We start from the raw sequence: 144,179 nt of genomic DNA on the forward strand, positions 1-144,179 counted from the left end.
TGAAGTGGAACTATGGAGTAGAACCGCTCGATTTTTTGCAGCGTTACTACCCCCAGTGGGAACAACACAAGCGCTAACTGAGATCCAACACCTAGCGTGCTGGACAGCTAAACAGGCCAATGTCACTACACAAGTTCTGTCCCAAATGGCTCAAGATATGAGTAGTCTCTGACAAGCTATTCTTCAAAACAGAGCAGCTATTGATTACCTTTTGTTGGCCCAAAGTAAAGGCTGTGAAGATTTTGAAGGAATGTGTTGTTTTAACTTGTCCGATCATAGTGATTCAATCCAGAAGCAGCTAGAATGGCTTCAAGATCACGCTAAGAAGATTACTGTCAATCACAACCCCCTTGATGACGGGTTAATGTCTTTTGGGATTTCTGCATGGGTAAAGGATATCCTTAAGATAGGAATTATTATTGTACTAATTGTAGTAATTGTGTTATGTATGGGACGTTGCATCATCCAGGGTTTTTCCTTTCAAATTCGACGTATGGCCAATGCTGTTCTTGAAAAGAAAGGGGGAGATGTTGGCGGCCTAGTAGGACCTCTGGCTCTGCAGCCTGTCTATAGAAAACTACCTTAGTTATGTTAAAGGGCTGTTCAAGGTTACCGTGTCCTTGGCGTGACTATAGGAGAAAAACAAAATCATAAATTTTAACGTTGAGATAAGCAAGAACAAAGGAAAAGACATCTGGGGAAGCAAGATCCTGTTTAGTTGACATACCATGTCCACTTCAAAGAGTATCTTACGCAATAACTAGACTGTAGAAAGATAGATCTTAGATGAACCAATAGAATTACTATAAACACATATACGTGTCCTGATTTAGGGCAAAAATGGGAGGAAACCTCTGAATGAGGTCCCTCGGGAAAAAGGAAAAGGAAAAAAAAATTGGAGAGAAGTGGAAAAAAAAGAACTGTTTATTCAACAGGCAACACACCTCCCAGCGCAACAACGGACAATATCAAACAGCAAAACCTCTCGCCATTCCGAGGAGATGGCAGATTTAGAAGAGTTCTTTCCATGGGCTGCCCGGCTCACTCAGTCTGCTCTCAGTCCCTCTGGTGCTGGGGAATGCCGCGGCCCAGGCCAGGCCCGCTGGGCCACAGGTGTGAGCTCCCGGTGCTCTTCTGGGTTTTCAGTCCAAAGCAGGTTCAAACAGTTCCAGGAAAACAGAAAAAAAATGGGGGAAAAAAAAACAACAAAAAAACAATCCAGGGGGCTTCTCTGCCTCAGCTAGCCAAAAAACTAACCAAGAGGAAATGAGAGCTCTCTCTCGCTGTCCACCGCAGACAACACAGTCTGAGAGCAGGAATGCGGGGGAGCCAGTGCAGTCTCTGATAACAAACTCTGCACTTCTTCTTCCCCCCTCTGCCCTTTCACTCCTGGAACCAGACTTAAAGTTGAAGATTTTAATATTCAACACCAAGAGAACAGACGATTTGGGGATATAGGCATCATACAGTCACCCCAAGACATTCCACCCCCTATCCCCATATCGTCAGCTTACTACCATATCTGATACACACACTAATTCTATAAACACATACATCATTATCATACACACATATATATATGCAAGGTACAGCTATAGACAGACATTAACAGTGATATTCAATAGTAATATTTACATATGGTTGACACCCAACAATTAGATCTCCCTGAGGTACAGATTGTGTTGTCCCATCCTTCTGAATTATCCACCATGTGCAACCTGGTCCTTAAGCAAAAACAATCCCATGAATGGGTTTGTCTGTATTTGAGGCAGAATTGATCCAAACTCTCTTCCCTAACAAACCCCTGGCATGCACCACTGGGACTTTATCTCCATCTACTGTATGCAAGGACTCAGACTGCGCAGGGCCTGCTGGATTTGTGGAACCTCGGGTGTTAACTAACCAAGTGGCCTTTGCTAAATGCTGCTCCCAATTCTTAAAAGATCCCTCACCCAATGCTTTCAAAGTGTTTTTAACAGTCCATTGTACCTCTCCACCTTCCCTGCAGCTGGTGCATGGTAGGGGATATGGTACACCCACTCAATACCATGTTCTTTGGCCCAGGTGTTGATAAGGTTATTCTTGAAATGAGTCCCATTGTCTGACTCAATTCTCTCAGGGGTACCATGCCTCCACAAAACTTGTTTCTCAAGGCCCAAGATGGTGTTCCGAGCAGTGGCATGAGGCACAGGGTAGGTCTCTAACCATCCAGTGGTGGCTTCCACCATGGTCAGTACATAGCGCTTACCTTGGCGTGTCTGGGGCAGTGTGATGTAGTCAATCTGCCAGGCCTCTCCATACTTATATTTGGCCCATCGCCCCCCATACCAGAGGGGCTTCACCCGCCTGGCCTGCTTGATGGCAGCACACGTCTCACAATCATGGATAACTTGAGAAATACTGTCCATGGTTAGATCCACCCCTCGGTCTCGTGCCCACTTATAGGTAGCATCTCTACCCTCGTGGCCTGAGGCATCATGGGCCCATCGAGCCAGGAACAACTCTCCCTTGTGCTGCCAGTCTAGGTCTATCTTTGACACCTCTATCTGTGCCGCCTGATCTACCTGTTTGTTGTATGGATGCTCCTCATTAGGTCTACTTTTGGGGACATGGGCATCTACGTGACGGACTTTCACAGGCAGCTTCTCTACCCGAGTGGCAATGTCTTTCCACTCGTCAGCAGCCCAAATTGATTTTCCCCTACGTTGCCAGTTAGCCTTTTTCCACCTTTCCAGCCAACCCCACAGAGCATTGGCTACCATCCATGAATCAGTGTAAAGGTAGAGCTTTGGCCACTTCTCTCTTTCAGCAATGTCCAGGGACAGCTGAACAGCTTTGACTACAGCAAGTTGACTCCATCCACCTTCTCCTTCTGTAGCTTGTGCAACCTGTCGTGTGGGGCTCCATACGGCTGCTTTCCACTTCCGGTTCATCCCCACGATGCGGCAGGAACCATCAGTGAAAAGAGCATAGCATGTTTCATCTGCTGGCAGTTGGTTATACGGTGGGGCTTCTTCAGCCCGGGTCACTTGTTCCTGTTCCTCTTCGTCGGCAAGACCGAAGTTTTCACCTTCCGGCCAGTTGGTAATTATCTCCAAAATCCCAGGGCGATTCGGGTTTCCAATACGGGCGCGTTGTGTGATGAGGGCAATCCATTTACTCCATGTGGCGTCAGTGGCATGGTGGGTAGGAGGAACCTTTGCTTTGAACATCCAGCCCAGCACTGGCAGTCGGGGTGCCAGGAGGAGTTGTGTTTCTGTGCCAACCACCTCTGAGGCAGCTTGGACCCCTTCATAGGTGGCCAAGATCTCTCTCTCCATTGGAGTATAGTTGGCCTCGGACCCTCTGTAGCTTCGACTCCAGAATCCCAGTTGTTGGCCTCGTGTGTCACCAGGCACCTTCTGCCACAGGCTCCAGGACAGACCATGGTTCCCGGCTGCAGAGTAGAGCACGTTCTTCACCTCTGGTCCCGTCCTGACTGGGCCAAGGGCTACTGCATGAACGATCTCCTGCTTGATCTGGGCAAAGGCTTGCTGCTGCTCAGGGCCCCAGTGGAAATCGTTCTTCTTGCGGGTAACCAGGAAAAGGGGGCTCACAATCTAGCTGTACTCAGGAATGTGCATTCTCCAAAAACCTATGGCACCTAGGAAAGCTTGTGTTTCCTTCTTGCTGGTTGGTGGAGACATTGCAGTGATCTTATTGATGACCTCACTGGGAATCTGGCGCCGTCCATCTTGCCACTTCACTCCCAGGAACTGGATCTCTCGGGCAGGTCCTTTGACTTTGCTTTTCTTGATGGCAAAACCAGCTTTCAGGAGAATCTGGATGATTTTCTTTCCTTTCTCAAATACTTCTGATGCTGTGTTCCCCCACACGATATCATCGAAGTACTGCAGATGTTCTGGAGCATCACCCTTTTCTAATGCAGCCTGGATCAGCCCATGGCAAATGGTGGGGCTGTGTTTCCACCCCTGGGGCAGTCGGTTCCACATGTATTGCACACCCCTCCAGGTGAAAGCAAACTGAGGCCTGCATTCTGCTGCCAGAGGAATGGAGAAAAATGCATTGGTGATGTCAATGGTGGCGTACCACTTTGCTGCCTTGGACTCCAGCTCGTACTGGAGTTCCACCATGTCCGGCAGAGCAGAGCTCACAGGTGGATTCACCTCATTTAATGCACAATAGTCTATGGTCAATCTCCATTCTCCTTCAGATTTACGCACAGGCCAGATGGGGCTGTTGAAGTGTGAGTGGGTTTTGCTGACCACCCCTTGGCTCTCCAGCTCACGGATCATTTTGTGGATGGGGACCACGGCATCTCGATTCGTCCGGTACTGCCGGCGGTGCACTGTTGAGGTGGCAATTGGCACTTGTTGCTCCTTCACCTTCAGGAGTCCTACTGCAGATGGGTTTTCTGATAGTCCTGGCAAGGTGTTCAATCGTTTAATGCCCTCTGCCTCTACAGCAACTATTCCAAAAGCCCACCTGAGTCCCTTTGGATCTTTGAAATACCCATTTTGGAGGAAGTCTATGCCCAAAATGCGTGGGGCTCCTGGGCCAGTCACAATAGGGTGTTTCTTCTATTCATTTTAAGTCAGGCTCACCTCTGCTTCCACCAAAGTAAAATCCTGTGATCCCCCTGTTATACCAGCAATAGAAACAGATTCTGTCCCCACATGTCTTGATGGGATTAGTGTGCACTGCAAACCGGATTCAACCAAGGCCTTATATTTTTGTGTTTCAGATGTGCCAGGCCAACGAATCCACACAGTCCAAAAATCACAGTTTTCCCTAGCCTCTACCTGGCTAGAGGCAGGTCCCTTCTAAGCCTGGTTATTCTTCTTTCCTCGAGCATATGTCTTGGAGGTTCCTTCAAGGGGATCGGACATATCATCATCATCATCATCATCGTAATTGGCAGTTTGGCTATGGGCAACTGGAGCTGCTTCCCTTTTAGTGGAACTCCCTCTCTGCATCTCGCTGTCCTGCAATTCAAGCACCCGTTTTACCAGAGCAGTAGTAGATTTTCCATCTCACTTCTTCATGTTTTCTCCAGAATCACGCAGGAAAGACCACAATTCAGCTCGTGAGAAGGGTCTTCTCTCCCCATCTGGGGAGCGTTTACGTTTGGGGCCAGAAGCTTTGATCCGTATAGCCGAGATTTGGAGAATGTCCTCTTTAATCTCCTCCCTGAGTCTCTTATGATTCTCCTCCATCCTATCTTCTAATTTCTGCAGACGTGTTTCCACAGCTGCAATTCTGGCATCTGTTGGGCCATGCACAGCATCTGCATATGCTCGTAGCTTCTTCGCCATATCAAGCACGGTCTCCTCCCTGTCATCCCCCTTCATTATTGCTAAAGCAGAAGAGTATTCTTGTGGCCCAAGTCGTACAATTTTTCGCCACATCACAGGTGTACATGGTACCAAGTCTGTATTCCTAGTTGTTAGGTCATCTGAAAAGACAATCTCTGCCACTGCCATTTCTCTCAAGCATTGAATCCCTTGTTCTATGGTCTTCCATTGGGTTTGCTGCATATAGAGATCGTCTGCACACAGGTATCTTTGTGCCACACTTTCCAGGACCCGTGCCCAGAGACTCTGAGGATTAGCCCCCTCATCATTCCTTGGTCAATAGCTGGATCATGTGACACAGATCCCAAATGCCTGGCTTCAGTGCCATCCAGAATTGTAGCCTCGCCTGCAGCATCCCAGAGACGGACCAGCCAACTAATTATAGATTCATCAGGTCGTCGGGTGTAATCCTTTCTCAGGCCACGAAGGTCTTTCAGAGATAGGGACTCAATATTGGCTTCTGATCCTGTGCCAGTTGCCCTGACTTCTGATTTTGTATCGGAAGCCTGCCTTGAGGGCCCTTCCCCCTCATCATCATTGTCCACTGGCCGATCAGTTTTGCTGGTGTGTTTTCTTCCTGCAGCAACTGCCAGTGGCTTAGGTTTACTATCTGGTTTAGCTACAGCCTGAGTGACTGGAGTATTGGCTGGTTTATCTCCCTGCCCCCCTGCCTCTCTCTGCTGCCCTACAGTATCTAGCAGTGTGCGATAAGCATATGCTAAGGCCCAGCTTATTGCAATGATCCTTTTCTCATTAGAATCATCATGACACTTTTCTTCCAGGTATTTCCCCACCTCGTCTGGGTTCTGAATTTGTTCATGTGAAAATTCCCAGGCTGGGGGATCAGAAAATTTCTTCAGTGTTCAGCCCATTCTCTCCCATTCCCCACACCACTCAGAATTTTCCACACCTGGGCCTACTCCTGGGTCAGGGGTCCCATCAGCTCCTCTGGACACCTCAGCCCTCACTCTAGAGAGGCTGCAGACTGTGTAGAGGAAGCTTACTAGATTAAATACCAGGACTGCAGTTTCCTTGACATTCAGGGGAAACTGAACATCCTCAAAAATTGACTTAACAGATTCAAGGGAGAAAAAAGAAAGCAAAGGCTGAAAAGCCTCATCCCCTGCTCCTCCTCTAACAAACTGTGTGCAATTACTAATGAACCCCCAAAACATGCTATTAGAACTGGGATGCAGGGTAGGACAAAGAAACCATAAACCATAGATACCTAGAACAAACTCCAGTAGATTTATGAACTTTCTATAAATCATTATCACTGAGCCCAGCACAATAGCTATTCTAATTTGTGCTCCTCTACTGAAAAAACTGCACGTTAGGGACACTACTGGAGCTATCTCTGGATAAGAAAATAAGCCTAGAGACCAGAAAGGTATTAAAACCTCAAAAAAGCCTAGGGACCCGAGACCCATAAAGGCCTCTACCCCGACAGACACAGCAGACATTATGACTTCAAACAACATGGTTACTGACTGCTTTACCCCAATACAGAGTAGATATAATCAAAATGCAATCAGAACAGGTTTTTTTTCCACTTTCTCAAGCCCCGCGTTTGGGCGCCAAAAGTATCTGTCCTGGTTTAGGGCAAATTTGGGAGGAAACCTCTGAATGAGGTCCCTCGGGAAAAAGGAAAAGGAAAAAAAAATTGGAGAGAAGTGGAAAAAAAAGAACTGTTTATTCAACAGGCAACACACCTCCCAGCGCAACAATGAACAATATCACACAGCAAAACCTCTCGCCATTCCGAGGAGATGGCAGATTTAGAAGAGTTCTTTCCGTGGGCTGCCCGGCTCACTCAGTCTGCTCTCAGTCCCTCTGGTGCTGGGGAATGCCGCGGCCCAGGCCAGGCCCGCTGGGCCACAGGTGTGAGCTCCCGGTGCTCTTCTGGGTTTTCAGTCCAAAGCAGGTTCAAACAGTTCCAGGAAAACAGAAAAAAAATGGGGGAAAAAAAAACAACAAAAAAACAATCCAGGGGGCTTCTCTGCCTCAGCTAGCCAAAAAACTAACCAAGAGGAAAGGAGAGCTCTCTCTCGCTGTCCACCGCAGACAACACAGTCTGAGAGCAGGAATGAGGGGGAGCCAGTGCAGTCTCTGATAACAAACTCTGCACTTCTTCTTCCCCCCTCTGCCCTTTCACTCCTGGAACCAGTCTTAAAGTTGCAGAATTTAATATTCAACACCAAGAGAACAGACGATTTGGGGATATAGGCATCATACAGTCACCCCAAGACAATACGTCTTTTGTGTAACCAATTGTACTCTTTGTAACAAACTCTAAGTAACCACTGAAAACGTATAAAAATCATCTCTTTGTTAAAAATAAAGACTCTGCTCTTTGCATTCATATTGAGTGCGTGTTATTGATTCCTGTTCTCCAGCATGAAGACCCCAGCAAACACTGCTTACATAAGAGGTCAAATTACTGTCTTCCATGTTAGTTCTGCACTGTGCTCAGCGGAGCCTTTCTGGTTTATTGGCCTTTGACTTGGACATAAAGCTGAGTCTTGATTCAAGAAAAATCAATATTCACACTTGTTTTCATTTACACGGGCATTGGCTTGGTCTCCTAAACAAAGAGAATGATGGGGAATTTATGTCGGTGTTCAGATAGGTAACATTCTTTTTCCGCAACCTGGCATTGTATTTTCACTTGGTCTGTTACCGCTGGCTTTGTTTTAACGGCTCAAATTATCAGGAAGGGTATCAAACCTCCAGCTCTAACCACAGTCCCACTGCGAGGTGTGTGAAGGTATGTGCATCTGCCCCTCAGGTCCATACTGCTCTTCTAAAGTGCCTCTGATCGAGCAGGTAGGAAAGACTGTTGCATTTCCTAGATGCATTGTAAATGGTACATTCCGTGACACCTGCTATGCCCTGTAGCTTGGTCCCTCTCCCCTTCTGGCCATACAGGGCTGGCTGGGATCCAATTTCTCCCAGACCCCCTTTTCAGATCCTAGAAAAGATCTGTGCCCCCTGACCTCTGTCTCTTTTTCTCTTGCTCCCTCTTTTCCTCACTACCCATGAGAAATAAACCCTGTAACTTCATCAGGGAAAAGAGCCTCTTTTGTTATCTAATTTACATCCATGAGGCAAGGGCCCCGGGAGCCATCACGCTAACACCTGAGCTAGACCAGAGGAAGGGCGAAGAACCCCATTTTAGGGCTGAGAAAAAGCCTCAGTTGGCGCCCAACTTGAATGGTCTCTACAGAGCACCCCACATTCGGCTGTGACTCCTCTTTTTGGGATTCAAGAAGCCTTGGAGATGATAAACTAGCTTAAATTTCTTTAACCTGCATTTTGTGCAGTTCGATGACCATTAAGCACGAACCGGGAGCCTGTCAGAAGCCCAGACAGGTCGGTTCTGGATGTAGACCCACTACAGTTACTCAGATGCCTCTGCCTGCAAGAAAAAAAAAGTTCAGTGGAAGCCTCCTTTCGCGGCGGGTGGGTTTCTGAAGCTCTGCGGGGGGTTCTCACCGGTGGCATTTGGCTGGCGTGGCGCCGCTCTCGAGGAGAGAGACGGCGCGGGCGTGTGCGAGGCATGCGCGCCGCTCAGTGTGCCCGCAGCAAAGTTGTGTGGTGCGCGGACGGGGGGCGCTGGACGCAGTCACCCAGGCGCAGCAGCAGGCAGGCAGATTTGATCGGTTTCAAAGCGGTGGCACGGAGGTTTTTTTTGCGGTTTTTTGCTGTTTTTGCGGGTTTTTGTGGCGGGTTCAGTCCCTACAGCGCTGCGGGTGCCACGTGGGTTTTACCGACAGAAACGGCAAAATTAACATCGGCTCCGCATCCAGTAAAGCCTGAAAAACGTAGTGTACCCGGCACGTTTTAACAACTAACTCTCTTCCTGTGTTTTTAACTGTAGTCGGGTAGATATAGTGGCAAATTGCTAAACATCATGGGCTTACAGCAATCTGCCTTACAAAAGAGTATAAGAAACCAACTAAGGGAAATATTAAGTTCAGGAAATGTTTTAATATCTAAGAAAAAATTAGCCTGTTTTGCCAGCTGGCTGTCTGTTGAAAAATCTGACCTTGAATTGCAAAATATGAATTCGATTTTATTTTGGGACGAAATAGGGGATTTATTAACTTTAAAAGTGGAAAATGGAGATAAAACAGCTTCTGCATTCCTCCTGATTTTCATAGAAATTCGGAAACTTAATTCAGACAGAAAACAGCAGGGAGCAGCAGCAAAACGGTTCAGACTCACCTTTCCTTATCCCAAAATCCTATAACCCGGACCTGGAGGGGACCCACGGGTCTCCCTGGGGGGTGCAGGACGCCCAGCACTGCTGTGGCTGCTCTGAGTCCCTGGGTCCTCCCCGGTATCCCGGTTCTGATAATTTTTCGAAAATTGTCAGCCCTTCTTCCTTATTCCCTGCCCCTCTGGGGAACGGCCACGTGGCTACGCCTGAAGGTGTCGGGGTCCCAGATAGCTCTGGCCATGCCATACAGCCCGTAGCGGGGGGGGTCCCATATGGTGGCAGCCACGTGTCTCCTCCTTCATCCCGCAACCCCCTTCACCCTCTGGTCCCTGCCCCTAAGCCTGTCCCCTCCCATAATCCATCCCTGCCCTTGGATCCACTGCCCCCCTCCCCCCTCCAAGACCCCGCCCTGCACGGCACCCAGCGAACCCGCCCACAGGTGTTGCAACCCTGGATCCCACCACCCCTCCCCTGCTCCGGTTTCACATTCCTTCCCTCCAAGCTGCTGCGGGGGGGGGGGGAGGGCAGTGGAGCCCCTGCTGAGTTCAGTGCCGGTGGGGTGGGGAGGGGTCAGCTCACAGCCCCTGCGGAACGGATGGTGTCCCCGTGGTGGGGGGGGGGGTGGGCAGCTCCCCGGTCCAGGTGGGGGGGGATGCACAGCCCTGAAAGTCAACACCAAGGAAAAGAGTATATACCACCAGTTGCTCCTGTAGTTTATCTTGGTAAGAGGAATGGTAGAAGAAGTTATCAACCTTTGTCCTATCAAGATAAAAAAGGAAATTTGTAAAGTAAAGAGAGAATTTGGTAGAAATAGTGACATCTTTAAAGGCATGATGAGAGCCACCTTTAACTCAAACGAACTGGTTCCATATGATATCAAAGAGCTTTTCCGATGTCTGTTAACTCCTTCAGAATATGATCTATGGGAAAGCGTGTGGAAAAGATCTTTGAAAGTGCTTTTACTAGAGCTTTTGAAAAGCTCAGATGATGTAAAAGATGCAGAAAATAATGACATAACATATGAACACCTATGTGGGGAAAAGGATTGGCATTGCCCCGAAAGCCAAAGCAGAGTACTATCCAGGTCTGATCCAGGATAAAATATGCAATGTTGCAGAAAAAGCTTATAATCAATTACCAACAGTAGATACTAAAGGCAGTTATGTTAACATTAAACAGTTTGCTTCTGAGAATTTCTTACAGTTTGTGGACCGCCTTCTTGCGCAAGTGGAAAGACAGGTGTCTGATCCAGTGGTACAAGCTGAATTAATTAAAGAGATGGCTCAGAGGAATGCTAATGAAACGTGCCGTAGGGTTATTCTTGGCCTTCCCCTAGAGCCAGCACCTAGCTTAGCACAGATGATAGAAGAATCGCCAGGAAAGCAGAACTGCTCAGTGGACACGAGAGAAATCCAGGACTGGCACACACTGTAACACCAGAAGCCAAGAGGCAACCAATGTCACCAGAGCAGCTGCAGCACATCATCTGCTTCCAGTGCAAGCAGCCAGGACACTTCGCCAGAGACTGTCCACACAACCAGAAACAGAAGAAGACCAACAAACAAAAATCTAGCTTTACAGCGCGTACCCGCCATTAACACAATAGAGCCCTCGGCTCGCAAAGGACTGTCTCTTAATAAACAAAAAGGGAGAGGATGGGATAGAGGGTGTGGGGATGCATGGCAATGAAAATATTAAATGTTCAATTAACAAGGTTTGGAAGCCACTAGGCTGTTTTCGGCTTGTGACTACCAAAGGTTTTCATTTCAGGTCACCTGATTGGACAGTCATTACAGTGGACTTACCTAACAGTACACAGGACATGACGTTAAACCACATGAAACTGGACAGTGAGTACTTTGTTGTCGGGGACACAGCACACACACCCCCAGAGATTGAGGTAGCTCCCATGACCATCAAGGGAAGCATAACTGGCCTCATTCTCCTGGCACGATGTCCTCTACCACCATATTACCTGGTTGAGGGACAAATCCTTGCCCAGGCCATTCCTGTTCCACAGGATGTCCCAGTAGATGGAAAATCACCTGAAGTCTACTGAGCAGAAGTGCTGGGTAAGGACAAACCTTCTCTGGCATGCAACCTAACCCGTGGATCAGATCACCTCCATGTGGAGGGGGTACTGGACACAGGTGCTGATGTGACTATCATACCTGAAAGTATGTGGTCGCCACATTGGGAACTTCAGCCTGTGGCAGGCAGAATCCAGGGTGTAGGAGGAGTCAAATTGGCAAAAATATCAAAAAGCATAGTACAAATTGAGGGGCCAGATGGAAAATTGGCTAGCATCCGTCCATTTGTTACAGACTATAAATGCCCTCTATGGGGGAAAGACACCATGTCCCAGTGTGGGGTAAAATTGATTATTCCTAAGTCTCCTCGGGATTTTAAGAAGCGGCCACTGTACAGCACCCTACCCAGAAGGTGAAATGGCTAGATGATACCTTAAAGTGGGTAGCACAGTGGCCGATGAGTAAGGAGAAGCTCAGGGCGCTTGAGGACCTTGTGGAGGAGCAATTGGCTAAAGGCCACATAGAGGAGACCACAAGTGCATGGAATTTCCCGGTTTTTGTGATAAAGAAACCGGGGAAGGACAAGCAGAGGCTGCTCCACGACCTCTGGGAAATAAACAAAGTAATTGAGGACATGGGGTCTCTCCAACCTGGGATGCCTTCTCCAACAATGCTTCCTAAAGATTGGCAATTGGCTGTTCTAGACGTCAAGGACTGTTTCTTCCACGTTCCCCTACACCCAGAGGATGCCCCACGGTTCGCGTTCTCCGTTCCTACCATCAATCGAGAAAGCCCCAATGAAGCGCTACCACTGGTAGGTTTTGCCCCAGGGATTAAAATGTAGTCCCTCCATCTGCCAGTGGCAGGTGGCCTCATTGCTGTCCCAGGTGCATGCCCAGAGAGGGGAGGCCATCATCCTTCATTACATGGATGATGTGATTGTGTGTGCCCCCGATAACTCTCTACTCCAAGACACACTTGACCTAGTGGTTAAAGTTTTAACCTCTGCTGTATTTGAATTGCAGGAGGACAAAGTCCAAAGGATGCCACCTTGGAAGTACCTGGGCCTGGAAATTACTGCACGGACCATGGTGTAGAGAGCCTGGTGCAGGAATAGCTGGAAGAAAAAGGCCATAGTCAGATCAACTTAGTAAAGCTAGCAAAGTGGGCCTCAGTCTCACGGATACAGTGTCCTTGAGATAAGGAAGACACGCAGAATTGAGAAAAACATGAATGCCGAAGTGCTTAGCTAAGTCGCACAGCTAGACCAATGATGAGCTCAGATTTTGCACTATGCATGAGCTAATTAAGCACTGTATTTAATCACCACTCTGCGTATCAATAAACGAGACTTTGCTGATGACCGAATTGGTGTCCGCGTCTCCCTTCTCCGACAAATGGTGACCCCGACGTGCCTCCGTCGCTGAAAAGAAAACGGGGGAGAACGCGCCACGGTCGGTGAAGTAGAGTTGGGGCCTGCTGCAACCGGGTCGGTGTCAAACGACGTAGGGAAGACACCCCCAGGAGCCATAAAGGTGGTCCTGGGCCATACGTGCTGCCGAAGCCGGAGAGTTGCAACAGCGCTGATGACAAAAAATGGACAGGCAAGCAGCATATGATTTATTTATAGCACATATAGATAAGTTAGGGTTAAAAGAGATTAATCCCAGGAAGGACATACCGGGGTTGTTAGTCTGGGGTTATGCTAAAGGTTTATTCTCTAATCCTCACACCGTGCATGATTTAAATGAGTGGCGTAAGTTAGGGGATGCACTGTGGGAGGCGGTATTAGAGGATGATAAAACAGCAAAAAAGCTGGGAAAGATCTGGCGGGTAGTTCATAACGCGCTGCTAAAGCAGCAGGCGGAGAGAAGGGCGGCTCGGGAGGCAGTAGAGGCATATAAAAGAAATGCTCAGTATGGCGATAATGAGCCCCGAGCACCCAGCACGACCAGAGTAGAAATACCTATCTCTGGGGAGACGGCAGGAATGACGGACATGGCCAGCTGCGCTTGGCCCTCGGCCCCCCCCTTAGAAGAGCTTGAGGAGGATTCCGCCGCGGCGGCGGAGACAATTGCAGAAGGCGGAGTAACCCCGCCTTCCGAGGGCGAAGGGCCCCAGACCGGCGGCGAAAAATCCCCTTGCCGGTCTGAGCCTACCGCCCCTAAGCCCACCGTGGAGCCAGCTCTGGTCCCTAAGGCGGAAAGCGACCTGTGGGAGGAGATGGCAAGACGGCGGGGGGAGGCGTGGAGTATGCTAGCCAGACACGGCTTGGAGATTGGGGACGAAAGCGCTGTTGACGCAGCGAAAACCTGGGTTTTCCCCGTCACGTATACACAGGGGATAAATCAACAAGGACAAGCCGTCCAAGTGGGAGCATATTCGCCTCCCGACTGGAAGCTGCTAGCCCAGCTAAGACAGACAGTGAGTAAGTTTGGTTTCCAGAGTGAGCCAGCTAAGCAGATGCTAGATTTCTTGTTCGATACATACCTGCTGTTGCCAAATGATATGAGAAGTATAGTGAAACTGATTTTCACGCAACATCAGCAGTTGCTATTTAACGCCCACTGGCAAGCTCTTGTTCAGGAGTCAGTTGCAACACAGAGGGGCCCGGGAGATCCGTTAGCTGGAATTACCATAGACGAACTGATGGGATTGGGTCAATACCGCAGGACAGAAGCTCAAATGATTTCGGGACCCGACAAGGTTAGGGAAGCCATGCGTCTAGTAAGGAGTGCCATCGGTCAGGTCAAAGATAGCTCAGGCATACCCATGTATATGGGGATAAAACAGGGAAGAAATGAATCCTTTGGGGACTTTGTAGATAAGGCTGCTGCTGCTATTGAAAAGGCAGGAGTCCCAGAGTATATGAGAGGGGCGCTACTAAAGCAATGTGCGTTGCAGAATAGCAATGAGGCAACAAAAAGGGTATTATCAACTTTAGGAGCCAATTGGTCGATAGAAGAGGCATTGGAAAGGATGGCTTTACAGCCGACAGGGGCACAGGTTTTCTTAGTTAATGCACTAAAAGAAATAGGCTTAGGGCTGCAGAAACAAGCCGAGTCCACACAATCACAGGTGTTAGCCGCTCTTGCTCCACTCCGTGCCTCTACGGCGGCCCCAGCCACATCAAGCGATCACCGACCTCCTTCGGCGCGCTGCTACAGATGCGGAGGAAAAGGCCACTTCCGACGTGAGTGCCGTGCCCCAGGAGTATGGTGCCAAAACTGCCAGAACAACACGCATAACACGTCAGCTTGTCGCCGCAAGTCGGAAAACTCCCAGCGAAGCGCGCCCGGCAGCCGCGCCCGAACACAAGTAGCCGCCGTGACATCAGCGCCATCTCCTGTCTACAACCAGCCACAACAGGGAGCCTGGGACTCGACCTGGCAGCCGCAGTAAAAACATCTTTGATAACAGCTCGCCCTGTCAAAGTCCCAACTGGAGTTTATGGCCCGATAAATATCAAAGGACAAGCTTATGGAGGACTAATAGTGGGACGCTCGTCGAGCTCCATTGTAGGACTGTTTGTGCTACCAGGTGTCATCGATGCAGACTACACGGGAGAAATACAAATAATGGTTTATACTCCTTTTCCTCCTCTGACAATTGAGGCAGGTCAGCGTATTGCTCAATTTATTCCACTTCCACAGTTGAGCCGGGGTGTTCAACCACAAAGACAAACCCCACGTGGAGACCAAGGATTCGGATCATCAGGTATTGCTATGCTCACAATGGATCTCCATACCAGACCCAAAAAGGAGGTGAAACTAACCTATGCAGGAGAGACAATAGAAATGATGAGACTCCTAGACACTGGGGCAGATACCAGCATTGTCTCACCAGAAAAATGGCCCCACAACTGGCCATCGCTGCAGACCACGGATACCGTGACAGGCGTCGGAGGATTCACCCTTGCCAGAAAAACTCCTCCAGTAAGGGTCACTATAGATGGGCAAAATTTGGTGACTGTGTTGTCCGTAGTTGCGTTACCACCATCGGTACATTGCTTGATTGGAAGGGACATTTTGGCTCAGATGGGGGTCGTTTTATCCAACGAGCACCGTTTGGGGTAATTGCCATTGCTTGGACTTTCCCAATCCCAATCACCTGGACTACCAATGAACCGGTAATGGTTAAGCAATGGCCTCTAAAAAGGGAAAGTCTAATACAAGCACATCAACTCGTAAAGGAACAATTCCAACAAGGACATTTAAAACTCTCAACAAGCCCATGGAACACGCCAATTTTTGTGATCAAAAAGAAGTCAGGAAAATATCGTCTTCTGCACGATTTAAGAGCAGTAAATAATCAAATGGAGGCGATGGGGGCATTACAGCCAGGCCTCCCCAACCCAGCAATGCTCCCACAGCATTGGCCTCTTCTAATCATTGATCTAAAGGACTGCTTCTTCACTATTGCCTTACACCCTCAAGATACTAAAAGATTTGCGTTCACCCTACCAACAATAAACAGAGAAGAACCTGATAAACGGCATGAATGGACTGTTCTTCCACAAGGAATGAAAAACTCGCCTACCCTGTGCCAACTGTATGTTGATGCCGCATTACAACCATTGAGGATACAGTGGCCCAACACAATTATTTATCATTATATGGATGATATCCTCTTTGCTCAAGAATCAGCATTTACAGACACTCAGGTGCAGGAAATTCAAAGCACCCTAGCAAAGGCATCCCTCATAATAGCTCAAGAAAAAATACAGCGATCCACACCATGGAGGTACTTGGGGTGGTCTATCACAGACCAAATCGTACGGCCACAGAAGCTCCAGCTTGCAACAAAGATCACCACTCTAAATGAGGCACAGCGACTGCTAGGAGATCTACAATGGCTCAAGCCGATTGTTAGGATACCCAACTCCTTGCTAGACTCCCACAGGCCACTACTTAAAGGAACTGACCCAACCGCACCCGTAACCGTAACCCCGCAACAACAGGAAGCCCTCAAGGGTATTATACGCTACATCGATGAGGGGTTTGTCTCCCGCCGAAATATCTCCTCGCCCATCGATCTTACCATCTGGAGTACTGCCAACCACCTACTCGGTGCACTCACACAGCTACAAAAGAAAACACGGGAGACACGGGTACTAGAAAGAACAGCCTCTCAGCAGCCGTCCTTGTTGTGCGTGTGGGGGGTCATGGTGTGAAGCCTGGGTAGCCCTAAAGTGCGGGGGCTGTGGGGACTGCTCGTGGGTGGAACAGAGAACAGTGTTTAATTTGTGGTGCTGGAGGTGTCAAAGTGACGACCTAAGAAATTCAAATTGGGGTCGGGCCCTAGAAAAAGAAGCAGAAGTGCCATATGCCCAAGTACGAAACCTATACGAGACACCAGAACAGCTCCTGTTAGCTTGGGCCCGGTGGGAACTTACCAACTGGATTAAGAGGCAGCACATCTATGCAAATTCGCACATTATCGCTGCAAGGTGCAGACATAAAGTCCCACACCTGCCTTGGCCTCGGGTAGGACCAGTTAAGCCCGGTACAGACCCAGAGGAGGTATTAAATCAAAGTATAGAAGAGGTAAAACAACTGCAGATAACAGGGAGCAATACAGGGCGTAAAAAGAATAGGCCGCCAAAGAAATCAAAATGATGATCATTACACTGCTTATGCTTGCTAACTTTGCTCACACAAAATCTTTTCCAATGCAGCATGCGCCTCGGGAAAACGTATAGGTAACATTCACTAACATAACAAGACAAGAATCAATCTGCTTAAGTCTAGGAGGAGTACAAAATCCTTTTAAAACCTGCCTAGTAAGGTTGCCAGTATGGTTGCAAGAAGTTCAAGGGAATGTGCTGCATGAATTTATCTAACCACTCTGAGTCCATCCACAAAAAGATACAAAACACGCAGCAGAAATTACACAACCTAAAAGAAGAAGATGGTTGGGGCATTGACGAGTGGTTAAAAAGCCTAGGTCTTGGGGGATGGATTCGAACCGTTATTAAGTATGCTATTATGGTGTTAGATATATTCTTGTGCTTAGCTTTATTGCTACCTTGCTTGATAACATGCTTACAAAATTTTATTCAAAAGACTATTAGCAAAGCTTGGCATGCCACTCTTCTAGCTCAAAAAGAAAACGGGGGAAGTGTAGAGAGCCTGGTGCAGGAATAGCTGGAAGAAAAAGGCCATAGTCAGATCAACTTAGTAAAGCTAGCAAAGTGGGCCTCAGTCTCACGGATACAGTGTCCTTGAGATAAGGAAGACACGCAGAATTGAGAAAAACATGAATGCCGAAGTGCTTAGCTAAGTCGCACAGCTAGACCAATGATGAGCTCAGATTTTGCACTATGCATGAGCTAATTAAGCACTGTATTTAATCACCACTCTGCGTATCAATAAACGAGACTTTGCTGATGACCGAATTGGTGTCCGCGTCTCCCTTCTCCGACACGATGGTTCCGCAGAAATTGGAAATTAATTGTAATCCAAAAATCTTAGCAGATCTCCATTCCCTCTGTGGGTCATTGAATTGGGTTAGGCCCTGGCTAGGCCTCACTAATGAGGACCTAGAACCTCTCTTCAATTTATTGAAGGGGGAGATAGAGCTGCTTTCTCCCAGGGAACTGACCCCAGAGGCAAAGACTGCAATCAAAAAGGTTCAAAAGACTTTAGGAGAGAGGCAAGCTCGCCGTTACCAGCCTGAGCTGCCCTTCAAATTCATTGTCCTAGGAAAACTGCCACACTTACACAGGTTAATATTCCAATGGATCCAGGGGCAGAGAGAGTCACTCTTAATCATAGAGTGGGTCTTCCTCTCCCACCAAAGATCCAAAACTATCACTAAGCCACAAGAGTTAATAGCTCAGCTGATTCGGAAAGCAAGGATGAGACTGTATGAACTAGCTGTTTGTGACTTCACATGTATTCACCTCCCTGTTAAACTGTCTGAGGAGGGAAGGAACTGTCCTGAAAGATTGACTGTAGAGATGTTTGAGCACTTGCTCCAGAGCAATGCCAGTCTCCAATTAGCCCTGGACAGCTACAGAGGACAAATATCAGTCCATGCCCCTTCTCACGAGCTGTTTAATGAGGAATTCCACCTCATTCCTCCTCAGAAGAGGAGTCGGAGACCACTCAAAGCTCTCACAGCGTTCACGGATGCATCCGGGTTGTCCCACAAGTCAGTGATGACTTGAAGAAATCCTCAGACTCAGCATTGGGAAGCTGATGTTGAGTTTGGGGAGGGGTCACCCCAGGTAGCTGAACTGGCAGCAGTCATGAGAGCCTTTGAGAAGTTCTCAGAGCCAATCAACTTGGTAACAGACTCAGCCTCTGTAGCAGGGGTAGTGTCCAGGGCAGAGCAGGCAGTGCTCAGAGACATCAAGAATGAGGAGCTTTTCAGGTTGCTTTCCAAACTAATTTATTTGATTTCTCATAGAGAACACCCGTTCTATGTGATGCATGTAAGATCACACACAGATTTGCCAGGCAAAATTGCAGAAGGGAACCGTCAGGCAGACTCCCTTGCAACCCCAGCAGAACAAGCAACCCCAGCAGAACAAGCACGCCTTCCTGACATCTTCCAACAGGCAAAGCTGAGCCACCAGCAGTATCGCCAAAATACACCAGGTCTAATGCGTCAGTTCCAGCTAACACGGAGTGAGGCTCGAGCCATTGTGGCCACCTGTCCCAATTGTCAGCTGCACACCATGCCCTCAATAGGCATGGGGGTTAACCCCTGAGGTCTTGGCAGTTGTGAGGTATGGCAGACAGACATCACACACAATCCTAGTTTAGGTCACCTCAAATATGTGCATGTTAGCATTGACACATATTCAGGTGCAGTCTATGCCTCTGCCCACCCAGGTGAACGGGCAATGCACGCCAAAAACACACCTAGTGCAAGCCTTTTCAGTATTGGGGATCCCTAAGGAAATCAAAACTGATCAGGGCGCAGCGTATAAGTCCAAGGAGTTCCTGGAATTCGTCCAGCAGTGGGGAGTGGAACATAATACTGGCACCTCCCACTCCCCCACAGGCCAAGGTGTAGTAGAGAGAGCCAATCAGACACTCAAGCAGGTTTTGGCTACACAGAGCAGTTCAACTGCGTGGATGTCTCCACAGCAGAAGCTCTGCAAAGCCATGTTTTCTATCAATTTCCTGAATTGTTCATTTGAGAACATGAGTCCACTTGTGGTATGTCACTTTAACAGTGGTAAACAGTTCAAGTTATCCCAACATCCTTCAGTCTTGATTAAGCACCCAGAAACCTGGGAAATCAAAGGTCCCTATGAGCTCGTTACCTGGGGGCGTGGCTATGTGTGCATATCCACTCCCTCAGGCCCTCGGTGGCTTCCCCAAAAGTGGGTGAAAACGTATGTTCCCAACCATCCTGCTCCAGCTGAGGGGAACGAGGAGCAAGTGGCTGCGGCTTCAAAAAGAAGGAAAAAAATCCTCATAGAGGGTGACATTGCGGCAGATAGAGACTTTTAACAGGTTTTATAATGTTTGTCTTTCCTTTTAGAAAAAAGCTTCTCTTCTCTCAGTCCCCTGATGAACCCCATCCAAGCTGTCTTCCTGTTAACACTGAACAGTCTGGCAGCTGCATGGATCGTCCCTCAACCACGTCAGAACATCTGGGTGACCCTGGCACAAACGCTCCAACAAGAAAACATATGTCTGTCCACAGCAGCAACAGCAAACCCTAAGTCCACCTGCCTGGTAGGAATCCCATTGAAGGCTGGAGAATATTCAGCCAGTTTTAAAACACACTTGTCCAATGAAATTCCTGAGTCACACACCATTTCATCACACAAAAATCATAGACAGCAAGCTGGGGTAAGTAAGAACCCCATAGAGGAGTTGCTGCCAAGTTTGCCCAAATCAACTCAGGAACCCCAAGAATTAGAGCTGTTAGGTTCCTACCCAGCACAATATTGCATTCACTTTAGGATCTTCCCAAAACCTTCTAGCATAAAGGAATTCCACAACATAATGCAATATCGTGGGGAATTCACTGCCAAAAGGTGGTGCAATACTATAAGCCATATTGCAGCTGCCACCCCAACTTATTCAAGCCCCAAAAGCCTCCCAAAGGGATTGTTCTTAATTTGTGGAGACCGGGCGTGGGCAGGGATTCCTTCTCGGCTCTTAGGAGGGCCATGCACCTTCGGTCGGTTGTCCCTGTTGGCACCCAACGAAACCTTAATAAACGATTGGACTCACAAATACAAATCAGGTAATAAAATCCAAAAAAGAAGTGCAGACAATTTGGACCCAAACTGTGATTCTGAAATTTTCCATTGGGCCAAGTCCAAAAGAATTGCTGTGTCCCTGTTTCTTCCGTGGGTTGCAGCAACTAAAGCTCTAGGCGAATTGGGCCACCTAAAGTGTTGGGTAGTCAAACAAGCAAACTTAACATCCACCGCAATCAGCTCCCTCCTAGAAGATGAGGAAATTACCAGGCAGGCCACACTACAAAATCGTGCTGCTATAGATTTTCTCTTGCTACTGCATGGACATGAGTGCCAGGAATTTGAAGGACTTTGCTGTATGGACCTGACCTCAAAAGCTCCTAACATCCATGCTGCCCTTTGAAACATGAACAACTTAATCGGACAAGTGAAACAAGAATCTGAAGATTGGTTCAATGGACTGTTCAAAAGCTGGGGACTCACAGGGTGGTGGACATCTATAGTCAAAACAATTATGTTAATTTTTGCTATTCTTTTCCTTGTAATAACGGCATTCGGGACCCTATGTCACTTAGTTTTCAAGGCCATTAATGGTCTCATTCCCTCTACCTCAGTAGTCAATCACATAGAAATGAAAAACTTGGAACAATCTAACCCTCCCACCAACTGCAAGTGGTGGGCAACATCATAATTTGAATGAAACTAATATCCTTCTTTCAACTTTCTTAAACAAAAAAAACGGGGTGATGTTGCATTTCCTAGATACATTGTAAATGGTACATTCTGTGACCCCTGCTGTGCCCTGTATCTTGGTCCCTCTCCCCTCCTGGCCATACAGGGCTGGCTGGGATCCAATTTCTCCCCGCCCCCCTTTCCAGACGTTAGAAAAGGTTGGTACCCCCTGGCCTCTGTCTCTTTTTCCCCTCTTTTCTCCCCCTCCCTCTTTCCCTCGCTACCCACGAGAAATAAACCCTGTAACTTCATTAGGGAAAAGAGCCTCCTTTGTTATCTTATTAAGTCCATTAGGCAAGGGCGCAGGGAAACTTCGCCCTAACACCTAAGCTAGACCGGATGAAAGGGAAAAACCCCATTTTAGGCCCAAGTAAAAGCTTCATGATGGAGTCGCCCATATTCCTTTGTCAGTTTTGCTAATTCAGTGGCAGAATATGGGATTTCTTTTGTAGAAATGTTTGGTTCAAAATCATCAGGACCAAGATAAGTATATTGTGTTTTAACCATAGGTCTCAACTTCGGACAGCAGTGTTCCCCAAGATTTTTCATTATAGTTAACTCCTTTTGGGGATAAATTTGATTAATGTGAACAATCTCCTTCTCTTCTGTTTCTGCGTGTGTTTCATTCTGGTTTACTTTTTTGGTACTTTCTTCTCTTAGGGCAGCCTGTAGCAAATGATTTTCATCTCGCAACAAACGGTTCTCATTCCTTTCTTGATCTAATTGTTTTTGCAGAATTTGAACAAGATTTTGCAAAGAATCTATAATTGTACTTTCTTCACTAACTCCCTTAGAGCGAGTTTCTATGGCTGCCGTAAGACATGCTCCCAAAACTGAGCAGAGTATGGTTTTATTTTTGCCCAGTTTGAACTTGGATTCATGTTGCAAAGAATATATTCTATCAATCACATTCTCCAGATTAAACCAATTACTGTTCCCCCATTCCTCCCCACCTTGGGACGGTCTGGTGCTACACTTAGCTAATAGAGCATAAAATGCAGCTTTATCTGTTACGGTGGAATTCTCAGTCATTTTGTGAAGGGATAAGTAAAAACCACAACAGGGAGGTCTATTGCTTAAGTTACCACACACAACGAAACAGCTTTCGCTGTGTGCCCCCCTGCACGGGTGAAGAGACCAAACTACTTGGGAGGCACTCCTTAGTTACAAAACACCAGGTTGTCTCTTCACTACACCAAGTATCAAAAACATCATAAACAACAACAACAAGAACAACAACAGTGACCCGCCTTTTGCACCAGTAGATCTTTTGTGAAATTCTGTTGACAAAGCCCTGAAGCGAGTCTGGGGATGCTCCACACCAAGGTGTCTGCAGTCTGCGGGAAATCAGAAAAACCCCCCTTGCTTTCTAGACAGGCTCACCCATCCAAGGTGGCCAGCTAGGTGAGGCTGGAGTAAGACTTCCTTCCTCTGATACAGACTACACACAACCTTGCATCCCTTCTGTCTGTCAGAATATCCTGCCCGTGATGCCAATTTAATGTCACGATTCACTATTAATACAGAGCAGGGGTCATGATGGTTCTTTTCATCTTAAAAATGCAAACAGGCAAAGTGCAGGGGACAAAATCAGTTTATACAACAGCAGAAAATCAGTTAATTCAGCAACGGCAATGCATTTCATAATATGCCACCAACTCAGTTACTGTAAGGGGGAGAGGTATAGGAAAGAAAGTATAGGGAGAGGGGAAGGTAAGAAAGGGATGGGAAACTAGCTACCAACAGACGAGACGGGCGTCCTCACGGGTCATCCGATAGACGAGTCTTCGTCCGTGGGGAGATCTCAGGGGTCTTCTCCAGGGGGTAGATGGGTCTTCATCAGTGGAGAGATCTCAAAGGGTCTTTCTCAGAGAGTCTCTCTTTTATAGTCCTTCTCCAAAGCGAGTGGCCTCTGGCCAAGAGATGGGAAGATTTATGGAATTTTGTGTGGTGCTGCAGGAGACAGGTACGGTCAAGCACTCCTCAGTTGGTGGTACAACACAAACTCTGTTTGGTGCCATGACAGCACAGTCCAGTGAACACAATACAACAGCACACAGTCACGGGCATCCACCTTGGCCGGGCCAGGAAACCATTGTTCAGAGTCAGCCTGGGTGGGTGTCCTCGAGTCCTCCTTGCGACGGTCGGGAGGCAAAATCGAGGGGAACTTCGGACCGACCCTTACAGCCCCCGACGCGAGGACGCTGCTATTAGCACCGCATTGCCGGGGCACTTCTCGCTCCTTGACTACCTGCTCAGCGCACTCCGAATTCGCTGCTAGCTCCACGGTCCTTCTCAGCTGCAAGTAGCAGCAATTACAACACATAGAGCTTCGCATGGACCGAGGTAATGGAGGGACATATCGCACAGGAAAATGTGTCAGGACAGAGACGTGTTCTATATTGTCCCTTCTCGTATACAGTTTGTGCTTCTGCTGCTTCTGCTGTTAGGAAACACTCCTTGAAAGACGAGCAAGAGCGTCTTTCTGGGTGCATTGCACTGAGTGAGAGCTCGCTAGGGACTTTGCACTCGGAGCCAAGGCAACAGGGCGTGCTTGCCCGCAGAACTGAGAACAAGCTGTTGGGCAGAGCTGAAACTGACCGCTGGAGTTCAGCTCTGTCCGGAAAGCAGAAGGTGAAGAACGAAGCCGCAGGGCAGCGGGCTTGCGAGCCCAGTGCAGCAAAGAGCACAGGAGCAGCCAAATAGCTCCTTCACAATCGCTTTCACTTCTCAGTGCTCTTGCTGCTTGGAAAAATAGCACACTGCCGTTGCACACCAGGGCAAGAGCTGGGTCAGTGCCCTTCCTCACACCTTCGCTGTGGTGTACTCCATGCAGCTAGAGCGAAGCAAGAAGGACGCCAGGAAGCAGAAGGTGTTCTTAAAGTAGCCCTCTGTCAGCAGCCCTGAAAGGGGGCATAACACACGGCGTCTCACTGCCCTCCATTCTGCATACTTGCAGCTCCCTTTGCCGACTTGCAAAAGTTGCTACCAGAGCAGAGGGGGCCAGATTGAAGAGGCAGTGCCTAGATTCACCTTCTACTTATTGCACGTAAGCCACGTCCAGCTACTCGCTGCACTCTGTATTTCCCTTCTCTGCGGCATTTAATGTGGTGCTCTCTGCAACTCGGCGCCTAGAAGTGACTGCCAATGCTTCCACAGCTGGCTGCAAGGGAACCAAGGAGCAGCACAACCATCACTGCTGAGTCTTTTTCTCGGCCCTAAAAATGGGGTCTTCACCTTTTCCTCCGGTCTAGCTCAGGTGTTAGGATGAAGCCTCCTGGGCCTTTGCCTCATGGATCTAAATAAGATAATAAAAGAGGCTCTTTTCCCTGATGAAGTTGCAGGGTTTATTTCTCGTGGGTAGCAAGGAAAAGAGGGAGAAAGAGAGGGAGAAAGAGACAGAGCTCATGGGGTACAGATCTTTTCTAGGGTCTGAAAAGGGGGGTGGGGAGAAATTGGACCCCAGCCAGCCCTGTATGGCCAGGAGGGGAGAGGGACCAAGCTACAAGGCATAGCAGGGGTCACGGTATGTGCCGTTTACAATTCACCTAGGAAATGCAGTATCTCCCCTTTTTTTGTTTTACAAAGTTGAAAGAAGGATATTAGCTTCATTTTAATTATGACTTTGCCCACCAACCTGTGAATCCCCAGCCTTTGAAGAGTCCATTGAACTGCTTTCGAGGTCAGGTCCATACAGCAAAGTCCTTCAAATTCCTGACCCTCATGTACATGCAGTAGTAGGAGAAAATCTATGCCCGCACGATTCTGGAGTGTGTGTGCCAGGTTCATCTAGAGGTTTTGACGTGGATGAAGGATGATTCATGCAGCTGCTAAGCTGTTCGGTGTTAACAGGAAGACAACTTGAATGGGGTTCATCACAGGACCTAGAGAAGGGAAGCTTTTCTCTAAAAGGAAAGACAAACATTGTAAAACCGATTAAAAGTTTCTATCTGCCGGAATGTCATCCTCTATGAGTATTTCTTTTTCTTTTTTCTGGCGGTGCCTTCTTTTTGAAGCCACAGCCACGTGACCCTCGTTCCCCTCAGCTGGAACAGGATGTTTCGGGACATACGGTTTCACCCACTTTTGGGGAATCCACCGAGGGCCTGAGGGAGTGGATATGCACACATAGCCACGCCCCCAGGTAACGAGCTCATAGGGACCTTTGATTTCCCAGGTTTCTGGGTGCTTAATCAAGACTGAAGGATGTTGGGATAACTTGAACTGTTTACCACTGTTAAAGTGACGTACCACAGGTGAACTCATGTTCTCAAATGAACAATTCAGGAAATTGATAGTAAACATGGCTTTGCAGAGCTTCTGCTGTGGAGACATCCACGCAGTTGAACTGCTCTGTTTAGCCAAAACCTGCTTGAGTGTCTGATTGGCTCTCTCTACTACACCTTGGCCTGTGGGGGAGTGGGAGGTGCCAGTTTTATGTTCCACTCCCCACTGCTGGACGAATTCCAGGAACTCCTTGGACTTATACGCTGCGCCCTGATCAGTTTTGATTTCCTTAGGGATCCCCAATACTGAAAAGGCTTGCACTAGGTGTGTTTTTGGCGTGCATTGCCCGTTCACCTGGGTGGGCAGAGGCATAGACTGCACCTGAATATGTGTCAATGCTAACATGCACATATTTGAGGTGACCAAAACTAGGAATGTCTGTGATGTCTGTCTGCCATACCTCACAACTGCCAAGACCTCGGGGGTTAACCCCCATGCCTATTGAGGGCATGGTGTGCAGCTGACAATTGGGACAGGTGGCCACAATAGCTCGAGCCTGACTCCGTGTTAGCTGGAACTGACGCATTAGACCTGGTGTATTCTGGGGATACTGCTGGTGGCTCAGCTTTGCCTGTTGGAAGATGTCAGGAAGGCGTGCTTGTTCTGCTGGGGTTGCAAGGGAGTCTGCCTGACGGTTCCCTTCTGCAATTTCACCTGGCAAATCTGTGTGTGACCTCACATGCATCACATAGAACGGGTGCTCTCTATGAGAAATCAAATAAATTAGTTTGGAAAGCAACCTGAAAAGCTGCTCATTCTCAATGTCTCTGAGCACTGCCTGCTCCGCTCTGGACACTATCCCCGCTACATAGGCTGAGTCTGTTACCAAATTGATTGGCTCTGAGAACTCCTCAAAGGCTCTCACGACTGCTGCCAGTTCAGCTATCTGGGGTGATCCTTCCACTAACTCAACATCAGCTTCCCAATGCTGAGTCTGGGGATTTTTCCAAGTCATCAACAACTTGTGGGACGTCCCTGATGCATCCGTGAACACTGTGAGAGCTTTGAGTGGTCTCCGACTCTTCTTCAGTGGAGGAATGAGGTGGAATTCCTCATTAAACAGCTTGTGAGACGGGGCATAGACTGATATTTGTCCTCTGTAGGTGTCCACGGCTAATTGGAGACTGGCGTTGCTCTGGAGCAAGTGCTCAAACATCTCTATAGTCAATCTTTCAGGACAGTTCCTTCCCTCCTCAGACAGTTTAACAGGGAGGTGAATACATGTGAAGTCACAAACAGCTAGTTCATACAGTCTCATCCTTGCTTTCCGAATCAGCTGAGCTATTAACTCTTGTGGCTTAGTGATAGTTTTGGATCTTTGGTGGGAGAGGAAGACCCACCCTATGATTAAGAGTGACTCTCTCTGCCCCTGGATCCATTGGAATATTAACCTGTGTAAGTGTGGCAGTTTTCCTAGGACAATGAATTTGAAGGGCAGCTCGGGCTGATAACGGTGAGCTTGCCTCTGTCCTACAGTCTTTTGAACCTTTTTGATTGCAGTCTTTGCCTCTGGGGTCAGTTCCCTGGGAGAAAGCAGCTCTCTCTCCCCCTTCAATAAATTGAAGAGAGGTTCTAGGTCCTCATTAGTGAGGCCTAGCCAGGGCCTAACCCAATTCAATGACCCACACAGGGAATGGAGATCTGCTAAGGTTTTTGGATTACAATTAATTTCCAATTTCTGCGGAACAATGGTCCGTGCAGTAATTTCCAGGCCCAGGTACTTCCAAGGTGGCATCCTTTGGACTTTGTCCTCCTGCAATTCAAATACAGCAGAGGTTAAAACTTTAACCACTAGGTCAAGTGTGTCTTGGAGTAGAGAATTATCGGGGGCACACACAATCACATCATCCATGTAATGAAGGATGATGGCCTCCCCTCTCTGGGCACGCACCTGGGACAGCAATGAGGCCACAAACCACTGGCAGATGGAGGGACTACATTTTAATCCCTGGGGCAAAACCTACCAGTGGTAGCGCTTCATTGGGGCTTTCTCGATTGATGGTAGGAACGGAGAACGCGAACCGTGGGGCATCCTCTGGGTGTAGGGGAACGTGGAAGAAACAGTCCTTGACGTCTAGAACAGCCAATTGCCAATCTTTAGGAAGCATTGTTGGAGAAGGCATCCCAGGTTGGAGAGACCCCATGTCCTCAATTACTTTGTTTATTTCCCAGAGGTCGTGGAGCAGCCTCCGCTTGTCCTTCCCCGGTTTCTTTATCACAAAAACTGGGAAATTCCATGCACTTGTGGTCTCCTCTATGTGGCCTTTAGCCAATTGCTCCTCCACAAGGTCCTCAAGCGCCCTGAGCTTCTCCTTACTCATCGGCCACTGTGCTACCCACTTTGGGGTATCATCTAGCCGTTTCAAATTTTGGGTAGGGCGCTCTACAATGGTCGCCTCTAAAAATCCCGAGGAGTCTTAGGAATAATGAATTTTACCCCACACTGGGACATGGTGTCTCTTCCACATAGAGGGCATTTATAGTCTGTAACAAATGGACGGATGCTAGCCAATTTTCCATCTGGCCCCTCAATTTGTACTATGCTTTTTGATATTTTTGCCAATTTTACTCCTCCTACACCCTGGATTCTGCCTGCCACAGGCTGAAGTTCCCAATGTGACGGCCACATCCTTTCAGGTATGATAGTCACATCAGCACCAGTGTCCAATACCCCCTCCACATGGAGGTGATCTCATCCACGGGTTAGGTTGCATGCCAGAGAAGGTTTGTCCTTACCCAGCACTTCTGCTCAGTAGACTTCAGGTGATTTTCCATCTACTGGGACATCCTGTGGAACAGGAATGGCCTGGGCAAGGATTTGTCCCTCAACCAGGTAATATGGTGGTAGAGGACATCGTGCCAGGAGAATGAGGCCAGTTATGCTTCCCTTGATGGTCATGGGAGCTACCTCAATCTCTGGGGGTGTGTGTGCTGTGTCCCCGACAACAAAGTACTCACTGTCCAGTTTCATGTGGTTTAACGTCAAGTCCTGTGTACTGTTAGGTAAGTCCACTGTAATGACTGTCCAATCAGGTGACCTGAAATGAAAACCTTTGGTAGTCACAAGCCTAAAACAGCCTAGTGGCTTCCAAACCTTGTTAATTGAACATTTAATATTTTCATTGCCATGCATCCCCACACCCTCTATCCCATCCTCTCCCTTTTTGTTTATTAAGAGACAGTCCTTTGCGAGCCGAGGGCTCTATTGTGTTAATGGCGGGTACGCGCTGTAAAGCAAGTTTTTTTGTTTGTTGGTCTTCTTCTGTTTCTGGTTGTGTGGACAGTCTCTGGCGAAGTGTCCTGGCTGCTTGCACTGGAAGCAGATGATGTGCTGCAGCTGCTCTGGTGACATTGGTTGCTTCTTGGCTTCTGGTGTTACAGCTGCCATGGTCTTTGGGTGTGCCAGTCCTGGATTTCTCTCATGTCCACTGAGCAGTTCTGTTTCCTGGCGCAGGCTTCTATCATCTGTGCTAAGCTAGGTGCTGGCTCTAGGGGAAGGCCAAGAATAACCCTACGGCACGTTTCATTAGCATTCCTCTGAGCCATCTCTTTAATTAATTCAGCTTGTACCACTGGATCAGACACCTGTCTTTCCACTTGCGCACGAAGGCGGTCCACAAACTGTAAGAAATTCTCAGAAGCAAACTGTTTAATGTTAACATAACTGTTTTTAGTATCTACTGTTGGTAATTGATTAAAAGCCTTTTCTGCAACATTGCATATTTTATCCAGGACAGACTTGGATAGTACTCTGGTTTGGCTTCATGGGCAATGCCAATCCTTTTCCCCACATAGGTGTTCATATGTTATGTCATTATTATCAGCATCCTTTGCATCATCTGAGCTTTTTAAAAGATCTAGTAAAAGCACTTTCAAAGATCATTTCCACAGGCTTTCCCATAGATCATATTCTGAAGGAGTTAACAGACATCGGAAAAGCTCTTTGATATCATATGGAACCAGTTCGTTTGAGTTAAAGGTGGCTCTCATCATGCCTTTAAAGATTTCACTATTTCTACCAAATTCTCTCTTTACTTTACAAATTTCCTTTTTTATCTTGATAGGACAAAGGTTGATAACTTCTTCTACCATTCCTCTTACCAAGATAAACTACAGGAGCAACTGATGGTATATACTCTTTTCACTGGTGTTGACTTTCAGGGCTGGGCATCCCCCCCCCACCCGGCCCAGGAGGCTGCCCACCCCTTCCACCACGGGGACACCATCCGTCCAGCAGGGGCTGTGAGCTGATCCCTCCCCACCCCCACCGGCACTGAACTCAGCAGGGGCTCCACTGCCCTCCCCCCCCCGCAGCAGCTTGGAGGGAAGGAATGTGAAACCGGAGCGGGGGAGGGGTGCTGGGATCCAGGGTTGCAACACCTGTGGGCGGGTTCGCTGGGTGCCGTGCAGGGCTGGGTCTTGGAGGGGGGAGGGGGCAATGGAGCCAAGGGCAGGGATGGATTATGGGAGGGGACAGGCTTATGGTCAGGGACCGGAGGGTGAAGGGGGTTGCGGGATGAAGGAGGAGACACGTGGCTGCCACCATATGGGACCCCCCCCGCTACGGGCTGTATGGCATGGCCAGAGCTATCTGGGACCCCGACACCTTCAGGTGTAGCCGCGTGGCCGTGGCCCAGCGGGGAAGGGAACAAGGAAGGAGTGCCGACAATTTTCAAAAAATTATCAGAACCGGGATACCGGGGATTACCCAGGGACTCAGAGCAGCCACAGCAGTACTGGGAGCACTGCACCCCCCAGGGAGACCCGTGGGTCCTTTCCAGGTCCAGGTTATAGGGTTTTGGGGAAAGGGAAGGTGATTCTGAACCGTTTTGCTGCTGCTGTCTGTTGTTTTCTGTCTGAATTAAAAGTTTCCGAATTTGTAAAAAATTCGTGAGGAATACAGAAGCTGTTTTATCTCCATTTTCCACTTTTAAAGTTAATAAATCCCCTATTTCATCCCAAAATAAAATCGAATTCATATTTTGCAATTCAAGGTCAGATTTTTCAACAGACAGCCAGCTGGCAAAACGGGCTAATTTTTTCTTAGATATTAAAACATTTCCTGAACTTAATATTTCCCTGAGTTGGTTTCTTATACTCCTTTGTAAGGCAGATTGCTGTAAGCCCATGATGTTTAGCAATTTGTCACTATATCTACCCCACTACAGTTAAAAACACAGGAAGAGAGTTAGTTGTTAAAACGTGCCAGGTACACTACGGTTTTCAGGCTTTACTGGATGCGGAGCCGATGTTAATTTCGCCGTTTCTGTCGGTAAAACCCACGTGGCGCCCGCGCTGCTATAGGGACCGACTTCGCCGCAAAAACCCGCAAAAATTGCAAAAAACCGCAAAAAAACCTCCCTGCCACCGCTTTGAAACCGATCAAAACTCCCTGCCTGCCGCCAAGCCTGGGTGACTGCTTCCAGCCCCCACCAGTCCGCACGTCACACCACGTGGTCGCAGGCACACCGAGCGGTCGCGCAGGCCACGCACACGCCCGTGCCGTGTCTCTCCTCGAGAGCGGCGCCACGCCAGCCAAATGCCACCGGTGAGACCCCCACGCAGAGATCCAGGAACCCAAACGCCGCAAAAGGAGGCTTCCACTCACCTTTTCTTTCTTGCAGGCAGAGGAGTCTGAGTAACTGTAGTGGGTCTACATCCAGAACCGACCTGCCTGGGCTTCTGACAGGCTCCCGGTTCGTGCTTAATGGTCATCGAACTGCACAAAATGGAGGTTAAAGAAATTTAAGCCAGTTTATCATCTCCAAGGCTTCTTGAATCCCGAAAATAGGAGTCACAGCCGAATGTGGGGTGCTCTGTAGAGACCATTCACGTAGGGCACCAACTGAGGCTTTTTCTCGGCCCTAAAATGGGGTTCTTCGCCCTTCCTCTGGTCTAGCTCAGGTGTTAGCGTGATGGCTCCCGGGGCCCTTGCCTCACGGACGTAAATTAGATAAAAAAAGAGGCTCTTTTCCCTGATGAAGTTACAGGGTTTATTTCTCGTGGGTAGCGAGGAAAAGAGAGAGCAAGAGAAAAAGAGGGAAAAAGAGACAGAGGTCCGGGGGCACAGACCTTTTCTAGGGTCTGCAAAGGGTGGCGGGGAGAAACTGCATCCCAGCCAGCCCTGTATGGCCAGGAGGGCAGAGGGACCGAGCTACAGGGCATAGCAGTGGTCCCGGAATGTACCACTTACAATGCATCTAGGAAATGCAACAGTCTTTCCTACCTGCTCGATCAGGGGCACATTAGAAGAGCAGTATGGACCTGAGGGGCAGATTCACATACCTTCACGCACCTTGCAGTGGGACTGTGGCTACAGCTGGAGGTTTGATATTCTTCCTGATAATTTGAGCCGTTAAAACAAAGCCAGCGGTAACAGGCCAAGTGAAAATGCAATGCTAGGTTGCGGGAAGAGAATGTTACCTATCTGAACACCTTCATAAATTCCCCATCATTCTCTTTGTTTAGGAGACCAAGCCAATGTCCATGTAAATGAAAACAAGTGTGAATAGTGATTTTTCTTGAATCAAGACTCAGCTTTATGTCCAAGTCAAAGGCCAATAAACCAGAAAGGCTCCGCTGAGCACAGTGCAGAACTAACATGGAAGACAGTAATTTGACCTCTTATGTAAGCAGTGTTGGAATGGTTCCCCATCCAAAAGGAAGGATGTCAAATGCTTCTTTGGAAATATTTTAACTTCTGTGCATTTCTTTCTTTGTAATGAACTAATCTCTAACAGGCCAGGACGTGATTGTGTTCAGTAGAAACAGATCAATGGCAACATTTAGCCTAAAGGTTTTATGAGATTGATCAGGAAGTTGGATTTAGATTTAAAGGCCCAGTAGTCATATTTAATTTTATTTCTCTCCGTACTTGAGTCTCTTAAACAGGGACCTTCAATTGGACAGGAACGGGACACTGAAGCAAATTGTAATGGATGACGTAATGGCTTACCCAGAAGCATTTTGTGGGAATTGATTTCTTCTAGGTATCCATCAGCCAGCATTTGAGTGTGAAGGAAATCTTCAAACAGGTAAAACAAAAATTCCTGTTGGTTTAAAACCTGACTGCTATATTAATTTTTCACTTTTGAGAAAATTTTCATGACCTTTAAAATTCAGACTCTTTCAAGTATTGTTTCAGCCATTGAAGAAAGTGCTTTTGATAGAGATAGGAGAGGGAAACCAAAACATTTCTCAGAGCCACACTTTGAACTCTGTCCTTGTTACAAACGGCACTTGAGCAAATTCATTTGCCTTTGGAACAGAAAACGACAAGGTAACAGGCTTATCATTACGGATTTGAGTGATCCAGGTTCTTTAGATACTAAGTGATCTATTCAAGATGATCTCTTACTGAAATAGATCCATTTTGAGAAGGGCTATGGATTTCTTAGAAGAAAGCAAATCCCTATGTTAAAACGGTGTGGTGGGTGTTTTTTGTTGTTGTTTTGCTTTTCGAACTTGCAAGGCACAATCGACTTCATAGTTCGAGATCCAAATAAGACCACGACATTCCAAACAGGTGTTTCTTTTTGGTTGTTTTTCAATCGGTATATCTTTGGATTGTAACCAGTAGAACTGTGCTTGAACTGGAAAGAAGAAGCTGAGGTTTCCGAAGTGGAACATATGGTGGAACAGAAAGCTGAGAGCATTGTGCAAGGGGAGGAAAGAGGGGAAAATGGTAAGAGTTTCCTGAGTTGGAAGGGACTCCTAGGGATTGTCAAAGTCCAACTCCTGGCCCTGCAGAGACACTCCAACAGTCCCACCCTCTGCATCCCTGAGAGCATTGGCCAAACGCTCCAGGATCTCTGGCAGCCTTGGGGTGTGTCCATTGCCTGGAGAACCTATTCAGTGCCTGACCAGCCTCTGAGGAAAAAAACCTTTCCCTGATAGCCAGCCTAATCGTCCCCTGACACAGCTCCTGGCATTCCCTTGGCTCCTGTCCCTGGTCGCAGAGAGCAGAGAGCAAAGCTGTCCCTGTGCTGCCCTTGAGAGGAGCTGAGAGGTCCCAAGTGAGGTGTGAGCTCAGTGTCCTCTCTGCAGCTGAACCAAATGCCCTCAGCCACTCTTTGTATGGCTTCCCCTCCAGCCCCTTCACGGTCTCTTTGTCCCTCCTTTGGACATTTCTCCAATAGCCTGAGGTCTTTCTGACGTTGTGGCATCCAAAATTGCCCCCAGGGCTTGAAGAGAGCTCAGTCCCAGCCCAGAGCAGTGCTGGACAATCACCTCTCTCGAGCGAGCGGTGCCACAAGATAGGGACAGTTGTCAAAAATCAGCTGGAGAAACAAATCTAACAGAGAAACAGGTGATCTAGGCACAGGAAATGGAAGAAGCAGAGGAAGAAGATGATGAGGAGAGGATTCCTTGTAAAAGTGAAGAAAATGAGCATGCAGAACAGGGACTAAGCATTATGCAGGTAAGTGAGCAAGAGAATAAGTTTGAAAGTGAAGGCAGTTTTGTCCAAAAGACGGTGGAATAGGAAGTCTTTTTGCTGAGAATGAATCGAAAGTTTTTTTCCATTTAGTTTGTATATGGAGCACTCAGGGCTCTGAATCATGTTTGTAAAATGTTTAGATTTTTGCTAAGAGTAGAAGTAGTTTCCATGACCATGATGTAAGTTAGGTAGGTAAATGGTAGGTTAATAATTACTAGATGCTTAGGCTTGAACTAATTGGTATAATTATCTGCTATTATAAATTTACGTACAGAAGAACGTAAAATAAGTAAACTTCTCACCATGAAGCAAGGAGCCTTGGATCGTGCCAGAGGGTCACTGAGACCTCATGAAGACTCTCCTGATTTCATCCTTCGAGGCCACTGACCCATTTCGAGACCACCGACCCAATTCAAGAGAAGAGTTGTGCACGCGTGAAGGACTAATGGGCTCATTTTAATATGGGATGGGAGGTGGTGGGGTTAAGCATATGTATTGTATGTAAGATCATGGGGAATAAACAGATGGCAAAGAACCTTACTCGGGGCGGTCACGCCTTTTGGAGGTGACTCCCGCGCTGGCCGCCGGTGAATAAACATATCACTTTCTAACTTTAATTAGTCAGAGGGTCTTCTCTCAGTGATTAATGATTCAGCTCTAGATCCTTTTGTGGGAAAATGGAGTGTGTAATGTTGCCTATCATTTTGGAGCGAATTTGGAGGTTTTTGGGGTCCCAGGTGAATTTTGGGTTGAATTCTGGGGATTTGGGGGTTCCCAAGTGAATTGTGGGGGGGGGGGGATTTGGGGAGATTCAGGAGATTCAGGTGAGTTTTGAGGGGTGCCAGGTTGATTTTGGGGGAGGAGTTGTGGAATTTTGGGGGATACTGGGTAGGGAGGTTTGGGGTTGTGTCTGTTTGAAAGTAAAACCAGTGCGAGACTCCAAGTTAGTCATACAATTTAATAGGAGAAAAGAGAAAAAATAAAATACCCGCAATAATATAAAAGAAAAACCACCAACAAAGTCAGAAATACAACCTGACACCCTATCAGTCTGGGTGTTGGTAGCCGTCCGTATAAATGGTGGCTGCAGTTCTCCTGCATGACAGATGTGGTTCAGTTGAAGCAGTGCTCCTGTAGAAGGTTCAGTTTTCCTCCGAAGATCCAGCGATGATGTGGAAAAAGGTCCGACTTTCCTCTGGGATGCAGTGGAAAGGACTGCTTTGGTGTTCCAAATCTCAGTTTTTATCTAGGTAGGAAATGTTTGGCTCCTCCCCCTGGCTGGAGCATTTCCCAATGGGATGATGTAATCTTATCAGTCACACAAGAGAACTTAATGGCCCATTAACAGAATATATCTTCTGGTGGAAGGATGGGTTGTGAAAAGATAATGATGATCATCCCCCTGATCTTATCAGATGGCACATCAGCAGAGGATATCTCCCACAGAGATAAGGATCACCACCCCTCCCACATTTTAACAGATGGTGATAGAATACACATTTTTGCATTGTACCCCAGGACATAATCCACCCCTTGTTCTATTACCATCTGCATCATACCCAAACCAATACCCTGTTACAGATATATAATCCAAAATGAAACCTTACATACAGTTCTCACTAAAAATTAGGTCTCCTTGCAGTACACAATGGGTTTCCCCATCTTTCTGCATTACCCACCAAGTGCAAACAGGTCCTTGAGCAAAAACAATCCCATGGATCGGTTTGCCTTTGCCTGTGGTGGGATTAATCCAAACAGTCTTTCCTAAAATACCTTTCATGTGTGCCTCAGGGACCTTGTCCCCATCCACTGTGTGCAGGGGTTCAGAGTGGGCAGGACCGGCTCGATTGATGGACCTTCGGGTGTTAACCATCCAGGTGGCTTTGGCCAAGTTCATTTCCCAATTTCTGAAGGTTCCACCATTTGGTGCTTTCAAAGTAGTCTTAAGGAGTCCATTAGACCTTTCAACTTTCCCGGCAGCTGGCGCGTGGTAAGGGATATGATATATCCATTCAATACCATGTTCTTTGGCCCAGGTGTTGATAAGGCCGTTCTTGAAATGGGTTCCCTTGTCTGATTCAATTCTCTCAGGGGTACCATGCCTCCAAAGGACTTGTTTTTCTAGGCCCAAGATGGTGTTCTGGGCAGTGGCATGAGACACAGGGTGGGTTTCTAACCATCCTGTAGTTGCTTCCACCATGCTCAGTACGTAGCGCTTGCCCGGGTGGGTTTGGGGAAGGGTGATGTAGTCAATTTTCCAGGCTTCCCCATACCTGTACTTTGACCATCGTCCACCGTAACACAGAGGCTTCACCCGCTTGGCCTGTTTGATTGCGACACAGGTCTCGCAGTCGTGGATGACCTGTGAGATGCTGTCCATGGTAAGGTCCACCCCTCGGTCACGGGCCCATCGGTATGTTGCATCTCTCCCCTGATGACCAGAGGCATCATGGGCCCAACGAGCTAGGAATGATTCTCCCTTGTGCTGCCAGTCTAGATCTACCTGTGATACTTTCACTTTGGCAGCTCGGTCCACCTGCTCTTTGTTGTGATGTTCTTCATTAGCCCGGCTTTTGGGTACATGTGCATCCACGTGTCAAACCTTTATGGTCAATTTCTCTACTCGGGCAGCAATGTCCTGCCAAATCTCAGCTGCCCAGATGGATTTCCCTCTGCACTGCCAGTTGGCCTTTTTCCAGGGATCCAGCCATCCCCACAGAGCATTAGCTACCATCCATGAGTCAGTGTAGAGATAAAGCCTTGGCCACATCTCTCGTTCAGCAATATCCAAAAGCCACCTGGACGGCTTTTAGCTCTGCGACCTGACTCGATCCACCTTGTCCCTCGGTAGCTTGTGCAACCTGTCGTGTGGGGCTCCATAGTGCAGCTTTCCATTTCCGGTTAGTGCCTACAATTCGGCAGGAACCATCCGTGAAGACGGCATATCGTCTTTCAGTCTCCGGTAGCTCATTATATCGTGGGGCTTCCTCAGCACATGCCACTTGCTCCTCTTCTTCTTCAGAAGACAATCCAAAAGTCTCACCTTCAGGCCAGTTTGATATTATTTCCAGAATCCCAGGGCAATTTGGATTCCCAATACATCAGCAGAGGATATCTCCCACAGAGATAAGCATCACCACCCCTCCCACATTTTAAGAGATGGTGATAGAATACACATTTTTGCATTGTAGCCCAGGACAGGAGTGAATTTGTAGAATGTGGGGAGTCCCAGTTGAATTTTAGGGGGAATTTGTGGAATTTTAGTGATCTCATGGGAATTTTGGGGGGAATTTGGTGATTTTAGGGTTCTCAGGTGAATTTTAGGGTTCTCAGGTGACTTTTGGGGATGACAGGCAGATTTTGGGGTGAATTCTGTCGATTTTGGGGTATCCAGGTGAGCATTTGGGAGTCGTGGGAGAATTTTGGGATGAATTTGGGGGGATGCATGTGAATTTTCCCAGGAATTTTGGTGATTTTTGGGAGCCCCAGCTGGGTCTTGGAGTGAATTTAGTGGATTTGGGCGTATCTGGGTGGGTTTTGAGGTGGATTGGAGACATTTTGGGGTGAATTTGGGGGGTGTTGGGGGGACTGGATCCTGGGAGTGATTTGAGGGATTTTGGGGGTTGCAAGTGGGATTTTGGGGAGAATCCCTAGGATTTGGCAGTCCCCCCTGAATTTTGGGAGGAATTTGTGGAATTCTGTGAGTTGCCAGGTGAGTGCTCAGCATCCCAGGGGGGACTTCGCGATGAATTTTGGGGATTTTGGGTTTCCCAGGTGAATTTCTGAGGAGAAAAGTTTCAAAAAGGTTTTTTCTTGAAAAGAAATTAAAGCCAGAAGGTTATTGAAAATTAATAGATGTGATGCAAGAAGGTAATATGCAGACAATACACAGTGAGACAAATCATGGGAAAAATACAGTGGTAACACATGAGTGTGTGAGGATGGGATCAGAATAGCTAAGGCTCAGTTGAAGCTGAATTTGGAAAAGCATGCCAAAAATAAGAATAATAAAGGCACTTAGGGGTATTTCAATGGGAAAAGGAAGATGAAAAGAAACCTATCACACCTAACCTATTCCCCCCCACCCCCCCCCACCCCCCCTATAAGCCAGACAGGACTAGTGACAACAGACAAGGAGAAGGCTGAGCTACTCAACAAATGTTGGTCTCAATTTTTCCTGCCAGTCACTATTTCCACATCGGTCAGGTTATTGGACTGGTGGACTTGATTCTAAGCCATAGTAGCAGGTCAGCTTTCAGACCACTTGAGGAACCTGAGCATGCAAGACCATGGGACCCACCCAGAGGCATGTCAGGGCCCTGAGAGAACTGGCAGCAGTAGTTGCTAAGGTGCTTCCTCCATCATATTTGAGAAATCAAGGCAACCAGCTGAAGTCTCCAGACACTGTGTTGTATTGACTCCAATACTCTTGGTCTTTTTTATAAATCTTAGAGCTCTGAGTCAATTTCTGCAGAGGATTCCCAATGCAGTTTCAAAAATGGAATCTTTGTTATTGGTCCTCATGTTGATCTTGGATATTTCCACTTTCTGCACTCCTATATTTTCGAAACATTTGTAATGACTGAAAAGAAAGCTGAGACGAGGCATTATGTTCTTTCCAGTGATATAAATGGACCAGTGTTCTTTTCAGACAAATATGTTTTTGCTGTGTATAAGCACATGTGCATACCTGTGTTTGATTTTTGTGTCCAGGTTTTGGCAATGGGGCAGCCACAGGGCCGTCCTGTGACAATGGCCCAGGTGCTGCCCTGTCCCGCTTTCTTCCAACTGGCTCCACTTCAGGATGTCCTCCCTGCTGAGAGAAGAGGCTGGGACAGCACCTTTAGAAATGTGACTTTCTGGGTTTTTTTGTTTTGTTTTGTTTTGTTATTTTTAACATTACTAAAAACCATCACCTTGATTTTTGATGTTTTGGGTTTGGGGGTTTTTTTCAGTTTTGGGTGGGGTTTTTTGTGGGCTTTTTTTGGGGCTTTTTTTGTCCCTTTGGGGGTAATTGTTTGGGGTTTTTTGTGTGTTTGTTTGGTCAGCTTTTTTTGTTTGTTTGTTTGTTTGTTTTTTTATTACGGTTTTGTAGAGTTTTTTAAGGAAAGTGATTGGAAAACTAAATAGTGCTCCACTGTAGTCTCCTGGATTCACCTGAGATTCTTCCTAGGCATCTCCCTGATCCTTTTTGCAATGAGTCTCCGTCTTGGTTTGAAAGACAGGTATGGTCTAAGGAAAGGCAAGAGCCCCCTTCCTGAGATGCAGAATGCAACCCCCTCCCTTTTAATTATTTTAGGTCCAAATCACAGGCTTTCAGGCAGTAGATGTGGGGATATGGGTAACAGTTCTTTACTGATATCTAACAAGGCAGGAAAACAACAACAGCTATAAAAATTGACAACAGAACAGAACAGTATAGTTCAGCTCCAGCCCCTTTTGGCCTCAGGCCGTCTCCCTGCGCTCAGTTACCGGTGCTGTGGGCAGGACAGGTCCCGCGCAGTCTAAGAGGGCTGGAGTGATGGCGGCGGCCCAGGGATGAGCGGGATGGGAACGTGACTCCCCGTCACGGTGTCGGTCGTGGTGTTCAGCAGAGTGTCCGGCGGTGGTAGGGTGAGGTGGGAGAGCACCAGAGTGATGTCCAATGGCAGGGAGCATGGATCTCAGTGCTGGGATGGCAGGGGAGATGCCAGACCTGAGCCCGGGCTGTCCTCCCACTCCAGTAGCCAAGCGAGAGAGAGTCCCCCGCTCCAGACCACCTGTCCCACCTTTCCTTTTCCCGTTTCCCCCCCTCCTCCCTCCACCCACCTCCCTGCGAGAGAACATTACCTTAAGGTCTAGCCACTTAGCATAACAATGGGAGAAATTCCACAGAAAGAAAAGGGAAGCATTCAACCCCCAACATTATCCACGCCTGAATTTCTCCCATACTAATATGCTATATCAAATTAAACCGTTGCATTATATATACATACATGCACTTAGAGACATAGGCACAGTACTATAGGTATTTCACCCTAAAACAAGGTCTCCTTGGGGTATGCATCGGGTCTCTCCACTCTTTTGCATCACCCTCCAGGTGCAACCTGGTCCCTGAGCGAATACAACTCCATGGATGGGATTGTCTTTGCTGGAGGCAGGATTCACCCAAACAGTTTTTCCTAGCATACCTCTCATGTGTACCACTGGAACCTTATCTCCATCTGATATTCCCAAGGGCTCAGACTGGGCAGGGCCTGCTCGGTTAGTGGAACCTTGGGTGTTCACTAACCAGGTGGCCTTTTGTAGATTAATCTCCCAGTTCTTCAAAGTTCCCCCACCCAGTGCCTTCAAGGTGGTTGTAAGCAGGCCATTGAACCTTTCAACTTTCCCTGCAGCTGGTGCATGGTAGGGGATATGGTACACCCACTCAATGCCGTGTTCTCTAGCCCAGGTGTGTATAAGGCTGTTCTTGAAATGAATCCCATTGTCTGACTCAATTCTCTCAGGGGTACCATGCCTCCAAAGAACTTGTTTTTCCAGGCCCAAGATGGTGTTCCGAGCAGTGGCATGAGGCACAGGGTAGGTTTCTAACCATCCAGTGGTGGCTTCCACCATGGTCAGTACATAGCGCTTGCCCTGGCGGGTTTGAGGCAGTTTGATGTAGTCAATCTGCCAGGCCTCTCCATACTTATATTTGGCCCATCGCCCCCCATACCAGAGGGGCTTCACCTGCTTGGCCTGCTTGATGGCAGCACATGTCTCACAGTCATGGATAACTTGAGAAATACTGTCCATGGTTAGATCCACCCCTCGGTCTCGTGCCCACTTATATGTGGCATCTCTGCCCTGATGACCTGAGGCATCATGGGCCCATCGAGCCAGGAACAACTCTCCCTTGTGCTGCCAATCTAAATCTATCTTCGACACCTCTATCTGTGCCGCCTGATCTACCTGCTCATTGTGTCGGTGCTCCTCATTAGCCCGACTCTTGGGGACATGGGCATCTATGTGACGGACTTTCACAGGCAGCTTCTCTACCCGGGTGACAATGTCTTTCCATTCATCGGCAGCCCAGATTGGCTTTCCCCTACATTGCCAGTTAGCGTTTTTCCACCTTTCCAGCCAACCCCACAAAGCATTGGCTACCATCCATGAATCAGTGTAAAGGTAGAGTTTTGGCCACTTCTTTCTTTCAGCAATGTCCAGGGCCAGCTAAACAGCTTTGAGTTCAGCAAGTTGACTCGATCCACCTTCTCCTTCGGTAGCTTGTGCAACCTGTCGTGTGGGGCTCCATCAGTGAAAAGAGCATAGCATGTTTCATCTGCTGGCAGTTGGTTATACGGTGGGGCTTCTTCAGCCCGGGTCACTTGTTCCTGTTCCTCTTCGTCTGCAAGACCAAAGTCTTCCCCTTCCGGCCAGTTGGCAATTATCTCCAAAATCCCTGGGGGTTTCGTATTTCCGATACAGGTGCTTTCTGTGATGAGGGCAAACCATTTGCTCCATGTGGCGTCAGTGGCATGGTGGGTTGAGGGAACCTTTCCTTTAAACATCCACAACAGCACTGGCAGTAGGGGTGCCAGGAGGAGTTGTGTTTCCGTGCCAACCACCTCTGAGGCAGCTTGAACCCCTTCATAGGCGGCCAAGATCTCCCTCTCTGTTGGAGTATAGTTGGCCTCGGACCCTCTGTAGCTTCGACTCCAGAATCCCAGTTGTTGGCCTAGTGTGTCACCAGGCACCTTCTGCCACAGGCTCCAGGACAGACCATGGTTCCCGGCTGCAGAGTAGAGAACGTTCTTCACATCTGGTACCGTCCTGACTGGGCCAAGAGCTACTGCACCTGCTTGATCTGGGCAAAGTCTTGCTGCTGCTCAGGGCCCCAATGGAAATTGTTCTTCTTGCGGGTGACCAGGTAAAGAGGGCTCACAATCTGGCTGTACTCAGGAATGTGCATTCTCCAAAAGCCTATGGCACCTACGAAGTCTTGTGTTTCCTTCTTGCTGGTTGGTGAAGACATTGCAGTGATCTTATTGATGACCTTGCTGCCCGAAACCCCAAGTAAAACACAAACAGAGTGTCAGTTTATGCGGTGCTTTATTCAGGGCCCGGGGACTCGCGTCCCAAGTCAGGATCCCACTGGTTCCCTTTTTAGAGGGTTTTTTTATACCCTTTTTACAAATGGTTTATGTGCAGAAGTACACATTCTTCTATAGATACATTCACCTTGAAGATAGCATTTTGGCGTCATAAATCTTAGATGGTTGCTTATCTTAGGACTATAGTCTTCTCCCCCTCAATCTCTCTCTTACGTCACTGCCCACCACCAGTACTTTATTTATGTTTATACTTTAACCTTATCACTAACGGTTCTGCATGCTCTTAGCACAGCACATTCCTAAGTTAGTTTCCCAGGGCCTACTCTGGGGACTGCAGTCTTCAAGCCTTAGCATTACTACTACTATTATGGTTTATACACTTTATATTCTAATATTCAGGATTTCTAGTCCATATGGTAACAACCTCACTGGGAATCTGGCGCCGTCCATCTTGCCACTTTACTCCCAGGAACTGGATCTCTTGGGCAGGCCCTTTGACTTTGCTCTTTTGAATGGCGAAGCCGGCTCTCAGCAGAATATAAATTATCTTTTCTCCTTTCTGAAATATCTCCATTTCCCTGTCCCCGCACAGAATGATGTCATCAATGTACTGCAGATGTTCTGGAGATCCACCCCTCTGCAGTGTAGCCTGGATCAATCCATGACAGATGGTGGGGCTGTGTTTCCACCCCCGGGGCAATCGGTTCCACGTGTATTGCACACCCCTCCAGGTGAAAGCGAACTGAGGCCTGCACTCTACTGCCAGAGGAATGGAGAAAAATGCATTGGCTATGTCAATGGTGGCGTACCACTTGGCTGCCTTGGACTCCAGCTCGTACTGGAGTTCCAGCATATCCGGCACAGCAGCGCTCAGTGGTGGAGTCATTTCATTCAATGCACGATAGTCCACGGTTAATCTCCATTCTCCTTCAGATTTACGCACAGGCCAGATGGGGTTGTTGAAGGGTGAGTGGGTTTTACTGACCACCCCTTGGCTCTCCAGCTCATGGATCATCTTGTGGATGGGGATCACGGCATCTCGATTCGTCCGGTACTGCCGGCGTTGCACTGTTGAGGTAGCAATTGGCACCTGTTGCTCTTTCACCCTGAGGAGTCCCACAGCAGATGGGATTTCTGACAGCCCAGGCAGGGTGTTCAATTGCTTAATGCCCTCTGCCGCCACAGCAGCTATTCCAAAACCCCACCTGAGTCCCTTTGGATCTTTGTAATAGCCACTCCTGAGGAAGTCTATGCCTAGGATACATGGTGCCTCTGGGCCAGTCACAATTGGATGTTTCTGCCACTCTTTCCCAGTCAGGCTCACCTCAGCCTCCAGCAGAGTCAATTCCTGAGATCCCCCTGTAACCCCAGCAATTGAAACAGGTTCCTTCCCGACATGTCCCGATGGTATTAATGTACACTGTGAACCAGTGTCAACCAATGCACTGTGTTCCTGTGGCTCTGATGTGCCAGGCCATCGGACCCACACCGTCCAAAAGATCTGGTTTTCCCGTGCCTCTCCCTGGCTAGAGGCAGGGCCCCTCTAGTCCTGGTTATTATTTCTCTCCTGGGCATACATACTGGAGGTTCCTTCAAGGGGATCTGACAGATCATCTTCCCTTCTGTAATACCCTGCACCTTGGTCATGGGAGGCTGAGGCTACCTTCACTTTAGTGGAGTTCCCTCTGTTAGTGTTCCCCTCCCTGAGTTGGCGCACCCGTGCTGCCAGGACAGAAGTGGGTTTCCCATCCCACCTTCTCATGTCTTCCCCGTGGTCACGTAGAAAAATACACAGGTCAGCACGTGGGATGTACCCTCTCTCCCTAGCTGGGGGGCGTTGGGCTCTGCTTTTGGGGTCCATGACTCGCACTGGTGCTGCACTGATCTTCCTCACCTCTTCCCTTATCTCCTTCATCTCCTCCTTAAACTCCTCTCTGAGGTCCTTAACCACAGCAGAGACATGAGCCTGCATTGGGCCAGCCATCATACTCTGAAAATTCCTGAGCCTGTTGGCAACAGAACCCACTGTCACTTGGTTGGTATCAGCATTAATCATTGCAATAAAGGGGGTATATTGAGATGGGCCCAGGTTTGCCAGATTCCACAACCTCTGCCCTGTGCACCTGACCTTGTCGGGGTAATTGTCATGCTGTCCATCCCTCCCAAAGAGCACCTCCAGTACTGCCACTTCTCTCAGCTGTTGGATCCCTTCCTCAAGGGTATTCCAAGGCGTTCTCTGGTGGTGCTCCCACATTCTTTCCCTGTGGACAAATCTCTCTCTCACACTCATTAAAAGTCGCTCCCAGAGGGAAAGGAGACCTGTCTCCCTTACAAATACTTGGTCCACACCTGAGTCCTGGGTGAAGGCTCCCAAATTCCTTGCCTCAGTACCATCCAGTTGCACACCTGTGCCCATAAGGTCCCAGACCCGCAGTAACCAGGTTGTAAAAGGCTCACGGCCCCGTTGTACAATGTCTTTTCGCAGGTTACGGAGACTCTCGTATGACAGGGACTCAGTGATGATCTCAACTTCTGGCTTACCTGCTGGTTGTGAGGGGCCCCCTTCCTGACCCTTATTATCTGGGTGCCTTGTTTTCATCTTAGACTTCCTAGTTTCCACAGGGGCAACTGCTGCTGCTGAGTGCCCTTGCAGTTCAGCTGGAACCTGGACAGATGTAACGTCTGTGGGTCCCACTGCTGCACCATCAGAGTCTCCCTCTTTAAGGCAGGGGGAGGGTTTCTCACCAGCTGGGGAGAGGTACTCCTTCAGCATCTGGCCCATCTCATATATCTCCTTCGCTAGCACCCCCACCCATTTGGGAGGTTCCTTTCCAAGGTGGGCTGTGGGGCAGGGTCAAACGCTGGGTTAATATCCCTAGTCTCTGGAACAGGGTCTGGCTCTGGGGTAACATCCCTAGTCCCTGCAGTAGTTATCAGGGTCGTTATCCAAGTCAATCTCCCCTTATATCTGAATGTTAGATAGAACAGGTTTAACAGTGATATAAGCAACACTAGCCACAGTATAATGTCATTAGCATTTAAAGCGGCTTTGAACCCCTTGAATACTGGTGGGGTGAACTTCAAAAACTATGTGATGGGTTTGGAGAAGATTTCACCTGCTGCCACTTCCTCACAGTAAGTACCATTATTGAAGTAGCCCCAGAAACACACACTTAGAGTGCGATAGCTCTGAATCCATGTGGCCATCTTCCAGAGAAAATTAAAAATCCATGAATTCCTCAGCTGATCAATCCACAAAATGAACCGGATAATAGCCACAGTAACCTTGGTTATGAGACTCATGTTTAAAAAAGGCCTTGCAAATGGGAGAGATATAGCAGTGACCACATGAAGGCCAATCCAGGGTAAGCTGGACAGCATGGTGTCACCTACCACAAGCTTGGGTAATTCAAGAACTGTTATCCCCTTTTCTAACCCTCTCTCAATGCCCTCAGGCAATGCGTCACGTTCCGGGCGCCAAAATCTGTCTTGGTTTGAAAGACAGGTATGGTCTAAGGAAAGGCAAGAGCCCCTTTCCAGCGATGCAGAGTGCAACCCCCCTCCCTTTTAATTATTTTAGGTCCAAATCAGAGGCCTTCAGGCAGGAGATGTGGGGATAAGAATAACAGTTCTTTACTGATATCTAACAAGGCAGAAAACAACAACAGCTATAAAAATTGACAACAGAACAGAACAGTGTAACTCAGTTCCAGTCCCTTTGGCCGCAGGCCGTCTCCCTGTGCTCAGGTACAGGTGCTGTGGGGGCAGGGCAGGTCCCGCACAGTTGAAGAGAGCTGCAGCCCAGGGGTGAGAGGGATGGGGAAAGTGACTCCCCCCTCACGGTGTCGGTCATGGTGCTCGGCAGAGTGTCCGGAGGTAGTAGGGTGAGGTGGGAGAGCAGCAGAGCGATGTCCAAAGGCAGGGAGTGTGGATCTCAGCACTGGGGTGGCAGGGGAGAAGCCAGATAGGAGCACGGGGCGTCATCTCCCTCCAGGAGCCAAAGGAGAGAGTTTTCCAGCCCACCTTTCCTTTTTCCCGTTTCACCCTCCCTCCCTCCACACACCTCCCTGGGAGAGAACATTACCTAAAGATGTAGCCAATTAGCATAAAAATGGGATAAATTCCACAGAAAGAAAAGGGAAGCATTCAACCCCCAACAATGGAGTACACCACAGCGAAGGTGTGAGGAAGGGCACTGGCCCAGCTTGTGCCCTGGCGTGCAACGGCTGCGAGCTACTTTTCCAAGCAGCAAGGGCACTGAGAAGTGAAAGCGATTGTGAAGGAGCTCTTTGACTGCACGTGTGCTCTTCGCTGCACTGCGCTCGCAAGCGGCTTCGTTCTTCGCCTTCTGCCATCCGGACAGAGCTCAACTCCTGGGGTCAGTTTCAGCTCTGCCCAACAGCCTGTCCTCAGTTCTGCGGTCAAGCATGCCCTGTTGCCTGGGCTCCGAGTTCAGTGTCCCTAGGGAGCTCTCACTCAGTGCAATGCACCCAGAAACACGCTCTTGCTCGTCTTTCAAGTAGCGATTCCGAACAGCAGAAGCGGTAGAAGCACAAAATGGATGACGAGAAGGGACAATGTAGAACACGTCTCTGTCCTGACAAATTTTCCTGTGCGATATGTCTCTCCATGACCTCGGTCCATGCGAAGCTCTATGTATTGTAATCGCTGCTACTTGCAGCTGAGAAGGACCGTGGAGCTAGCAGCGAATTCGGAGAGCGCTGAGCAGGTAGTCAAGGAGCGAGATGTGCCCCTGCAATGCGGTGCTAATAGCAGCGACCTCGCTTCGGGGGCGAGCTCCCGCCACAAGACCTTCTCGTCCTGGCAACAGATCTCTATGAAAGGCATAGGCAAAAAGCTTTCGTTTTCCATTCAAACTGCGAGAGAGGCAGACTGTTGCACGGAGCTCTGAGAACAAAGGTGCAAGCCCTAGGTGGGCTTGGGCAGAAGCAGCATTCTCGAGCACTTGGCTGCTGGCACACTGCTGGGTGTGTTGCGCAGCCTCAGCAGCTTCTGGCAGCCGGGAACTGAAAGAAGCGCCAGGCGTGGGCGAGGGCGGTGAACGAAGCCCCACAAGTACCGTGCTTGTGTGCAGCATGTTACAGGCTACTAGGAGAGGAAGGTGGCTGCCTCTCGCTTGCCTATCCAAGTGCCCTTAGCAGTCGAAAGGAGGAAGCTGAAGCCCTGCTGCTTGTGCTGCACCTTGGTTCCCTTGCAGCCCGCTGTGGAAACATTGGCGGTCACTTCTAGGCGCCTAGTTGCAGACAGCACCACGGTAAATGCCGCGGAGAAGGGAAATACAGAGTGCAGTGAGGAGGTGGACCGGGCTTACGTGCAATAAGTAGAAGGTGAACCTAGGCACTGCCTCTTCAATCTGGCCACCTCTGCTCTGCTAGCAACTTTTGCAAGTCAGCAAAATGGGTTGTGAGTGTGTAGAATGTAGGGCAGCAAGACGCCGTGTCTTATGCGCCCTTGCAGGGCTGCTTGACAGAGGGCTACTTTAAGAATGCCTTCTTCTTCCTCGCGTCCTTCTCGCTTCGCTCTAGCTGCATGGAGTACACCACAGCGAAGGTGTGAGGAAGGGCACTGCCCCAGCTTTTGCCTAGGCCTGCCTGCGCTGAGCCTTTAGCTGCATACCAAAACTATGGCATTTCTCACCCTCAAGGTAAAAAAGGCGTTAGTGTAGCCTCAGGAATGGCAAGTGTCTAGGCATAACGTAGAGAGACCACGAATGAGGGAGTCTTTTGAGGATTCCTCCCACATGGTGCTGGTGTATTCTCATTCTCGTGCTGAACTGAAAAGTCCGAGCATGGCAAGTCCGGCCTGCTTTGTGCAAAGACGAGCACAAATGTGGGGCTATGATCCTCTGTTCCAGAGCTCTGCTTCCGGGTGTGTAGGCAGCCATGAGCCTGCAGCAGCCGCAGAGTACACTGTGGATTGTGGATGTGGCTGGGGCGGATGCCCGACACCCGTTGGTCTGACAGCGGCAGGAGTGGCGTCCGAGCGGCATCGCCTGAGGGCCCCATGGGGGGCGGAGAGAGCCGGGAGTGACCCCGAGCAACACCTGAAGCGATATCTGTAGGGCCCGGAAGGCCAGCGGTGGCGTCAAGTTTCACGGGTAGGAGGCTGCTAAGCTGCTTGGAAAGCTGGAGCTTCTCTGCTCTAGGACAGACTGGGAGAGGTGTGGGTGTCCAATCTGGAGAACAGAAGGCTCCAGGGAGACCTTCAAGCCCCTTGCAGTGCCTGCTGGGGCTCCAAGATATCTGGGGAGGGACTTTGGAAAAGGGTCTGGACTAGCAGGACAAGGGGGAATAGCTTCAAAGTGCCAGAGGGCAGGGGTAAATGGGATATTGGAAAGGAATTCTTCCTTGTGTGGGTGCTGAGGCCTGGCACATGTTGCTCAAAGAGGCTGTGTGGGAGCCCCATGGCAGGAAGTGTCCAGGGCCAGGCTGGAGCAGACATGGAGCAACCTGGACTAGTGGAAAAGTGTCCCTGCCCATGTCAGGATGTGGGAAGAAGATAATCTATCATCTCTAAGGTCGCTTCCAGTCCAAACCATTCTGGGATTCTAGGATTCATGGAAGGCCCTTTTCCAAGTGAAGTGTTGTATCTCTTGGCTCCCAGCTTGTAGTTGCCAGTTCTTCTGGAAGCAGGCCTGGCCAAGCAGCTGTGATGAGCCATGGCTTCTCAATAGGACGAGTGTGATATATTTGCAGAGAGGAAGGCTGCAGACAGATCTTCAAGGCCCAGGTAAAACAAGCAAAGGATTGAATAAAAGCCAAAGGTTGGTTGTGTTAGTCAGTTTGCTGCCTGTTGAAATGGCCCCAGGTCATTTTCAACATTTCTAATTTGGATTTGTTTGAGTAAAAAATGAATGTGTTACCTCCAGCATGGGCTCTCCAATGCATCTCCATGTGCTCCCATCTCTTTGTTGTATATCAGGTTCTATTAACTGAAGACAGAATCATAACACAGTAGTAAAACATTTAGAGGTGTAGTTAGCCAGCTTCAGGAGTTTTCAACTCTGCTGTTGACTTTTCTGGTAACTGTAAGCAAGGCAACACAATCCAGTTAGTCCACTTTTCCTCTCTGAGGAAAAGATGATCTTTTTTTTTTTTCTCATTTTGAAAATAGCCTTGAATGAAGAGAGTTATGCATGTGGCATGTAGGATTCATTATTTTACCTTTCTCTTCTGCTGTCTTTCGCGTACGAATTTTTTTTTTAATTTTTTTGTTGCTGTTCTCCATGCAGTAGGTTTGAAAGAATTCGAATTGTTGAGATGATGGTTCTTTGAAGGCTCACTTAGCCCACCTTTTGGGTGAAGGAAAGAAGAAGACAAGGCCCTCTAAGAAGAGTAAAAAGCATACTTTAAAGAGACATTCAGAGATGTCTGCTGATGCCATGCAATTACCATGTAATCAGCAGAAATGTGTTGGAAAAACACCCATGAGTGACTTCACAAGAAAGCCACACTCAAGACAGGTAAAGAACAGAAGCATAAAACCCCAAAGGTATGAAATGGACAGATTTTCATTAGGAATGAGCAACTCCTGAATTCTTGGTTCTAGAACTAGGGGCTTTTAATAAATAGACTGTCTCCTTGCCAAACGTAAATTTGGTGTAATGAACTGCTCACTGCCCGTTGAAGTGCAGGGCTAGTAGACTAATATTTGCCATGGCAGGCACATTGTATGGCTTTCCTGTTAAAAAGAAATTGTTTTTTCTCATAGCAACCTAGATATGTACCCAGTCTGACACCGATTTTTTAGGCTATATTTCCAAGTAAATGGCTTCTGTGATGATGCAATAAGTTTATGTCATGAACAGGAATGAAGTGATTGCATGCATCCTATTTTACCCTAAGCCAGCTGCTGAATAATGAGACAGAGACTCTTACTGAGCCCAAGGAGTGCCCAAGCTTTTGGGAAAAGCACTGAGCAGATAAAGCCTATTTCCACATTTCTTGCTATCATCTCCTTCAAAGTTCATGGGTTTGTTCATCTTTTAAAGCTGTTCTAGATGTCTTTGTAGTTTACATGTACTAAATGTAGCAGGTATTGCTTTCATGCCATCCTAATAGATTTGAAGTTGGGATCTACTCAGGCTTCAATGTCTCAGAAGAAGCAACGTTGATTCTTTGAATTCTATTCTTGAACGTGAGAATGATACTTATGTAGTTAATGAATTAATTAAATCGAATTCACTTGAACGGAAAAATTGTCTTGTTCATGTAGGTTTTAACTTGGGAAATTGATATTTGAGTTCTATTTTTCATTGTTGTTGCTTTTCTGTATTCTTTGATTGCACAGATAGCAGATGTACTGACCAAGTATTCTGTGAAACTGGAGGAAATGTCCTTCCTCTTGGCAGCTGATGTTCACAAGCTCATTAACACTAAGGCTATGGTAAATGTTTTACCTGGGGGAAGATAACAGTCTGAATATTCCTAGAATGTCTTTCTTTCCCCAAATGAAATTCATTTTTTCTGCCTATCAATCACTGAAATATAGAAGAAATTTCTACTTGGCAGGGTATTGGTTATCATTTGTGTTCTTTTCTCCCCTCATTTTCTGTAGAAGAGACAATTTTTTGTTTGTTTTTGCATGTCGTATGCTGCTTCTACTTCTGGTTTTCTTTTTTAATACACAGAATATAAACAGAGCACCGCTGGATAATGAGAGGGCAACTGCCAAGCTACTCTTGAATCGAATTAAATCAGAGCTTGAGAAAGAAAAATGGCATCAACTGAAATGGCAAGGGGGAGTCGAGGACTGGAAGCTCATGCAGAAGAAGTGTGTAGTTCAGAGTTTCCGGTCAGAAATGTGGCAGTCTTCTTTTGGACAATGAGCAACACAAAGTGGCGAGTGTCCACTTTTGGTTTCTATCAAAGTAATACTTGATCATTTTTTCTTTATATGTGATATCACATATGATATCGCATATATCATGTGATTCCATTCTACATATCTAATTTCCATCCTGCAGAGAATTTATGGCAAGTGAAGAAATACAGAATCCCCCCACTGTGAATATGGAAATGAAAAAGTTGGTAAAGGAGCAGATGGTAATTGCATTTATTCATGACTGCTACGCTGCTATTCAGACAGATAGTCTGTTTATTATTCAACAATTCAATGGGACATCAAGTAAATAGCAAAGCAAAACTAACTACCGAAAGCACTATAAGGGCCAGAGATTAGCTTGGATCAAAACACGTATTCTCCTCGCATTGTTTACAAACAAGTCAGCATGTGAAACAGAAGGCACAATGTGGTTTGTGCCTTGTTTTGGGCATGCCCGGAAGAAGGAAATTCTGATTTCACATATGGGAAAAGAAATGTTGACATTTGAATGAGATTGTTCATACCCCAGAAAAGGTTGCTCTGAAAGGTTGTGGAAGTCCTGTTAGGAAACATGGCTTTACAAGTCCTTTCCACCAGGAGACAACAGCTGCAGAACATCTGGCTGTGCCAGTGTTGAGAGCACCAGCAAAGATCAAAGTGGAGAAGTTGGTGAACAATGGCAGTGGCCGGGGGGAGAGCAAGTGGGGTGCTGGCTGTGGGACCAGGGGAGTCCTGACTGATTTAGGAGGCATGTGATGGTCTGTGCAAGCAAGCAGAGTAGTGCTGTGGCCTTGGGACACTGCGAATACTGGAATTCAGTGGGGTCAATGGGCAGGCTGAGTGTCTGAGCTGCTGGAGGGACGCAATTTGCCCACATGTAAACATCCAGTCTCACTCTTGCCAGCCACAGAAAGGAGCAGGATGTGGCTGCTGGCGATGCCTGTCATGTATATGTAGTGTATATGTGTGCTATCCCAGCCTGCTGGGAACACTTCTTCTTTGTGACTGCTTGGGCTGAGGGAGAGAAAGCAGTGGTAGTTTCTGAGGTTTCGAGTTTGCTTGAGTTTCTCAGGCTGTTTCTGCAGCCACCCAGAGTTCTCTTCCTTGAGGCATTTCAATTCCTGGTAATTTTCAAAATTCAAACAGACACAGCCCTAAGCTAGTTGATCTGACTTCAGAGCTATTCTTACACTGAGCTGTTGGATGATCTGATCTCCTGAGATGTCTTCCATCTCAGTTTATGACCTGGTTCTTGTGAAAAGTAGGATCTTTTAGCCTGGAGAAGAGAGGTTTCTGGACAGACAGTATGGTGGCCTTTGAATATGTAAAGAGGCTATAAGAAAAATGAAGAAAGACTTTTTAGGAAGGTTTGCAGAGACAGGACAAGGGGCCATGCTGTCAAACTGAGACTAGGTTTAGATTGGCTAAAAGGAAAAACTTTTCTACAATGAAGCTGGTGAGACACTCAAATGGGTGTTCAAGAGAAGTTGTGGATGCCCCATCATTGAGAGTGCTCCTTATCAGTTTGGCTAGTCTTGAGCAATTTGATCTACTGTAAGATCTACCTGGCAAGGAAGTTGGACTAGATGATCTTTAAGCACAGACTGTTGTATGATTCCATGAAAGGCAGAATGCAATCAAGTTCATATTTTAGATTTTGGCCCAGACATATTTATTATTTCTCACTTTATGCATCATTGCAATGACAACTTGTTAGCTTCTGAAATGATTAGCTGAGATTTATTTCTTTCCTTAGTTTCATTTTCCCTGTTATTCCTTCACTCTTGGACTTTTTTTTTTACCAGATTTCCTCTTTCAGTCAACTGCCCTTAAGTATCACTTTGCTCCCCACCTGGCTTTTTTTTTTCAACACCTTTTCACTGATTGGTTTTAGGCCTTTGCTGCTTGAAGTCCAGCAGCCTCCTTGACTGAGCATTATGGAGCTTTCTTTACAGCTTCATCACTATGCAAAAAGCCATAAATTACTGTGTTCCATCTCACATACCATCAAGTATCACACAAATATTCCCTCTGCTGAATAGGTGGTTGGCTTACATAGACCAGCCAAATACCAGGAAACCCAGACGGCAGCAAGAATCTTGTAGACTGCTCCCACTGTTCATTGAAATTCTGGAGAAGTCACGTGAGGTATCACATTCTCTTGAAAGAAGTGTATATCATCTCAGACATTCTAGAATGGGCTATTAATATTGTCATGAGGTTCTGGCTAGACTTTTTAGTATACAAATTCAAATTCAAATGATGTGAAATGAGAGAACTTCAAGAATTTTTTTTTCCCAGAATCGAAGTATGATGGAGTTACATAGGGAGAATCTTAATCTTAGTTATTCTATTCCATCTCACATCATGGCTGGGGGCAGGGAGAAGGGAGTATCTTTGGGGGTCACTGGGTTCCGGTGTAGTCAGTAAGCTGGGCAGAGGAGCCATCAGGTATTGTCTGTTGGGGGGGGGGATTCCTGTGAACTCTTCCTTTCTTTTACCCTGCCACTAGTATTGTTGCTAAAATTCTTTTCAAACAAAAAACGCAGACCAATCCAACACAAAAAAAACCCCATCCAATAATCCCCAAGGAGATAAAAAAGCCCACAAAAAACCCAACCCAAAACTGAAAAACCTCCAAACCCAACACATCAAAAAATCAGGGTGATGGTTTTTAGTAATGTTAAAAATAACAAAACAAAACAAAACAAAAAAACCCAGAAAGTCACATTTCTAAAGATGCTGTCCCAGCCTCTTCTCTCAGCAGGGAGAACATCCTGAAGTGGAGCCAGTTGGAAGAAAGCGGGACAGGGCAGCACCTGGGCCATTGTCACAGGACGGCCCTGTGGCTGCCCCATTGCCAAAACCTGGACACAAAAATCAAACACAGGTATGCACATGTGCTTAGACACAGCAAAAATATATTTGTCTGAAAAGAACTCTGGTCCATTTATATGACTGGAAAGAACATAATGCCTCGTCTCAGCTTTCTTTTCAGTCATTACAAATGTTTCGAAAATATAGGAGTGCAGAAAGTGGAAATATCCAAGATCAACATGAGGACCAATAACAAAGATTCCATTTTTGAAACTGCATTGGGAATCCTCTGCAGAAATTGACTCAGAGCTCTAAGATTTATAAAAAAGACCAAGAGTATTGGAGTCAATACAACACAGTGTCTGGAGACTTCAGCTGGTTGCCTTGATTTCTCAAATATGATGGAGGAAGCACCTTAGCAACTACTGCTGCCAGTTCTCTCAGGGCCCTGACATGCCTCTGGGTGGGTCCCATGGTCTTGCATGCTCAGGTTCCTCAAGTGGTCTGAAAGCTGACCTGCTACTATGGCTTAGAATCAAGTCCACCAGTCCAATAACCTGACCGATGTGGAAATAGTGACTGGCAGGAAAAATTGAGACCAACATTTGTTGAGTAGCTCAGCCTTCTCCTTGTCTGTTGTCACTAGTCCTGTCTGGCTTATAGGGGGGGTGGGGGGGGTGGGGGGGAATAGGTTAGGTGTGATAGGTTTCTTTTCATCTTCCTTTTCCCACTGAAATACCCGTAGGTGCCTTTATTATTCTTATTTTTGGCATGCTTTTCCAAATTCAGCTTCAACTGAGCCTTAGCTATTCTGATCCCATCCTCACACACTCATGTGTTACCACTGTATTTTTCCCATGATTTGTCTCACTGTGTATTGTCTGCATATTACCTTCTTGCATCACATCTATTAATTTTCAATAACCTTCTGGCTTTAACTTGTTTTCAAAAAAAACCTTTCTGAACCTTTTCACCTCAGAAAATCACCTGGGAAACCCAAAATCCCCAAAATTCATCGCGAAGTCCCCCTGGGATGCCCAGCACTCACCTGGCAACTCACAGAATTCCACAAATTCACCCCAAAATTCAGGGGGGACTGCCAAATCCTAGGGCTTCACCCCAAAATCCCACTTGCAACCCCCAAAATCCCTCAAATCACTCCCAAGATCCAGTCCCCCCAACACCTCCCAAATTCACCCCAAAATGTTTCCAAGCCCCCTCAAAACCCACCCAGATACGCCCAAATCCACCAAATTCACTCCAAGACCCATCTGGGACTCCCAAAAATCACCAAAATTCCCTGGAAAATTCACATGCATCCCCCGAAATTCATCCCAAAATTCTCCCACGACTCCCAAATGCTCACCTGGACACCCCAAAATCGACAGAATTCACCCCAAAATCTGCCTGTCATCCCCAAAAGTCACCTGAGAAGCCTAAAATTCACCTGAGAACCCTAAAATCACCAAATTCCCCCCAAAATTCCCCTCAGATCGCTAGAATTCCACAAATTCCTCCTAAAATTCAACCGGGACTCCCCACATTCTACAAATTCACCCCTGTCCTGGGGTACAATGCAAAAATGTGTATTCTATCACCATCTCTTAAAATGTGGGAGGGGTGGTGATCCTTTTCTCTGTGGGAGATATCCTCTGCTGATGTGCCATCTGATAAGATCAGGGGGATGATCATCGTTATCTTTTCACAACCCATTCTTCCTCCAGAAGACAGATTCTGTTAATGGGGCATTAAGTCCTATTGTGCGACTGATAAGATTACATCATCCGATTGGGAGATGCTCCAGCCAGGGGGAGGAGCCAAACATTTCCTACCTAGATAAAAACTGAGATTTGGAACACCAAGGCAGTCCTTTCCACTGGATCTCAGAGGAAAGTTGGACTTTTTTCCACATCATCGCTGGATCTTCGGAGGAAAACTGCACCTTCTACAGGATCACTGCTTCAAATGAACCACATCTGTAATCCAGGAGGACTGCAGCCACCATTTATACGGACTGCTACCAACACCCTGACTGACAGGGTGTCAGGTTGTATTTCTGACTTTGTTGGTGTTTTTTTCTTTTATATTATTGCATGTATTTTATTTTTTTCTCTTTTCTCCTATTAAATTTTATTAGTGACTTGGAGTCTCGCACTGCTTTTAGTTTCAAATCAACACAACCCCAAACCTCGCTACCCGGGATCCCCCAAAATTCCACAAATTCTCCCCCAAAATCAACCTGGGACCCCTCAAAACTCACCTGGATCTCCCCAAATCCCCCCCCCCCCCCAATTCACCTGGGAACCCCCAAATCCCCAGATTTCAACCCAAAATTCACCTGCGACCCCAAAAACCTCCAAATTCGCTCCAAAATGATTGGCAACTTTACACACTCCATTTTCCCACAAAAGGATCTAGAGCTGAATCATTAAAAATCCTGGTATAATCACTAAGTAATTAAAGATAGAAAGTGATATGTTTATTCACATGCGGACGGCACAGGAGACACCAGCGAACGACGTGACGGCCCTGAACAAGGTTCTTTGCCATCTATTTATTCCCCAAGATCTTACATACAATACATATGCATAACCCCAGCACCTCCCATCCCATATTAAAATGAGCCCATTAGTCCTTCACGCGTGCACAGCTCTTCTCTTGAATTGGGTCAGTGGTCTCGAAGGATGAAGTCTGGAGAGTCTTCATCAGGTCTCAGTGACCCTCTGGCACGATCCAAAGCTCCGTGCTTCATGGTTAGCAGTTTACTTTTTTATGTTGTTCTGTACGTAAATTTATAATAGCAGATAATTATACCAATTAGCTCTAGCCTAAGTATCTAATAATTATTAACCCACCATTTACCTACCTAACTTACATCTTGGTCATGGAAACTACTTCTACTCTTAGCAAAAATCTTAATTTTTTAAAACCATGATTCCGAGCCCTGGGTGCTTCATATACAACCTAAATGGAAAAAAACTTTCTATTCATTCTCAGCAATAAGACTTCCTATTCCTCCTTCTTTTGGACAAAACTGCCTTCACTTTCAAACTTATTCTCTTGCTCACTTACCTGCATAATGCTTAGTCCCTGTTCTGCATGCTCATTTTCTTCACTTTTACAAGGAATCCTCTCCTCATCATCTTCTTCCTCTGCTTCTTCCATTTCCTGTGCCTAGATCACCTGTTTCTCTGTTAGATTTTTTTCTCCAGCTGATTTTTGACAACTGTCCCTATCTTGTGGCACCGCTCGCTCAAGAGAGGTGATTGTCCTGCTCTGCTCTGGGCTGGGACTGCGCTCTCTTCAAGCCCTGGGGGCAATTTTGGATGCCACAACGTCAGAAAGACCTCAGGCTATTGGAGAAATGTCCAAAGGAGGGACACAAAGATAGTGAAGGGGCTGGAGGGGAAGCCATACAAAGAGTGGCTGAAGGCATTTGGTTCAGCTGCAGAGAGGACACTGAGCTCACACCTCACTTGGGACCTCTCAGCTCCTCTCAAGGGCAGCACAGGGACAGCTTTGCTCTCTGCTCTCTGCGACCAGGGACAGGAGCCAAGGGAATGCCAGGAGCTGTGTCAGGGGACGATTAGGCTGGCTATCAGGGAAAGGTTTTTTCCCTCAGAGGCTGGTCAGGCACTGAATAGGTTCTCCAGGCAATGGGCACAGCCCTAAGGCTGCCAGAGATCCAGGAGCATTTGGCCAATGCTCTCAGGGATGCAGAGGGTGGGACTGTTGGAGTATCTGTGCAGGGCCAGGAGTTGGACTTTGACGATCCCTAGGGGTCCCTTCTGACTCAGGAAACTCTTACCATTTTCCCCTCTTTCCTCCCCTTGCACAATGCTCTCAGCTTTCTGTTCCACCGTTTGTTCCACTTGGGAAACCTCAGCTTCTTCTTTCCAGTTCAAGCACAGTTCTACTGGTTACAATCCAAAGATATACAGATTGAAAAACAACCAAAAAGAAACACCTGTTTGGAATGTCGTGGTCTTATTTGGATCTCGAACTATGAAGTCGATTGTGCCTTGCAAGTTCGAAAAGCAAAACAACAACAAAAAACTCCCACCACAACGTTTTAACACAGGGATTTGCTTTCTTCTAAGAAATCCATATCCCTTCTCAAAATGGATCTATTTCAGTAAGAGATCATGTTGAATAGATCACTTACTATCTAAAGAACCTGGAACACTCAAATCCGTAATGATAAACCTGTTACCTTGTCGTTTTCTGTTCCAAAGGCAAATGAATTTGCTCAAGTGCCGTTTGTAACAAGGACAGAGTTCAAAGTGTGGCTCTGAGAAATGTTTTGGTTTCCCTCTCCTATCTCTATCAAAAGCACTTTCTTCAATGGCTGAAACAATACTTGATATAGTCTGAATTTTAAAGGTCATGAAAATTTTCTCAAATGTGAAAAATTAATATAGCAGTCAGGTTTTAAACCAAAGGGAATTTTTGTTTTACCTGTTTGAAGATTTCCTTCACACCAAAATGTTGGCTGATGGATACCTAGAAGAAATCAATTCCCACAAAATGCTTCCGGGTAAGACATTACGTCATCCATTACAATTTGCTTCAGTGTCCCGTTCCTGTCCAATTGAAGGTCCCTGTTTAAGAGACTCAAGTACGGAGAGAAATAAAATTAAATATGACTACAGTGCCTTTAAATCTAAATCGAACTTCCTGATCAATCTCATAAAACCTTTAGGCTAAATGTTGCCATTGATCTGTTTCTACTGAACACAATCACGTCCTGCCTTGTTAGAGATTAGTTCATTACAAAGAAAGAAATGCACAGAAGTTAAAATATTTCCAAAGAAGCATTTGACATCCTTCCTTTTGGATGGGGAACCATTCCAACACTGCTTACATAAGAGGTCAAATTACTGTCTTCCATGTTAGTTGTGCACTGTGCTCAGCGGAGCCTTTCTGGTTTATTGGCCTTTGACTTGGACATAAAGCTGAGTCTTGATTCAAGAAAAATCAATATTCACACTTGTTTTCATTTACACCGACATTGTCTTGGTCTCCTAAACAAAGAGAATGATGGGGAATTTATGTCGGTGTTCAGATAGGTAACATTCTCTTTCCGCAACCTGGCATTGTATTTTCACTTGGTCTGTTACCTCTGGCTTTGTTTTAACGGCTCAAATTATTAGCAAGAGTATCAAACCTCCAGCTCTAACCACAGTCCCACTGCCAGGTGTGTGAAGGTATGTGCATCTGCCCCTCAGGTCCATACTGCTCTTCTAATGTGCCTCTGATCGAGCAGGTAGGAAAGAACTCCTGGGTGTGTGAACAGTGCTGCTTCCTCTATGGCTTCAGAGCTGCTGCTAAGATCTTCAGGAAGGAGAGCGGTATTGTACCCATTTTTAGATGATTTTTAAAGTTGGAAGTGCTTGGCTATCTTAAACGTCTGAGTTCCTAGAACTTTGAATGAGATCAAATCTAGGAGTGAAGACATGATGGTGCAGAACAACTTCTGATTCCAGTGATCCTAGAATCTACACTACTACTTTTACCTTCTCAATAAGGCATGGATGTGAATGTATGCACAGTAATACTGATGTGCTATGGTTTTTGAATGATAGCAGTCTTCCTTTGTCCCATTCCTAAACGGTGGGCATTATTTGCCTTAACCTTGTTCACTAGGGACATTATTCTATATTCTTACATGAAGTGAAAAGCACTCTTTTTCCATACCTTCACACAACAGCATTAAAACAAGGCCTAAGTAGTACAACCAATGTTCAAAGATGCTCTACCTTTTAAGTTGACAATACAAAATTCATACCTTGTTCTAATTTGATCTCAAGAAGAAAGGGTGTTCTCCAAATACTCCTTCAGCTCTTCCTCACAGCTCACCGTTTTCCTTTTTTCTAAAATTGTATGCAGATCACTTTCATCATCTAAGACCAAACAAAAAAGGTAATAAAAATGGTTTCTTAGATACTAAAATCTCCCCAACTATTTAGGATTCAAGGATGTTAATTATGCACATATATTCTACAAAATTCATACCTTGTTCTAATTTGATCTCAAGAAGAAAGATGATGACAGTGATCTGCATAGAATTTCAGAAAAAAGGAAAACGGTGAGCTGTGAGGAAGAGCTGAAGGAGTATTTGGAGAACACACTAAGGCCACATAAAAAAGCCAGTAAAAATGGTTTCATGGTTACTAAAATCTCCCCAACTATTTAGGATTCAAGGAAGTTAATTATGCACTTATATTCTACACCCAGAAGAGAAAGCTACCTCAACAAAATTCATGGCCTATGAAAATCTTCCTAGGTAATGAACACCTCTGACACTGCCACCCCAAGCTGCTTGTTGAAACAATGAGAACCTCACATCCAATCAGACTCTAGACCTGCACAAGATCTCGTAATAGCGACTTGCAGCCACTTTCTACAGAAAGCAGCAGTGATCTCTATCACTGTTGCCATACCAAGAATAAGACAGGACTGTCCATTCAGCGTGAATCAAGCAGTTAGCAAAAATGCACCTGACAGAATGAAACTGAAGAGTAGAAATTCCCATCTAAAAGTCAAAGATTACGTTTTTAATTTTATAGCAGGTATTTTGAATTTCAGAGGGCTCTTTGCATTAAGAAGTCCTGTCTTTATAGCAAACCCTTGTTTTTATATTTCTACCTGTATTATTGCCGTTTATCCATCTCCTTAAAATCACTCCAAAGAAACACATTCAAGTGAACAAGTTCTTTCTAAACTGCTGGAAGGTTAAATGAATGAGTAAGAGGATATGCAACATGATAAAATGCTGCCTGGAATTTTACGACTGGTATCCAACATGGCATCTTCGATCTGGAGAGTAAAAAAAATCAGTCTCCAAGTAAACTGCTAAGAATGCAGAGTATCAAAACTTCTGTTTATTCTGGCACCACAAAGCACCAAATCACATTCTATAATTTATCCCTTTAGAAACAACTGCCCGACTTTTTTTATGTATAGAAAAGATTGGAAGACATTTGGGAGATCATTTCCAGCTATTCCTAAAGTCTGATCTTAAGCAGGCTGGGCCATACGTCATTCATCGCTATCATATGTATTTCAGATAGAAATGATCATAAAAATATAATCTATTTATATTCTAAATAATAAACACAAGAATTATTAACACTTCCACATGAAACTCTTCCACACCAAACTGTTTGTTTGTAGTGTTTTGTCACACTATGGACCTCTTTCTAAGGTGACATCAATGACCTACCACGCAGAAAAAAGCATTGCAGGTGGCAGCACAGGAAGAACAGACTAATCCCAAGGAGTGATGAAAATATATGCCACCAATTAAAGAAACGTACATCTGTTGTGTTGTGTTTTTTAATGTTAATTTTCCTTCTGTGTTGATGGCTGGTCCCAGTTTCGTTCCCCTAAGTACATAATATTTTTTCCCTTTCCCACCTTTTCCCTAGTCAGTCATCCTAAACCCCTCCCCTTTATCTGGAACCTTCCCTGTCCCTCACCCTAAACCCTGCCCCACTGGATGTCAATCCTTTGTAGCCCCTCCCTTTGTTCTAGAAGTTTCTGTGTCAAGCATTCCCTTTTGTATTCATGATTGGTTATATTGTATCTATCTCCACCCTCGGTTTGCCTTATTGGCTCAATGTACCCCTTTCCCCGCCTTCTGTACCTCCCCCCGTTAACCGTTATTCGCCCTCCCCTTGCTCCTCCTCCGTACTTAAGCCAGTGTAGAACCCCTCAAACTGCCTTTTGCGGTTCCCTCTCCCAACCTCCTGACCTGTTACCTCTTCCTTCAATAAATCCATTCCCCCAGAACCGTAAAAGGTCTCTCCTGCACATCTTTGTCTCTGCCTGACGACTCACCCAGGCGTAGCTGTTGCTACACCTCTTCTGCAGCTCCCGGAGTGGTGCCGGGGAGGGGCCACTCACCGATGCAGGCTTCCCGGAGCTAGCCGGTAGCCCAGGTGAGGTGGGCAGTGGGTGGAAGAAACGTCAGTTTGGCGCTCACCGCGGGGCCACTTCGCCAGTGACCCCTTGAAGAGCCTCTAAGATCTGAGGATCAGAGGCATTGGGCATCGACTACCCGGGTCAGAGCCGGCCAGGTCCGCAGAGCTCCCGGGGAGAAGGTGGCAAACCTCTGCGCCCGGAGTACCACTTTCGAGGGAGGGGCCTCCTGTTGCAGCTCCTGTTCCAGAGGCCAACGGAGCCGGTAAGTATCCCCCAACGGGGTGCAGGGGGGCTTACCATTAGGCGGGGCGGGGTGTGCAGCCCTAGGTGTGGAGGCCCGTAAAAACACCCCTTCCTTTAGTCCCTGAGGGTGGGGGACTCACTGGCCCTGGGACCTTTATTCTCAGTTGTTTCAGTTTTCTTTTGCTGCAGTGGGAGAGTGAGTTCTGCTGTGTGGGTACGAGGCACACCATAATAGGCGCAAAGCTGTCCACACAGCAGCAGGAGATATTTTTCCAACTTGTGGGTACCCTGGAGGGAGGAAAAAAAAAGTTTTCACGGGGTTTGTTAAACAAGTTCATAAAATGGCTTGCTTCCCAATTCCCCGGGGTGTCACCCCAGAAAATGGAGTCGGTCCAGATTTGGGAACAAGTAGGACAAAGGCTCATGGCGTTGAGCAATCAGGATGACACCTCCGTGGATCGGCTTTTTAGTTTATACATTCAAATTCGTACAGCTGTAAAAGAAAAGGCAAGGAGCGGGTGCCCAGCCCCGCCCCACCAGGAGAGGGCGGGGAAGGGAAGCAAGCCATCCCGGATTCCCCCAGTTGTTCCCCCCTCTCCTAACCCTCTTTCCAATCCCTCTTCCCCTGCATCGGGGGATCCGAGACGGGCAGCTCGCAACGATTGCAGACCAGCCTGGCCAGGGAGACCAGCCACTGCTCGCCTGGCCCCTCTCAGTCCTCCCGATACCCTAGTCCGGGCGGCAAGGCACCAGCCGTCAGGGAGCCTTCCCCTAATCCCTCTTCCCGCAGTTCCGTCTCTCCCAGTTGCACCCCGAGTTCTACCCTGAAACCTGTTTTAAAGAGTTGTAAAGTTTGTAAATGTACCCCGAAACCCTCCCCCGCTCGTCCCCCAGGCTCTACCCCAAAAACCCCAAAGTCAGTCAGGTTCCAGTCATCCCCCCCAGAGCCACAAAATAGCCTCCTGGACTCCGGCGCACAAGATGGCACCGGCCACGTGGCGTGTCCGGTCCCTTGTGCTCTGGCTCCTTTTACTTCCCAGAATCCCTTCCTCATTGATCCGTACTCTCCTCCGACTGTGGCTCCGCCCCCTACACCGTGTCCCAACCCCTTTCTGTTCCTGCCTCCTTTACCAAGTCCTGCCCCTGTCTCCTCCCACGGGAGGGGTGTTCCTCCTCCCCAGGCTCCTCCTCCTCCTCCTACTAAAACTCCTTCTCTTACTCCACCCCCAGAGAGGCGGCCCCCGAGCTCAACAGGTCCCACCCATCACCATGAATGTTGCCAGTGTTCTGGCTCCTCCTCGGTAAGCGGTCCTGCCCCTCCGCTTCTGACTTCCGATTCCCACTCCCCTCCTTCCGGTTCCCACGCTCCGGAAAACGGAAGTGACAGGCCAGGGGATCGGAACCCGGAAGCGGAGACCACACTCATTGCCGCTCCGGTTTTTTATTCTTGGCAAAGGGGTATTCCAAATTGGTGGCCATTTGAATACTCCCATAAAAAGGAGCTCTGTAGGGCACAGAAGGAGTTCGGGAGAAAGAGCAAATATTTTAAAGGCTTATTGGAAGCTACTTTCTCCTCCAATATCTTGGTCCCTAGCGACTTGAAAGGATTGTTTAAATGTCTCCTCCTATCAATTGAGTACAGATTGTGGGAGGACACATGGAAAAGGATGCTAGGGGAACTCCTGCCTGAGCTCTTACAGACCCCCAAGTGCGCCATTGACGCAGACAAAAAGCCCATCACGATGGATCATTTGTGAGGCGAAGGGCAGTGGTCCCAGGCAGAAGCACAGGCAGAAAAAAAATCCCAAAGCCTGTGATTTTAAAAATTCAAGCTGCTGCCGAGAAGGCATTCATGGTGATGCCGACCACCGAGCCCCGTGTCCACTATGCCTCCATCAAACAGGGGCCGGTGGAACCTATCATTGAGTTCGTGGAGAGGCTAGAGATAGAAATTGAAAAGCAAGTGAAAAACCAGGACACCCTAGAAGAACTAATAATGGAAATGATAAAGTTAAATGCTAACGATGCATGTAAACAGGTTATAACATCTCTACCTCTCTACCCTGAGCCATCTCTCCAGCTTATAGTGGAGGCCTGTGTCAAGTGCGCAGTTGTGCCAGCGCCACCTATTCCCACCAGAGGAGGAGTGATGATGGCGGCGATGACTGCAGCTGCAAAGACTTTCCCTGTGCGCTGCTTCCTCTGCAACCAGCTTGGTCACATCACACGCGTGTGCCCTCTTAAAAATAAAATCGATAACGGGCAGGGGCAGGGGGAGGTGGGAAGAAGCACACAAGCAAAAAAAACTAACTGGGGAGAGCGAGCCCGCCTCGCGTGAAAACAAAAATGAGGCGGGCCGCGAAGGGGCCGTGAGGGGGGGCAATACCAATACCGGATGTGACATTCCCACCGGATCCGGCATTTACCGAACATGACAAATAGCGCCAGGGTGGACTCCTTGTCCTCCCCTGAGCTTGGCCCTGACAGATAACACTTATTTTGAAACACAGGACTGGCGGTTGGTGTCGGTGAAGCCCACATCACCGGGTTTGTTCGCCAGACTCGACTGCACGTATGTCGTGCTTGGGGATACAAAGTGTACCCCTCCGGAGGTTGAAATCGTGCCGCAGACACAGCTTTTGTGTCCGGACGGTTTCTCTCTCCTGGCACGGTGCATCCAGCCACCATACTTCCTGCCAAAGGAACAACTAGTAGCGCAGGCAATTCCGGTGCCCAACACCATCGTGGCGAAACCGGCTAATCCCTGCGTCTATTGGGCGGAAGTCATTGGTGAGGATAAACCAATCATTGGATGCGGACTCCGTCGGGGTGAAGACTACTTTTACCTCGACGGACTCTTCGATACAGGCGCAGATGTGACAATTATACCAACCAAGAATTGGCCATCACATTGGGAGTTGCAACCCGTGTCTGGCAGAATACAAGGAGTCAGGGGGGCCCAATTGGCTCGGCAGTCAAAAAGCGTAATTAAAATTGAGGGACCTGAAGGGCAGGTGGCTAATGTCCGCCCTTTTGTTATGGAGTATAAAGCTCTGCTGTGGTGCAGAGATGCCTTGTCGCAATGGGGTGTTCGTATTGACATCCCGAAAACCCCGCGGGATTTTTCTTAGCAGCCACTGTGGAGGGCCCTGTCCAGAAACTGAATTGGCTATCTGATGAACCAGTATGGATAGATCAGTGGTCGCTTAACAAACAGAAATTGCAGGAGCTCAACGAAATCGTGGAGGAGCAGTTAGCCAAAGGTAACATGGAGCCAACCTGGAGCCCTTGGAATTCTCCGGTCTTCATCATCAAAAAGCCGGGGAAGGACAAGTGGCGGCTCCTTCACGACCTTCGTGAAATAAATAAAAAGATAGAAGACATGGGGTCTCTGCAACCAGGTATGCCCTCACCCTCAATGCTGCCGCAAAGTTGGAATCTGGCAGTCCTAGATATCAAGGATTGTTTTTTCCCAATTCCCCTCGACCCCGAGGATGCACCACGGTTTGCCTTCTCGGTTCCATCCATCAACCGGGAAGCCCCAATGAGGGGCTTCCATTGGCGGGTACTGCCTCAGGGCATGAAGAACAGCCCCAGTATCTGTCAATAGTATGTAGCCTCATTGCTTTCTCCTGTCCGTGCCAAGGCAGGGGAGGCCGTCATCCTGCACTATATGGATGATGTGCTAATTTGTGCCCCCACGGACAACATACTGCAGTATGTCCTTGACCTTGTCATCGAGGTTTTGATCTCTGCAGGGTTTGAGCTCCAGAAGGAGAAAGTTCAGAGGATGCCCCCGTGGAAGTATCTTGGGCTCCAAATTAACAGCAGGACTACTGTCCCACAGAAATTGGCAATTAACACCAAGCCAAAAACCCTTGCGGATTTCCACCAGCTGTGTGGGTCATTGAATTGGGTCAGACCCTGGCTAGGATTGACCACCGAGGACCTAGCTCCCCTTTTCAATTTATTGAAAGGGGGAGAGGAGTTACTTTCTCCTAGGGTGCTGACCCCAGATGCGAGGGTAGCTCTGGAAAAGGTAGAGAAGGCGATGGGGACGAGACAAGCCCATCGCTACCTGCCGAATCTGCAATTTGAGTTTATTATCCTGGGACGGCTGCCGCACCTCCACGGCCTCATTTACCAGTGGGACCAGGACCAGAGGGACCCCCTCTTGATTATGGAGCGGGTGTTCCTCAGTCATCAGAGGTCCAAAAGTATCACCAGGCCACAGGAGCTGATGGCACAGATGATCAGGAAGGCCAGGGCTCATTTGTGAGGGCTGGTGGGTTGCGATTTTGCGTTCATCCGAGTACCACTTGCCTTATCATCAGGCAAGCTGACTAAGGAGGTTTTGGAGCATTTGCTCCGGGAGAATGAGACTCTTCTCTTTGCCCTTAATAGCTACACAGGACAAACATCTGTCCACCACCAAAGTCATAAATTATTTAATTCAAATTTCAATCTGGTCCCGAAAGAAAAATTGAGCCGGGTGTCGCTCAAAGCTCTAACTGTTTTTAGAGACGCATCTGGGGCTTCGCACAAGTCAGTCATGACTTGGAAGAACCCCCAGACTCAGCAGTGGGAAGCAGATGTTAAGGTTGTTGAGGGTTCCCCTCAAATTGCTGAGTTAGATGCAGTCGTTAGAGCTTTCGAGAGGTTCTCAGAGCCACTTAATTTGGTTACAGATTCGGCCTATGTGGCGGGTGTGGTGTCAAGGGCAGAGAACGCTGTTTTGAAAGAAGTCTCTAATCCGAACCTCCACGCTCTGCTCTCGAAGCTGATATATGCTGTCTCCCACCGAGAGCATCCATACTTTGTGATGCACGTAAGATCGCACACAGACCTGCCAGGCTTTATCGCCGAGGGTAACCAGAGAGCAGACACCCTGGCCGCACCAGCTGATATGGCCAGGATTCCTGATATTTACCAACAGGCAAAGCTGAGCCATCAGAAATTCCATCAGAATGCACCTGGCTTGGTATGGCAATTCCAAGTAAGCCGTGACCAGGCCAAGGACATTGTGGCCACATGTCCCCAGTGCCAGAAGCTTGGGGTGCCAACCCTGAGCTCTGGCATCAATCCTAGAGGCCTGGAGAGCTGTGAGTTATGGCAGATTGATGTCACCCACGTTCCGCAGTTCGGCAGGTTGAAATATGTACATGTGAGTGTGGACACCTTTTCCGGGGCAGTCTTCCCTTCTGCCCACACAGGGGAGAAGGCCAAGGACGTACACAAACACCTTGTACAGGCCTTCTCTGTGTTGGGGATCCCAAGGGAATTGAAATCGGACAATGGCCCAGCATATGCTTCCACGGCCTCCCAGGAGTTCCCGCAGAGGTGGGGAATCAAACATAAGACTGGCATCCCGTTATTCCCCCGCAGGTCAGGGCATGGTTGAGCGCGCCCACCAAACGCTCAAACGGGTCCTGGAGCAGCAACAGGGCGATACTCAATTCGATACACCTCATACTATATTGCAAAAAGCCCTTTTTACCATCAACTTTCTTAACTGCTCCTTCGAAGTGCTGAGTCCTCCCATTGTGAGGAGACCGGTAATACGGAGAGCCCACATGAGTTAGTCACCTGGGGTCGTGGGTACGCTTGCGTATCCACGCCCTTTGGTTTGAGGTGGGTCCCTCAAAGGTGGGTCCGGCCCTATACTGCCAGTCAGGGACATCTGTCAGGGCCAACCTCCGGAGATGTCAAATATGCAGCGCTTCGTCGATGCTGGCGCCTCTCCCTGGAACACCAAGGGTCCCCCAGAGAGCGGGACAGCCCCTTCTCCAAGTTGTTTCCTCCCCCTGAAGTTCAGGACTTATCTGAGTAACCCATTCACTTTTCCTGTTCTGTTTTAGTCAGCCACCCGGAGCCCCAGGATGTGGTATGCCCTTGTCATCTGGGCGTGCCTCTGCCAGTCTTCGGTGGAGGGGATAGTCCCGCAGCCAAGGAAGAATGTGTGGGTCACCCTGGCCCAGGCCATGCAGCAGGACCATCTCTGCTTATCAACTGCGGCAACAGGGAATCCACTTTCAACCTGCCTGGTGGGGATCCCATTTCAACCCGACGAATATCCCAAGACAATCATCAACATGCGGGATGATTTTAACCCCCGGCGGTGGCACCCCTCCTATGCCTCCTATCCTATGACCAACCCCCTCTGGGTGTGGCTGGAGTGGTCTAAAGACCTTCCCAAAGCACCCGAGGAACCTCAGGAATTAGAGTTACTTGGTTCAGCCCCATCCCGTTTTTGTGTTCAGAATCATTATAGATGGTCCAACCCTGAATCATACCTAAACGTTATCCAACCCAACCTTGACTATAGAGCTGCCGCGAGGTGCAACGCCACCGCCCAGATTGAGGGGATCCCTGTAGACTAACCTCATCAGCTAGGTAAGGGGGTCTTCTTGATCTGTGGCGACCGGGTGTGGGCAGGCATCCCCTCTCGCCTGATAGGAGGGCTGTGCACCCTTGGACGACTGACCCTGTTTTCGCCTAACCGTACCCAAATTTCGAATTGGAAATCTAAAAACACAAAATCGGCAATCCAAAAGAGAGAAGCTCATAATTTGGACGAAAATTGCAATGCAGATGTTTTTCATTGGTCTAAGCCCAAAAGAGTTGCTGTCTCCATCTTTTTACCGTGGGTGGCAGCGGCTAAAGCCCTAGGTGAATTGGGCCGCCTAGAGTGCTGGGTAGCGAAACTGGCAAACCTTATGTCAGTGGCCTTAAGCGACCTCCTAGCAGATGAGGAAATTACCAGGCAGGCGACCCTACAAAATCGGGAAGCAATAGATTTCCTGTTGCTTGCGCATGGCCACGGCTGAGAGGACTTCAAAGGCCTCTGCTGTCTCAACTTGTCATCTCCGAGCAGCAGTGTCTACTCCAAGATACAGTAAATACAAGGTCTTGTCACGAACATCAAGGAGGAATCCGAAGACTGGCTGAGAAACATCTTTAAAACCTAGGGACTTTCGGGTTGGCTGGCTTCAGTTGTCAAAACCATTATTTCTATTGTCCTAGTTATTATTCTCGTTTGAATTGCTATCCCCATTATAAAGACATTAGTTGTCTGCAGCATCTCCCCATCACCCCAAGTTAACCGCGCAGAGGTGGGGCCTATCCTGGATTGGGATCTTGAAGATCCCCCAAATGGTGAAGACATGAAAGCAGTTGAGGAAGAGAAGGATGGGCTCACCTCTGGCGACGACTTTGAAAATGACACTTCTGTTTAAAAAGAAAGGGGGAGATGTACTGTTGTGTTGTTTAATGTTAATTTTCCTTCTGTGTTGATGGTTGGTCTCAGTTTCGTTCCCCTAAGTTAAGTACATAATAGTTTTTCCCTTTACTACCTTTACCCTAGTCAGTGATCCTAAACCCCTCCCCTTTATCTGGAACCTTCCCTGTCCCTCACCCTAAACCCTGCCCCACTGGATGTCAATCCTTTGTAGCCCCTCCCTTTGTTCTATAAGTTTCTGTGTCAAGCATTCCCTTTTGTATTCATGATTGGTTATATTGTATGTATCCCCACCCTCGGTTTACCTTATTGGCTCAATGTACCCCTTTCCCCGCCTTCTGTACCTCCCCCCGTTAACCGTTATTGGACAGAGTTTTGTGCCCTCCCCTTGCTCCTCCCCCGTACTTAAGCCAGTGTAGAACCCCTCAAACTGCCTTTTGCGGTTCCCTCTCCCAACCTCCTGACCTGTTACCTCTTCCTTCAATTAATCCATTCCCCCAGAACCGTAAAAGGTCTCTCATGCGCCTCTTTGTCCCTACCTGACGACTCGCCCAGGCGTAGCTGTTGCTACACCTCTTCTGGGGGTCCCAGAGTGGTGCCGGGGAGGGGCCACTCACCGACGCAGGCTTCCCGGAGCTAGCCGGTAGCCCAGGTGAGGTGGGCAGTGGGTGGAAGAAACGTCATACATCCACGCGCTCCACTTCTTCTTCAAACCTACATTTTAGTTTCTCAGTCATCTGAAGCATGTTGAAGCGCACAACTTCAGCATCTTCTGCTGTGCAAATGTTCATATCCAACAGGGTCATCTGAAGGAAAAGCAGAACAAATTATTGACATGTACAGAAGAAATACTGTGTGGCTTTCAGAGAGCCTGGCTAAACGTAGTGTTTCTTTTCTTGTGATGGACAGAGATAGATTCAGCCTCCTACATGCCATATTAGATTAGTAAACAATACCATCTGGTTGGACACAAAGGGAGAAATTGAGGCAGAGGTGGAATTTCTTTCCCAAGATAAGACAGATTTAGCACAAGGCCTGAGGCTCCTTGCATCTTCCACATTCACGTAGGACAGCACTCCCTTCATTACCGGCATTTGTTAAGGCTTTTCCACATTTCGAGTACAAATACCAACTACTGCTGTGAAACCAAACGGATGGCTTACTTTTTGAACAGAGTAAGGCGGAGGTTAAAAAGGAATTCCACTTGTTATCTCAATGTTTGGTGCATCCTCAGACGCATTTTAGTCTAATGACACATTGGACCACGGCTATCACAGCCAAAAGCTGTGGCACTCAACTTGCACATCTGCCCTTTCTCCTGACATTTGCCCTCGTCCAGCTCATACTGGATGCTCATTTTCTCCACGCACTCCACATTAGGGCTGTCTGAATGCTATGGAACAGACCACAGTCAAAATTCCCATCTTTCATAGTGCAGTGTGACATGGAAACATGACAGAGGCCATGTGCTGAATCTCAGCACACAGAACAGATCCCAGCAGTGCCTACAGACCTTTGCCTACAGACACCAGACACTACCAGCCAAAGAAATCAAGACATTTTCATACACAGCTCTTTGTCATTATGCTTCAAAGTAGCAAGGTACTTACAATCGCTACCAACTTCTTTGCTGCCATACAGGCTACAAACATCCCAACAGGATGTGCTCTGGAGCAAGAGTAGGCAGACACAGAGAGGGAAGGCATGCTGCAAGGACACAGAGAAAGGAAGTATCTCCAATACTTCCCCTCTTCTTCTCACACTTCCCCTCTTCTTCTCCAAGAGTTAAAAAGGAGTATTTTTGTATGATTGCAAAGGCATCCATGTCAAAATTAACTTTTAATTTCCCCCAGATTCATTCTAACCAAGCCGTTCCTTCTAGATCTCACCATGCCCAGATGTTCGTACTGGCCAAAGGAAAGCCATGCCACAGGCAGCTTCTTTGGCTCTTACTGCCACCTCCAAGCAACTGAGAAGGTATGTGGGAACACACGGAACAAAGAATAGAGCAAACATGCACTCTCAAAGCAATTGTCTGACTCATCGTTGCCCGGGAGAAAAGAAAATATTGCTTGAATTCCAGACTGTTCTTAGGATTTCCTGACCTACCTAGACTTTTGTTTCAATTCTCCAGAGTTCTGCACCATTCACTTCCATCAGATTTGGCACGTGTTGGAGGCAACAAGGTGCTATCAAAGTAGGAAACAAGAGTCAGGTATCCTAAAATACAAACCAGTCAGTACTTCAAATATAAAATTATGAATCCGAATATCCATACTACTGGGCTTTCTTTTATTTACAGCCATCTTGGCAATGAAAATAAGCCTGAGATTGTTGTTGTTCAAGGCCAACAGTTTACTCCCCGATAAGGAACTGTCATCTACCTTGTTCCTACATCCACCGTAAAAAACCTCCCTGTAAAGATCGTAATGCATTGCACCCACACCAATGCGTCTTGTGTTCAGGATGGATATTCAAACATAGCAACGTTAGATTTCTATCCAGACTCCTCTCTTAATTTATTGCGCAAATAAAATCACACGCCATTGAGAAAAAATGCCTTGACAAAAGCACCAACTTCTAGGTCTCCACCCATCTTTGCCCATTTCTACTATGTTTCAAGATTTACTTCTGCATTCATCCATTTTTAGAGCCTGATCGCCACCTATTAAGTGTAGCTGGGGCACTGAAAATCAAGAATGCATTTTTTCCATTCAAAAGAGCTGTACAGAAATAGCTGTAGACCCTGCCTTACTGCTGCATTTAGCAATCGCACATTGACAGGAAGCAAAGTGCATTTTGTAGCCAAGTCCTTCATTAACTCCAGCAACAATTGTTTTCCTTTATGCTATACCCTCCTTTGCCATACCCGATATATTGCAAAACCTTCAGTCTCTGTTCACTGAGTACCATCTGCTCCTTTATCAACTTTTCCATTTCCATATTCACAGTTGGGGGATTCTGTATTTCTTCACTTGCCATAAATTCTCTGCAGGATGGAAAGTAGATATGTAGAATGGAATCACCTGATATATGTGATATCATACGTGATATCACGTTGAAAGAAAAAATGATCAAGTATTACTTTGATAGAAACCAAAAATGAACACTAGCCACTTTGTGTTGCTCATTGTCCAAAAGAAGACTGCCACATTTCTGACCTGAAACTCTGAACTACACACCTCTTTTGCATGAGCTTCCAGTCCTTGACTCTCCCTTGCCATTTCAGTTGATGCCATTTTTCTTTCTCAAGCTCTGATTTCATTCGATTCAAGAGTAGCTTGGCAGTTGCCCTCTCATTATCCAGCAGTGCTCTCTTTACATTCTGTGTATTAAAAAATAAAACCAGAAGTAGAAGCAGCATACGACATGCAAAAACAAACAAAAATTGTCCCTTCTACAGAAAATGAGGGGAGAAAAGAACACAAATGATAACCAATACCCTGCCAAGTAGAAATTTCTTCTATATTTCAGTGACTGATAGGCAGAAAAAATGAATTTCATTTGGGGAAAGAAAGACATTCTAGCAATATTCAGACTGCTATCTTGCCCCAGGTAAAACATTTACTATGACCTTACCATTAATGAGCTTGTGAACATCAGCTGCCAAGAGGAAGGACATTTCCTCCAGTTTCACAGAATACTTGGTCAGTACATCTGCTATCTGTGCAATCAAAGAATACAGAAAAGCAACAACAATGAAAAGTAGAATTCAAATATCAATTTCCCACGTTAAAATCTACATGAACAAGACAATTTTCCCATTCAAATGAATTCGATTTAATTAATTCATTAACTACATAAGTATCATTCTCACTTTCAACAATAGAATTCAAGGAATCAACGTTGCTTCTTCTGAGACATTGAAGCCTGAGTAGATCCCAACTTCAAATCTATTAGGAGGGCATGAAAGCAATACCTGCTACATTTAGTACATGTAAACTACAAAGACATCTAGAACAGCTCTAAAAGATGAACAAACCCATGAACTTTGAAGGAGATGATAGCAAGAAATGTGGAAATAGTCTTTATCTGCCCAGTGCTTTTCCCAAAAGCTTGGGCACTCCTTGGCGTCAGTGAGAGTCTCTGTCGCATTATTCAGCAGCTGGCTTAGGGTAAAAAAGGATGCATGCAATCACTTCATTCCTGTTCATGACATAAACTTACTGCACCTTTGTTCTCAGAGCTCCGTGAAACAGTCTGCCTCTCTCGCAGTTGGAATGGAAAACGAAAGCTTTTCGCCTACGCCCTTCACAGAGATCTGTTGCCAAGACAAGAAGGTCTTGTCACCGGAGCTCGCTCCCGCAGCAAGGAAGCTGATATTAGCACCTCATTGCCGCGGCCCTTCTCGCTCCTTGACTACGTGCTCAGCGCTTTCCAAATTCGCTGCTAGCTCCCCAGTCCTTCTCAGCTGCAAGTAGCAGTGATCACAGTACATAGAGCTTCGCATGGACCAAGGACCTGGAGGGACATATCGAACACGAAGATGTGCCAGAATAGAGACGTGATCTACATTCTCCCTTCTCGTCATCCAGTTTGTGCTTCTGCTGCTTCTGCTGTTAGGAATCGCTGTTGAAAGATGAACGAGTGCATCTTTCTGGGTGCATTGCACTGAGTGAGAGCTCCCTAGGGACATTGAACTCGGAGCCAAGGCATCAGGGCGTGCTTGCCCGCAGAACTGAGGACAAGCTGTTGGGCAGAGCTGAAACTGGCCTCTGGACTTCAGCTCTGTGCGGACAGTAGAAGGCGAAAAAGGAACCCGAATGGTACCGGGATTGGGCGCGCAGTGCAGCGAAGAGCACATGAGCAGCCAAAGAGCTCCTTCACAATCACTTTCACTTCTCAGTGCTCTTGCTGCTTGGAAAAGTAGCACACAGCCGTTGCACGCCAGGGCAAAAGCTGGGGAAGTGCCCTTCCTCACACCTTCGCTGTGGTGTACTCCATGCAGCTAGAGCGAAGCGAGAAGGATGCGAGGAAGAAGAAGGCGTTCTTAAAGTAGCCCTCTGTCAAGCAGACCTGAAATGGCGCATAACGCACGGCGTCTCGCTTCCCTCCATTCTACATACTCGCAGCTCCTTTTGCAACCTTGCAAAAGTTGCTTCCAGAGCAGAGGGGGCCAGATTGAAGAGGCAGTGCCTGGGTTCACCTTCTACTTATTGCGCGTAAGCCACGTCCACCTCCTCGCTGCACTCTGTATTTCCCTTCTCCGTGGCATTTCCCGTTGTGCTCTCTGCAACTTGGTGCCTAGAAGTGACCGCCAATGTTTCCAGAGCGGGCTGCAAGGGAACCAAGGAGCAACACAAGCAGCAGTGCTTCAGCTTGCTCCTTCCAACTGCTAAGGGCACTTGGGAAGGCAAGCGAGAGGCAGCCACCTTCCTCTCCTAGTAGCCTGTAACGTGGTGCACACAAGCACGGTACTTGTGCGGCTTCGTTCACCGCCCTCCCCCACGCCTGGCGCCGCTTTCACGATCCACTATTAATATAGAGCAGGGGTCATGATGGTTCTTTTCATTTTAAAGGTGCAAGCAGGTAAAGTGAAGGGGACAAAATCAGTTTATTCAACAGCAGAAAATCAGTTTATTCAACAACAGCAATGCATTTCATCAGATGCCAACAACTCAGTTACGGTAAGGGGGAGAGGTATAGGAAACAAAGTATAGAGAGAGGGGAAGGAAAGAAAGGGATGGGAAAATAGCTACCAAGAGACGAGACGGGCGTCCTCACGGGTCATCCGATAGACGAGTCTTCACCCGTGGGGAGATCTCAAAGGGTCTTTCTCAGAGAGTCGCTCTTTTATAGTCCTTCTCCAAAGCGAGTGGCCTCTGGCCAAGAGGTGGGAAGATTTATGGACCATTGTGTGGTGCTGCAGGAGACAGGTGCCGTCAAGCACTCCTCAGTTGGTGGTAGAACAGAAACTCTGTTTGGTGCCATGACAGCACAGTCCAGTGAACACAATACAACTGCACACAGTCACGGGCATCCACCTTGGCCGGGCCAGGAAACCATTGTTCAGAGTCAGCCTGGGTGGGGGTCCTCGAGGTCTCCTTGCGACGGTCGGGTGGCAAAATCGAGGGGAACTTCGGACCGACCCTTACACAACCCCGTGACTCATGATCGTCGTCAAGAGCACCCCTTTGTACAGTCGTGGTGGAGTCGTCAGTTGCGGTGTCTTCAGGACTCGTCCAAGTTGGTAGCATATCCTGGAAAACACAGACAGGAAAGTAGGAAAAAGATAATGGACTAGATAAGGAAAAGGAGAAAAAAGGAAAACAAAAAAGATCAATTATATTCAATTTTTGATTACTAACAATCTTAAACAATTTGTTCAATTCTTTAATTTTTCAATTTTTGATTAGAAATAAATCAAATTTTTAAAGCAAAATTTTGATTAAACAATTTTAATTGCAATTTGAAGATTATAAATTCTAGTTAAAAATCATATTTTATCCTATTTAAAACCTTGTGTCAATAACCCTAGGGATGCCAACAGTAACCGATCTGGATACATTTGTCACAGATGCCAATTGTGCTTACCGTTTCATTATTCTCCAACTCATAATGTATAGGATTGCTGATAAAACAAAACCAATTAAAACCAAAATCAAGAGAACAATGGTGGGATGTCACAATTTGTTCAGGACACCTGTAGCAGTAGGTGACCACCCAAATAGAGTATCCCACCACCTGTGTTCAGCATCTGTCTTTACCCTTTCCAAAACACGATGTATTTTTTCCACATTGTGATGAACAGCTATTAGAGTTTTCTGTTTGTTTTTCTTGATCTTCTCCAAAATTTCGATCAGATCTTGGTGGAGCAACAATTGCTTCACCAGAGAGATGTTCATTCCGATTGGAGTGGGCAATAGATGGTGGATCAGTGTGTAATTTGACTGCAAAAGATGGTGAGAAGTAACTGGGGCTACATAGGAAAAATCACATCCTGAAATCCTAGTAAAGTTACAGACACAAAAGTTTGAATGATTCTTAGTATTCACTACCAAATTTTCTATGAAAACACTATCACAAGCAGTTCTAAAGCATGCACATCCATTGCCTACATATACCAGTACTGTTTCAGGAATCTCGTTTGGATGAATTTCAAAATTGCAAACGTTCTGTTCTGTGTCCAAGCAGATATCTTGAGCTCTAATTGCATTACTTTCACAGATAAACCCTTGTTGTTCCCGGACAATGCAAGTTTCCAAATTGACAGTTTGCCACCTCCCACCAATTTGAGGGGCCCATTCCCTATGCTCGAAAGGATAGAGAATAGCTCCGTCATGGTTCAACCCTAATGCAATGATGGGGAATATTGAATGCACTGAAGCATTACGTATAGTCAGTACAAAGGCTGTGGCTGTGTTTGTGCTGGGATCATAGGTAAAATTTACTAAGTTCCACCAGGACTGGAATTCCTTTTCAAAATAAGTCGCACTGTCCCGGACTAACTTTCGAATTTCAGTGGGAAAAGTGCCTTCCTCACCTTCCCTTATAATTAAAGCAGCAACCGACTGCATCCACAACTGGGCCTGGATACAACGGAGAGCTAAAGAGAGGTTATTTTGTGTAGTACCAAGTGCATCGATTATCAATTTGTGGTCATTTATATTTACCTTTTCCCAACTTGGTAATATGTTTGGTAACAACCACTGTTGAGTCCCCAAAGCTGTTAAGGTTGTTTGCAGGGGCCGTTGTAATTTGGCTACATCTCCAGCTGTGGTAGCCAATTTATTCATTAGTACTTCTGAATTGATGCTATTCAAAATTCCCAATCCTGTTCCCACAACACCGGTATGTCTCTTGCCATTTGTTTTTTTAGAAGGATTCCGTTTCCGCAGCCAGGTTGTCCATCCCTCAAAAGAAGTCTGTAGAAAGGGAGAACAAGCTGGCTGAACTTCTGAGACATTATTTTGCATCAGCAATTTGATTTGTTTGAGAGACCATGCCGGATTAAACAATATTTCTTGTTGGCCAGTGTTTTTAATTACATATGGTCCAAATTGAAAAATAATAGAGCTCAACACAACCGGTGGTTGGGTGGTAGGTGTTACAACATTAACATCAAGTTCCCCCCAGTATTTTGTATCATTTTTTCCACGCATGATTTTATAGGAAAATTGTATAGCAGTTAAATTTAGCCAACAGTCTTGATTTTGGGTTCTACAATATAAAGTCCGGCCATGGGGTCCTATGCCATAACTGTATGCAGGTTTGGTGAGGGATCCAGCCACTAATTTACAAGTTATTGCGACGTCATCACCTTGCGTCACCACGAAAGGAGGGAAAACCTTGTTTTTGTCATCCAACACTAAGGGGGTGCTTACACCATGGTATGCAACTACTGCGGTCAGTGTGGGTTTTTCTATGGCATTTATTTTGAACCTATAGGTCAGACCTTTCAAGCTGGACTCATCTGTTGTGTTATTCTGCCAGGAGCATGTTACATAGGTTGGTCTGGTTAAAGTAAAGTTATGCCAACAGTCAGTAAGTTCATCCGCACAAAGCTTTGTAACTTCGACGTTGTTGGCGTCAGGGTCCAAGGTATAGTTACCAACCTTCCTTTGGCCACAGCACAGTATTAGGGGGACTTGCTTTTTACATGTCCATACTGTCGTGGGGCAGAGACTCGCCGTGATGTTAGGGTGCAAGCTACTAGTTATATCTGATTTTAAGTAATTCCCGGCGCTTGCAATGGTAGTGGCTTTCTCATGAAGGGATTTCTCCCCTTTTCTGCATCCTACCTTGATTTCTTCACCAATTGTTCCTATTAGTACCCTAGCCCAGTCCTTTTTGTCCCAACCCCAGTCACTTGAAGGGTATACCTCAGAATCGTGCAGTACTACGGTCGCAAGGCTTGGGTGACGATCTCTGGGGTAGGGTCCTAAAGCACTGGTATATCTGATGGAAGCTTCAGACCACGGCCACTCGGCCGAGTTTTGGCCATGGTGTTGTGGTAGGATACAGAGAAGTATCAAAAAGGTGATCATGGTTTGTCCGGTTCCCATGTCCCTCGGCGTTCTTCTGTGAAAAGTAAACACAACAGAGTCTGCCACCAAGAGGCAGGAGGTCAAAATGATGGAACAATCCAACGGGTACTTATCCGATGCTCCTTTCCCAGAGCATTGGTGGCTACCCATGCATATTTATTCAGAGGAGTTTTTAGTACCAGTGGTACTTCTCCTACAGTAGGGAGGTTTACTAAAACAGGTTGCCCAGGGTAATGGGCTGGATTTTTAGGATCATTAGGTCCCTGTAGTGCAGGAATGATGCTTGGGGCTTTTGGACAAAAAGCAGTTATTTTGGGACACCCGTTTACCCCCCATCTATCATTTATAAGTTTTACAGCTTGCCATAATCGAAGATCCCAACTTCCCTCATGTGGTTTTAGGAGTCGCTTCAGAAGACCATTTGTCCTTTCTACAATCCCGTTGGCTTGAGGGTAATAGGGGGTGTGAAAAGTCCACTTTATTCCTTCCTCCCTTGCCCATTCCTGTACTACTTTAGCAGTAAAGTGAGACCCATTATCAGATTGAATCTCCTGTGGCTTTGGAAAAGTTCCAAACCATTCTTGTAATGCCTTAACAGTGTTTTCTCCCGTAGATCTGTTGAAGGCTTCAGCTTGAGCTAACCCTGATATTATTTCCACTCCTACCAGCACGAAATGTTTACCACCAGACTTCTTAAAGGGACCGATATAATCTACCTGCCACGCGTCCCATAAGCCTTTACCTTTCCTTAAGTGCAAAGGGTCATCTTCCAAAGGATGCCTTTCTAGTCGTCTGCGGCATTGTTCACAAGCTGATATGCATGTTTTACACATTTCCCTGGTGACAGGCCAGCCACGAGCAAGGGCTTCTTTGTACAAATCTTTCGCACCTGTATGTTGTCTTTTTATATGCAGCCATTCTAGCAGGTGCTCCCAATCCTCTGTAATTTGTTCCTTTTTCAGGGGACTTAGTCTTGCTAACTCATCAGCAGCATTATTCCACTCACCAGCTAAATTTCCATCTGTCTGATGAGAAGCCACCCACCCCACAGCAAAGTTTCCTTGATTGGCTATATCTAGAATTTCTTGCCTTTTTTCCTTATGCCATACTGGGATCCTGTTAACTTCCCAATCATTTTGCTGCCAGAAAGGAAGCCACTCTGTACATCCTTTAAACACAGCATAGGAGTCAGTGTAAATACAAACAAGAGAGGTATTATGTACCTCATGCTTGAAAACACTCCATACAGCAATCAGCTCACCAACCCAAGCACTGCCTTCTCCCTCAGTAATAATTCGTTCACCAGATGAAGTATGGAGAGCTACTGCCCTGTATTTCCACACCTTTCCTTCTCGTTTAGCAGAAGCATCAGTAAACCAAGAATTCACTGATTGTTCAGGGGAGAAAGGAGGGGCCACTTTAATTACTGAGGCAGGTTTATCGTGGCTGCTAGCCAAGTTCTCAGTTTCTTGTATAGCCAGATTTTTTACAGCTCCTTCTGTTACAGAGAAGATGTTACAGTAATGTTCTATCTGGGCATACCACTTCCTAACTGAGGGTTTCTGGGCCACCCCGTCAGGGGGAGGGGTCCCGCTGGTGACTGTTTTAATAACTTTAAAAGGGCCTCTTAATACAATTGGTTGCTGACGTGTAATTTTCTCCACTTCTATGAGAGCTATGCTGACAACAAAAAGCCCCTTTTCCCAGGTAGTGTATCTTTTTTCAGCATCTTTAAAACCACGAGAATAAAAACCAACAGGCCTTGTAGGGCCTTCTGGGCCTCGTTGCCATTATGTGCACTGACAGCCCCGAGATGGCAAATCCCCATTCTACCTGGAAAGGATCTGTGGGATGAATAGGGCCTAGAGCTTGATGTGCAGTTGCTTCAAAAATCAGCAGTTGTAATGCTTCCTCCTGAGAAGGAGTCCAATCCCATTTTACCCTTTTCCTCAGCAAGTCATAAAGAGGTCTAGCAATAATTGAAAAATCAGGGATGTGTTTTCTCCAAAACACTAATAATCCCAGAGCTTGTTGAAGCTCTTTCCTGGATCCAGGCATTTTAATTTGATCTAGGGAGGTTAGGGTATCAGGTGGAATGCATGTCATACCTCCTTTCCACCAAATCCCCAAAAACTTCACCTCCTGAGAAGGTTTCTGAATTTTCTCTGGGGGAATTTGTAAGTCAAGGCTTTCCAGATGAGAGATTATTTTCTGTTGGCTATCCCCCACTACTTCTATTTCATCTCCCCCCACCAGAATATCATCAATGTATTGATAGACAGCTACATTGTCAGGTTTGGGTATCTTTTCTAATTCCTGTGCTAAAGCATGGTGGGCTAGAGTAGGGGAGTGTTTGTACCCTTGAGGAAGCCTAGTGAAGGTGTATTGCTGTCCTTCCCATGTGAAGGCAAAACAGTCCATGTCTTCTGGCTGTATAGGTATCATAAAGAACATGTCTTTGACATCTATAGTTGCCATGATTGTATGAGCCTTCTCCTGAATTGAAGTTATAAGTTCAGCTAAATTTGGGACAGCTGCTGTGAGAGGATCTGTGTTTGCATTTAGTCTGCGAAAATCTACTGTCAGCCTCCACTTTCCGTTAGGTTTACGGACTGGCCACACTGGAGAGTTAAAGGGAGAATGAGTGTCAATTATCACTCTCTGATCTCTCAGGTCCTGAATAACTGGCTTGATTCCTTCTTTGGCACCAGTGGGAAGTGGGTATTGTTTCACATTAGTAATTTTACTGAAAGGTAAGGAAGGTGCGGATTGAAGCAGATTAATATTAAAACGTGGTGTGCCAAAGGACCAGAGAAAACCCTCCTCGTCTTCCCACTGTCTTCCAGCAAGGACATCCATTCCCAATAAATCATTTGGAATATCTCCAATTACAATTTTGATAAGTAACAAATTCTCTTCTCCAGGTCGTGAGATTTTTATCAGAGCTATATCCATAGCTTCTGTGGTCCCCAAGGCATTGAGAACAAAGCATTGTCTCCTTGTTGGAACAACTCCACATTTCTGCGCAGCTTTTCTTGTTAGTGCAGAAATTTGGGCTCCAGTGTCAACCACAAAGGTAACAGGTGACCTTTTAGGGCCAACCATTGCTGTTATCAGGAGGTCCCCAGTATTAGGATTTCTGGTGAGCGTTCTAATGAATAACCAGTTCTCCCTTGCCATGCCTCTGCCCACCCACGAGAGACGGGGTTTCTAGTTTCCCTGCTTCTGAAGCCGTTTCAGTTCCTTTCCCAAAAACTGAGAAGGAGGAAACTCTGACTCAGCTCTCAGAACCTGTGGAGGAGATTGATTTGGCTCACTGCCCAGAATCTGTGGAGGAGTTAAGTTTGACTCACTGACCACAACCGGTGGAGGAGGAGGTGCACTAGGCTGGACAGTAGGAGAGTTTGATGTAAGGATCTTAGGGCAATGCCAATTCACAACAATTTTTATCAACTTGTCAAGTGGTAAGCCATCCATAACATCTTTAGGAATTTGTTTCTTTAACCCCAACGACCACCAGTACTGACGGGGAGTATTCAATTTCCCCTTTTCTGGCTTATCACTAGGAGAAACAATGTGTCTAACACCTTTAGTTTTCTCCACTTTATCCTCTGGGACTTTTACGGGTCCATATTTCCTGCTGTAATTCAACAATTCCTCTGCAACTTCGCTCCATGTCCAAACTTTCCGGTTATTGTCAGGAGATTCTGGAGTCCGTCTAGAGGGGGATTCATAGGGAGGGAAAGAGTCCACGGAACCAGATCGCTCACGTGAGTTTCCAAGAAATCAATCTAATCTTTCTACAGGTGTCATGGATGCGATAGTTTTTTGAAGGAGAATTGCGGTAGATTTGAGTGTTTCTGGGAGACCACGAATTAAAGGGGTCATGATTTCAGGCATTACAGGCAATTGCATAGGTGATTCATAGGTGGTAGTCAGTTTTCTCTCATGCATCATTTGCAGGCAAGCAGCTTTGTGAATGTTTTCCAAAAGTTGGTCGGGAGTACCAACTAAAGCTATAGGGTCTCCCCTTTCCAGGGGGTTAAGCCCCCCGGCCCAAAAAGCTGCACGTTGGGTCAAGGACCATGGGTAGCTCTTATCTCCGGTTGTTAAGAAGACCCCATGTCCCCAATACCCACTAGCTTCACTTTGTGGTATTTTAATCTCATCTCCCCCAGTAAGAGACACTCGAAATAGATATTCAGTCTCTGTTTCATGAGGGAGTCGCCCATATTCCTTTGTCAGTTTTGCTAATTCAGTGGCAGAATATGGGATTTCTTTTGTAGAAATGTTTGGTTCAAAATCATCAGGACCAAGATAAGTATATTGTGTTTTAATCATAGGTCTCAACTTCGGACAGCAGTGTTCCCCAAGATTTTTCATTATAGTTAACTCCTTTTGGAGATAAATTTGATTAATGTGAACAATCTCCTTCTCTTCTGTTTCTGCGTGTGTTTCATTCTGCTTTACTTTTTTGGTACTTTCTTCTCTTAGGGCAGCCTGTAGCAAATGATTTTCATCTCGCAACAAACAGTTCTCATTCCTTTCTTGATCTAATTGTTTTTGCAGAATTTGAACAAGATTTTGCAAAGAATCTATAATTGTACTTTCTTCACTAACTCGCTTAGAGCGAGTTTCTATGGCTGCCGTAAGACAAGCTCCCAAAACTGAGCAGAGCATGGTTTTATTTTTGCCCAGTTTGAACTCTGATTCATGTTGCAAAGAATATATTCTATCAGTCACATTCTCCAGATTAAACCAATTACCGTTCACCCATTCCTCCCCACCTTGGGACGGTCTGGCGCTACACTTAGCTAATAGAGCATAAAATGCAGCTTTATCTGTTACGGTGGAATTCTCAGTCATTTTGTGAAGGGATAAGTAAAAACCACAACAGGGAGGTCTATTGCTTAAGTTACCACACACAACGAAACAGCTTTCGATGTGTGCCCCCCTGCGCGGGTGAAGAGACCAAACTACTTGGGAGGCACTCCTTAGTTACAAAACACCAGGTTGTCTCTTCACTACACCAAGTATCAAAAACATCATAAAAAACCAACAACGTGTTCTACATTGTCCCTTCTCGTCATCCAGTTTGTGCTTCTGCTGCTTCTGCTGTTAGGAATCGCTCCTTCAAAGACGAGCGAGAGCGTCTTTCTGGGTGCATTGCACTGAGTGAGAGCTCGCTAGGGACTTTGCACTCGGAGCCAAGGCAACAGGGCGTGCTTGCCCGCAGAACTGAGGACAAGCTGTTGGGCAGAGCTGAAACTGAGCGCTGGAGTTCAGCTCTGTCCGGACGGCAGAAGGCAAAGGACGAAGCCGATTCCCAGTGCCGTGCAGCAAAGAGCACATGAGCAGTCAAAGAGCCCCTTCACAATCGCTTTCACTTCTCAGTGCTCTTGCTGCTTGGAAAAGTAGCACACAGCCGTTGCACGCCAGTGCCCTTCCTCACACCTTCGCTGTGGTGTACTCCATTGTTGGGGGTTGAATGCTTCCCTTTTCTTTCTGTGGAATTTCTCCCCTTGTTATGCTAAGTGGCCGCACCTTAAGGTAATGTTCTCTCGAAGGGAGGTGGGTGGAGGGAGCGCGGGGGGGAAACCGGAAAAAGGAAAGGTGGGACGGGGGTCGGGAGCGGGCTGGAAAACTCTCTCTTGTTTGGCTCGTGGAGGGAGGGGACGCCCCGTGCTCCAATCTGGCATCTCCCCTGCCACCCCAGCGCTGAGATCCATGCTCCCTGCCTTTGGACATCGCTCTGCTGCTCTCCCACCTCACCCTACTACCTCCGGACACTCTGCCGAGCACCACGACTGACACCGTGAGGGGGGAGTCACTTTCCCCATCCCTTTCACCCCTGGGCCGCTGTCGCTGCCACTCCAGCCCTCTTCAACTGCGCGGGACCTGCCCTGCCCCCACAGCACCCGTAACTGAGCACAGGGAGATGGCCTGCAGCCAAAAGGGACTGGAGCTGAGTCATACTGTTCGGTTCTGTTGTCAATTTTTATAGCTGTTGTTGTTTTCTGCCTTGTTAGATATCAGTAAAGAACTGTTGTTCTTATCCCCACATCTCCTGCCTGAAGGCCCCTGATTTGGACCTGAAATAATTAAAAGGGAGGGGGGTTGCACTCTGCATCGCAGGAAAGGGGCTCTTGCCTTTCCTTAGACCATACCTGTCTTTCAAACCAAGACAGATTTTGGCGCCCGGAACGTGAGGCATTGCCTGAGGGCATTGAGAGAGGGGTAGAAAAGGGCATAACAGTTCTTGAATTACCCAAGCTTGTGGTAGGTGACACCATGCTGTCCAGCTTACCCTGGATTGGCCTCCATGTGGTCGCTGCTATATCTCTCCTATTTGCAAGCCCTTTTTTAAACATGAGTCTCATAACCAAGGTTACTGTGGCTATTATCCGGTTCATTTTGTGGGTTGATCAGTTGAGGAATTCATGGATTTTTAATTTTCTCTGGAAGATGGCCACATGGATTCTGAGCTATCGCACTCTAAGTGTGTGTTTCTGGGGCTACTTCAATAATGGTACTTACTGTGAGGAAGTGGCAGCAGGTGAAATCTTCTCCCAACCCATCACACAGTTTTTGAAGTTCACCCCACCAGTCTTCCAGGGGTTCAAATCCGCTTTAAATGCTAATGAAGGCAAAGAAGGAAGCCACAGGGCACCGGGCTTGCGAGGACAGTGCAGCGAAGAGAACATGAGCAGCCAAAGAGCTCCTTCATAATCGCTTTCACTTCTCAGTGCTCCTGCTGCTTGGAAAAGTAGTACACAGCCGTTGCAAGCCAAAGGAAAAGCTGGCGCAGTGCCGTTCCTCACACCTGCGCTGTGGTGTACTCCATGCAGCTAGAGCGAAGTGAGAAGGACGCGAGGGAGAAGAAGGCGTTCATAAAGTAGCCCCCTGTCAGCAGCCCTGAAAGGGCGCATAACACACGGCATCTCGCTGCCCTCCATTCTACATACTCGCAGCTCCCTTTGCCGACTTGCAAAAGTGGCTGCCAGAACTGAGGGGGCCAAATTGAAGAGGCAGTGCCTAGGTTCACCTTCAACTTATTGCACGTAAGCCATGCGCTCTGTATTTCCCTTCTCGGCGACATTTACCGTGGTGCTCTCTGCGACTTGGCGCCTAGAAGTGACCGCCAATGTGTCCACAGCCTGCTGCAAGTGGAACCAAGGAGCAGCACAAGCAGCAGTGCTTCAGCTTGCTCCTTCCATCTGCTAAGGGCACTTGGGAAGGCAAGCGAGAGGCAGCCACCTTCCTCTCCTAGTAGCCTGTAACGTGCTGCACACAAGCACGGTACTTGTGCTGCTTCGTTCACCGCCCTCACCCACGCCTGGTGCCGCTTTCACTCCCCGGCGGCCAGAAGCCTCTGAAGCGGCGCCACACAGCCAGCAGTGTGCCGGCAGCCAAGCGCTCGCGAACGCTGCTTCTGCCCAAGCCCGCCTAGGGCGTGCACCTTTGTTCTCAGAGCTCCGTGCAACAGTCTGCCTCTCTCGCAGTTCAAATGGAAAACGAAAGCTTTTCGCCTACGCCCTTCAAAGAGATCTGTTGCCAGGAGGAGAAGGTCTTTTGTTCGGAGCTCGCCCCCTCCGCGAGGAAGCTGCTATTAGCACCGCATTGCAGGGGCACATCTCGCTCCTTGAGTACCTGCTCAGCGCTCTCCGAATTCGCTGCTAGCACCACGGTCCTTCTCAGCTGCAAGTAGCAGCGCACACAGTACATAGAGCTTCGCAAGGACCGAAGAGCTGGAGAGACATATCGCACACGAAAATGTGCCAGGACAGAGACGTTCTACACTGAGTAGTGACTGAGACTGACAGAGAGTTCTACACTCCCCATTCTCGTCGGGAATCTTGTGCACCTGACGCCTCTGCTGTGACAAATCGTTCCTTGAAAGACGAGCGAGAGCGCCTCTCCAGGCACATTGCACTGAGTGAGAGCTCCCTAGGGACTTTTGGATGCAAAACTTTTTCCACCTCCAAAAATACATGGGAAAGTCCTAAAAGTTTTGGTTTTATTAAGATTAGTTATGTCCAAGTATTGCTGTTCTAAACACCCTTGGTTTCAGTCTGAAATTAACTGCTCGTTTCTGTCTTTTTGCCTAGTGGCAATCTAATTCTAAGGTAACTAGATGTGTTGCAAATCCATAAATTACATCTCAGGTTAGGTGGGACAATTGGCTGGGGAGAAAAAGGAATTGAGGATTTGGAAAGAATCCAAAGTGCGCTGATGCCACCATCTGAGATTCCCTTGGGTTCCAAATCCTTTCATTTGTGTTTTTGTGGGCTTTTTTGAAGGCGGTGTACAGTTGAAGCCATGGTTTAGCTGCGGTGAGGCCTGCTCCGCTGTAAAAGCATTATTTTCTCAGTGAGCATGGACAACAGTTACAGTGTAGTCTTTTAAGATTCCCTGCACTCCACTTATGGTGGCAAAAGCAGTGCCTTGACTGTAATCATAAAAGTGATTACAGTTTCATTGCTTTGACATCATGTAGGATGCTTCCTCCATCTGCTGTGGTCAGCATTAAGTAACAGATTTCTCAGTTTCTAGGAAGAGTCTAGCAAACAATCACCTTGCTCATTCTCTTGCATTTATTCATCACTGCTATGCTGCTATACAGACATATAGTCTGTTTATGATTCAACAATTCAATGGGACATCAAGTAAATAGCAAAGCAAAACTAACTAGTGAAAGCACTATAAGGGCCAGAGATTAGCTTGGATCAAAACAGGTATTCTCCTAGCACTGTTTACAAACAAGTCAGCATGTGAAACAGAAGGCCCAATGTAGTTTGTGCCTTGTTTTGGGCATACCCAGAAGAAGGAAATTCTGATTTCACATATGGGAAAAGAAATGTTGACATTTGAATGAGATTGTTCATACCCCAGAAAAGGTTGCTTTGAAAGGTTGTGGAAGTCCTGTTAGGAAACATGGCTTTACAAGTCCTTTCCACCAGGAGACAACAGCTGCAGAACATCTGGGTGTGCCAGTGTTGAGAGCACCAGCAAAGATCAAAGTGGAGAAGTTGGTGAACAATGGCAGTGGCCGGGGGGAGAGCAAGTGGGGTGCTGGCTGTGGAACCAGGTGAGTCCTGACTGATTTAGGAAGCCTGTGATGGTCTGTGCCAGCAAGCGGAGTAGTGCTGTGGCCTTGGGACACTGCGAATACTGGAATTCAGTGGGGTCACTGGGCAGGCTGAGTGTCTGAGCTGCTGGAGGGACCCAGTTTGCCCACATGTAAACATCCAGTCTCACTCTTGCCAGCCACAGAAAGGAGCAGGATGTGGCTGCTGGCGATGCCTGTCATGTCTATGTAGTGTATATGTGTGCTATCCCAGCCTGCTGGGAACACTTCTTCTTTGGGACTGCTTGGGCTGAGGGAGAGAAAGCAGTGGTAGTTTCTGACGTTTCGAGTTTGCTTGAGTTTCTCAGGCTGTTTCTGGAGCCACCCAGAGTTGTCTTCCTTGAAGCATTTCAATTCCTGGTAATTTTCAAAATTCAAACAGACACAGCCCTAAGCTAATTGATCTGACTTCAGAGCTATTCTTACGCTGAGCTGTTGAATGATCTGATCTCCTGAGATGTCTTCCATCTCAGTTTATGACCTGGTTCTTGTGAAAAGTAGGATCTTTTAGCCTGGAGAAGAGAGGTTTCTGGACAGACAGTATGGTGGCTTTGAATATGAAAAGAGGGTATAAGACAAATGGAGAAAGACTTTTTCGGAAGGTTTGCAGAGATGGGACAAGGGGCCATGCTTTCAAACTGAGACTAGGTTTAGATTGGCTAAAAGGAAAAACTTTTCTACAATGAAGCTGGTGAGACACTCAAACGGGTGTTCCAGAGAAGCTGTGGATGCCCCATCATCGAGAGTGCTCCTTATCAGTTTGGCTAGTGTTGAGCAATTTGATCGAATGTAATATCTACCGGGCAAGGAAGTTGGACTAGATGATCTTTAATCACAGACTTTTGTATGATTCCGTGAAAGGCAGAATGCAATAAAGTTCATATTTCAGATTTTGGCGCAGACATATTTATTATTTCTCACTTATTATCAGCATCTTTTGCATCATCTGAGCTTTGCAAAAGCTCTAGTAAAAGCACTTTCAAAGATCTTTTCCACAGGCTTTCCCATAGATCATATTCTGAAGGAGTTAACAGACATCGGAAAAGCTCTTTGATATCATATGGAACCACTACTTTTGAGGTAAAGGTGGCTCTCCTCATGCCTTTAAAGATTTCACTATTTCTACCAAATTCTCTCTGTACTTTGCAAATTTCCTTCTTTATCGTGATAGGACAAAGGTTGATAACTTCTTATACCATTCCTCTTACCAAGATAAACTACAGGAGCAACTGATGGTATATACTCTTTTTCCTGGTGTTGACTTTCAGGGCTGGGCATCCCACCCCCACCCGGACCGGGAGGCTGCCCAGCCCCCCCCACCACGGGGACACCATCCGCCCTGCAGGGGCTGTGAGCTGATCCCTCCCCACCACCACCGGCACTGAACTCAGCAGGGGCTCCACTGCCCTTCCCCACCCCGCAGCAGCTTGGAGGGAAGGAATGTGAAACCGGAGCGGGGGAGGGGTGCTGGGATCCAGGGTTGCAACACCTGTGGGCGGGGTCGCTGGGTGCCGTGCAGGGCGGGGTCTTGGAGGGGGGAGGGGACAGTGGAGCCGAGGGCAGGGATGGGTTATGGGAGGGGACAGGCTTAGGGGAAGGGACCGGAGGGTGAAGGGGGTTGCGGGATGAAGGAGGAGACACATGGCTGCCACCATATGGGACCCCCCCCTACGGGCTGTATCACATGGCCAGAGCTCTCTGGGACCCCGACACCTTCTGGTGTGGCCACCTGGCAGTTGCCCAGAGGGGAAGGGGACAAGGAAGGAGTGCTGACGATTTTAGAAAAATTATCAGAACTGGGATACCCGGGAGGATCCAGGGACTAAGAGCAGCCACAGCAGTGCTGGGAGACCTGCACCCCCCAGGGAGACCCGTGGGTCCCCTCCAGGTCCGGGTTATAGGGTTTTGGGGAAAGGGAAGGTGAGTCTGAACCGTTTTGCTGCTGCTGTCTGTTGTTGTCTGTCTGAATTAAAAGTTTCCGAATTTGTAAAAAATTCGGGAGGAATACAGAAGCTGTTTTATCTCCATTTTCCACTTTTAAAGTTAATAAATCCGCTATTTCGTCCCAAAATGAAATCGAATTTATATTTTGCAATTCAAGGTCAGATTTTTCAACAGGCAGCCAGCTGGCAAAACGGGCTAACTTCTTAGATATTAAAACATTTACTGAACTTAATATCTCCCCGAGTTGGTTTCTTATACTCTTTTGTAAGTCAGATTGCTGTAAGCGCATGATGTTTAGCAATTTGTCACTATATCTACCCCACTACAGTTAAAAACACAGGAAGAGAGTTAGTTGTTAAAACGTGCCAGGTACACTATGGTTTTCAGGCTTTACTGGATGCGGAGCCGATGTTAATTTCGTTAATTTAGCCTGCGCCGCTATAAAGACCGACCCCGCAGCAAAAACCCACAAAAACCGCAAAAAAAACTCCGTGCCACCGCTTTGAAACCGATCAAAGCTTCCTGCCTTCTGCCGCGCCTGGGTGACTGCGTCCAGCCCCCAACAGTCCGCACGCCACACCACGTAGTCGCGGGCACACTGAGCCGTTGCGCAGGCCACGCACACCCCCACGCCGTGTCTCTCCTTGAGAGCGCCGCCACGGCACCCAAATGCCACCGGTGAGACCCCCACGCGGAGCTCTAGGAGCTCACCCGCCGCGAAAGGAGGCTTCCACTCACCTATTTTTTTCTTGCAGGCAAAGGCATCTGAGTAACTGTAGTGGGTCTACGTCCAGAACCGACCTGCCTGGGCTTCTGACAGGCTCCCGGTTCGTGCTTAAAAGCCTTCGAACTGCACAAAATGCAGCTAAAAGAAATTTAAGCTAGTTGATCAGCTCCAAGGCTTCTTGAATCCCGAAAATAGGAGTCACAGCCGAACATGGGGTGCTCTGTAGAGACCATTCACGTAGGGCGCCAACTGAGGCTTTTTCTCGGCCCTAAAATGGGGTTCTTCGCCTTTCCTCCGGTCTAGCTGAGGTGTAGGGTGATGGCTCCCGGGGCCCTTGCCTCATGGACCTAAATGAGATAACAAAAGAGGATCTGTTCCCTGATGAAGTTAGACTGTTTATTTCTCCTGAGTAGCGAGAAAAAGAGGGAGCAAGAGAAAAAGAGGGAAAAAGAGACAGAGGTCCGGGGGCACAGATGTTTTCTAGGGACTGCAAAGGGTGGTGGGGAGAAACTGGATCCCACCCAGCCCTGTATGGCCAGGAGGGGAGAGGGACCAAGCTACAGGGCATAGCAGGGGTCACGGAATGCACCATTTACAATCCATCTAGGAAATGCAACAGTCTGTCCTACCTGCTCGATCAGGGGCACGTTAGAAGAGCAGTATGGACCTGAGGGGCAGATGCACATACCTTCACAGACTTCGCAGTGGGACTGTGGCTACAGCTGGAGGTTTGATATTCTTCCTGATAATTTGAGCAGTTAAAACAAAGCCAGAGGTAACAGACCAAGTGAAAATACAATGTCAGGTTGCGGAAAGAGAATGTTACCTATCTGAACACCTACATAAATTCCCCATCATTCTCTTTGTTTAGGAGACCAAGCCAATGTCCGTGTAAATGAAAACAAGTGTGAATATTGATTTTTCTTGAATCAAGACTCAGCTTTATGTCCAAGTCAAAGGCCAATAAACCAGAAAGGCTCCGCTGAGCACAGTGCACAACTAACATGGAAGACAGTAATTTGACCTCTTATGTAAGCAGTGTTGGAATGGTTCCGCATCCAAAAGGAAAGATGTCAAATGCTGCTTTGGAAATATTTTAACTTCTGTGCATTTCTTTCTTTGTAATGAACTAATCTCTAACAAGGCAGGACGTGATTGTGTTCAGTAGAAACAGATCAATGCAAGCATTTAGCCTAAAGGTTTTATGAGCTTGATCAGGAAGTTCCATTTAAAGGCACTGTAGTCAAATTTAATTTTATTTCTCTCCGTACTTGAGTCTATTACACAGCGACCTTCAATTGGACAGGAACGGGACACTGAAGCAAATTGTAATGGATGACGTAATGGCGTACTCGGAAGGATTTTGTGGGAATTGATTTCTTCTAGGTATCCATCAGCCAGCATTTTAGTGTGAAGGAAATCTTCAAACAGGTAAAACAAAAATTCCCGTTGGTTTAAAACCTGACGGCTATATTAATTTTTCACTTTTGAGAAAATTTTCATGACCTTTAAAATTCAGACTATTTCAAGTATTGTTTCAGCCATTGAAGAAAGGGCTTTTGAGAGAGATAGGAGAGGGAAACCAAAACATTTCTCAGAGCCACACTTTGAACTCTGTCCTTGTTACAAACGGCACTTGAGCAATTTCATTTGCCTTTTTAACAGAAAACGACAAAGTAACAGGCTTATCATTACGGATTTGAGTGTTCCAGGTTCTTTGGATAGTTAGTGATCTATTCAAGATGATCTCTTACTGAAATAGATCCATTTTGAGAAGGGATATGGATTTCTTAGAAGCAAATCCCTATGTTAAAACAGTGTGGTGGGTGTTTTTTGTTGTTGTTTTCCTTTTAGAACTTGCAAGGCACAATCGACTTCATAGTTCGAGATCCAAATACGACCACGACATTCCAAACAGGTGTTTCTTTTTGCTTGTTTTTCAATCTGTATATCTTTGGATTGTAACCAGTAGAACTGTGCTTGAACTGGAAAGAAGTAGCGGAGGTTTCAGAAGTGGAACATACAGTGGAACAGTAAGCTGAGAGCATTGTGCAAGGAGAGGAAAGAGGGGAAAATGTTAAGAGTTTCCTGAGTCGGAAGGGACCCCTAGGGATGGTCAAAGTCCAACTCCTGGCCCTGCACAGACACTCCGACAGTCCCACCCTCTTCATCCCTGAGAGCATTGGCCAAACCCTCCTGGATCTCTGGCAGCCTTGGGGCTGTGCCCATTGCCTGGAGAACCTATTCAGTGCCTGACCAGCCTCTGAGGAAAAAAACCTTTCCCTGATAGCCAGCCTAATCGTCCCCTGACACAGCTCCTGGCATTCCCTTGGCTCCTGTCCCTGGTCGCAGAGAGCAGAGAGCAAAGCTGTCCTTGTGCTGCCCTTGAGAGGAGCTGAGAGGTCCCAAGTGAGGTGTGAGCTCAGTGTCCTCTCTGCAGCTGAACCAAATGCCCTCAGCCACTCTTTGTATGGCTTCCCCTCCAGCCTCTTCACTATCTCTGTGTCCCTCTTTTGGACATTTCTCCAATAGCCTGAGGTCTTTCTGTCGTTGTGGGATCCAAAATTGCCCCCAGAGCTTGAAGAGAGCGCACTCCCAGCCCAGAGCAGAGCAGGACAATCACCTCTCTCGAGCGAGCGGTGCCACAAGATAGGGGCAGTTGTCAAAAATCAGCTGGAGAAACAAATCTAACAGAGAAACAGGTGATCTTGGCACGGGAAATGGAAGAAGCAAAGGAAGAAGAAGATGAGGAGAGGATTCCTTGTAAAAGTGAAGAAAATGAGCATGCAGAACAGGGACTAAGCATTATGCAGGTAAGTGAGCAAGAGAATAATTTTGAAAGTGAGGGCAGTTTTGTCCAAAAGAAGGAGGAATAGGAAGTCTTTTTGCTGAGAATGAATAGAAAGGTTTTTTCCATTTAGTTTGTAAACGAAGCGCACAGGGCTCTACATCCTTTTGTGGGAAAACGGAGTGTGTAAAGTAGCCAATCATTTTGGAGCGAATTTGGAGGTTTTTGGGATCCCAGGTGAATTTTGATTTGAATTCTGGGGATTTGGGGGTTCCCAGGTGAATTGGGGTGGGGGGGGGGGGGAATTTGGGGATATCCAGGTGAGTTTTGAGGGGTCCCAGGTTGACTTTGGGGGAGATTTTGTGGAATTTTGGGGGATCTCGGGTAGCGAGGTTTGGGGTGAATTTGTTGAATGTGGGGCGTCCCAGTTGAATTTTAGGGGGAATTTGTAGAATTCTTAGGATCTCAGGGGAATTTTGTGGTGAATTTGGTGAATTTTAGGGTATACATGTGAATTTTAGGGTTCTCAGGTGAGTTTTGGGGATGCCAGGAAGATCTTGGGGTGAATTCTGTCGATTTTGGGGTATCCAGGTGAGCATTTGGGAGTCGTGGGAGAATTTTGGGATGAATTTGGGGGGATGCAGGTGGATATTCCGGGGAATTTTGGTGATTTTCGGGAGTCCCAGATTGGTCTTGGAGTGAATTTGGTGGATTTGGGGGTATCTGGGTGGGTTTTGAGGGGGATTGGAGACATTTTGGGGTGAATTTGTGAGGTGTTGGGGGGACTGGGTCTTGGGAGTGATTTGAGGGATTTTGGGGTTTGCAGGTGGGATTTTGGGGAGAAGCCCTGGGATTTGGTGGTCCCCTGTGAATTTTGGGGTTATTTTGTGGAATTTTGAAAGTTGCCAGGTGAGTGCTGGGCATCCCAGCGAGGACTTCGGGGTGAATTTGGGGGATTTTGGGATTCCCAGGTGAATTTCTGAGGTGAAAAGTTTCAAAAAGGTTTTTTTTGAAAACAAGTTAAAGCCAGAAGGTTATTGAAAATTAATAGATGTTATGCAAGAAGGTAATATGCAGACAATACACAGTGAGACAAATCATGGGAAAAATACAGTGGTAACACATGAGTGTGTGAGGATGGGATCAGTATAGCTAAGGCTCAGCTGAAGCTGAATTTGAAAAGCATGCCAAAAATAAGAATAATAAAGGCACCTACGGGTATTTCAGTGGGAAAAAGAAGATGAAAAGAAACCTATCATACCTCCCCTATTCCCCCCCCATCCCCATAAGCCAGACAGGACTAGTGACAACAGACAAGGAGAAGGCTGAAGTACTCAACAAGCGTTGGTCTCAGTTTTTACTGCCAGTCACTATTTCCACATCTCTCAGGTTATTGGACTGGTGGACTTGATTCTAAGCCATAGTAGCAGGTCAGCTTTCAGACCACTTGAGGAACCTGAACATGCAAGACCATGGGACCCACCCAGAGGCATGTCAGGGCCCTGAGAGAACTGGCACCTGTAGTTGCTAAGGTGCTTCCTCCATCATATTTGAGAAATCAAGGCAACCAGCTGAAGTCTCCAGACACTGTGTTGTATTGACTCCAATACTCTTGGTCTTTTTTGTAAATCTTAGAGCTCTGAGTCAATTTCTGCAGAGGATTCCCAATGCAGTTTCAAAAATGGAATCTTTGTTATTGGTCCTCATGTTGATCTTGGATATTTCCATTTTCTGCACACCTATATTTTCGAAACATTTGTAATGACTGAAAAGAAAGCTGAGACGAGGCATTATGCTCTTTCCAGCGATATAAATGGACCAGTATTCTTTTCAGACAAATATATTTTTGCTGTGTCTAAGCACATGTGCATACCTGTGTTTGATTTATGTGTCCAGGTTTTGGCAATGGGGCAGCCACAGGGCCGTCCTGTGACAATGGCCCGGGTGCTGCCCTATCCCGCATTCTTCCAACTGACTCCACTTCAGGATGTCCTCCCTGCTGAGAGAAGAGGCTGGGACAGCACCTTTAGAAATGTGACTTTCTGGTTTTTTTTTCTTGTTTTGTTTTTTTATTTTTAAAATTACTAAAAACATTCAACCTGATTTTTTGATGTGTGTGGTTTGGAGGTTTTTTTCAGTTTTGGGTGGGTTTTTTTGTGCGCTTTTTTGTCTCTTTGGGGATTATTGTTTGGGGTTTTATGTGTGTTTGATTGGTCTGCTTTTTTTGTTTGTTTGTTTCTTTCTTTATTGCGGCTTTGTAGAGCTTTTTAAGCAAATTGATTGGAAAACTGAATAGTCCTCCACTATAGTCTCCTGGTTTCAGCTGAGACTCTTCCTAGGAATCTCCCTGATCCTTTTTGCAATGAGTCTGACATCATTCTCCTGAAGAAACTGTCTGCTAATGGTTTGGATGGGTGGGCTCTTTGCTGGGTGACAAACTGGGTGATGGCCAGGCCCACAGAGTGGTGGGAAATAGAGTTCATCCAGCTGGTCCCCAAGGCTCAGTCTTGGGCCCAGTCCTGTTTAATATCTTTATCAGTGATCTGGACAAGGGGATAGAGTACACGCCCAGGAAGTTCACAGATGATGCAAAGTTGGCCGGTTGTGTTTTTTTTCTTCTGGAGGACGTCAGGCTCTGCTTCTTCTTCCTCCTGTTCTGAGGTCGCTGCTCCCTCTTCATCCCCCATTAACTGTGCTGATTTTGTCACTTGGATGAGAAAACAAACAATTTTAGCAACAATACTAGTGGCGGGGTACAAGAAAGGAAGAGTTCACATGAATCCCCCCCGCCAACAACAACAGACAATACCTGATGGCTCCTCTGCCCAGCTTACTGACTACACCAGAACCCACTGTCCCCCAAAGATACTCCCTTCTCCCTGCCCCCAGCCATGATGTGAGATGGAATAGAATAACTAAGATTAAGATTCTCCTTATATAACTCCACCATACTTCGATTCTGGGAAAAAAATTTCTTCAAGTTCTATCATTTCAGATCATTTGAATTTGAATTTTCATACTAAAAAGTCTAGCCAGAAACTCATGACAATATTAATAGCCCATTCTAGAATGTCTGAGATGATATACACTTCTTTCAAGAGAATGTGATACCTCACGTGACTTCTCCAGAATTTAAATGAAAAGCGGGAGTAGTCTACAAGATTTTGGCTGCCATCTGGATTTCCTGTTATTTGGCTGGTCTATGTAAGCCAAACAGATATTCAGCAGAGGGAATATTAGTGTGATACTTGATGGTATGTGAGATGGAACACAGTAATTTATGGCTTTTTGCATAGTGATGAAGCTGTAAAGAAAGCTCCATAATGCTCAGAAAAGGAGGCTTCTGGACTTCAAGCAGCAAAGGCCCAAAACGAACCAGTGAAAAGGTGTCGTTGAAAAAAAAAAGCCAGGTGAGGAGCAAAGTGATACTTAAGGGCAGTTGACTGAAAGAGGAAATCTGGTGAAAAAAAAACTCCAAGAGTGAAGGAATAACAGGGAAAATGAAACTAAGGAAGGAAATAAATCTCAGCTAATCATTTCAGAAGCTAACAAGTTGTCCTTGCAATGATGCATAAATTGAGAAATAATAAATATGTCTGCACCAAAATCTGAAATATGAGCTTCATTGCATTCTGTCTTTTATGGAATCGTACAACAGTCTGTGATTAAAGATCATCTAGTCCAACTTCCTTGCCCGGTAGATCTTACAGTAGATCAAATTGCTCAAGACTAGCCAAACTGATAAGGAGCACTCTCAATGATGGGGCATCCACAACTTCCCTGGAACACCCGTTTGAGTGTCTCACCAGCTTCATTGCAGAAAAGTTTTTCCTTTTAGCCAATCTAAACCTAGTCTCAGTTTGAAAGCATGGCCCCTTGTCCTGTCTCTGCAAACCTTCCGAAAAAGTCTTTCTCCATTTGTTTTATACCCTCTTTACATATTCAAAGCCACCATACTGTATCTCCAGAAACCTCCCTTCTCCAGGCTAAAAGATCCTACTTTTCACAAGAACCAGGTCATAAACTGAGATGGAAGACATCTCAGGAGATCAGATCATTCAACAGCTCAGAGTAAGAATAGCTCTGAAGTCAGATCAATTAGCTTAGGGCTGTGTCTGTTTGAATTTTGAAAATTACCAGGAATTGAAATGCTTCAAGGAAGAGAACTCTGGGTGGCTCCAGAAACAGCCTGAGAAACTCAAGCAAACTCGAAACGTCAGAAACTACCACTGCTTTCTCTCCCTCAGCCCAAGCAGTCCCAAAGAAGAAGTGTTCCCAGCAGGCTGGGATAGCACACATATACACTACATAGACATGACAGGCATCGCCAGCAGCCACATCCTGCTCCTTTCTGTGGCTGGCAAGAGTGAGACTGGATGTTTACATGTGGGCAAACTGGGTCCCTCCAGCAGCTCAGACACTCAGCCTGCCCAGTGACCCCACTGAATTCCAGTATTCGCAGTGTCCCAAGGCCACAGCACTACTCCGCTTGCTGGCACAGACCATCACAGGCTTCCTAAATCAGTCAGGACTCACCTGGTTCCACAGCCAGCACCCCACTTGCTCTCCCCCCGGCCACTGCCATTGTTCACCAACTTCTCCACTTTGATCTTTGCTGGTGCTCTCAACACTGGCACACCCAGATGTTCTGCAGCTGTTGTCTCCTGGTGGAAAGGACTTGTAAAGCCATGTTTCCTAACAGGACTTCCACAACCTTTCAAAGCAACCTTTTCTGGGGTATGAACAATCTCATTCAAATGTCAACATTTCTTTTCCCATATGTGAAATCAGAATTTCCTTCTTCTGGGTATGCCCAAAACAAGGCACAAACTACATTGGGCCTTCTGTTTCACATGCTGACTTGTTTGTAAACAGTGCTAGGAGAATACCTGTTTTGATCCAAGCTAATCTCTGGCCCTTATAGTGCTTTCACTAGTTAGTTTTGCTTTGCTATTTACTTGATGTCCCATTGAATTGTTGAATCATAAACAGACTATATGTCTGTATAGCAGCATAGCAGTGATGAATAAATGCAAGAGAATGAGCAAGGTGATTGTTTGCTAGACTCTTCCTAGAAACTGAGAAATCTGTTACTTAATGCTGACCACAGCAGATGGAGGAAGCATCCTACATGATGTCAAAGCAATGAAACTGTAATCACTTTTATGATTACAGTCAAGGCACTGCTTTTGCCACCATAAGTGGAGTGCAGGGAATCTTAAAAGACTACACTGTAACTGTTGTCCATGCTCACTGAGAAAATAATGCTTTTACAGCGGAGCAGGCCTCACCGCAGCTAAACCATGGCTTCAACTGTACACCGCCTTCAAAAAAGCCCACAAAAACACAAATGAAAGGATTTGGAACCCAAGGGAATCTCAGATGGTGGCATCAGCGCACTTTGGATTCTTTCCAAATCCTCAATTCCTTTTTCTCCCCAGCCAATTGTCCCACCTAACCTGAGATGTAATTTATGGATTTGCAACACATCTAGTTACCTTAGAATTAGATTGCCACTAGGCAAAAAGACAGAAACGAGCAGTTAATTTCAGACTGAAACCAAGGGTGTTTAGAACAGCAATACTTGGACATAACTAATCTTAATAAAACCAAAACTTTTAGGACTTTCCCATGTATTTTTGGAGGTGGAAAAAGTTTTGCATCCAAAAGTCCCTAGGGAGCTCTCACTCAGTGCAATGTGCCTGGAGAGGCGCTCTCGCTCGTCTTTCAAGGAACGATTTGTCACAGCAGAGGCGTCAGGTGCACAAGATTCCCGACGAGAATGGGGAGTGTAGAACTCTCTGTCAGTCTCAGTCACTACTCAGTGTAGAACGTCTCTGTCCTGGCACATTTTCGTGTGCGATATGTCTCTCCAGCTCTTCGGTCCTTGCGAAGCTCTATGTACTGTGTGCGCTGCTACTTGCAGCTGAGAAGGACCGTGGTGCTAGCAGCGAATTCGGAGAGCGCTGAGCAGGTACTCAAGGAGCGAGATGTGCCCCTGCAATGCGGTGCTAATAGCAGCTTCCTCGCGGAGGGGGCGAGCTCCGAACAAAAGACCTTCTCCTCCTGGCAACAGATCTCTTTGAAGGGCGTAGGCGAAAAGCTTTCGTTTTCCATTTGAACTGCGAGAGAGGCAGACTGTTGCACGGAGCTCTGAGAACAAAGGTGCACGCCCTAGGCGGGCTTGGGCAGAAGCAGCGTTCGCGAGCGCTTGGCTGCCGGCACACTGCTGGCTGTGTGGCGCCGCTTCAGAGGCTTCTGGCCGCCGGGGAGTGAAAGCGGCACCAGGCGTGGGTGAGGGCGGTGAACGAAGCAGCACAAGTACCGTGCTTGTGTGCAGCACGTTACAGGCTACTAGGAGAGGAAGGTGGCTGCCTCTCGCTTGCCTTCCCAAGTGCCCTTAGCAGATGGAAGGAGCAAGCTGAAGCACTGCTGCTTGTGCTGCTCCTTGGTTCCACTTGCAGCAGGCTGTGGACACATTGGCGGTCACTTCTAGGCGCCAAGTCGCAGAGAGCACCACGGTAAATGTCGCCGAGAAGGGAAATACAGAGTGCATGGCTTACGTGCAATAAGTTGAAGGTGAACCTAGGCACTGCCTCTTCAATTTGGCCCCCTCAGTTCTGGCAGCCACTTTTGCAAGTCGGCAAAGGGAGCTGCGAGTATGTAGAATGGAGGGCAGCGAGATGCCGTGTGTTATGCGCCCTTTCAGGGCTGCTGACAGGGGGCTACTTTATGAACGCCTTCTTCTCCCTCGCGTCCTTCTCACTTCGCTCTAGCTGCATGGAGTACACCACAGCGCAGGTGTGAGGAACGGCACTGCGCCAGCTTTTCCTTTGGCTTGCAACGGCTGTGTACTACTTTTCCAAGCAGCAGGAGCACTGAGAAGTGAAAGCGATTATGAAGGAGCTCTTTGGCTGCTCATGTTCTCTTCGCTGCACTGTCCTCGCAAGCCCGGTGCCCTGTGGCTTCCTTCTTTGCCTTCATTAGCATTTAAAGCGGATTTGAACCCCTGGAAGACTGGTGGGGTGAACTTCAAAAACTGTGTGATGGGTTGGGAGAAGATTTCACCTGCTGCCACTTCCTCACAGTAAGTACCATTATTGAAGTAGCCCCAGAAACACACACTTAGAGTGCGATAGCTCAGAATCCATGTGGCCATCTTCCAGAGAAAATTAAAAATCCATGAATTCCTCAACTGATCAACCCACAAAATGAACCGGATAATAGCCACAGTAACCTTGGTTATGAGACTCATGTTTAAAAAAGGGCTTGCAAATAGGAGAGATATAGCAGCGACCACATGGAGGCCAATCCAGGGTAAGCTGGACAGCATGGTGTCACCTACCACAAGCTTGGGTAATTCAAGAACTGTTATGCCCTTTTCTACCCCTCTCTCAATGCCCTCAGGCAATGCCTCACGTTCCGGGCGCCAAAATCTGTCTTGGTTTGAAAGACAGGTATGGTCTAAGGAAAGGCAAGAGCCCCTTTCCTGCGATGCAGAGTGCAACCCCCCTCCCTTTTAATTATTTCAGGTCCAAATCAGGGGCCTTCAGGCAGGAGATGTGGGGATAAGAACAACAGTTCTTTACTGATATCTAACAAGGCAGAAAACAACAACAGCTATAAAAATTGACAACAGAACCGAACAGTATGACTCAGCTCCAGTCCCTTTTGGCTGCAGGCCATCTCCCTGTGCTCAGTTACGGGTGCTGTGGGGTCAGGGCAGGTCCCGCGCAGTTGAAGAGGGCTGGAGTGGCAGCGACAGCGGCCCAGGGGTGAAAGGGATGGGGAAAGTGACTCCCCCCTCACGGTGTCAGTCGTGGTGCTCGGCAGAGTGTCCGGAGGTAGTAGGGTGAGGTGGGAGAGCAGCAGAGCGATGTCCAAAGGCAGGGAGCATGGATCTCAGCGCTGGGGTGGCAGGGGAGATGCCAGATTGGAGCACGGGGCGTCCCCTCCCTCCACGAGCCAAACAAGAGAGAGTTTTCCAGCCCGCTCCCGACCCCCGTCCCACCTTTCCTTTTTCCGGTTTCCCCCCCGCGCTCCCTCCACCCACCTCCCTTCGAGAGAACATTACCTTAAGGTGCGGCCACTTAGCATAACAAGGGGAGAAATTCCACAGAAAGAAAAGGGAAGCATTCAACCCCCAACAATGGAGTACACCACAGCGAAGGTGTGAGGAAGGGCACTGGCGTGCAACGGCTGTGTGCTACTTTTCCAAGCAGCAAGAGCACTGAGAAGTGAAAGCGATTGTGAAGGGGCTCTTTGACTGCTCATGTGCTCTTTGCTGCACGGCACTGGGAATCAGCTTCGTCCTTTGCCTTCTGCCGTCCGGACAGAGCTGAACTCCAGCGCTCAGTTTCAGCTCTGCCCAACAGCTTGTCCTCAGTTCTGCGGGCAAGCACGCCCTGTTGCCTTGGCTCCGAGTGCAAAGTCCCTAGCGAGCTCTCACTCAGTGCAATGCACCCAGAAAGACGCTCTCGCTCGTCTTTGAAGGAGCGATTCCTAACAGCAGAAGCAGCAGAAGCACAAACTGGATGACGAGAAGGGACAATGTAGAACACGTTGTTGGTTTTTTATGATGTTTTTGATACTTGGTGTAGTGAAGAGACAACCTGGTGTTTTGTAACTAAGGAGTGCCTCCCAAGTAGTTTGGTCTCTTCACCCGCGCAGGGGGGCACACATCGAAAGCTGTTTCGTTGTGTGTGGTAACTTAAGCAATAGACCTCCCTGTTGTGGTTTTTACTTATCCCTTCACAAAATGACTGAGAATTCCACCGTAACAGATAAAGCTGCATTTTATGCTCTATTAGCTAAGTGTAGCGCCAGACCGTCCCAAGGTGGGGAGGAATGGGTGAACGGTAATTGGTTTAATCTGGAGAATGTGACTGATAGAATATATTCTTTGCAACATGAATCAGAGTTCAAACTGGGCAAAAATAAAACCATGCTCTGCTCAGTTTTGGGAGCTTGTCTTACGGCAGCCATAGAAACTCGCTCTAAGCGAGTTAGTGAAGAAAGTACAATTATAGATTCTTTGCAAAATCTTGTTCAAATTCTGCAAAAACAATTAGATCAAGAAAGGAATGAGAACTGTTTGTTGCGAGATGAAAATCATTTGCTACAGGCTGCCCTAAGAGAAGAAAGTACCAAAAAAGTAAAGCAGAATGAAACACACGCAGAAACAGAAGAGAAGGAGATTGTTCACATTAATCAAATTTATCTCCAAAAGGAGTTAACTATAATGAAAAATCTTGGGGAACACTGCTGTCCGAAGTTGAGACCTATGATTAAAACACAATATACTTATCTTGGTCCTGATGATTTTGAACCAAACATTTCTACAAAAGAAATCCCATATTCTGCCACTGAATTAGCAAAACTGACAAAGGAATATGGGCGACTCCCTCATGAAACAGAGACTGAATATCTATTTCGAGTGTCTCTTACTGGGGGAGATGAGATTAAAATACCACAAAGTGAAGCTAGTGGGTATTGGGGACATGGGGTCTTCTTAACAACCGGAGATAAGAGCTACCCATGGTCCTTGACCCAACGTGCAGCTTTTTGGGCCGGGGGGCTTAACCCCCTGGAAAGGGGAGACCCTATAGCTTTAGTTGGTACTCCCGACCAACTTTTGGAAAACATTCACAAAGCTGCTTGCCTGCAAATGATGCATGAGAGAAAACTGACTACCACCTATGAATCACCTATGCAATTGCCTGTAATGCCTGAAATCATGACCCCTTTAATTCGTGGTCTCCCAGAAACACTCAAATCTACCGCAATTCTCCTTCAAAAAACTATCGCATCCATGACACCTGTAGAAAGATTAGATTGATTTCTTGGAAACTCACGTGAGCGATCTGGTTCCGTGGACTCTTTCCCTCCCTATGAATCCCCCTCTAGACGGACTCCAGAATCTCCTGACAATAACCGGAAAGTTTGGACATGGAGCGAAGTTGCAGAGGAATTGTTGAATTACAGCAGGAAATATGGACCCGTAAAAGTCCCAGAGGATAAAGTGGAGAAAACTAAAGGTGTTAGACACATTGTTTCTCCTAGTGATAAGCCAGAAAAGGGGAAATTGAATACTCCCCGTCAGTACTGGTGGTCGTTGGGGTTAAAGAAACAAATTCCTAAAGATGTTATGGATGGCTTACCACTTGACAAGTTGATAAAAATTGTTGTGAATTGGCATTGCCCTAAGATCCTTACATCAAACTCTCCTACTGTCCAGCCTAGTGCACCTCCTCCTCCACCGGTTGTGGTCAGTGAGTCAAACTTAACTCCTCCACAGATTCTGGGCAGTGAGCCAAATCAATCTCCTCCACAGGTTCTGAGAGCTGAGTCAGAGTTTCCTCCTTCTCAGTTTTTGGGAAAGGAACTGAAACGGCTTCAGAAGCAGGGAAACTAGAAACCCCGTCTCTCGTGGGTGGGCAGAGGCATGGCAAGGGAGAACTGGTTATTCATTAGAACGCTCACCAGAAATCCTAATACTGGGGACCTCCTGATAACAGCAATGGTTGGCCCTAAAAGGTCACCTGTTACCTTTGTGGTTGACACTGGAGCCCAAATTTCTGCACTAACAAGAAAAGCTGCGCAGAAATGTGGAGTTGTTCCAACAAGGAGACAATGCTTTGTTCTCAATGCCTTGGGGACCACAGAAGCTATGGATATAGCTCTGATAAAAATCTCACGACCTGGAGAAGAGAATTTGTTACTTATCAAAATTGTAATTGGAGATATTCCAAATGATTTATTGGGAATGGATGTCCTTGCTGGAAGACAGTGGGAAGACGAGGAGGGTTTTCTCTGGTCCTTTGGCACACCACGTTTTAATATTAATCTGCTTCAATCCGCACCTTCCTTACCTTTCAGTAAAATTACTAATGTGAAACAATACCCACTTCCCACTGGTGCCAAAGAAGGAATCAAGCCAGTTATTCAGGACCTGAGAGATCAGAGAGTGATAATTGACACTCATTCTCCCTTTAACTCTCCAGTGTGGCCAGTCCGTAAACCTAACGGAAAGTGGAGGCTGACAGTAGATTTTCGCAGACTAAATGCAAACACAGATCCTCTCACAGCAGCTGTCCCAAATTTAGCTGAACTTATAACTTCAATTCAGGAGAAGGCTCATACAATCATGGCAACTATAGATGTCAAAGACATGTTCTTTATGATACCTATACAGCCAGAAGACATGGACTGTTTTGCCTTCACATGGGAAGGACAGCAATACACCTTCACTAGGCTTCCTCAAGGGTACAAACACTCCCCTACTCTAGCCCACCATGCTTTAGCACAGGAATTAGAAAAGATACCCAAACCTGACAATGTAGCTGTCTATCAATACATTGATGATATTCTGGTGGGGGGAGATGAAATAGAAGTAGTGGGGGATAGCCAACAGAAAATAATCTCTCATCTGGAAAGCCTTGACTTACAAATTCCCCCAGAGAAAATTCAGAAACCTTCTCAGGAGGTGAAGTTTTTGGGGATTTGGTGGAAAGGAGGTATGACATGCATTCCACCTGATACCCTAACCTCCCTAGATCAAATTAAAATGCCTGGATCCAGGAAAGAGCTTCAACAAGCTCTGGGATTATTAGTGTTTTGGAGAAAACACATCCCTGATTTTTCAATTATTGCTAGACCTCTTTATGACTTGCTGAGGAAAAGGGTAAAATGGGATTGGACTCCTTCTCAGGAGGAAGCATTACAACTGCTGATTTTTGAAGCAACTGCACATCAAGCTCTAGGCCCTATTCATCCCACAGATCCTTTCCAGGTAGAATGGGGATTTGCCATCTCGGGGCTGTCAGCGCACATAATGGCAACGAGGCCCAGAAGGCCCTACAAGGCCTGTTGGTTTTTATTCTCGTGGTTTTAAAGATGCTGAAAAAAGATACACTACCTGGGAAAAGGGGCTTTTTGTTGTCAGCATAGCTCTCATAGAAGTGGAGAAAATTACACGTCAGCAACCAATTGTATTAAGAGGCCCTTTTAAAGTTATTAAAACAGTCACCAGCGGGACCCCTCCCCCTGACGGGGTGGCCCAGAAACCCTCAGTTAGGAAGTGGTATGCCCAGATAGAACATTACTGTAACATCTTCTCTGTAACAGAAGGAGCTGTAAAAAATCTGGCTATACAAGAAACTGAGAACTTGGCTAGCAGCCACGATAAACCTGCCTCAGTAATTAAAGTGGCCCCTCCTTTCTCCCCTGAACAATCAGTGAATTCTTGGTTTACTGATGCTTCTGCTAAACGAGAAGGAAAGGTGTGGAAATACAGGGCAGTAGCTCTCCATACTTCATCTGGTGAACGAATTATTACTGAGGGAGAAGGCAGTGCTTGGGTTGGTGAGCTGATTGCTGTATGGAGTGTTTTCAAGCATGAGGTACATAATACCTCTCTTGTTTGTATTTACACTGACTCCTATGCTGTGTTTAAAGGATGTACAGAGTGGCTTCCTTTCTGGCAGCAAAATGATTGGGAAGTTAACAGGATCCCAGTATGGCATAAGGAAAAAAGGCAAGAAATTCTAGATATAGCCAATCAAGGAAACTTTGCTGTGGGGTGGGTGGCTTCTCATCAGACAGATGGAAATTTAGCTGGTGAGTGGAATAATGCTGCTGATGAGTTAGCAAGACTAAGTCCCCTGAAAAAGGAACAAATTACAGAGGATTGGGAGCACCTGCTAGAATGGCTGCATATAAAAAGACAACATACAGGTGCGAAAGATTTGTACAAAGAAGCCCTTGCTCGTGGCTGGCCTGTCACCAGGGAAATGTGTAAAACATGCATATCAGCTTGTGAACAATGCCGCAGACGACTAGAAAGGCATCCTTTGGAAGATGACCCTTTGCACTTAAGGAAAGGTAAAGGCTTATGGGACGCGTGGCAGGTAGATTATATCGGTCCCTTTAAGAAGTCTGGTGGTAAACATTTCGTGCTGGTAGGAGTGGAAATAATATCAGGGTTAGCTCAAGCTGAAGCCTTCAACAGATCTACGGGAGAAAACACTGTTAAGGCATTACAAGAATGGTTTGGAACTTTTCCAAAGCCACAGGAGATTCAATCTGATAATGGGTCTCACTTTACTGCTAAAGTAGTACAGGAATGGGCAAGGGAGGAAGGAATAAAGTGGACTTTTCACACCCCCTATTACCCTCAAGCCAACGGGATTGTAGAAAGGACAAATGGTCTTCTGAAGCGACTCCTAAAACCACATGAGGGAAGTTGGGATCTTCGATTATGGCAAGCTGTAAAACTTATAAATGATAGATGGGGGGTAAACGGGTGTCCCAAAATAACTGCTTTTTGTCCAAAAGCCCCAAGCATCATTCCTGCACTACAGGGACCTAATGATCCTAAAAATCCAGCCCATTACCCTGGGCAACCTGTTTTAGTAAACCTCCCTACTGTAGGAGAAGTACCACTGGTACTAAAAACTCCTCTGAATAAATATGCATGGGTAGCCACCAATGCTCTGGGAAAGGAGCATCGGATAAGTACCCGTTGGATTGTTCCATCATTTTGACCTCCTGCCTCTTGGTGGCAGACTCTGTTGTGTTTACTTTTCACAGAAGAACGCCGAGGGACATGGGAACCGGACAAACCATGATCACCTTTTTGATACTTCTCTGTATCCTACCACAACACCATGGCCAAAACTCGGCCGAGTGGCCGTGGTCTGAAGCTTCCATCAGATATACCAGTGCTTTAGGACCCTACCCCAGAGATCGTCACCCAAGCCTTGCGACCGTAGTACTGCACGATTCTGAGGTATACCCTTCAAGTGACTGGGGTTGGGACAAAAAGGACTGGGCTAGGGTACTAATAGGAACAATTGGTGAAGAAATCAAGGTAGGATGCAGAAAAGGGGAGAAATCCCTTCATGAGAAAGCCACTACCATTGCAAGCGCCGGGAATTACTTAAAATCAGATATAACTAGTAGCTTGCACCCTAACATCACGGCGAGTCTCTGCCCCACGACAGTATGGACATGTAAAAAGCAAGTCCCCCTAATACTGTGCTGTGGCCAAAGGAAGGTTGGTAACTATACCTTGGACCCTGACGCCAACAACGTCGAAGTTACAAAGCTTTGTGCGGATGAACTTACTGACTGTTGGCATAACTTTACTTTAACCAGACCAACCTATGTAACATGCTCCTGGCAGAATAACACAACAGATGAGTCCAGCTTGAAAGGTCTGACCTATAGGTTCAAAATAAATGCCATAGAAAAACCCACACTGACCGCAGTAGTTGCATACCATGGTGTAAGCACCCCCTTAGTGTTGGATGACAAAAACAAGGTTTTCCCTCCTTTCGTGGTGACGCAAGGTGATGACGTCGCAATAACTTGTAAATTAGTGGCTGGATCCCTCACCAAACCTGCATACAGTTATGGCATAGGACCCCATGGCCGGACTTTATATTGTAGAACCCAAAATCAAGACTGTTGGCTAAATTTAACTGCTATACAATTTTCCTATAAAATCATGCGTGGAAAAAATGATACAAAATACTGGGGGGAACTTGATGTTAATGTTGTAACACCTACCACCCAACCACCGGTTGTGTTGAGCTCTATTATTTTTCAATTTGGACCATATGTAATTAAAAACACTGGCCAACAAGAAATATTGTTTAATCCGGCATGGTCTCTCAAACAAATCAAATTGCTGATGCAAAATAATGTCTCAGAAGTTCAGCCAGCTTGTTCTCCCTTTCTACAGACTTCTTTTGAGGGATGGACAACCTGGCTGCGGAAACGGAATCCTTCTAAAAAAACAAATGGCAAGAGACATACCGGTGTTGTGGGAACAGGATTGGGAATTTTGAATAGCATCAATTCAGAAGTACTAATGAATAAATTGGCTACCACAGCTGGAGATGTAGCCAAATTACAACGGCCCCTGCAAACAACCTTAACAGCTTTGGGGACTCAACAGTGGTTGTTACCAAACATATTACCAAGTTGGGAAAAGGTAAATATAAATGACCACAAATTGATAATCGATGCACTTGGTACTACACAAAATAACCTCTCTTTAGCTCTCCGTTGTATCCAGGCCCAGTTGTGGATGCAGTCGGTTGCTGCTTTAATTATAAGGGAAGGTGAGGAAGGCACTTTTCCCACTGAAATTCGAAAGTTAGTCCGGGACAGTGCGACTTATTTTGAAAAGGAATTCCAGTCCTGGTGGAACTTAGTAAATTTTACCTATGATCCCAGCACAAACACAGCCACAGCCTTTGTACTGACTATACGTAATGCTTCAGTGCATTCAATATTCCCCATCATTGCATTAGGGTTGAACCATGACGGAGCTATTCTCTATCCTTTCGAGCATAGGGAATGGGCCCCTCAAATTGGTGGGAGGTGGCAAACTGTCAATTTGGAAACTTGCATTGTCCGGGAACAACAAGGGTTTATCTGTGAAAGTAATGCAATTAGAGCTCAAGATATCTGCTTGGACACAGAACAGAACGTTTGCAATTTTGAAATTCATCCAAACGAGATTCCTGAAACAGTACTGGTATATGTAGGCAATGGATGTGCATGCTTTAGAACTGCTTGTGATAGTGTTTTCATAGAAAATTTGGTAGTGAATACTAAGAATCATTCAAACTTTTGTGTTTGTAACTTTACTAGGATTTCAGGATGTGATTTTTCCTATGTAGCCCCAGTTACTTCTCACCATCTTTTGCAGTCAAATTACACACTGATCCACCATCTATTGCCCACTCCAATCGGAATGAACATCTCTCTGGTGATGCAATTGTTGCTCCACCAAGATCTGATCGAAATTTTGGAGAAGATCAAGAAAAACAAACAGAAAACTCTAATAGCTGTTCATCACAATGTGGAAAAAATACATCGTGTTTTGGAAAGGGTAAAGACAGATGCTGAACACAGGTGGTGGGATACTCTATTTGGGTGGTCACCTACTGCTACAGGTGTCCTGAACAAATTGTGACATCCCACCATTGTTCTCTTGATTTTGGTTTTAATTGGTTTTGTTTTATCAGCAATCCTATACATTATGAGTTGGAGAATAATGAAACGGTAAGCACAATTGGCATCTGTGACAAATGTATCCAGATCGGTTACTGTTGGCATCCCTAGGGTTATTGACACAAGGTTTTAAATAGGATAAAATATGATTTTTAACTAGAATTTATAATCTTCAAATTGCAATTAAAATTGTTTAATCAAAATTTTGCTTTAAAAATTTGATTTATTTCTAATCAAAAATTGAAAAATTAAAGAATTGAACAAATTCTTTAAGATTGTTAGTAATCAAAAATTGAATATAATTGATCTTTTTTGTTTTCCTTTTTTCTCCTTTTCCTTATCTAGTCCATTATCTTTTTCCTACTTTCTGTCTGTGTTTTCCAGGATATGCTACCAACTTGGACGAGTCCTGAAGACACCGCAACTGACGACTCCACCACGACTGTACAAAGGGGTGCTCTTGACGACGATCGTGAGTCACGGGGTTGTGTAAGGGTCGGTCCGAAGTTCCCCTCGATTTTGCCACCCGACCGTCGCAAGGAGACCTCGAGGACCCCCACCCAGGCTGACTCTGAACAATGGTTTCCTGGCCCGGCCAAGGTGGATGCCCGTGACTGTGTGCAGTTGTATTGTGTTCACTGGACTGTGCTGTCATGGCACCAAACAGAGTTTCTGTTCCAAGGGTGTTCAGAACAGCAATACTTGGACATAACTATTCTTAATAAAACCAAAACTTTTAGGACTTAGCCATGTATTTTTGGAGGAGGAAAAAGCTTTACATGCAGAAGTCCCTAGGGAGCTCTCACTCAGTGCAATGTGCCTGGAGAGGCACTCTCGCTCGTCATTCAAAAAACGATTTGTCACAGCAGAGGGAGCAGGAGCACAAGATGGTTGACGAGAAGGGGCAGTGTAGAACTCTCTGTCTCTGTCTCTACTCAGTGTAGAACGTCTCTGCCCTGGCACATTTTCGCGTGCGATATGTCCCTCCAAGTAATTGGTCCTTGCGAAGCTCTATGTACTGTGAGCGCTGCTACTTGAAGGTGAACCTAGGAACTGCCTCTCCAATCTGGCCCCCTCTGCTCTGGTAGCAACTTTTGCACGTCGTCAAAGGGAGCTGCGCGTATGTAGAATGGAGGGCAGCGAGACGCCGTGAGTAATGCGCCCTTTCATGGCTGCTGACAGAGGGCTACTTTAAGAACGCCTTCTTCTTCCACGCGTCCTTCTTGCTTCGCTCAAGCTGCATGGAGTACACCACATCGAAGGTGTGAGGAAGGGCACTGCCCCAGCTTTTGCCCTGGCGTGCAACGGCTGTGTGCTACTTTTCCAAGCAGCAAGAGCACTGAGAAGTGAAAGCGATTGTGAAGGAGCTCTTTGACTGCTCGTGTGCTCTTCGTTGCACGGCGCTCCCAAGCCCGGTGCCGTGCGGCTTTGTTCTTCGTCTTCTGCCTTCTGGACAGAGCTGAACTCCAGCGGTCAGTTTCAGCTCTGCCCAACAGCTTGTCCTCAGTTCTGCGGGCAAGCACGCCCTGTTGCCTTGGCTCCGAGTGCAAAGTCCCTAGCGATCTCTCTCACTCAGTGCAATGCACCCAGAAAGACACTCTCGCTCGTCTTTCAAGGAGCGATTCCTAAGAGCAGAAGCAGCAGAAGCACAAACTGGATGACAATTAGGGACGATGTAGAACACGTCTCTGTCCTGGCACATTTTTGTGTGCGATATGTCCCTCCAGGTCCTCGGTCCTTGCGAAGCGCTACATACTGTGAGCGCTGCTACTTGCAGTTGAGAAGGACCTTGGAGCTAGCAGTGAATTCGGAGAGCTCTGAGCACGTAGTCAAGGAGTGAGAAGTGCCCATGCAATGCGGTGCTAATAGCAGCTTCCTCGCGGCGGGGGCGAGTTCCGGCCACAAGACATTCTCGTCCTGGCAACAGATTTCTGTGAAGGGCGTAGGCGAAAAGCTTTTGTTTTGCATTCGAACTGCAAGAGAGGCAGACTGTTGCACGGAGCTCTGAGAACAAAGGGGCACGCCCTAGGCTGGCTTGGGCAGAAGCAGAATTCTCAAGCGCTTGGCTGCTGGCAAACCACTGGCTGTGTGGCGCCGCTTCGGCGGCTTCTGGCCGCCATGGAGTGAAAGCGGCGCCAGGCGTGGGCGAGGGTGGTGATCGAAGCCGCACAAGTACCGTGCTTGTGTGCACCATGTAACAGGCTACTAGGAGAAGAAGGTGGCTGCCTTTCGCTTGCCTTCCCAAGTGCTCGTAGCAGTCAAAAGGAGCAAGCTGAAGCACTGCTGCTTGTGCTGCTCCTTGGTTCCCTTGCATCCCACTGTGGAAACATTGGCGGTCACTTCTAGGCACCGAGTTGCACACAGCGCCACAGTAAATGCCGTGGAGAAGGGAACTACCGAGTGCAGCGAGGAGCTGGACGTGGCATACGTGCAATAAGTAGAAGGTGAACCTAGGCACTGCTTCAATCTGGCCCCCTCTGCTCTTTTAGCAACTTTTGCAAGTCGGCAAAGGGAGCTGCAAGTATGTAGAATGGAGGGCAGTGAGACGCCGTGCGTCATGTGCCCTTTCAGGGCTGCTTGCCAGAGGGCTACTTTAAGAACGCCTTCTTCTTCCTCGCGTCCTTCTCGCTTCTCTCTAGCTGCATGGAGTACACCACAGCGAAGGTGTGAGGAAGGGCACTGCCCCAGTTTTTGCCCTGCCGTGCAACAGCTGTGTGCTACTTTTCCAAGCAGCAAGAGCACTGAGAAGTGAAAGTGATTGTGAAGGAGCTCTTTGTCTGCTCGTGTGCCCTTCGCTGTGTGGCGCTCGCAATCCCGGTGCCCTGCGGCTTCGTTCTTCTCCTTCATTAGCATTTAAAGCCGATTTGAACACGTTGTAGACTGGTGGGGTGAACTTCAAAATTTGTGTGATGGGTTGGGAGAAGATTTCACCGGCTGCCGCTTCCTCACAATAAGTACCATTATTGAAGTAGCCCCAGAAACACACACTAAGAGTGCAATAGCTCTGAATCCATGTGGCCATCTGTCCTGGTTTTTGGCAAATTTGGGGGAAAACCTCCAGAAGGAGTCCCCAGACAGCAAACCCCACGACTCCTCCCCCCCCCCCACCGCCGGGTTCGGGAAGAATTTCCTCGGAGAAGAGTGGGAGAAAAAAAACCTGTTTATTTAACAAGCAAGACATTCCCCAGCACAGGGAAAAAAAAACACACCAGCTGACAAAAAAACTCTTTCACCGTTCTGAAGGGATGACAAACTCAGTCTCTCCGGCGAGTGGTCGCTCAGTTATCAGTCTCCGGCGCTGGGGAATGACTGCTGCAGGTGACAGAGTGTAGACTCCCGGTGTTTCTTGGGGTTTCCCAGGTCCCCGTCCAGAACAGATTCAGATGGTATCCAGGAGAGGGAGGGGACGGGGTGGAAAACAGTCCAGGGAAAAAGTTGGACTGCCTAGCTGAACTAACTAATAAGCAAAAAAGCAAGGGCAAAGCGAAGGAAAGAAAAAGAGGCAGAAGCGAGCAAGCAGGCAAGCAAGCAAGCAGGCAAGCAAGCCGAGCTAAAACCTCTCCTAAACATAGACCATGGGGGAGGTGAGCCGGCTGATAACAAGACAAAACAAAGCTTCACTTTCAGAGTCAGTCCTGGAATCACAGGACATAATACCAAACATAATCAGGACACACGATTGGAGATACAAACACCATAACATCACCCTAGGACATTCCACCCCCTATCTCCATATCGTGAACATACTAAACAGCATGTAAAAACTTCAGCAAGTAGAAATTTCCATCTTTCACTTACTCGGACACATTTACTTCTATCTCACTTGCTCAGACCTTCGACACTTACATATTTCCTTCTGTCTTATGCTGCCTCACCCCACAATCAGATCTCCCTGAGGTACACATCGTGTTGTTCCATCTCTCTGCATTATCCACCATGTACAACCTGGTCCTTGAGCAAAGACAATCCCACGAATGGGTTTGTCTGTACTCGGGGCAGAATTGATCCAAACTGCCTTCCCTAACAAACCTCTGATATGTGCCTATGGGACTTTGTCTCCATCTTCTATATTCAGGGACTCAGACTGGGCAGGGCCCGCTCGGTTGGTGGAACCTCAGGTGTTAACTAACCAAGTGGCCTTTGCTAAATGCTGCTCCCAGTTTTTGAAAGATCCCCCACCCAATGCTCTCAAGGTGGTTTTTAACAGTCCATTGTACCTTTCCACTTTCCGTGCAGCTGGTGCATGGTAGGGGATATGGTACACCCACTCAATGCCGTGTTCCCTAGCCCAGGTGTTGATAAGGCTATTCTTGAAATGAGTCCCATTGTCTGACTCAATCCTCTCAGGGGTACCATGCCTCCAAAGGACCTGCTTTTCAAGGCCCAGGATGGTGTTACGGGCTGTAGCATGAGACACAGGGTAGGTTTCCAACCATCCTGTGGTGGCTTCCACCATGGTCAGTACATAGCGCTTGCCTTGGCGTGTCTGGGGCAGTGTGATGTAATCAATTTTCCAGGCCTCCCCATACTTGTACTTGGACCACCGCCCCCCATACCAGAGGGTCTTCACCCGCTTGGCTTGCTTGATGGCAGCGCACGTCTCACAGTCGTGGATAACTTGAGAAATACTGTCCATGGTTAGATCCACCCCTCGGTCTCGTGCCCACTTATAGGTGGCATCTCTACCCTGGTGGCCTGAGGCATCATGGGCCCATTGTGCTAGGAACAACTCTCCCTTGTGTTCCCAATCAAGGTCTATCTTCGACACCCCTATCTTTGCAGCCTGATCTACCTGCTGATTGTTTTGCTGCTCTTCATTAGCCCTACTTCTGGGAACATGGGCATCTACATGGCGAACCTTCACAGGTAGTTTGTCTAACCGGGTAGCGATATCATTCCACTCTTCGGCAGCCCAAATTGGTTTTCCTCTACGCTGCCAGTTAGCCTCTTTCCATCTCTCCAACCATCCCCACAGAGCATTGGCTACCATCCATGAATCAGTATAAAGGTAAAGCTTTGGCCACTTCTCTCTTTCTGCAATGTCTAAGGCCAGTTGAACTGCTTTGAGTTCAGCAAGTTGACTGGATCCACCCTCTCCTTCAGTGGCCTCTGCTACCCGTCGTGTGGGGCTCCATACAGCTGCTTTCCACCACCGATTCATCCCCACAATGCGACAGGAACCATTGGTGAATAGAGCATAGCCTGTTTCCTCTGCTACAGAAACTACATATTAGGGACAATACCGGAGCTACTTCTGGGTAAGAAAATAAACCTAGGGACCACATAGGTATTAAGACCTCAAAAAACCCTAGGGACCAAAAACCCATGCAGGCCTCCACCACAAAAGACATGAATTCCAACAACATAGCCAATAACTGCTCTATACTAACACAAAAAAATTTGAACCAAATTATTATTAGAACAGGGTTTTTTTCCCACTTTCTCAAGCCCCGAGATGGGCGCCAAAATATTTGTCCTGGTTTTTGGCAAATTTGGGGGAAAACCTCCAGAAGGAGTCCCCAGACAGCAAACCCCACGACTCCTCCCCCCCCCCCCACCGCCGGGTTCGGGAAGAATTTCCTCGGAGAAGAGTGGGAGAAAAAAAACCTGTTTATTTAACAAGCAAGACATTCCCCAGCACAGGGAAAAAAAAACACACCAGCTGACAAAAAAACTCTTTCACCGTTCTGAAGGGATGACAAACTCAGTCTCTCCGGCGAGTGGTCGCTCAGTTATCAGTCTCCGGCGCTGGGGAATGACTGCTGCAGGTGACAGAGTGTAGACTCCCGGTGTTTCTTGGGGTTTCCCAGGTCCCCGTCCAGAACAGATTCAGATGGTATCCAGGAGAGGGAGGGGACGGGGTGGAAAACAGTCCAGGGAAAAAGTTGGACTGCCTACCTGAACTAACTAATAAGCAAAAAAGCAAGGGCAAAGCGAAGGAAAGAAAAAGAGGCAGAAGCGAGAAAGCAGGCAAGCAAGCCGAGCTAAAACCTCTCCTAAACATAGACCATGGGGGAGGTGAGCCGGCTGATAACAAGACAAAACAAAGCTTCACTTTCAGAGTCAGTCCTGGAAGCACAGGACATAATACCAAACATAATCAGGACACACGATTGGAGATACAAACACCATAACATCACCCTAGGACACCATCTTCCAGAGAAAATTAAAAATCCATGAATTCCTCAACTGATCAACCCACAAAATGAACCAGATAATAGCCACTGTAACCTTGGTTGTGAGACTCATATTTAAAAAAGGCCTTGCAAATGGGAGAGATATAGCAGTGACCACATGGAGGCCAATCCAGGGTAAGCTGGACAGCATGGTGTCACCTACCACAAGCTTGGGTAATCCAAGAACAGTTATCCCCTTTTCTACTCGTCTCTCAATGCCCTCAGGCAATGCCTCACTTTCCGGGCACCAAAATCTGCCTTGGTTTGAAAGACAGGTATGGTGTAAGGAAAGGCAAGAGCCCCTTTCCTGAGATGCAGAGTGCAACCCCGTCCTTGTTAATTATTTTAGGTCCAAATCAGGGGCCTTCAGGCAGGAGGTGTGGGGATAAGGGTAACAGTTCTTTACTGATATTGAACAAGGCAGAAAAAAAAAAAAACAGGTGTAAAAATTGGCAACAGAACAGAACAGTATAGCTCAGCTCCAGTCCCTTTTGGCCACAGGCCGTCTGCCTGTGCTCAGTTACCGGTGCTGTGGGGTCAGGGCAGGTCCTGCGCAGTTGAAGAGGAGTGGAGTGACGGCGGCAGCGGCCCAGGGTTGAGAGGGATGGGGAAAGTGACTCCCCCCTCACGGTGTCGGTTGTGGTGCTCGGCAGAGTGTCCGGAGGTAGTAGGGTGAGGTGGGAGGGCAGCAGAGGGATGTCCAATGGCGGGGGAGTGTGGATCTAAACGCTGGGGTGGCAGAGGAGATGCCAGATCCGAGCACGGGGCGTCCACTCCCTCCACGAGCCAAACGAGAGAGTTTTCCAGCCCGCTCCCGACCCCCGTCCCACCTTTCCTTTTTCCGGTTTCCCCCCCGCCCCGCTCCCTCGACACACCTCCCTGTGAGAGAACATTACCTTAAGGTGTAGCCACTTAGCATAACAATGGGAGAAATGCCACAGAAAGAAAAGGGAAGGATTCAACCCCCAACATCATCAACCCCTTTGTTTCTTCGATACTAATATGCTATATCAAATTAAACCGTTATATTATATATACATACATGCACTTAGAGACATAGGCACAGTACTATAGGTATTTCACCCTAAAACAAGGTCTCCTTGGGGTATGCATCGGGTCTCTCCACTCTTTTGCATCACCCTCCAGGTGCAACCTGGTCCCTGATCAAATACAACTCCATGGATGGGATTGTCTTTGCTGGAGGCAGGATTCCCCCAAACAGTTTTTCCTAGCATACCTCTCATGTGTACCACTGGAACCTTATCTCCATCTGATATTCCCAAGGGCTCAGATTGGGCAGGGCCTGCTCGGTTAGTGGAACCTCGGGTGTTCACTAACCATGTGGCCTTTGGTCGATTAATCTCCCAGTTCTTCAAAGTTCCCCCACCCAGTGCCTTCAAGGTGGTTTTAAGCAGGCCATTGCACCATTCAACATTCCCTGCAGCTGGTGCATGGTAGGGGGTATGGTACACCCACTCAATGCCGTGTTCTCTAGCCCAGGTGTTGATAAGGCTGTTCTTGAAATGAGTCCCATTGTCTGACTCAGTTCTCTCAGGGGTACCATGCCTCCAAAGAACTTGTTTTTCCAGGCCGAAGATGGTGTTCCGAGCAGTGGCATGAGGCACAGGGGAGGTCTCTAACCATCCAGTGGGGGCTTCCACCATGGTCAGTACATAGCACTTGCCGTGGCGGGTTTGAGGCAGTTTGATGTAGTCAATCTGCCAGGCCTCTCCATACTTATATTTGGCCCATCGCCCCCCAAACCAGAGAGCCTTCACCCGCTTGGCCTGCTTGATGGCAGAGCACCTCTCACTGTCATGGATAACTTGAGAAATACTGTCCATGGTTAGATCCACCCCTCGGTCTCATGCCCACTTATATGTGGCATCTCTGCCCTGATGACCTGAGGCATCATGGGCCCATCGAGCCAGGAACAACTCTCCCTTGTGCTGCCAATCTAAATCTATCTTCGACACCTCTATCTGTGCAGCCTGATCTACCTGCTCATTGTGTCGGTGTTCCTCATTAGCCCTACTCTTGGGGACATGGGCATCTACGTGACGGACTTTCACAGGCAGCTTCTCTACCCGGGTGGCAATGTCTTTCCATTCATCGGCAGCCCAGATTGGCTTTCCCCTACGTTGCCAGTTATCCTTTTTCCACCTTTCCACCCAACCCCACAGAGCTTTGGCTACCATCCATGAATCAGTGTAAAGGTAGAGTTTTGGCCACTTGTCTCTTTCAGCAATGTCCAGGGCCAGCTGAACAGCTTTGAGTTCAGCAAGTTGACTCGATCCACCTTCTCCTTCGGTAGCTTGTGCAACCTGTCATGTGGGGCTCCATACGGCTGCTTTCCACTTCCGGTTCATCCCCACAATGCGGCAGGAACCATCAGTGAAAAGAGCATAGCATGTTTCATCTGCTGGCAGTTGGTTATACGGTGGGGCTTCTTCAGCAAGACCAAAGTCTTCCCCTTCCGGCCAGTTGGCAATTATCTCCAAAATCCCAGGGCGCTTCGGGTTTCCAATACGGGCGCGTTGTGTGATGAGGGCAATCCATTTGCTCCATGTGGCGTCACTGGCATGGTGGGTTGAGGGAACCTTTCCTTTAAACATCCACCCCAGCACTGGCAGTCGGGGTGCCAGGAGGAGTTGTGTTTCAGTGCCAACCACCTCTGAGGCAGCTTGAACCCCTTCATAGGTGGCTAAGATCTCCCTCTCCATTGGAGTATAGTTGGCCTCGGACCCTCTGTAGCTGCGACTCCAGAATCCCAGTGGTCGGCCTCCCGTCTCACCAGGCATCTTCTGCCACAGGCTCCAGGACAGACCATGGATCCCGGCTGCAGAGTAGAGTATGTTCTTCACATCTGGTCCCGTCTTTACTGGGCCAAGGGCTACTGCATGAGCGATCTCCTGCTTGATCTGGGTAAAGGCTTGCTGCTGCTCAGGGCCCCGGTGGAAATCGTTCTCCTTGCGGGTGACCAGGTAACAAGGGCTCACAATCTGGCTGTACTCAGGAATGTGCATTCTCCAAAAGCCTATGGCACCTATGAAGGCTTGTGTTTCCTTTTTGCTGGTTGGTGGAGACATTGCAATGATCTTATTGATGACCTCACTGGGAATCTGGAGCCGTCCATCTTGCCACTTTACTCCCAGGAACTGGATCTCTTGGGCAGGCCCTTTGACTTTGCTCTTTTGAATGGCGAAGCCGGCTCCCAGCAGAATCTCAGTGATCTTTTCTCCTTTCTGAAATACCTCCATTGTCATGTCCCCCCACACAATGATGTCATCAATGTACTGCAGATGTTCTGGAGATCCACCCCTCTCCAGTGTAGCCTGGATCAATCCATGACAGATGGTGGGGCTGTTTCCACCCCTGGGGCAGTCGGTTCCACGTGTATTGCACACCCCTCCAGGTGAAAGCGAACTGAGGCCTGCACTCTACTGCCAGAGGAATGGAGAAAAATGCATTGGCGATTTCCATGGTGGCGTACCACTTTGCTGCCTTGGACTCCAGCTCGTACTGGAGTTCCAGCATGTCCGGCACCGCAGCGCTCAGTGGTGGAGTTGTAAGGGTCGGTCCGAAGTTCCCCTCGATTTTGCCTCCCGACCATTGCAAGGAGGCCTCGAGGACCCCCCACCGAGGCTGACTCCGAACAATGGTTTCCTGGCCCGGCCAAGGTGGCTGCTCGTGACTGTGTGCTGGTGTATTGTGCTCACTGGACTGTGCTGTCATGGCACCAACCAGAGCTTGTGTTGTACACACTGAGGACTGCTTGACCATACCTGTCTCCTGCAGCACCACGCAATGGTCCATAAATCTTCCCACCTCTTGGCCAGAGGCTACTCGCTTTGGAGAAGGACTATAAAGAGCGACCCTCTGCAAAAGACCTTTCGAGATCTCTCCACTGATGAAGACCTGTCTACCCCCTGGAGAAGACCCCTGAGATCTCCCCACGGACAAAGACTCGTCTATCGGATGACCCGTGAGGACGCCCGTCTCGTCTGTTGGTAGCTATTTTCCCATCCCTTTCTTTCCTTCCCCTCTCCCTATACTTTGTTTCCTATACCTCTGCCCTCTACCGTAATTGAATCGTTGGCATTTGATGAAATGCATTGCTGTTGTTGAATAAACTGATATTCTGCTGTTGAATAAACTGATTTTGTCCCCTGCACTTTGCCTGTTTGCACCTTTAAGATCAAAAGAACCATCACGACCCTGGCTCTGCATAAATAGCGGATCATGACATTAAATTGGCAACACGGACAGGATTTTCTGGCACACAGAAGGGATGCAGTGTTGTCTGTAGTCTGTATCAGGGGAAGGAAGTCTTACTCCAGCCGCACCTAGCTGGCCACCTTGAATGGGTGAGCCTGTCTAGAAAGCAAGGGGGGTTTTTCTGATTTCCCGCAGACTGCAGACACCTTGGTGTGGAGCATGCCCAGACTCGCTTGAGGGCTCTGTAGTCAGAATTTCACAAAAGATCTACTGGTGCAATAGGCGGGACACTGTTCTTGTTGATGTTGTTGTTTTTTATGATGTTTTTGATACTTGGTGTAGTGAAGAGACAACCTGGTGTTTTGTAACTAAGGAGTGCCTCCCAAGTAGTTTGGTCTCTTCACTCGCGAAAGGGGGCACACAGCGAAAGCTGTTTCGTTGTGTGTAGTAACCTGAGCAATAGACCTCCCTGTTGTGGTTTTTACTTATCCCTTCACAAAATGACTGAGAATTCCACTGTAACAGATAAAGCTGCATTTTATGCTCTATTAGCTAAGTATAGCGCCAGACCGTCCCAAGGTGGGGACGAATGGGCGAACAATAATTGGCTTAATCTGGAGAATGTGATTGATAGAATATATTCTTTGCAACATGAGTCAAAGTTCAAACTGGGCAAAAATAAAACCATGCTCTGCTCAGTTTTAGGAGCTTGTCTTAAGGCAGCTATAGAAACTCGCTCTGAGTGAAGAAATGAGGAAAGCACAATTATAGACTCTACAAAATCTCGTTCAAATTCTGCAAAAACAATTAGATCAAGAAAGGAATGAGAACCATTTGTTGCTAGATGAAAATAATTTGTTAAAAGCTGCCTTAAGAGAAGAATGGGACGAAAATTCAACGCAGGTTGTAACACCAAAAGAAACACAGGAGACGGAAGCTATTCACATTAATCCAATAAACTCTCAAAAAGACCCAATTTTGATGAAAAATTGTGGGGAACACTGCTGCCCCAACTTGAAACCTGTGATTAAAATAGAATATGATTATATCAGTGATGCACCCCCCGAGCAACCTTCTCCACAGGTTCTGGGCAGTGTACCAGAGCAAACTTTTCCACAAGTTCTGAACAATGTACCAAATAAATCTCCTCCACAGGCTCTGGGAGTTGAGCCAAAGCAGTACACCTGCACTGGCCTTTCCCAAGGGTCTGAACATTCCCCCACTTCGGCCCACCACACTTTAGCCCAGGAATTAGAAAAGATACCCAAACCTGACAATACAGCTGTCTATCAATACATTGATGATATTCTGGTGGGAGGGGATGAAATAAAAGTAGTGGGGGATACCCAACAAAAAATAATCTCTCATTTGGAAAACCCTGATTTGCAAATTTCCTCAGAGAAAATTCAAAAACCTTCTCAGGAGGTGAAGTTTTTGGGAATTTGGGGGAAAGGAAGTATGACATGTATTCTACCTGATATTCTAACCTCCCTGGATAAAATTAAATTGCCTGAATCCAGGAAAGAGATCCAACAGGCTCTAGAATTATTAGTGTTCTGGAGAAAACACATCACAGTCACTATTGAGACCCCTCGCCCTGACAGGGTGGCCCAAAGATCCTCAGTTGGGAAGTGGTAAGCCCAGATAAAACATTACTGTAACATCATCTCAGTGATAGAAAGAGCTGTAAAAAATCTGGCAATACAAGAAACTGAGAGCTTGGCAAATAGCCATGACAAACCTGCCTTGGTAAGTAAAGTGGCCACTCCTTTCTCCCCTGAACAATCAGCAAATTCTTGGTTCACTGATGCTTCTGCCAAACGAGAGGCAAAGGTGGGGAGATACAGGGCAGTAGCCCTGCCCACTTCTGCTGGTGAACAAATTATTACTGAGGGAGAAGGCAGCTCTCAGACCGGTGAGCTGACAGTTGTTTGGAGTGTTTTCCAACTTGAGGTACAGAATATCTCTCTTGTTTACATCTACACTGACTCCTATGCTGTGTTTAAAGGAGGTACAGAATGGCCCCCTTTTCAGCAGCAAAATGATTGGGAAGTTAACAGAATTCCAGTCCACGCTACACACTGGATAGTTCCATCATTTTAATCTCCTGCCTCCTGGAGGCAGACTCTGTTTGTGTTTACTTTTCACAGAAGAACACCGAGGGACATGAAGAAGCACCCCCCCTTAGTGTTGGATGACAAAAACAAGGTTTTTCCTCCTTTCATGGTGACACAAGGTGATGATGTCGCAATGACTTTTAAATTAGTGGCTGGATCCCTCACCGAACCTGCATACAGTTATGGCATAAGACCCCATGGCCGGACTTTATATTGTAGAACCCAAAATCAAGACTGTTGGCTAAATCTAACTGCTATACAATTTTCCTATAAAATCACGTGTGGAAAAAATGATACAAAATACTGGGGGGAACTTGATGTTAATGTTGTAACACCTACTACCCAACCACCGGTTGTATTGAGCCCTACGATTTTTCAATTTGGACCATATGTAATTAGAAAAACTGGCCAACAACAAATATTGTTTAATCCGGCATGGTCTCTCAAACAAATCAAATTGCTGATGCAAAATAATGTCTCAGAAGTTCAGCCAGCTTGTTCACCCTTTCTACATACTTCTTTTGAGGGATGGACAACCTGGCTGCGGAAACGGAATCCTTCTAAAAAACGAATGGCTAGAGACATAACCGGTGTTGTGGGAACAGGTTTGGGAATTTTGAATAGCATTGATTCAGAAGTACTAATGAATACATTGGCTACCACAGCTGGAGATGTAACCAAATTACAACGGCCCCTGCAAACAACCTTAACAGCTTTGGGGACCCAACAATGGTTGTTATCAGACATATTACCAAGTTGGGAAAAGGTAAATGTAAATGACCACAAATTGATAATCGATGCACTTGGTGCTACACAAAATAACATCTCTTTGGCTCTCAGTTGTATCCAGGCCCAGTTGTGGATGCAGTTGGTTGCTGCTTTAATTATAAGAGAAGGTGAGGAAGGCACTTTTCCCACAGAAATTCGAAAGATAGTCTGGGACAGTGCCACTGATCTTGAAAAGGAATTCCAGTCCTGGTGGAACTTAGTAAATTTTACCTATGATCCCAGCACAAACACAGCCACAGCCTTTGTACTGACTATACATAATGCTTCAGTGCATTCAATATTCCCCATCATTGCATTAGGGTTGAACCATGACGGAGCTATTCTCTATCCTTTCGAGCATAGGGAATGGGCCCGTCAAATTGGTGGGAGGTGGCAAACTGTCAATTTGGAAACTTGCATTGTCCGGGAACAACAAGGGTTTATCTGTGAAAGTAATGCAATCAGAGCTCAAGATATTTGCTTGGATACACAACAGAATGCTTGCAATTTTGAAATTCATCCAAACGAAATTCCTGAAACAGTACTGGTATATGTAGGCAATGGATGTACATGCTTTAGAACTGCTTGTGATAGTGTTTTCATAGAAAATTTGGTAGTGAATACTAAAAATCATTCTAACTTTTGTTTCTGTAACTTTACAAGGATTTCAGGATGTGATTTTTCCTATGTAGCCCCAGTTACTTCTCACCATCTTTTGCAGTCAAATTACACACTGATCCACCATCTATTGCCCACTCCAATTGGAATGAACCTCTCTCTGGTGAAGCAATTGTTGCTCCACCAAGATCTGATCGAAATTTTGGAGCAGATAAAAAAAAAAAAAAACAAACAGAAAACTCTAATAGCTGTTCATCACAATGTGGAAAAAATACATCGTGTTTTGGAAAGGGTAAAGACAGATGCTGAACACAGGTGGTGGGATACTCTATTTGGGTGGTCACCTACTGCTACAGGTGTCCAGAACAAATTGTGTCATCCCACCATTGTTCTCTTGATTTTGGTTTTAATTGGTTTTGTTTTATCAGCAATTCTATACATTATGAGTTGGAGAATAATGAAACGGTTAGCACAATTGGCATCTGTGACAGATGTATCCAGATCGGTTACTGTTGACATCCCTAGGGTTATTGACACAAGGTTTTAAATAGGATAAAATATGATTTTAACTAGGATTGATTATCTTCTAATTGCAATTAGAATTGTTTAATCAAAAACTTGCTTAAAAAAATTTTGATTTATTTCTAGTCAAAATTGAAAAATTAAAGAATTGAACAAACTGTTTGAAATTGTTAGCAATCAAAAAATTGAATATAATTAATCTGTTTTGTTTTCCCTTTTCACCTAATCCTTATCCTGTCCCTAATCTTTTTCCTACTTTCCTGTGTCTGTTTTCCGGGATATGCTACCAACTTGGACGAGTCCTGAAGACACCACAACTGAAGACTCCACCACAACACTACAAAGGGGTGCTCTTGACGACGATCGTGAGTCACGGGGTGGTGTAAAGGTCAGTCTGAAGTTCCCCTCGATTTTGCCTCCCGACCGTCGCAAGGAGAACTCGAGGACCCCCCCACCGAGGCTGACACTGACAAATGGTTTCCTGGCCTGGCCAAGGTGGGTGCTCGTGACTGTGTGCTGGTGTATTGTGCTCACTGGACTGTGCTGTCATGGCACCAACCAGAGCTTGTGTTGTACACACTGAGGACTGCTTGACCGTACCTGTCTCCTGCAGCACCACACAATCGTCCATAAATCTTCCCACCTCTTGGCCAGAGGCCACTCGCTTTGGAGGACTATAAAGAGCGACCGTCTGGAAAAGACCTTTCGAGATCTCTCCACTGATGAAGACCCGTCTATCCCCTCTAGAAGACCCCTGAGATCTCCCCAAGGATGAAGACTCGTCTATCGGATGACCCGTGAGGACACCTATCTTGTCTGTTGGTAGCTATTTTCCCATCCCTTCCTTTACTTCCCCTTTCCCTATACTTTGTTTCCTATACCTCTGCCCTCTACCGTAATTGAATTGTTGGCATTTGATGAAATGCATTGCTGTTGTTGAATAAACTGATTTTCTGCTGTTGAATAAACTGATTTTGTCCCCTGCACTTTGCCTGTTTACACCTTTAAGATCAAAAGAACCATCACGACCCTGGCTCTACATTAATCGTGGATCGTGACAGGAGTCATTTCATTCAATGCACGATAGTCCACGGTTAATCTCCATTCTCATTCAGATTTATGCACAGGCCAGATGGGGCTGTTGAAGGGTGAGTGGGTTTTACTGACCACCACTTGGCTCTCCAGCTCATGGATCATCTTGTGGATGGGGATCACGGCATCTCGATTTGTCCGGTACTGCCGGCGGTGCACTGTTGAGGTAGCAATTGGCACCTGTTGCTGTTTCACCCTGAGGTGTCTCACTGCAGATGGGTTTTCTGATAGCCCAGGCAGAGTGTTCAACTGCTTAATGACCTCTGCCGCCACAGTAGCTATTCCAAAAGCCCACCTGAGTCCCTTTGGGTCTTTGTAATAGCCGTTCCTGAGGAAGTCTATGCCTAGGATACATGGTGCCTCTGGGCCAGTCACAATTGGATGTTTCTGCCACTCTTTCCCAGTCAGGCTCACCTCAGCCTCCAGCAAAGTCAATTCCTGAGATCCCCCCGTAACCATGGCAATTGAAACAGGTTCCTCCCCGGCATGTCCCGATGGTATTAATGTACACTGTGAACCAGTGTCAACCAATGCACTGTGTTCCTGTGGCTCTGATGTGCCAGGCCATCGGATCCACACCGTCCAAAAGATCCGGTTTTCCCGTGCCTCTCCCTGGCTAGAGGCAGGGCCCCTCTAGCCCTGGTTATTATTTCTCTCCTGGGCATACATAGTGGAGGTTCCTTCAAGGGGATCTGACAGATCATCCTCCCTGCTGTAATATCCTGCACTTTGGTCATGGGAGGTTGAGGCTACCTTCACTTTAGTGGAGTTCCCTCTGTTGGTGTTCCCCTCCCTGAGTTGGCGCACCCGTGCTGCCAGGACAGAAGTGGGTTTCCCATCCCACCTTCTCATGTCTTCCCCGTGGTCACGTAGAAAAAAACACAGGTCAGCAAGTGGGGTGTACCCTCTCTCCCTAGCTGGGGGGCGTTGGGCTCTGCTTTTGGGGTCCATGACTCGCACTGGTGCTGCACTGATCTTCCTCACCTCTTCCCTTATCTCCTTCATCTCCTCCTTAAAGTCCTCTCTGAGGTCCTTAACCACAGCAGAGACATGAGCCTGCATTGGGCCAGCCATCATACTCTGAAAATTCCTGAGACTGTTGGCAACAAAACCCACTGTCACTTGGTTGGTATCAGCATTAATCATTGCAATAAAGGGGGTATATTGAGATGGGCCCAGGTTTGCCAGATTCCACAACCTCTGCCCTGTGCACCTGACCTTGTCAGGGTCATTGTCATGCTGTCCATCCCTCCCAAAGAGCACCTCCAGTACTGCCACTTCTCTCAGCTCTTGGATCCCTTCCTCAAGGGTATTCCAACGCGTTCTCTGGTGGTGCTCCTGCATTCTTTCCCTGTGGACAAATCTCTCTCTCACACTCATTAAAAGTCGCTCCCAGAGGGAAAGGAGACCTGTCTCCCTTACAAATACTTGGTCCACACCTGAGTCCTGGGTCAAGGCTCCCAAATTCCTTGCCTCAGTACCATCCAGTTGCACACCTGTACCCATAAGGTCCCAGACCCGCAGTAACCAGGTTGTAAAAGGCTCACGGCCCCGTCGTACAATGTCTTTTTGCAGGTTACGGAGAGTCTCGTATGACAGGGACTCAGTGATGATCTCAACTTCAGGCTCCCCTGCTGGTTGTGAGGGGCCCCCTTCCTGACCCTTATTATCTAGGTGCCTTGCTTTCATCTTAGATTTCCTAGTTTCCACAGGGACAACTGCTGCTGCTGAGTGCCCTTGCAGTTCAGCTGGAACCTGGACAGATGTAACGTCTGTGGGTCCCACTGCTGCACCATCAGGGTCTCCCTCTTTAAGGCAGGGGCAGGGTTTCTCACCAGCTGGGGAGAGGTACTCCTTCAGCATCTGGCCCATCTCATGTATCTCCTTCGCTAGCACCCCCACCCCTTATGGGTGGTTCCTTTCCAAGGTGGGCTGGGGGGCAGAGTCAAACGCTGGGTTAATATCCCTAGTCGCTGGAACAGGGTCAGGCTCTGGGGTAACCTCCCTAGTCTCTTGGACAGGATCAGGAACTGGGGTAACATCCCGAGTCTCTGCGGTAGGTATCAGGGTCGTTATCCAAGTCAATCTCCCCTTATCTCTGAATGTTAGATAGAACAGGTTTAACAGGGATATAAGCAACACTAGCCTCAGTATAATGTCATTAGCATTTAAAGCGGATTTGAACCCCTTGAAGACTGGTGGGGTGTAGAGAGCCTGGTGCAGGAATAGCTGGAAGAAAAAGGCCATAGTCAGATCAACTTAGTAAAGCTAGCAAAGTGGGCCTCAGTCTCACGGATACAGTGTCCTTGAGATAAGGAAGACACGCAGAATTGAGAAAAACATGAATGCCGAAGTGCTTAGCTAAGCCGCACAGCTAGACCAATGATGAGCTCAGATTTTGCACTATGCATGAGCTAATTAAGCACTGTATTTAATCGCCACTCTGCGTATCAATAAACGAGACTTTGCTGATGACCGAATTGGTGTCCGCGTCTCCCTTCTCCGACATTTGGTGAACCCCGACGTGCCTCCGTCGCTGAAAAGAAAACGGTTTCAGAAAACGGGGGAGAACGCGCCACGGTCGGTGAAGTAGAGTTGGGGCCTGCTGCAACCGGGTCGGTGTCAAACGACGTAGGGAAGACACCCCCAGGAGCCATAAAGGTGGTCCTGGGCCATACGTGCTGCCGAAGCCGGAGAGTTGCAACAGCGCTGACGACGAAAAATGGACAGGCAAGCAGCATATGATTTATTTATAGCACATATAGATAAGTTAGGGTTAAAAGAGATTAATCCCAGGAAGGATATACCGGGGTTGTTAGTCTGGGGTTATGCTAAAGGTTTATTCTCTAATCCTCACACCGTGCATGATTTAAATGAGTGGCGTAAGTTAGGGGATGCACTGTGGGAGGCGGTATTACAGGATGATAAAACAGCAAAAAAGCTGGGAAAGATCTGGCGGGTAGTTCATAATGCGCTGCTAAAGCAGCAAGCAGAGAGAAGGGCGGCTCGGGAGGCAGTAGAGGCATATAAAAGGAATGCTCAGTATGGCGATAATGAGCCCCGAGCACCCAGCACGACCAGAGTAGAAATACCTATCTCTGGGGAGGCGGCAGGAATGACAGACATGGCTAGCTGCGCTTGGCCCTCGGCACCCCCCTTAGAAGAGCTCGAGGAGGATTCCGCCGCGGCGGCGGAGACAATTGCAGAAGGCGGAGTAACCCCGCCTTCCGACAGCGAAGGGCCCCAGACCGGCGGCGAAAAATCCCCTTGCCAGTCTGAGCCTACCGCCCCTAAGCCCACCGTGGAGCCAGCTCCGGTCCCTAGGGCGGAAAGCGACCTGTGGGAGGAGATGGCAAGACGGCGGGGGGAGGCGTGGAGTATGCTAGCCAGACACGGCTTGGAGACTGGGGACGAGAGCGCTGGTGACGCAGCGAAAACCTGGGCTTTCCCCGTCACGTATACACAGGGAATAAACCAGCAAGGACAAGCCGTCCAAGTAGGAGCATACTCGCCTCCCGACTGGAAGTTGCTAGCCCAGCTAAGACAGACAGTGAGTCAGTTTGGTTTCCGGAGTGAGCCAGCTAAGCAAATGCTAGATTTCTTGTTTAATACATACCTGCTGTTGCCAAATGATATGAGAAGTATAGTGAAACTGATTTTCACGCAACATCAGCAGTTGCTATTTAACGCGCATTGGCAGGCTCTTGTTCAGGAGTCAGTTGCAACACAGAGGGGCCCGGGAAATCCGTTAGCTGGAATTACCATAGACAAACTAATGGGGTTAAGACAATACCGCAGGACAGAGGCTCAAATGATTTCGGGACCCGACAAAGTTAGGGAAGCCATGCGTCTAGTAAGGAATGCCATCAATCAAGTCAAAGATAGCTCAGGCATACCCATGTATATGGGGATAAAACAGGGAAGAAATAAATCCTTTAGGGACTTTGTAGATACGGCTGCTGCTGCTATTGAAAAGGCAGGAGTCCCAGAGTATATGAGAGGGGCGCAGGTTTTCTTAGTTAATGCACTAAAAGAATTAGGCTTAGGGCTGCAGAAACAAGCCGAGTCCACACAGTCACAGGTGTTAGCCGCTCTTGCTCCGCTCCGTGCTCCTACGGCGGCCCCGGCCACATCGAACGACCACCGGCCTCCCTCGGCGCGCTGCTACAGATGCGGGTGGATGCGGCGCGACCCGACGGGCGCCGCCGATCAGCCCCCGGCGGCCGCCGCCATATTGGCCCCAGTCACAAGTAGCCGCCGTGACACCAGCGCCATCTCCTGTCTACAACCAGCCACAACAGGGAGCCTGAGACTCGACCTAACAGCCGCAGTAAAAACATCTTTGATGACAGCTCGCTCCGTCAAAGTCCCAACGGGAGTTTATGGCCCAATAAATATCAAAGGACAAGCTCTTAGAGGACTAATAGTGGGACGCTCGTCAAGCTCCATTGTAGGACTATTTGTACTACCAAGTGTCATCGATGCAGACTACACGGGAGAAATACAAATAATGGTTTATACTCCTTTTCCTCCTCTGACAATTGAGGCAGGTCAGCGTATTGCTCAATTTATTCCACTTCCACAGTTGAGCCGGGGTGTTCAACCACAAAGACAAACCCCACGTGGAGACCAAGGATTCAGATCATCAGGTATTGCTATGCTCACAATGGATCTCCATACCAGACCCAAAAAGGAGGTGAAACTAACCTATGCAGGAGAGACAATAGAAATGATGGGACTCCTAGACACTGGGGCAGATACCAGCATTGTCTCACCAGAAAAATGGCCCCACAACTGGCCATCAATGCAAACTACGGATACCGTGACAGGCGTCGGAGGATTCACCCTTGCCAGAAAAACTCCTCCAATAAGGGTCACTATAGATGGGCAAGATTTGGTGACTGTGTTGTCCGTAGTTGCGTTACCACCATCGGTACATTGCTTAATTGGAAGAGACATTTTGGCTCAGATGGGGGTCGTTTTATCCAACGAGCACCCTTTGGGGTAATTGCCATTGCTTGGACTTTCCCAATCCCAATCACCTGGACTACCAATGAACCGGTAATGGTTAAGCAATGGCCTCTAAAAAGGGAAAGTCTAATACAAGCACATCAACTCGTAAAGGAACAATTCCAACAAGGACATTTAAAACTCTCAACAAGCCCATGGAACACGCCAATTTTTGTGATCAAAAAGAAGTCAGGAAAATATCGTCTTCTGCACGATTTAAGAGCAGTAAATAATCAAATGGAGGCGATGGGGGCATTACAGCCAGGCCTCCCCAACCCAGCAATGCTCCCACAGCATTGGCCTCTTCTAATCATTGATCTAAAAGACTGCTTCTTCACTATTGCCTTACACCCTCAAGATACTAAAAGATTTGCGTTCACCCTACCAGCAATAAACAGAGAAGAACCTGATAAACGGTATGAATGGACTGTTCTTCCACGAGGAATGAAAAACTCGCCTACCCTGTGCCAACTGTATGTTGATGCCGCATTACAACCATTGAGGATACAGTGGCCCAACACAATTATTTATCATTATATGGATGATATCCTCTTTGCTCAAGAATCAGACATATTACAGGAGTACCACACTCACCCACAGGACAGGCCATAGTAGAAAGAGCCAATGGGACACTCAAACAGTATTTATTCAAACACAAATCCGTAGATGATCCACAAGAAAGACTAGCCAAGGTTCTTTATGTCATGAATTATTTGTGTGTGTTCGGGGATGAATCTGAGCCGCCTGCAATCAGGCATAGAGGGAAAAGGGAAGGTAACAGAAGAGAACGCATGAGGGCATGGGTAAAGTACCGGGATCCAAAGACAGGAATATGGAATGGACCAGCGGAAGTGGTATATTGGGGGAGAGGCTATGTTTGTGTTTCTACCCCCACAGGAACACTTTGGGTCCCTGCTAGGTGGGTGAAGCCCGTTCTAAATGACCGAACTGGTGGAAAGATTCCTGAGGAGGCGGCTGGCTCCAGCCGACCAGGAGCGGATTCAGCAGAAGTTGACGGTGACCTCACAGCCCTATTTGCGGAGGCTAGCACAATTTAACAACGCTGCCCGTGAGGCGCTAAGGCAGCCACCACCGAATTGGGCTGATTGGATTGAGAGCCACGTCCACCAAGAAGAACAGCCTCTCAGCAGCCGTCCTTGTTGTGCGTGTGGGGGGTCATGGTGTGAAGCCTGGATAGCCCTAAAGTGCGGGGGCTGTGGGGACTGCTCGTGGGTGGAACAGAGAACAGTGTTTAGTTTGTGGTGCTAGAGGTGTCAAAGTGACGACCTAAGAGATTCAAATTGGGGTCGGGCCCTAGAAAAAGAAGCAGGAGTGCCATATGCCCAGGTACGAAACCTATACGAGACACCAGAACAGCTCCTGTTAGCTTGGGCCCGGTGGGAACTTACCAACTGGATTAAGAGGCAGCACATCTATGCAAATTCACACATTATCGCTGCAAGATGCAGACATAAAGTCCCACACCTGCCTTGGCCTCAGGTAGGACCAATTAAGCCCGGTACAGACCCAGAGGAGGTATTAAATCAAAGTATAGAAGAGGTAAAACAACTGCAGATAACAGGGAGCAATACAGGGCGTAAAAAGAATAGGCCGCCAAAGAAATCAAAATGATGATCATTACACTGCTTATGCTTGCTAACTTTGCTCACACAAAATCTTTTCCAATGCAGCATGCGCCTCGGGAAAACGTATAGGTAACATTCACTAACATAACAAGACAAGAATCAATCTGCTTAAGTCTAGGAGAAGTACAAAATCCTTTTAAAACCTGTCTAGTAAGGTTGCCAGTATGGTTGCAAGAAGTTCAAGGGAATGTGCTGCATGAATTTATCTAACCACTCTGAGTCCATCCACAAAAAGATACAAAACACGCAGCAGAAATTACACAACCTAAAAGAAAAAGATGGTTGGGGCATTGACGAGTGGTTAAAAAGCCTAGGTCTTAGGGGATGGATTCAAACCATTATTAAGTATGCTATTATGGTGTTAGATATATTCTTGTGCTTAGCTTTATTGCTACCTTGCTTGATAACTCGCTTACAAAATTTTATTCAAAAGACTGTCAGCAAAGCTTGGCATGCCACTCTTCTAGCTCAAAAAGAAAACGGGGGAAGTGTAGAGAGCCTGGTGCAGGAATAGCTGGAAGAAAAAGGCCATAGTCAGATCAACTTAGTAAAGCTAGCAAAGTGGGCCTCAGTCTCACGGATACAGTGTCCTTGAGATAAGGAAGACACGCAGAATTGAGAAAAACATGAATGCCGAAGTGCTTAGCTAAGCCGCACAGCTAGACCAATGATGAGCTCAGATTTTGCACTATGCATGAGCTAATTAAGCACTGTATTTAATCGCCACTCTGCGTATCAATAAACGAGACTTTGCTGATGACCGAATTGGTGTCCGCGTCTCCCTTCTCCGACAGTGGGGTGAACTACAACAACCGTGTGATGGGTTTGGAGAAGATTTCACCTGCTGCCACTTCCTCACAATAAGTACCATTATTGAAGTAGCCCCAGAAACACACACTTAGAGTGCGATAGCTCTGAATCCATGTGGCCATCTTCCAGAGAAAATTAAAAATCCATGAATTCTTCAACTGATCAACCCACAAAATGAACCTGATAATAGCCACTGTAACCTTGGTTATGAGACTCATATTTAAAAAAGAGCTTGCAAATGGGAGAGATATAGCATTGACCACATGGAGGCCAATCCAGTGTAAGCTGGACAGCATGGTGTCACCTACCACAAGCTTGGGTAATCCATGAACGGTTATCCCCTTTTCTACCCCTATCTCAATGCCCTCAGGCAATGCCTCACATTCCGGGCACCAAAATCTGTCTTGTTTTGAAAGACAGGTATGGTCTAAGGAAAGGCAAGAGCCCCTTTCCTGCGATGCAGAGTGCAACCCCCCTCCCTTTTAATTATTTTAGGTCCAAATCAGAAGCCTTCAGGCAGGACATGTGGGGATAAGAATAACAGTTCTCTACTGATATCTAACAAGGCAGAAAACAACAACAGCTATAAAAATTGACAACAGAACAGAACAGTATAGCTCAGCTCCAGTCCCTTTTGGCCACAGGCAGTCTGCTTGTGCTCAGTTACCGGTGCTGTGGGGTCAGGGCAGGTCCCACGCAGTTGAAGAGGGGTGGAGTGACGGCGGCAGCGGCCCAGGGTTGAGAGGGATGGGGAAAGTGACTCACCCCTCACGGTGTCTGTCGTGGTGCTCGGCAGAGTGTCCGGAGGTATTAGGGTGAGGTGGGAGAGCAGCAGAGGGATGTCCAATGGCGGGGAGTGTGGATCTAAACGCTGGGGTGGCAGGGGAGATGCCATATCTGAGCACGGGGCATCCTCTCCCTCCACGAGCCAAACGAGAGAGTTTTCCAGCCCGCTCCCGACCCCCGTCCCACCTTTCCTTTTTCCGGTTTCCCCCCCGCCCCGCTCCCTCCACCCACCTCCCTGTGAGAGAACATTACCTTAAGGTGTAGCCACTTAGCATAACAATGGGATAAATGCCACAGAAAGAAAAGTGAAGAATTCGACCCCCAACAATGGAGTACACCACAGCGGAGGTGTGAGGAAGGGCACTGGCCCAGCTTTTGCCCTGGCGTGCAACGGCTGGGTGCTACTTTTCCAAGCAGCAAGTGCACTGAGAAGTGAAAGCGATTGTGAAGGAGCTCTTTGGCTGCTCGTGTGCTCTTCGCTCTTCGTCTTCTGCAGTCCATACAGTGCTGAACTCCAGCGGTCAGTTCAGCTCTGCCCAACAGCTTGTCCTCAGTTCTGCGGGCAAGCACGCCCTGTTGCCTTGGCTCCGAGTGCAAAGTCCCTAGCGAGCTCACACTCAGTGCAATGCACCCAGAAATATGCTTTCGCTCGTCTTTCAAGGAGCGATTTCTAAGAGCAGAAGTGGCAGAAGCACAAAGTGGAAGACAAGAAGGGACAATGTAGAACACGTCTCTGTCCTGGCACATTTGTGTGTGCGATATGTCCCTCCAGGTCCTCGGTCCTTGCGAAGCTCTATGTACTGTGAGCGCTGCTACTTGCAGTTGAGAAGGACCATGGAGCTAGCAGCGAATTCGGAGAGCTCTGGGCACGTAGTCAGGGAGTGAGAAGTGCCCATGCAATGCGGTGCTAATAGCAGCTTCCTCGCATCAGGGGCGAGCTCCGGCCACAAGACCTTCTCGTCCTGGCAAGAGATCTCTGTGAAGGGCATGGGCGAAAAGCTTTCGTTTTCCATTCGAACTGCGAGAGAGGCAGATTGTTGCACGGAGCTCTGAGAACAAAGGTGCTCGCCCTAGGCGGCTTGGACAGAAGCAGCGTTCTCGAGCTCTTGGCTGCTGGCCCACTGCTGGTTGTGTGGCACCGCTTCAGCGGCTTCTGCCCTCTGGGGAGTGAAAGCGGCACGAGGCATGGGCAAGGGCCGTGAACAAAATCGTACAAGTACCGTGCTTGTGTGCACTATGTTACAGGCTATTACGAGAGGAAGGTGGCTGCCTCTCGCTTGCCTTTCCAAGTGCCCTTAGCAGTCGGAAGGAGCAAGCTGAAGCACTGCTGCTTGTGCTGCTCCTTGGTTCCCTTGCAGCCCGCTCTGGAAACATTGGCGGTCACTTCTAGGTGCCAAGTTGCAGAGAGCACCACAGTAAATGCCATGGAGAAGGGAACTACCGAGTGCAGCGATGAGCTGGACGTGCCTTATGTGCAATAAGTAGAAGGTGAACCTAGGCACTGCCTCTTCAATCTGGCCCCCTCTACTCTGGTAGCAACTTTTGCAAGTCGGCAAAGGGAGCTGAGAGTATGTAGAATGGAGGGCAGCGAGATGCCGTGTGTTATGCACCCTTTCATGGCTGCTTGACAGAGGGCTACTATAAGAACGCCTTCTTCTTCCTCGCATCCTTCTCACTTCTCTCTAGCTGCATGGAGTACACCATAGCCAAGGTGTGAGGAAGGACACTGCTCCAGTTTTTGCCCTGGCCTGCCTGTGCTGCGCCTTTCGCTGCACACCAGTAGAATGGCATTTCTTACCCGCAAGGTAAAAAAAGCGTTAGCGTAGCTTCAGGAATGGCAAGTGCCTAGGCATTAAGTTGAGAGACCACGTATGAAGGAGTATATAGACATTTCCTCCCCCATGGTGCTGGTGTATTCTCATTCTCGTGCTGAACTGAAAAGTCCGGGCATGGCAATTTTGGCCTGCCTTGTGCAGAGACGAACACAAATGTGGGGCTATGATGCTCTGTTCCAGAGCTCTGCTTCCTGGTGTGTGGGCTGCCATGAGCCGGCAGCAGGCACCGAGGACACAGTGGATTGTGGATGAGGCTGGGATGGCCCCCCGCCCTTCGTTGGTCTGACAGCGGCAGGAGTGGCATCCGACCAGCATCTCCTGAGGGCCACATGGGGGGCGGGGAGAGAGCCGAGAGTATCCCCGAGCAACACCAGAAACAATATCTGTTGGGCCTGGAAGGCCAGTGGTGGCGTCGAGTTTCACGGGTAGGAGGCTGCTATGCTAGGTTGAAAGCTGTAGCTCCTCTGCTCTAGGACAGACAGGGAGAGCTGAGGGTGTCCAATGTGGAGAACAGAAGGCACCAGGGAGACCCTCGAGCCCCTTGCAGTGCCTGCTGGGGCTCCAAGATAGCTGGGGAGGGACTTTGGAAAAGGGTCTGGACTAGCAGGACAAGAGGGAATAGCTTCAAACTGCCAGAGGGCAGGGGTAGATGGGATATTGGAAAGGAATTCTTCCTTGTGTGGGTGCTGAGGCCTGGCACATGTTGCTCAAAGAGGCTGTGTGGGAGCCCCATGGCAGGAAGTGTCCAGGGCCAGGCTGGAGCAGACATGGAGCAACCTGGACTAGTGGAAAAGTGTCCCTGCCCATGTCAGGATGTGGGAAGAAGATAATCTATCATCTCTAAGGTCGCTTCCAGTCCAAACCATTCTGGGATTCTAGGATTCATGGAAGGCCCTTTTCCAAGTGAAGTGTTGTATCTCTTGGCTCCCAGCTTGTAGTTGCCAGTTCTTCTGGAAGCAGGCCTGGCCAAGCAGCTGTGATGAGCCATGGCTTCTCAATAGGACGACTGTGATATATTTGCAGAGAGGAAGGCTGCAGACAGATCTTCAAGGCCCAGGTAAAACAAGCAAAGGATTGAATAACAGCCAAAGGTTGGTTGTGTTAGTCAGTTTGCTGGCTGTTGAAATGGCCCCAGGTCATTTTCAAATTTTCTAATTTGGATTAGTCTTAGTAAAAAATGAATGTGTTACCTCCAGCGTAGGCTCTCCAATGCATCTCCATGTGATCCCATCTCTTTGTTGTATCTCAGGTTCTATTAACTGAAAACAGAATCATAACACAGTAGTAAAACATTTAGAGGTGTAGTTAGCCAGCTTCAGGAGTTTTCAACTCTGCTGTTAACTTTTCTGCTAACTGTAAGCAAGGCAACACAATCCAGATACTCCACTTTTCCTCTCTGTGGAAAAGATGATTTTTTATTTTCTCATTTTGAAAATAGCCTCGAATGAAGAGAGTTATGCATGTGGCATGTAGGATTCATTATTTTACCTTTCTCTTCTGCTGTCTTTCGAGCGCTATTTTTTTTTTTTTTTTTTTTTTTTTGTGGCTGTTCTCCATTCAGTCGGTTTGAAAGAATTCTAATTGTTGAGATGATGGTTCTTTGAAGGCTCACTTAGCCCACCTTTTGGGTGAAGGAAAGAAGAAGACAAGATCTTCTAAGAAGAGTAAAAAGCATACTTTAAAGAGACATTCAGAGATGTCTGCTGATGCCATGCAATTACCATGTAATCAGCAGAAATGTGTTGGAAAAACACCCATCAGTGACTTCACAAGAAAGCCACACTCAAGACAGGTAAAGAACAGAAGCATAAAACCCCAAAGGTATAAAATGGACATATTTTCATTGGGAATGAGCAACTCCTGAATTCTTGGTTCTAGAACTAGGGGCTTGTAATAAATAGACTGTCTCCTTGACAAACGTAAATTTGGTGTAATGAACTGCTCACTGCCCGTTGAAGTGCAGGGCTAGTAGACTAATATTTGCCATGGCAGGCATATTGTATGGCTTTCCTGTTAAAAAGAAATTGGTTTTGCTGATAGCAATCTAGTTATGTACCCAGTCTGACACCTATTTTTAGGCTATATTTCCAAGTAAATGGCTTCCGTGATGATGCAGTAAGTTTATGTCATGAACAGGAATGAAGTGATTGCATGCATCCTATTTTACCCTAAGCCAGCTGCTGAATAATGAGACAGAGACTCTCACTGATCCCAACGATTGCCCAAGCTTTTGGGAAAAGCATTGGGCCGATAAAGCCTATTTCCACATTTCTTGCTAGCGTCTTTTTCAAAGTTCATGGGTTTGTTCATCTTTTAGAGCTGTTCTAGATGTCTTTGAAGTTTACATGTACTAAATGTAGCAGGTATTGCTCTCATGCCGTCCTAATAGATTTGAAGTTGGGATCTACTCAGGCTTCAATGTCTCAGAAGAAACAACGTTGATTCTTTGAATTCTATTCTTGAACGTGATAATGATACTTATGTAGTTAATTAATTAATTAAATCAAATTCACTTGAATGGAAAAGTTGTCTTGTTCATGTAGGTTTTAACTTGGGAAATTGATATTTGAGTTCTACTTTTCATTGTTGTTGCTTTTCTGTATTCTTTGATTGCACAGACAGCAGATGTACTGACCAAGTATTCTGTGAAACTGGAGGACATGTCCTTCCTCTTGGCAGCTGATGTTCACAAGCTCATTAACGCTAAGGCCATGGTAAATGTTTTACCTGGGGCAAGATAGCAGTCTGAATATTGCTAGAATGTCTTTCTTTCCCCAAATGAAATTCATTTTTCTGCCTATCAATCACTGAAATATAGAAGAAATTTCTACTTGGCAAGGTATTGGTTAGCATTTGTGTTCTTTTCTCCCCTCATTTTCTGTAGAAGGGACAATTTTTTGTTTGTTTTTGCTTGTCGTATGCTGCTTCTGCTTCTGGTTTTATTTTTTAATACACAGAATGTAAAGAGAGCACTGCTGGATAATGAGAGGGCAACTGCCAAGCTACTCTTGAATCGAATGAAATCAGAGCTTGAGAAAGAAAAATGGCATCAACTGAAATGGCAAGGGAGTGTTGAGGACTGGAAGCTCATGCAAAAGAAGTGTGTAGTTCAGAGTTTCAGGTCAGAAATGTGGCAGTCTTCTTTTGGACAATGAGCAACACAAAGAGGCTAGTGTTCACTTTTGGTTTCTATCAAAGTAATACTTGATCATTATTTCTTTCTATGTGATATCACGCATGGTATCACATGTATCATGTGATTCCATTCTACATATCTACTTTCCATCCTGCTGAGAATTTATGGCAAGTGAAGAAATACAGAATCCCCCAACTGTGAATATGGAAATGCAAAAGTTGATAAAGGAGCAGATGGTACTCAGTGAACAGAGACTGAAGGTTTTGCAATATATCGGGTATGGCAAAAGAGGGTATAGCATAAAGGAAAACAATTGTTGCTGGAGTTAATGAAGGACTTGGCTACAAAATGCACTTTGCTTCCTGTCAGTGTGTGATTGCTAAGTACAGCGGTAAGGCAGGGACTACATCTATTTCTGTACAGCTCTTTTGAATGGAAAAAATGCATTCTTGATTTTCATTGCCCCAGCTACACTTAATAGGTGGCGATCCGGCTCTAAAAATGGAGGAATGCAGAAGTAAATCTTGAAACATAGTAGAAATGGGCAAAGATGGGTGGAGACCTAGAAGTTGGTGCTTTTGTCAAGGCATTTTTTCTCCATGGCGTGGGATTTTGTTTGCGTAATAAATTAAGAGAGGAGTCTGGATAGAAATCTAACGTTGCTACGTTTGAATATCCATCCTGAACACAAGTTGCATTGGTGTGGGTGCAATGCATTACGATCTTTACAGGGAGGTTTTCTACCGTGGATGTAGGAACAAGGTAGATGACAGTTACTTCCTTATCGGGCAGTAAACAGTTGGCCTGGAACAACAACAATCTCAGGTTTATTTTCATTGCCAAGATGGCTGTAAATAAAAGAAAGCCCAGTAGTATGGATATTTGGATTCATAATTTTATATTTGAAGTACTGACTGGTTTGTGTTTTAGGATACCTGTCTCTTGTTTCCTACTTTGATAGCACCTTGTTGCCTCCAACACGTGCCAAATCTGATGGAAGCGAATGGTGCAGAATTCTGGAGAATTGAAACAAAAGTCTAGGTAGGTCAGACATCCTAAGAATAGTCTGGAATTCAAGCAATATTTTCTTTTCTCCCGGGCAACGATGAGGCAGACAGTTGCTTTGAGAGTGCATGTTTGCTCTATTCTTTGTTCCGTGTGTTCCCACATACCTTCTCAGTTGCTTTGAGGTGGCAGTAAGAGCCAAAGAAGCTGCCTGTGGCATGGCTTTCCTTTGGCCAGTACAAACACCTGTGCATGGTGAGATCTAGCAGGAACTGGCTTGGTTAGAATAAATCTGGGGGAAATCAAAAGTTAATTTTGACATGGATCCCTTCTCAATCATACAAAAATACTCCTTTTTAACTCTTGCAGAAGAAGAGGGGAAGTATGAGAAGAAGAGGGGAAGTATTGGAGATACTTCCTTTCTCTGTGTCCTTGCAGCATGCCTTCCCTCTCTGTGTCTGCCTTCTCTTGCTCCAGAGAACATCCTGTTGGGATGTTTGAAGCCTGTATGGTAGCAAAGAAATTGGTAGCGATTTTAAGTACCTTGCTACTTTGAAGCATAATGATCAAGAGCTGTGTATGAAAATGTCTTGATTTCTTCGGCTGGTAGTGTCTGGTGTCTGTAGGCAAAGGTCTGTAGGCACTGCTGGGATCTGTTCCGTGTGCTGGGATTCAGCACATGGCCTCTGTCATGTTTCCATGTCACACTGCACTATGAAAGATGGGAATTTTGACTGTGGTCAGTTCCATAGCATTCAGACAGCCCTAATGTGGAGTGCATGGAGAAAATGAGCATCCAGTATGAGCTGGTCGAGGGCAAATGTCAGGAGAAAGGGCAGATGTGCAAGTTGAGTGCCACAGCTTTTGGCTGTGATAGCCGTGGTCCAATGTGTCATTAGAGTAAAATGCGTCTGAAGATGCACCAAACATTGAGATAACAAGTGGAATTCCTTTTTAACCTCCGCCTTACTCTGTTCAAAAAGTAAGCCATCTGTTTGGTTTCACAGTAGTAGTTGGTATTTGAACTTGAAATGTGGAAAAGCCCTAACAAATGTCGGTAATGAAGGGAGTGCTGTCCTACGTGAATGTGGAAGATGCAAGGAGTCTCAGCACTTGTGCTAAATCTGTCTTATCTTGGGAAAGAAATTCCACCTCTGCCTCAATTTCTCCCTTTGTATCCAACCAGATGGTATTGTTTACTAATCTAATATGGCATGTAGGAGGCTGAATCTATCTCTGTCCATCACAAGAAAAGAAACACTACGTTTAGCCAGGCTCTCTGAAAGCCACACAGTATTTCTTCTGTGCATGTCAATAATTTGTTCTTCTTTTCCTTCAGGTGACCCTGTTGGATATGAACATTTGCACAGCAGAAGATGCTGAAGTTGTGCACTCCAACATGCTTCAGATGACTGAGAAACTAAAATGTAGGTTTGAAGAACTAGTGGAGTGCGTGGATGTATGACGTTTCTTCCACCCACTGCCCACCTCACCTGGGCTACCAGCTAGGTCCGGGAAGCCTGCGTTGGTGAGTGGCCCCTCCCCGGCACCAGTCTGGGAGCTGCAGAAGAGGCCTAGCTACAGCTACGCCTGGGCGAGTCATCAGGGAGGGACAAAGGGGCGCAGGAGAGAACTTTTACCGTTCTGGGGGAAGGGAATTATTGAAGGAAGAGGCAACAGGTCAGGAGGTTGGGAGAGGGAACCGCAAAAGGCAGTTAGAATGGGTTCTACACAGGCTTAAGTACGGGGGAGGAGCAAGGGGAGGGCACAAAACTCTGTCCAATAACGGTAAACGGGGGCAGGTACAGAAGGTGGGGAAAGAGGTACATTGAGCCAATAAGGTAAACCGAGGGTGGAGATACATACAACATAACCAATCATGAATACCAAAGGGAATGCTTGACACAGAATATTCTAGAACAAAGGGAGGGGCTACAAAGGATTGACATCCAGTGGGGCAGGGTTTAGGGTGAGGGACAGGGAAGGTTCCAGATAAAGGGGAGGGCTTTTGGATGACTGACTAGGGCAAAGGTGGGAATGGGAAAAACCATTATGTACTTAACTTAGGGGAATGAAACTGGGACCAACCATCAACACAGAAGGAATATTAACATTAAAGAAGGCAACACAACAGATGTACGTTTCTTTTATTTCATGACATATATTTTCATCACTCCTTGGGATTAGTCTGTCCTTCCTGTGCTCCCACCTGCAATGCCTACTGCGTCGTAGGCTATTGATATCACCTTAGAAGGAGGTCCATAGTGTGACAAAACACTCCAAAGAAACAGTTTGGTGTGGAAGAGTTTCACGTGGAAGTGTTCATAATTCTTGTGTTTAGTATTTGTAATATAAATAGATTGTATTTTTATGATCATTTCTATCTGAAATACATATGATAGCGATGAATGACGTATGGCCCAGTCTGCTTAAGATCAGACTTTAGGAATAGCTGGAAATGATTTCCCAAATGTCTTCCAATCTTTTCGATACAAAAAAAAAGTCGGGCAGTTGTTTCTAAAGGGATAAATTATAGAATGTGATTTGGTGCTTTATGGTGCCAGAATAAATAGAAGTTTTGATAATCCGCATTCTTAGCAGTTTACTTGGAGACTGATTTTTTTTACTCTCCAGATAGAAGACGCCATGTTGGATACGAGTCGTAAAATTCCAGGCAGCCTTTTATCATCTTACATATCCTCTTACTCATTCATTTCACCTTCCAGCAGTTTAGAAAGAACTTGTTCACTTGAATGTTTTTCTTTGGAGTGATTTTAAGGAGATGGCTAAATGGCCATCATACAGGTGGAAACATAAAAACAAGGGTGTGCTATAAAGACAGCACTTCTTAAGGCAAAGAGCCCTCTGAAATTCCAAATACCTGCTATAAAATTAAAAATGTAATCTTTGACTTTTAGATGGGAATTTCGACTCTTCAGTTTCATTCTGTCTGGTGCATTTTTGCTAACTGCTTGATTCACGCTGAATGGACAGTCCTGTCTTATTCTTGGTATGGCAACAGTGATAGAGATCACTGCTGCTTTCTATAGAAAGTGGCTGCAAGTTGCTATTACGAGATCTTGTGCAGGTCTAGAGTCTGATTGGATGTGAGGTTCTCATTGTTTCAACAAGCAACTTGGGCTGGCAGTGTCAGAGCTGTTCATTATCTAGGAAGAATTTCATAGGCGATGAGTTTTGCTGAGGTAGCTTTCTCTTCTGGGTGTAGAATATATGTGCATAATTAACTTCCTTGAATCCTAAATAGTGGGGGCGATTTTAGTAGCTACGAAACCATTTTTACTAGCTTTTTTATGTGGCCTTAGATGATGAAAGTGATCTGGATACAATTTTAGATAAAAGCAAAACGGTGAGCTGTGAGGAAGAGCTGAAGGAGTATTTGGAGAACACCCTTTCTTCTTGAGATCAAATTAGAACAAGGTATGAATTTTGTATCGTCAACTTAAAAGGCAGAGCATCTTTGAACATTGGTTGTACTACTTAGGCCTTGTTTTAATGCTGTTGTGTGAAGGTATGGAAAAAGAGTGCTTTTCATTTCATGTAAGCATATAGAATAATGTCCCTACTGAACAAGATACAGCTTTATGTCCAAGTCAAAGGCCAACTAACCAGAAAGGCTCCGCTGAGCACAGTGCAGAACTAACATGGAAGAAGGTAATTTGTCCTCTTATGTAAGGAGTGTTAGAATGGTTCCGCATCCAAAAGGAATGATGTCAAATGCTTCTTTGGAAATATTTTAACTTCTGTGCATTTCTTTCTTTGTAATGAACTAATCTGTAACAAGCCAGGACATGATTCTGTTCAGTAGAAACAGATCAATGGCAACGTTTAGCCTAAAGGTTTTATGAGATTGATCAGGAAGTTCGATTTAGATTTAAAGGCACTGTAGTCATATTTAATTTTATTTCTCTCCCTACTTGAGTCTCTTAAACTGGGATCTTCAATTGGACAGGAACGGGACACTGAAGCAAATTGTAATGGATGACGTAATGGCTTACCTGGAAGCATTTTGTGGGAATTGATTCCTTCTAGGTATCCATCAGTCAGCATTTTAGTGTGAAGGAAATCTTCAAACAGGTAAAACAAAAATTCCCGTTGGTTTAAAACCTGACTACTATATTAATTTTTCACTTTTGAGAAAATTTTCATGACCTTTAAAATTCAGACTCTTTCAAGTATTGTTTCAGCCATTGAAGAAAGTGCTTTTGATAGAGATAGGAGAGGGAAACCAAAACATTTCTCAGAGCCACACTTTGAACTCTGTCCTTGTTACAAACAGCACTTGAGCAAATTCCTTTGCCTTTGGAACAGAAAACGACAAGGTAACATGCTTATCATTATGGATTTGAGTGTTCCAGGTTCTTCAGATAGTAAGTGATCTATTCAAGATGACCTCTTACTGAAATAGATCCATTTTGAGAAGGCATATGGATTTCTTAGAAGAAAGGAAATCCCTATGTTAAAACGGTGTGGTGGGTGGTTTTTGTTGTTGTTTTGCTTTTAGAACTTGCAAGGCACAATCGACTTCATAGTTCGAGATCCAAATAAGACCACGACATTCCAAACAGGTGTTTCTTTTTGCTTGTTTTTCAATCTGTATATCTTTGGATTGTAACCAGTAGAACTGTACTTGAACTGGAAAGAAGTAGCGGACGTTTCAGAAGTGGAACATACGGTGGAACAGTAAGCTGAGAGCATTGTGCAAGGAGAGGAAAGAGGGGAAAATGGTAAGAGTTTCCTGAGTCGGAAGGGACCCCTAGGGATCGTCAAAGTCCAACTTCTGGCCCTGCACAGACACTCCAACAGTCCCACCCTCTGCATCCCTGAGAGCGTTGGCCAAACACACATGGATCTCTGGCAGCCTTGGGGCTGTGCCCATTGCCTGGAGAACCTATTCAGTGCCTGACCAGCCTCTGAGGAAATAAACCTTTCCCTGATAGCCAGCCTAATCGTCCCCTGACACAGCTCCTGGCATTCCCTTGGCTCCTGTCCCTGGTCGCAGAGAGCAGAGAGCAAAGCTGTCCCTGTGCTGCCCTTGAGGGGAGCTGAGAGGTCCCAAGTGAGGTGTGAGCTCAGTGTCCTCTCTGCAGCTGAACCAAATGCCCTCAGCCACTCTTTGTATGGCTTCCCCTCCAGCCTCTTCACTATCTCTGTGTCCCTCCTTTGGACATTTCTCCAATAGCCTGAGGTCTTTCTGACGTTGTGGCATCCAAAATTCTCCCCAGGGCTTGAAGAGAGCTCAGTCCCAGCCCAGGGCAGAGCAGGACAATCACCTCCCTCGAGCGAGCGGTGCCACAAGATAGGGACAGTTGTCAAAAATCAGCTGGAGAAACAAATCTAACAGAGAAACAGGTGATCTAGGCACAGGAAATGGAAGAAGCAGAGGAAGAAGATGAGGAGAGGATTCCTTGTAAAAGTGAAGAAAATGAGCATGCAGAACAGGGACTAAG

At 47.0% G+C, this 144,179-nt stretch overlaps 1 pseudogene; it reads left to right on the forward strand.

Moving 5' to 3' along the window:
* Window positions 1–2,471, forward strand: part of LOC148220095 (uncharacterized) — a 14,065-nt pseudogene extending 11,594 nt beyond the window's left edge.
* Window positions 2,472–144,179: the final 141,708 nt, after the last annotated feature.

Source organism: Sturnus vulgaris, chromosome W, assembly GCF_052056855.1.
Source record: "Sturnus vulgaris isolate bStuVul1 chromosome W, bStuVul1.hap1, whole genome shotgun sequence".
Taxonomy (NCBI): Eukaryota; Metazoa; Chordata; class Aves; order Passeriformes; family Sturnidae; genus Sturnus; species Sturnus vulgaris.